The sequence below is a fragment of the Indicator indicator genome, chromosome 35, assembly GCF_027791375.1.
Source record: "Indicator indicator isolate 239-I01 chromosome 35, UM_Iind_1.1, whole genome shotgun sequence".
In the NCBI taxonomy this organism is placed as follows: Eukaryota; Metazoa; Chordata; class Aves; order Piciformes; family Indicatoridae; genus Indicator; species Indicator indicator.
The window spans coordinates 6,288,323-6,423,869 of NC_072044.1; the positions used below are offsets into that span (position 1 = coordinate 6,288,323).

At 57.0% G+C, this 135,547-nt stretch overlaps 7 protein-coding genes across 7 annotated transcripts; 5 read left to right on the top strand and 2 right to left on the bottom strand.

The window, feature by feature from the left end:
* Positions 1-6,916: 6,916 nt before the first annotated feature.
* On the top strand, positions 6,917-9,199 carry SPDEF (SAM pointed domain containing ETS transcription factor). Its single transcript, XM_054395946.1, has 5 exons — positions 6,917-7,352; positions 8,258-8,455; positions 8,548-8,595; positions 8,775-8,915; positions 9,021-9,199. The coding sequence occupies exons 1-5, from the start codon at positions 6,917-6,919 to the stop codon at positions 9,197-9,199; spliced, it is 1,002 nt and encodes a 333-aa protein (XP_054251921.1).
* A 3,965-nt stretch (positions 9,200-13,164) lies between these two features.
* Positions 13,165-16,832, bottom strand: PACSIN1 (protein kinase C and casein kinase substrate in neurons 1). Its single transcript, XM_054395792.1, has 9 exons — positions 16,770-16,832; positions 15,847-16,003; positions 15,499-15,734; positions 15,197-15,352; positions 14,710-14,885; positions 14,297-14,417; positions 14,093-14,214; positions 13,619-13,806; positions 13,165-13,274 (listed from the first exon to the last, which is right to left on the bottom strand). The coding sequence occupies exons 1-9, from the start codon at positions 16,830-16,832 to the stop codon at positions 13,165-13,167; spliced, it is 1,329 nt and encodes a 442-aa protein (XP_054251767.1).
* Positions 16,833-31,303: 14,471 nt separating this feature from the next.
* RPS10 (ribosomal protein S10) lies at positions 31,304-36,346 on the top strand. The gene is made up of 6 exons (XM_054395997.1): positions 31,304-31,334; positions 32,170-32,319; positions 32,800-32,971; positions 35,283-35,360; positions 35,697-35,752; positions 36,257-36,346. Exons 2-6 carry the CDS (start codon positions 32,170-32,172, stop codon positions 36,296-36,298), a joined length of 498 nt encoding a protein of 165 aa, XP_054251972.1. The 5' UTR covers positions 31,304-31,334; the 3' UTR covers positions 36,299-36,346.
* A 1,856-nt stretch (positions 36,347-38,202) lies between these two features.
* NUDT3 (nudix hydrolase 3) lies at positions 38,203-54,403 on the top strand. Its single transcript, XM_054395995.1, has 5 exons — positions 38,203-38,342; positions 47,699-47,809; positions 52,893-52,937; positions 53,325-53,409; positions 54,034-54,403. The coding sequence occupies exons 1-5, from the start codon at positions 38,244-38,246 to the stop codon at positions 54,201-54,203; spliced, it is 510 nt and encodes a 169-aa protein (XP_054251970.1). The 5' UTR covers positions 38,203-38,243; the 3' UTR covers positions 54,204-54,403.
* A 6,479-nt stretch (positions 54,404-60,882) lies between these two features.
* On the top strand, positions 60,883-61,722 carry SMIM29 (small integral membrane protein 29). Its single transcript, XM_054395957.1, has 4 exons — positions 60,883-60,993; positions 61,085-61,110; positions 61,189-61,294; positions 61,669-61,722. The coding sequence occupies exons 1-4, from the start codon at positions 60,883-60,885 to the stop codon at positions 61,720-61,722; spliced, it is 297 nt and encodes a 98-aa protein (XP_054251932.1).
* A 1,859-nt stretch (positions 61,723-63,581) lies between these two features.
* HMGA1 (high mobility group AT-hook 1) lies at positions 63,582-65,435 on the bottom strand. The gene is made up of 4 exons (XM_054395952.1): positions 65,334-65,435; positions 64,474-64,554; positions 63,931-63,981; positions 63,582-63,638 (listed from the first exon to the last, which is right to left on the bottom strand). Exons 1-4 carry the CDS (start codon positions 65,433-65,435, stop codon positions 63,582-63,584), a joined length of 291 nt encoding a protein of 96 aa, XP_054251927.1.
* A 30,256-nt stretch (positions 65,436-95,691) lies between these two features.
* Positions 95,692-128,880, top strand: GRM4 (glutamate metabotropic receptor 4). The gene is made up of 10 exons (XM_054395980.1): positions 95,692-96,210; positions 103,690-103,906; positions 110,940-111,075; positions 113,255-113,409; positions 113,704-113,844; positions 118,733-118,933; positions 119,867-120,003; positions 120,365-121,300; positions 126,656-126,902; positions 128,831-128,880. Exons 1-10 carry the CDS (start codon positions 95,692-95,694, stop codon positions 128,878-128,880), a joined length of 2,739 nt encoding a protein of 912 aa, XP_054251955.1.
* Positions 128,881-135,547: the final 6,667 nt, after the last annotated feature.

The following is a 135,547-nucleotide window of genomic DNA, read 5'->3' on the forward strand; positions in this document are numbered from 1 at the left end:
CCACCCTCTAGAGCTTTGCAACAGGCTTTGAGGGATGCAGGATCAGGCCTGCTGCAGGGCAGTGATGTTGGGTTGTGCATGTGGTACTTTGCCCAAAGCAAAAGAAGATGCTCCCAGCAGTGCGGCAGGCTCGATGTGGCTGCCACGGCCTGACACTGAGTGGCCAGGACTCCACTCCTGTCTGTGCCACATCCCCATCCCACGTGCCCACCCAATGGCAAAGCCTGTGCAGAGGCTGAAGGCATCCCCACCATAGCTGCTCACTCTCTCATGCCCTCCGCAGCTCAGGTCTCCCCCGAGCCGCTGCCACGTGTGCCGGGCCCGGCTGTATTTACCAAACAGGGGCGAAAAGCTACCCCCAGACGGCAGGAGCCCCGGCCGGGGGGAGCACTTTCCCCCCGATAAGATAACATTGAGGTGTTGCAAAAGGGAGGCAGAAACTCCTGGCGCTGACGATAGCGCTGCGGAGCCCTTTGCCAGCGCGCCGGGCGGGCTGGGGAAGCCGTACCGGAGGGGTCCCCTCCTCCGACCGAGTTTGATTTTCCTCCCAGCAAACAGCTCCAGCCGCTGCTTTATCGGCGGTGCCGAGCCACGGCCGCGCGTCGGCCCCGGGTCAGGTCGGCTGGCGGATGCTTGCTCCGCCGTGGCACACGGCGTGGGCTGGGGAGGCAAAGCCCTCGGTAGCCACGCAGCAGCCAGGGCACGGCGATATGTGGCTGACTTGGAGCGCACCATAGGGGCTGTGGCCAGGGTTTTGTATGACGTGGGCCTTTAGGACGTGAGTGAGCTTTGCTCTGGTAGTGCTACGTGCGCGGGGGAGCCGCCTGAGCTGCGCTGCCTTCTTCACCTCTGCAAGAGGACAGTAAATACCTGCCGCGAGTCTGTCTCGCTCAGAACAGCTTTTTCCTGCTTATGCCGGAGGAGACAACCCAGGGCTGGAGTGCTGCAGGCTCCTGCTGTGCCCCCAGTACCCTGTCCAGCCTGCAGGCATCACTAGGGACCTCTGGGGAGGCGCCTGTGCCACAGCCACGGTGTTTGGGGTGGCTTGGTTGGTGTGAGGGCTCCTTTTGCCCCCAGCATCTCAGAACATCCTCCCTAGCAGTCACGAAGTCCCTCGTGGCTGCAGCGCTCGTGTAGGAGATGTTCCTGGGGTGTCAGTCAGGAATGCTCCCTCCCCAGAATGACCTCAGTCTGCTCTGGGGGGCCGATTGCACAGTGCAGCGTCCAGCCAGGCACCCTGGTGCATCCAACAGCTCTCTGTGCTGCAGGGCCTGGCTCCAGGAGGAGCCTTCAGTCTCACTTCCAGCAGCATCCCCACCGCTTGGGTGGGTGTCTCAGATGAGGGTGGAAGGAGGTGCCTGGATTTGTCCCACTCCCCTCCCAGGGCACAGAGCCCTCCCAGGTCTGAGCCCAGTGTCTTGACGCAACCACCAAGGGTTAACCCCGACCTGGGCTACTCAAACACCTCCAGCTGAGGTAAGCACCAGGCTTGTTTGTTCAGGTAAATAAGGAAGGAACTGGATATAATGGGCAGAGGAGGCGTTTGCTGAGCACCTCGCACTCGGCTGCTTCCCCCTCACATCGGTCGGCTGCCTGCTGCCTTCGTCCTTCCAAGACTGCCAGAGCTGCTCGGAGTGTCCACCCTCAGCCTCATCCCCGTCCCCATCCCGATCCCTCTGGCGCCTGCCCGGAGCTGATGCGGCTCAGCCTGGCTGCCCTGCCGCTGCCTTGAGCTGGGCAGGGTGCCGCTGGCCACGCATCCTGCTGCTGCCTGGGCACCTCGCTTCGGGTCATGCCCACTCCGGCCGCTGTACCCAGCACCATGGGGACGGCTCTTCCTGCCCGGGACCCGTCCAGTTTCTGAGCTGCCCACAAGCCTTCGAGGTAAGCCCCACACTGCTGCTGTGACTCTTCTGTGCTGCCCAGTGCTTCACCACACCAACCTTCCCTTCCTCTTGGGGCTCCTACAGCCCTTTTGGCACCAGCTTGGGTGGACACGGTGCGATCCCATGTAAGCATCCTGTCCCACAGCTCCTTGCACCTGCAGGTGCTGTCAGGGCTGACCAGGAACACGTTGTGCCCTGCCATGAGGTTCTTGGCACTTCTGGGGTTGGTGTCACAGAAAATATAACAGGATTTGCCAACTTTGTGTCTTCACAATCCCCTCTATGGTTGGACTCGATGGTCTTAAGGTCTTTCCCAACCAGGCAGTTCCAGGATTCTGTTATTCTGCTGCTCGTGTGAGGAGGGTAGGATGGGAGCCAGGGCTCCTGGGACCAGCTCCTCCCAAGCCCACCCAGTCCCAGCAGGGACACCAAGGGTCCTGCAACCCCTTGTGTGCAGCAGGAGGCAGGGGATGATGTGCTTTGGGGCACTGTGTGACTGGGGCACTTTCTGGAGTATCCCAGGTCCTGGGCAGGCATCAAGGAGCTGCCAGCTCAAGGATGTCTCTGTAACTCCTCTGCCAGCCCTGCCCCATCTCAGCTCTGCCTCTCTGCTGGCTGTTTTCTGGTCCGTGCTGAAGGTGCCTTGGCTCTGGGTCTGATTCTTGTGGTTCTGCTCTGCTAGTGAAAGACAAACACAGCTCAGCTGCCAAGTCCCCACAATAGAGGCTCTCTCCTGGGCAGGGAGCTGGCGGGGCAGGGAGGTGCTGCTATAAATAGGGACTCCCTGGCGCTGCATGGGGTACACCAAGCTCTGCTGCTCACCCTGGGGACACTGAGCACCAGAGCTTTGCTCAGGCCACCAGCTGGTAGTGCCTATGCCCCCACTTGCCTCCCTGCACTGATGGAGAGGGCAGCCTGACCCAGGCCGTGGGGATCTGTGGGGACACTTTGTCCCTGCACCATCAGCCATGCAGGTAAATGCAGGAGGAGCTGGGGGGGACACACTGGTGGTGTTGGAGAAGGCTGTGGGGGGAAGGAATTCCAGGGGGATGCATGACCTCTGGCTTGCCCTGGTTCCAGCTCCATCACCACACTGGTACCAGAGCTGGACCCCTGGGCTGTCACATCCCAGTCCTGTCCCAAGCCCCTGCCCTCGCTGCAGGGAGATTTTGGCCAATCTCTCCTCCCTCCACCCAGAGATAAAAGGGGTGCGTGGCACAGGCAGGCAGGGTTTGGCAGCCAAGAGGGACGTGGCACAGCTGGTATAGTCAGGCTGGCAGGCTGGGTGGGACGTTCTTGCAGGACCCCAAATCATCAGCAGCCTCTGAGCACACAGGTGCCTGCCGCAGCCTCAGGTTATGCAGGGACCCCAGGTCTCCTCACCCAGGACAGCTCTGGAACTGGCACATCTCCATTTTCTCCCTGGTCAGCACAGCAGCTCCCAGTCCCTGTTCTCATCCTCGGCCTAGGGGCTGGAGGTGATTCTGGAGCCAGGCTCTGTCCCACCACCTTGGCCACTCCTGGCTGCCTGGGAAGAGCTTTTGGAAGGAGCTGGGGCCATGGGAGACACGTTGGGTGCGGGCAGCACCTCCTCCAGCCGCAGGCCAGCCTCTGCCAGTCCTGCGGAGCTCCCTGAGACAGGCTCCGGCACAACCTCTTTAACCCTTATTAGCAGCCCCATTGTGTGCAGGTGCTGCTTGGGTACGTATCTGAGTCATTTCTTGCTTCCCAGGGGTGATCCCTGCTCCCTGCTGTCACTGGTGCCCGTGTTGCTGCCCTGAGCAACGGTGGGCTGTGTGCCAGAAGAGCTTGGGGTGGTACAGGAGGTCCTTGTCCCCATCCTCACCCCCTTTGGCTGTGGCATCCTCTGCTTTCATGGGCTCTGAGGGTGAGGGACTCTGCTGAGTCCCTGCAACCCTGTGGAACTGAACCATGACCCAGTACCCTAAGCCCGGGTCTTGCCACTGGCGCCATGCCTCAGAGACCATGGGGAGCCCTGTCCCAGCCCCACAGTTCTGGGGTTTTTGCCTGGGTCTGGGCTGTCATGGTGCCCTTTGGGGTGGTCACTGCCTTTCCCTCCTCACCCTGCCCCTTCAGGGATGAGTCCCTCTGCCAGCAACTCAGCCCTTTGCCAAGCTGCTGGCAAGAGCAGGGAGCAGGGCACCTCACACCCCTCCCAGCTGGTCAGGGTGTCCATGGGCAGCACCAGGGAGTGGCACAGGGTCACTAGGCATTTTGGGGTTTGGGGACAGTAGGAACCTCCCAGCTGTGCCCACAGAGACAAAATGTTGGGGGCTTAGTGGGCTCTGATAACCTGGTGGTAGCTCTTTGAAGCATTGCAGAAAGCAATTCCCTCATCTTCCCTTTCTTCCTGGAGCAGCAGGATGAGCAGGAGGCTGTGCTGGTGTGGCTGTGCCACAGACAAGCTCCAGTGCAGATCCTGTGGCACTGTGGCCATGGTCACTGCTGGCAGTATGCACAGGGAACCTATGCCAGGGCTGATGCAATTGTCCAGCGCAGCCAGTCAGCTGGGGTGGGGAACACAAAGGGCTTTGGGCTGCTGTGCAGGTCAGTGCTCCCTGTGAGCATCTCAGTGTGCCTGGGGCTGCTCCTCCAGCTCACCTCTTCCAAGGAAAAGGGAGAGGAGAGGGGAATGGCCCAAAGCAGCTTCTTAGAGCAAACAGGTCCCCACCCAGCCTGGCCATCTGCGTGCCAGAGCAGGAGGTAGGCAAACAAGGGCCCCCGCCCTGGGAGTACAGCACCGGGTGGCAGCTGATTGCTCAGGCTTTTGGGGACACCAGCCCAGGGAATTGGGTCCTTCTGGTCCCAAGCCAGGAGAAAAGGGTCAAGATGAGGATGTAGTCAAGATGAGGAAGAGGACAGAATCACAGAACCATGGAATCACAGAATTGTTTTGGTTGGCGATGCCTCCAAGAGCATCCAGTCCAACATCAGCCCAATACCACCACACTCACCAAACCATGGACCCAAGCGCCATGGCCACAGGTTTTTGAACACCTCCAGGGATAGGGACTCCAACACCTCCTTGGGCAGCCTGTTCCAGTCCCTAACCACTCTTGCAGGAAAGAATTGTTCCTAATATCCAACCTAAATCTCTGCTGGTGCAACTTGAGGCCATTTCCTCCCACCCATCCTGTTGTGTGCCCAGGGACAGCTCCACAGCCCTGCTCCTCCCTGTGTCTGGCTATGGCTGTGGGAGCAAAGCCTGGACAAGGTAGGATGGACAGGCAGAGGATGCACCACAACCCCATCCTGGAAGCACTGGGGCCAAGAATCCCCTCCCCAGAAAGGCCCCATGGCCAGCCCTGTGGGGCTGGAGCCTCACAAGCTGTTACCAGTTGCCTTTTGTGCTGGAGCAGCGTGAGGCTGGTTTTAGGGCTGATCCCTTGGGGCTCTGCTTTTAACCCACAGCAAATCCAGGAGAGGTTTGGAAGCTGGAGCCATCTCTCAGGGAAACTGGGCAGTGGGGACAGCTCGGTGGTGTGGAACCCCTTCTCCCTCCTCTTCCTTCTTACTGTGGTGCTACCAAAACCCCCTGGGGATGTGGGCTCCAGCTCCCAGACCCCTAACCTCTCCCTGGCTCCTGTGGGTGCTATTTAGGTGGCCATGGAGCCTCCATGCATTTTCCCAAGCTTTTGGGACTTTTCCAAGGATAAAATGAGGAGCAGAGCTTCCTTGCATGGCAGGTGATACCAAACTTCAGACCCCACATTTCTGGGAGCACTAAGCCCTCAGTGATGACATCAACTCATCCCTGAGAGTGGGGCATGGTGAGTGCTCCCCAGAGGTACCACTGTGGCTAACGGGGCCATGGCACGTGGCTGTAAGTGACATTTAATGGCAGTGGGCACAGGAAGGAGCTGTCCTGGCTGCTTGGTCACTGCTGTCCCTCTGTGCCAGCAGCCACCTGCTCAGCTACTCCCGCTCCAGGGATCAGCTCTGTCTGGAGTGGTCCCATGGTACCTTTTTCCTCTTTCACCGTTTTGTCCCCCCAGATGAGATTTGGAGGAAACTGGGTCCCTCTTTCCTGGCCACTGTCCTCCCTGGCCCTGGCCACTGCCTCCCATCACCTTTGGAAGCTTCCTGGTTTCCTTAGCAGGGTTTGGGTTGGTTCAGGCTTTCCTCACTCCTGTGTTGTTGCAGTCTCTGCTGCAAGACTGCTGCTTTCCCTGCTTTTAAACACCAGTTTCTGGAGGTTTGGATTTTATTTGTTTTTTTTCTCCTTACAAGAAGCAATGCTGGAGGCAGGCAAGGAGCTCAGCGGGGCCCATTGCCAGCCCTGGCAGGGATTTCCTTTTCCCAAGGCCTCAGGATGGGTCTTGGGGAGGTTTCTCCATGGATGGAGCCATTCCCTGGTGTTGCCATGGAAATTCAGCAGGCTCATCCTCTTCTCCACGGCCTCCAGGACTCCTGCCTACCAGAGACAGATGGGGCTGAGCTTGGGTAGTTTTTCTTGCAAGAGAGTAAAAGGGAAGTTCTCATCCTGGAGTACTGTGGTACTGTGCTTGGTCCCCAGCCTGGCAGAGCCAGGTTTGGGTGCTGCTGTGCTGGGACATGCTCTTATGAAAACAGCAGGTGAAGTTTTCCACACACAAAAATGTGTCCATGTGGCTTGGACCATGACCACCTTGGAGCCTTTGTAGCTGCCTCCCGCAAGGGTGCTCAGCACCACCTGGGATTGACTTGCTGCCCAACTGCATGCAATTCATGGCAGGACCCTAAAATCCTGCGGTGGCTGGGACCTGCTTGTCCTCCAGGCTCCTTCTCCCTGCAGGTTACTGCAGCTGATCCTCCCAAACCCAGAGCAGCCCCCAGCCCCATGGCTGACCCCAGGCCCTGCATTCAGCCAGGGGCTCGCAGAGCTCCGTGGCTCTCTTTGGAGGTTTTTTCCCTCTAAGAGGCTTAGTTCCTCCCTTTGTGCCTGGCTGCAGGGTGGGAAGGCAGGGCCGGTGCTGAGGTGAGCTTCTCCTCCTCTCCTGGCAGGTCTGGAGCCAGCGCTGAGCAAAGGGATGGGCAGTGCCAGCCCCGGGCTGACCACTCTGCCTCCCAGCCGCCTCACCCGGCCGGACGCTGCCCTGCTGCCCTCACCCCAGGACCCTGACACCCAGAGCTGGTGCTGTCCGGATAGCCCCAGCCCCCCTGGCACCCCTGAGCAGCCCCTGCCTGCTTTCTGCCTGCACTACTTCGACATGCTCTACTCTGAGGACATCCCCTGGGCCACCAAGGGCATGGGGGAGCCATCCCAAGGTGGTGCCCAGGGAGGGCGGGGGGAGGCCCAGAAGGAGCCAGAGCAATGTCCTATCATCGACAGCCAAGGCTTGGGGTTGGGGGCCGAGGGGGACCTGGCCCTGGTGGAGCACTCACTGGAGCAAGTCCAGAGCATGGTGGTGGGTGAGGTGCTGAAAGACATCGAGACGGCCTGCAAGCTCCTCAACATCGCTGCAGGTGAGTGTCTCCCAGCCCCCCTGGGCTGCAGAGGGGGAGGGATGTGCCACCATGGGGACTAAAGCCATGCTGCAGTTCTTGGGGTGCAACCAGGTTGCTGGGGTCTGGGGGGGGCCTGCTGCTCTCTTTCCCTGAGCATTGCTCCTGGGCAGGACTGTTTGCTGATGCCCAGGGATGCTAGGAAATGCCCCTCCAGCCTTGCTGGCTCCTAGTTAAGCTGAGGTTAGAGGAGCCCTGCTCTGTGTCTGGGGTGCTGCTGTGACACAGCCAGTGCCACGGAGCCAGAGAAGTGCAGGGACCAGGAGGGGCCTGGTGCTGAGCCTGTCTCCTCCTCCCAGGGCAGTGTTGTGAGCTGCCCTTCAGCCCTGCACACATTCTGGGCAGGGTGTGAGGGGCAAGGAGCAGACCCTGAGGCTTTCCTTATCCTTCTTCTTTACCATTTTCCATGGGACATTAGAAATATTTGGATGAGTGTGGGATTTGGGACAGCCTGGAGCCAGCTGATGGTGCCCATGCTGGACATAGGGTTGGGTGTAAGGGGTGCAGGACAACCCAGAACAGAGTTCTCTGGGGCATCACTTGGCCATTCTCCTAGGTGCATCACTGCCATGGCACACACAGTCTCAGGATGTGCCCAGGTTTATGCAGGCTCTGCATAAACCCCCTCCCTTAAAGCACTGAGTGCCACCTGAGGTGATGCAGGGAGCCAACAGGGCTCTGCAAGGCTGGATGAGGCTTCCCCAGGTGAAGGAGGTGTCAAGGGCACAGTCTTGTCCCTGGGTACCAGGGCAGGCTGAGAGCTAGGTGCTGCCATCCTGATGGGTGATGCCACAGCAGGGCAGGAGGGCTGCTATGGGGTGAGCTGAGGTTCCCTGGGCTTTGCCACGCTCACAACTCTGCCCCAGATCCTGTGGACTGGAGCCCAGGCAATGTGCAGAAGTGGATCCTGTGGACCGAGCACCAGTACCGGCTGCCGCAGGTCGGGAAGTGCTTCCAGGAGCTGTCGGGCAAGGACCTATGTGCCCTGTCCGAGGAGCAGTTCTGCCAACGCTCCCCTGCCTGTGGGGACATCCTGCACGCCCACCTTGACATCTGGAAGTCTGGTAGGTGCCAGGGACCGGCAGGAACCTGGGGAGGGTAGGGGTTACTGCACAGAAGGAGGTGCCCCTCTAACCATCCTGCTCCTCCCTTCCAGCCGCCTGGATGAAGGAAAAAGCTGCCCCAGGAGATGTGAGATACTGCGGTGAGTTCCCTGGGGGCTCAGCTCCACCAGCCCCCCCAGTGCTTCCCGACCCAGTGCCTGTGCTGAGTCCCCACAGGCCCACAGGCTTGGAGCCAGCCAAGGACCAGTGTGGGTCCCTGAGGTAGCTCAAAGCAGCAAGGGCTCTCTCCTTGCCTTCTCATCTATCCCGTCCACAACAGGAGGTGATGCCAGCTGGGCAGACAGCGAGGTGGACTCGTCCTGCGCGGGCCAACCCATCCACCTCTGGCAGTTCCTCAAGGAGCTGCTGCTGAAGCCGCACAACTACGGACGCTTCATCCGCTGGCTCAACAAGGAGAAAGGTAGGTGGGGGGGTGGGGCCTTGGGGGTGATCCAGCAGCCCTGCGGCAGGCACCGGGTGGGGCAGACGAGTCTGTAACCCCCACTGTGCCCTGCTGGTCTCCCAGGCATCTTCAAGATCGAGGACTCGGCGCAGGTGGCACGGCTGTGGGGCATCCGCAAGAACCGCCCGGCCATGAACTACGACAAGCTGAGCCGCTCCATCCGCCAGTACTACAAGAAGGGCATCATCCGCAAGCCTGACATCTCCCAGCGCCTCGTCTACCAGTTCGTGCACCCAGTCTGAGCGCTGGGGGCGGGACAGGCTGAGCCCCGGCAGGGACAACGGGACCGCCACCGCCCCTCTGCATCCCAGCCGCAGAAATCATCTTCCAGCCCTGACGATCATGGCTTGGGTGTTGGGAGGCTCGACCCACCTCGGGGCCATCAGCAATAGACCACGGGACCTTCTGCCCCCACCCCAGCCTTGGAGGACAGGGAGGAGTCCCCAGCTAAAAGACCACCACCTGCGAGTGCTCCCAGAGGAGGGTGGACAGGGACCTGGGGCCAGAGGAGCTGGGGGCTGATGGGGGTGAGGTAAAGGCTGACATTGCTGTGGCTGTCACAGAGCTCCCTGCAGCCTTGATGCCTTTTGGCACGGATTGAAAGTGGCTGAAGTCAGCCAGGGGAGGAGCTGGAGGATGCAGGAGTCCTGCTCCAGGTGTCTTGCCCCCACGGCACATTGTCATCTCCCCATGCAGCACTGGGGCATCATCAGGATGCAGAGGCCAAGGGCATGTCCTAGCAGCAGACTTCAGTATCTTGTATCATGCCCCAGAGCTGCTCTGGGGGCCAGGACACCCCGGGGCCACTCTCCCCTCTAAACGGATCCTGTCCCTGTGCCATCACTGTCCCACCTGTGGGACTGGCTACCCTCGGTGCCCATCCTGTGCATTGGATTTACCCCAACAAGCAGCTCCTGACCCCCAACCCTGGTCAGGGTGGGGTGCAGCACAGTGGGGCCCTCTGCCCCTTGCTGCAGCTCAGCTTCAGCTGCAAAGAAAGAGGCTGCCTGGACCTGGCAGGGGGCAGCAGCTTGTCCCTTCCCTGTCCCCTTCCTGCTGGGTGCTGGCTGCGGGTGGCTTTGCCCCAGCCATTGTTCAGGGAGGACAAAGCCTGGGCATGAGCAGGGACAATGGCACCAGAGGGCACAATGGCACCCATAGGGACAAGGACACCCTTAGCTGGGCCCATGCTGACCCGACCCAGAGCAGCCTGGCACCAGTGGCACCACAGCACCCGGGATGCTGCCTGCCATGGGAGCTGGGTGCAGAGTAACTGTGCTCTGGGGACAATGGACATCTCCTTGGGACTGGCACTTTCACTTCCCTCTCCAGGACACTCTCAGCTTCTCCCCTCCACTGGGATTTGGGGCTGCAAATGGCCATTTTGCAAAGGGAGCAGGTGGAAATGACGGACATGGGGCTGTGCACACCGGGGCATCCCTGCAGGCGTGGGGGTTCCCTGAGCTGGGTCCCCTTCCTTGGGCATGGGAACACACAGAGCCCCCTGAAGCCCCCAGGGCCTTGTTCCTGACACAGGCCTCTTCCCTAGATGTGGATTTTATTTGGACTGCCTGATGCCAGAGTTTGAGAACAGGGAGCTGCAGCTTTGCTGCTTCCTTCTGGATAGTGACTGGAATGCAACCCCCTGAGCCCAAGCTGGGACAGAGAGCTGGGGACTGCTTGACCTGCACAGTGAAGCAGAGCCTGAGGGAGTCACCTGCTGGCCTTTACCTTTTGTATTAGAATTGGGTTTTTTTAATCTATTTGCTTTATTGTTTTGGCTGGTGGCAAGCTGTTGTTAAGGTTCAGACGCTGAGGACAGATGTGTGGTCCAGGTGCCTGTGAGATGCTGGGTGAGAAGTTCAAAAGGAAAAAGCCACCTGGCTCTTGGGCTTCTGTTTTTAGCTTAAACCAGCTGCCATTGAGGGCTCCTGCCTTTTCCTGCTGGTTCTGCTTCTCTCTGTTACACAGCACAGGAGTGGACATGCTCCTGCCAGCCCTGCAAATGTCTGCTGAGAGGTGGAGAGAGGAAAGAGGGAGGAGAGGAGCAAGGGAAAGAGGAAAACTGCATTGGCCTCTGGAAAATGGGGAAACAAAGAAATGGGTGAAAGAAACCCCAGCAAGGTGTATTTTTGTGATTTCCTGTGTGCAACTGCTGCTCCTGCACTGGGAATGCTCTGTTGCTCAGATGCTGTGTCCCTCCTGCAGGTCTCTTTGTGGGGTGGTTGAGGACGGGTGGCTGTGTGTCCCCGCAGGGATGGAAGGGGTTAAAGGGTGAGGAAAGCTGCTGCCATCTTGGGAGGATGCATCCACTGACACTGTCCCCAGGGCAGCCTTTCCCACAGCCCCCTTGTCCCTCAGGCCCCCCCAAAGCATCTCAGCCCCCATCCCACTGCACCCTAGAGCCTCATGGTGGGGGTGCCCCACGTGGGGTCGCCGCAGCTGCGCCTGTAGCTGCCCAGGGTGTGGTGGGGGTTTCCGAAACCCCAAGAGCCCCCTGCGGGGGGAAGGGCGGGGCGGGGGGGAGGAAGGAGGAGCCCGGCGCGGAGGCAAAGGAGGAGCCAGAGCTGGAGGAGGCTTACAGAGCTCAATTATTTTCTCTTGCTGCTTGTTGTTGTTGTATCCACGGTCATACAATCACGAAAGAGATTATAGAGAGACCTCTGAGGGTACACCACCACTGGACAAAACCGGGGGCGTTGCTGACAGGTGCTTGATTGGGTCGTGTCGAACTCTTTGTGGGTTTTGCTTTGTTGGATTCGTTGTTGTTTGTTTGTTTGTTTTTCTTTTTTATTTTTTTCCCCTGTTTTTGCATACCTGGCAGGAGATGCAGGGCTGGGTGGTTCGTGCCCACCATGCCCCCTCCAGCATATGGTGCATCTCCTGCCTCCATGAGAACATTTGATACCTGGGGCCAAAAAATTCATGAAGCAGTGAGAGGGGAGGGGAAGAGAGGAGCGTGCAGAGGGCTGATGGCATCGGTGCTGAGTGGGATGGGATGGGAAATAAGGAGAGATGGTCTGGAAGGAAGAGCTCAGGCTGGCAAACATGCCAGGGGCAGAGGGGTTGGGGTGACCATGCTGGGTGCTGAGAGGATCCCATCCATGCCATGTCCAGTTGCAAAGCTCAAGCGCAGGAGGAGTAGAGCCCCTTGGGGACAAGCAGAGGGCAAAGCCTGTGGCCATTCTCCTGTTTTGGTGTCTTCTTTGCCATCTTCACCAAGCAGCTGCTTTGCTGCCCATACTGAGCCTTCCTTGTTCCCCAGCTGGCTGCAGCTCCTGCTGGCACCACACAAGGCTGGGCATTGCTTATCCCCATCCCTATGCTGTTCCTGCCTCTGCTCAGGAAGTTGGGATTTAGATGGGGACCATCCCAGGCAGCATCCAAGCTGGTTCCCACTATACCAGGCTGGGCATGAAGGTGCTTCCAGCAGCATCAGGCTGTGCTGGATCCTTCTCCCAGCAGCATTTTAGGGCCATCTCACCCCAGAACTTGTGTGCTGGGTAAGTGGCCTGCCAAGAGGGATGCTGCTCCCTGCAGCACATGCTGGGAATCAGCTTGAGAGCCTCCTCTTGCTCCAGACACTTCGGCACCCCAGCCACAAGGAGGAGGAGGAAGCTGAGATGCCACCAAGCTCCAGGGCAGGGCTGGTTCCACCTCCCCTGGGCAGGCACCTGCCTACAGCTGGGGCCAGGGGGATGCAGGGCTAAAGGGGACCTTTGTCCTCTTCCTTTGGGGAGGGAGGATGATCTGGAGAGGAGAAGATGGAAACGCCAAAAGATGGAGTAAAGCTCCATTCGCTCTTGGCTTTGGGGGATGAATTTGATTGGTCCCAGGAGCTTCAGTGCTGTGCCATTTGGAACAGTTCCAGCCAATCAGAAGGCGGCTCATGATGTCAGTATCTTTAAAAACCAACCAATCAGGAGCTCTCACTGGTTGGGCTTTAAGATCTTGAGGTATTGGAACACAAATCAGCTACCAGCCAAGGGCATCCCTGGCGCCGAGCACCTCAGCAGGAAGCTGCTATGCAAAATACTCTCCAGAGACAACTCTTAAAAAAATAAAAGCTTGGTCGGAAAATCTTTCAGAATCTCTACGTGTGAGGAGTGAGGGCCAGACGGCAACATGGCTGCTTGGCTGGTGGAGAGATGGAGACAACAGAGGGTGGATTGATCTGCTGACGGTGATGAGGAGCACACCACAAGACTTAGATTGCCTCCACGTAGTTGGCAGGGTAGAGCCCCAGCTGCCCGTTGTCCAAGCGCCCTTTGCACCATCCTTGCTCGTCCTCTTCTCCCAGCTTGGTTAGTTCGTCCCCTGCAGAGGAAGGTGGAAAGGGGACAGCTCATGGAAGCTGTTGGAGCAGCTCCTAGCAGCCTCTTTCTCCCCTGGATGGAGGTGTTGGGGGTTTCTAGGACTGATCCTGAGCACGCTGGTTTGTAGAGTAGAAAGGCAATGGGTGGCTCACATGCCTGGCCCCACCACCTCTCTGGCCCCACCTGGGTTTGGGCTCAGCTTACACCTTCAGCCCTCTGCCAGTTCAACTCTTTGAAGGGCTGAGAAAACCCAGCAGTTATTTGAGGGCTTTCACCCCCAAACATGGAGGAACTGCACGCCAGAAGCGAAGCCCTGGCTGCTCTGGCACCACGGGTGGTCTGTACCTGCTTTGAAGCTGAGCTCATCCTGCTCCTGCCCATCATAGTCGTACAGTGCCCGCACCCGCACACCCTTGGACTCCTCCTCAAAGGGGTTGGTGCCGCCGTTGGCCTCGGAGGTATTGAAGGAGTTGCTGCCCTCATCATCAGACCACTCGGCGCTGTAGGTCTGCCCACGGTCGTGGCTGCTCACGCTGGGGTCGGGCAGCAGAAGGGAGAGAGGACATCAGAGTGGATGGGGGCATGGCGACCCTGTGCCACCAGTGTCTGGCAGGGTGCTGAGGCTTCCCCAAGGTTCCAGGGGAGTGGGGACTGCAGGGAGCAGAACCCCCCAGTAACAGCAGGCCAGCAAGACACGGAGGGAGGGTAGGGAAGAGCAGTGGCTGTCCCCAGGGACATCCCACAGCCCCTTAGGTGTCACCACAGTGCTGGCAAAGGCTGTGCCTTTCTCGTGCCATGTGCTTTGCCCGCAGCCCTCACCTCCCGCGCTCGCCTGCTGCCGCCCCCGGCTCGCTGGCACTGGTGTTGGCCAGGGGCACTCCCTCACCCTTCTTCTGCTTCTCCTTCCGCGTTATCGTGTGCGTCAAGTCGGGGTTCCACTCCTGTGGGCACAGAGCAGCCACACCTTGAGCTCCCGGCTGCCCCCTGGAGCTGCCAGCTGCACCCCCAGGGTGCCAGCCTCACCTCGAACTGGGGCCAGTTCATGGGCATCCCGGGGCCACTGGTGCTGCGGAACCACCGCAGGTCCTCCTGCGCATCCGACAGGCGGATGGTCTGCTCCAGCTCCCGGTACACGCTGGCATAGCTGCAGAGAGAGACCGGGGGTGGGCTGCTGTAGACGGAGGTGGATCCTGGCAGGGTGGGATGGGGACGTGCCCAGGTTATGTCGCCCACTACAAGCCTCTGGGGGCTGCCAGAATCCCTCACAGCTCTTCTTCCACCCTGGTACTTCTGGGGGACAGTTGTGGTGGACAGAACCTCCTCCCCTTTGTGTGGTAGGGGCTGATGGAAGCACTCTGTTCCTCCAGGGCCTGGTTTGCTTTCCAGGCAGACCTCGCATGGCCACTTTCTGCCCAGCCAGCACAGGAGGCACCTACCTGCTGCTCTCTGCCAGGTTCAGGTGCCTCTTGATGTCCAGCAGCACTTCCTTGAGGAAGTTGAGCCTCTTCTCCTCAAACTGCTGGCACTGCTCAAAGACCTGCTCCATGCTCTCGATGTACTGTGGAGTGCACTTGTTCAGCTCGTCCAGCACCTTCTCGTACTTCTCCTGAGTCTGCAAAAGGTGTAGCAGGGCACTCTGGTTACCCCTCAGTGGGTCTGGTTTGTTGGGCACCCTGCTGGGAGCCCAGACTGATCCATGAGCCTCTGTGGGTAAAATCAGTCTGACTGCTGGAGAGACTTTGCCCCAGTAAAAGAGGTAAATCCTTGCCCTGCTCACACTGCCTGAGCACTGCCCACAAGTCCTCACCCTTCCTCAAGAGCCTGGGGATGGGAAGGTGGGAATGAACAGGGGGAAGAGGGGCCACTGCTGTGGGTTTTCCCTGCCAATGCCATCTGTGCCCAGAGCAGGGCAGTGGCTCACACCTTTTGCACGTCTTGCTTGCACTTTTCCACCTTGTCCTGAAGCTTCTTCTGCTGCTCGGGGGTGTTGGACTGGTCTGCCTTGCTGTTGGCTTCCCGGGTCATGGCCAGCTTCTCCTCCTTGCAGGCCAGGTGGTAAGCTTTCTTGGCTGTCTCCAGCTGTGGGGAGAGGGAAGGGAATGAGAGCGACAGCCACAGCCCCCTGCCCACCTCTGCCCGCAGGGAGTTGCCACCCAGCTCACCCAGCCTGGTCAGGGCAGCCAGAGCCAGAGCTGGGAGACACTTGGGTGTGCTTCTCCTCTCACCTCCTTCAGCTTCTTGGCCCATGGCTTCTGGGCTTTCCGGAAGCCATCATCAGCCTCCTTGGCCTCCTTGAAGCCTCCCATGATCTGCTTGTGGTAGGCATCCTTCTGCCAGTTCTTGACCTTCTCGAAGTCATCGTTCAGCAGGCTGTTCTTCACCTCCTGGTGCAGCTCGCTCACCTTGTCCGCCTCCGTCATGATGGCACTCCAGGCCTTCTCCAGGCTGCCATACTGGGGTCCTGGGGCACAGGGCACAGCCCAGCATCACCCCACAGCCCCTGCCAGCTGAGATGGTGCTGGTGCAGGAGTACCAGAGGGACCATGCACCCTGGGGAGGGGCAGCCAGGGCACCTTTCTCGATGAGCTGCCTCCACCGTTTGGACCAGTCGGTGAGCTGCTGGGCGTAGGCCTTCTCGATCTTGGCGCGCTCATGCACGCAGCTCATCAGGTCGTTGCACAGCCGGTGCCCGTCGTCGATCCGCTTCACCGTGCGCTTGTAGTTCCCCACCTGGCAGTGGCACAGCGCTGCTCAGATCAGGGCTGCTGAGATCAGTGCTGCCCAGCTTGGTGCTGCCCAGCTCAGTGCCACTCAGCTTGGTGCTGCCCAGTTCAGCACTCCCCAGCTCGGTGCTGCCCAGCTCAGTGCCACTCAGCTTGGTGCTGCCCAGCTCAGCGCTCCCCAGCTCAGTGCTGCTCAGAACAGTGCTGCCCAGCTCAGCCTCTGCCAGCCTAGGGTGGGATGCAGGGAGCCCCAAGTTCCTTGGCCATGCAAGGATGGAGCTTTGGCTTTGGGGCTGCTTAGACCCAACTCAGAGAATCGTGGTACTGTTTTGGTTGGCAAAGCCCTTGCAGAGCATCTAAAAACCCTTGCAGGTTCTCCAATCCAAATATTCTCTAACTCTACCCAGGCTGGGGCTAAACCATGTCCCTCAGCACCACATCTCTGCAGCTTTGAAACACCTCCAGGGATGGGGATTCAGCCACCTCCCTGGGCAGCCTGTGCCAGGGTCTGAGAACCCTTTCAATGAAGAAATTTCTTCTAACATCCAACCTAAACCTGCCCTGCTGCAACTTGAGGCCAAACTCTTCTTGGTCCCCTCCATCTCTCTGCACCCTTTGGGTACAGCTGAGGTTGAGACCTCCAGCAGAGCTGGCTGGGACATCTGAGCCACTGTGGGAGGGCAGGGCAGGTTCCCCCCCCAGCCCAGGGGACATCCTGGGATGCAGTGACAATGGTGGGGGCCCTGCAGCAGGAGAGGGTTGCCAAGACTCACCTCCCAGAAGCTGTCGGTGGTTTCCTCCATGGCCACTGCCGACTCGTCGTAGGAACCTGACATGGCTCCTGGTGCTGCCTTGGGCGTCAGTGTGGGCACTGGGTGGCTCTGGGGCAGACACCAGCCTCATGCACTGAGGGGAGAGCAGGGGCAGGCGTTGGGAGGGCTGTGAGCAGGAGACCCCCAGCCTTCCCGCATGCAGCACCATGGGATGAGCATCTGGCTGCAGGCACTGGGCATGAGGATGGTGCCCACAGACCCATTTAGAGACCACCATAGGCACAGGCACAGGCTTGGTGCCATCCAACCCCCCAGAGCTGATTGTGCTGGGAAGGAGAATCAGGGGAGCAGCACAGTGGGGAACTCACCGACGGGGGCCTGGCTCAGGGGGCCCTGTGGAGCTGCGGTGTGGGCAAGAGGCCGTGGCAGGGCCAGGGCTGGGAGATGCACTGCCTGAAGAAATTCTGGTCCCGATTTTCCAGCCTAATCCATTCTGGTTTCCAGCAAAACGGCATCCCCAGAGCCTCACGTGGCCCTGCTGCATGGCTTAACCCTTTGCCACATCGCTGACAGCCAAGGATGGGGCTGGGGGTGGCATCGGATGGGGATGCAGAGGGGGGACAGTAGCGGCCATGAGCATCCTCATCATCCCCATCCTGACCCAGATACAGGCAGTGCTGCCACAGCAAAGTGCTGGGCCTGTCCCACATGGCATCTGCCACTGGGATGGGGATACAGCAGCCAGGAACCCCCCAGCTTCTTCCTGCCATGTCCCTAGAAGCACTGTGGGAGCAGGATGGGGCGACAGTCCCTGTGTCTCTCCACTTCACTTGCAGAGATGTGGTGGGCAGGAGGAGACCTGGCTGCCTGCATCCCATCCTGTGCTGGGGAGAAGGTAATGGGGTGAGAGGGCAGGACTGGGACACGATGAGTGCCCAAGTGCCCACCCACAGGGAACAGTTGGCAGGTGCCTGCACTTTCCAGCTGTGCACACAGCTGGCCCCAAGGAGCCCAAGGAGCCCAAGGGCTGGGGCAGAGCACGACCCCAGGAGGCTGAGGGGGCTGAAACGGTTATAGGAGCGTGGCACAGGGCTTGCTGTGCCGGAACTAACAGCGCCTGGCAGGGATTTCGTGATATAACCAGGGAGGCACCGAGCCTGCCGCCCGCCCCAGCCGGGTAAAAATAAATGCATGACTGTCCCTCGCCCAGACGCAGATGGATGGCACCGCGGCGCTGCCAGCACCGTCCCCCCACAGCCGGCAGCACGCAGCGCCCGCGCCTGCCTGGCACTCACGACACGACAAACGCCCTCCCCACCCGTGCCAGTGCCCGGCCCCGACACGCACGGGCTGCCCCAGTGCGCCCACGGCGGCAGCAGAACACCCAGCGGCACAACACCTAAGGGACCCGTGGGGTGCTGTGGGGTGCACTGTGTGACCGTCCCTCCCACAAGCCCTGGGCACAGCTCAGTGCCAGGCTCTTTGCCTATGCCTTCAGTCTCTGGCTCTTCGCTTTGGTGCAGGCTGTGCCATCATGGTGCCAGCACCAGCTCTGCCCAAGAGCGTGACAGGGACCCCGGGGAAGGAGCACACCCGTGGCTGGGGGCCCCATGGGCACCTGAAGCTCGGGGATTGTTTTTGGCTCTGCATCACCTCCCAGCCAACGCTGCCACCTTGCCACTTGCTCTTCTGCCACGCACCCCCTCGCCCACCCACGCCCGTGCCCCCTGCCGTGCCGGGCTGCCCCGGCAGTCTGTGCAGCTCATGCCAGCCCCCGCGCCTGCCGCCTTGGCCCCTCTGGCACAGCCAATCCATCGCCTCGCATCAAGGAGACTGGCGGTGATGCCCAGCGCCCGCAGTGCCGGCGGCCGAGCCGCGGCGTGGCGAACTGCCAGCCCCAGCCACGTGCTGCTACTAGAGCACCCTCGGCTGAGGGGGCTCAGCTTCACTCCCCCTCTCCCAGCCCCACATTTCCACGACGCTGCTGGAGAGGAGTCACAGAGTGGTTGGCATCACAATAAAGTTTGTCCCAGCCCCTGTCCCCGTGTGCCCTTGGGGTGCTCCCGCAGCAGCTGCTCCCCTGCATCCCTGTGCCCATCAGCCACAGCTCATCTCACCCACCGGGCAGCTCCCACTGCCCCCAGCACTGCAGGAGGGTCTCTGCCCTCCATGGGGGCTGGGGATGCGGCCACCGACCCTGCACAGGCAGGAGGCTGCTGCAATGCAGAGGACTAGAGCTGCTGACACTGCGGGCATGGGGGGCTGCCACAGCCCTCACTGGCAGTGCCCTGGCCCCAGTCAGGCAGTGACAGCCTGGATGTGCTGTCCCCTGCCCCTGGCAGATGGGTTGCAGAGCTTTGGGTCAGCACTACTCTGGCATCCACTGGATGCTCTTTCCTGCAGCTCCCCAGTGCCCAGGAAGGGTGAGAAGGACAAGCCAGGTGCCCTGTGGATGCCAGCCAGGCCCTTGGCTCTCTCCACTCTCTTTGCCTTTAATGTCACATCTCCCTTACATGTCCAACCACTGGTGCTTCAGCCTCTAGGTGTGCCCCATCCTGGGTCCTGGGATGCCCAGTGAGGTGCCAGACACCAGCCTCAGCCCTGGGGAGAGGCTGTGTCTGGGCAGAGGTTACTCTCCCTCCAGGTTTTCTGCTTGTCCTGGCCCCAGTACCTTTGCTGCAGCCAAAAAGCAGGCGATGGGGATGAGATACCGGCAGCTGCCTGTGTGTCCCCATCCTGCCTGCACATCATCTGGGGACCAGGGGCCAGAGGGGCTGCAGTGCCTCCTGCTGTGGGTTCTCCTACTGTGGGTTCTCCTGCTGCAAAGAGCCCTTTGCCAAGGCAGGATGGTAGAGGATGCACCACAAGGAGGAGCACAGAGCAAGCCTGTCCTGTCCCTGTCCCTGTCCCAATCCTGTCCCTGTAGGAATCAGAACAAGGGGAGAGGTCCCCAGCACCAACTCTGGGCACAACTCGATGCAACACACAGTGCTGCCCTGGTGCAAAGCCTTTCTGCAGCTGCAGCATCCCAACATGGAGCCACAGGACCCCAACATGAAGATGAAGCGTCCTGACCTGGAGCTGCTGGATCCCAATACAGAGCCATAGCCCAGCCTGGCCAGTGCCACTTCAGCAGGGAGCACAGGGTCCCTGGCTTCTTTGGAGCACATGAGCTGGGTGATGGTGGCACAGTGCCGTGCTGCACACTGCCACCTCACAGCTCCTGGCAGCAAAGCTGGAGCTCAGCAGCGGGAAAGGACCCAGTGGGCTGAACTGGTTCCATTGCAGTTAAGCACTGGGAGTGACCTGGCCTCTCACATCACACCCTCCAGGAGTTGTGTGAAAGAGCTGCTGCTTTCTGCTTCCTTCTGTAAGCACAGGAGGCCAAGGAAGTTCAGGAGGAGGGAGTCAGGCTGGGGTTGGGGTTTTACCCATGGGGAAGGACATTTGCCCTCCCTTGGGTGGCAGCACCAAATGCCACCATGATACACCACTGCTGTCACCCATGAAAACCATTTGTGGCAAAGACAAATGGGCTCTAAACGGCCAAGGAAGCCTAGGAGAGCCTGGCAGCAGCAGCACCCACAGCATCTCTGAGGACGCATCAGCTGCTGGCAGTACCCAACCTCAGTGCCACATCCACCATGGTACTAATGCCCACATGCTGCTCCCACTATGGCCAGGTATGGGGGGGAGGAGGGGGGGTGACATGCCTTCAGGATGATGGCAGGTCCCTGGGCAAAGCTGGTGGCACTGATGTGCTTTGCAAGAGGCTTTGCAGCTGCAGAAGATGCCACATGATTTGCTGCTCAGTGTTGACCTGGCTGGGAGCTGCGGGTTCTGCACCAGCACCAGGCTGATCCCTGCAGCCTGTGGGGCAGGAGAACCAGCTTGAGGCTGGTGAGGGTGGAGCAAAGCAGGCACAGAGGGGTTCAGTGTGGCATGGCTGAGCCATTGTGGCCCCTGCGAGGAAATGGTTAAGTAGGTGCTGCTGATTCATGCCAGCAGCTCTGCACCAGGTGCTGGGCGAGGAAGCAGGGGCAGAGCTGAGCCCTGGGCTGAGGGCTCACAAGGGTGCGATCACGCCCTCTCCCCCCCTCATCATCAAACTGAGCCCAAGGCCAGGTGGGAGGTGAAGCAGCTCTGTGCTGCAAACAGCTCATGGCAGGGCCTCATCCTGTATTCCCTGACAACATCCATTGGCTGCAAGCTGAATGGGGCTGGAGCTCAGCAAGCAGCAGAACTGCAGCCAGAACCGTGGGCAGAAGGGAGGGGATGGGAGTCCCCTGGCAGCGGGGGCTTCTCTGGCATTTAGGCCAGGGCAGTGCCATGGGGCTGGTTTAGACCTGGCAAAGGCATCTCAAGCAGTGCCTGAGGTCGCTCTGAGGGCGCAAGTCCGTGGAGGTGGCACCTAAGTAATGGTGGAAAACTTCTGGGAGGCACTTTTCCAAAGGATGCTGTGTGGGATGTGCCTGCAGCAGCCACCTTGCTTCAGTCAGGGTCATCTGCATTGGCCCAGGGAGGGCTCTGGGGACTGGGGGGGGGGTCCATTTGGACTGTGCCAGAGGGAGGTTTGCAAAACCATTTCCCAAAACCATTTGCAAAGGAGGTTCCATGATCCAGGAATGTCACTGGGAGCCCCATGTCCTGCATCTTGATGGGCAGATGCCCATTCGGCTGGCCAGGCCAGGGGGCAGGTGCTGCCATGTTGCAGTAGCCTGGTTTGCTACAGAAGCCAGGTTTGCTGGTTTGCTGCAGAAGCCAGGTTTGCTCCAAGCCCTGGCAGCCAAAGGCTCTGCACTTTGTGTGCCTGCTGGGGACACCTTCACCTTCCTCCTGTGCTCCCCAAAGTTACCCTGGGCACAGCCAAATCTTCCTGGGATTTTACCAGCCTTGGGCAAAGATGTCTGGAAAGAGGCTTGGCACTTGCAGACAAGGCAAGGGCTCCTCTCCGGGCAGCTCATGGCCCCCTGAGGGGCAGTGGATGTGCTGGCAGTGTGGATGGGCACCACAGAGAGGAGCAGGATCATCAAGCCCCTGCCTGTGCCCAGGCCTGGGGAAGAGATGAGGCTGACCCTCAGCCTTGAGGCTTTCAGCTCCAGCCTCCCAGCTTTGTAGCTTTTCACAGCCTTAGCTCTGTGCTGTAAACAAGGACACTCAGACCCTGAAGCAAGGATTTTTGTGTCCCAGGGATTTTGAGGGTCCCAGGAGTCAGGTTTTAGGCAGAAACCCAAATGTGAGCTTTCAGTTAAACCCAGAAGCAGCAAGAAGCAGTGCCGGAGGATTACAGTGGTGCCAGCCCCTCGGTGCCAGCCCCTCGCTTCCACATCAAGGAGGGGGAAGCAGAGCATCACGCACTGGCACGGAGTGGGGGAGGTCATGCCCCCCTCTGTCTTGGTGGTATAGTGGTGATAGGAGGTGAATGGGGCTGCCAGGAGCAGGGTGATGGGGGGGGGAGGAAAGCAGTGCTTCGGGGAGGAGACCATGAGCTGGAGCAGGCTCAGGGAGAGGGCAGGAAAGCAGGGGGATGGGAGGGAGTGGGGAAACTGGGAAGACAACAGCAAAAGGAGGGGTGAGGGGGGTTTAATAATGGAGTGGTGTCCTCGTTTGGGTAGGGGGACAGCAGTGACACAGACAGCACAAGTTCCCCTCATCATTTGCAGCTGGGGAAACTGAGGCACAAACCCGGGAGCGCGGCAGCATTGCAGAGGGGATGTCCCTTGCCCAAACACCCTCTCAGAAACATAGAAGGGGTGAAGGTCATGTCCTCTCCAGGCTCCCTGGACTGCAGAAGGGATCAGGGGATACCATGTCCTGCCGGGGGGGGTGCAAACGCACATCATAGTGCCCTCTCCTTCCACAGCACCCCCCCCCCCCATTCCCTCTCCCCATCCCCACTGGGCACCCAGATACCCTCATTCCCACCCGCACCCCCATCCCCACCGGCACCCACGCAGCCTCATCCCCACGGTAGGGTCCCGGCTCTCGGCTGTCCCCTCCCGGGCTGTCCCCAGAAAAGCCCCCGGCAAGGGGCTGTCGCTTACCTGGGCCGGCGGCGGGGGCCGGGGGCCCGGGCCGGGGGGAGACACCGCCGGGCACGGCGGGACGGGCAGACTGCGCTGCGCTGTGCTTTCCGCACCAGCCGTGCAGCAGCGGGAGCGCGCACGGCCGCGGGGACGCGCCCTGCCTTCAGCCTGCCCGTTGCCATGGCAACCGGGGATGGAGCCGCTGCCTGCAAAGGTTGCCAAAATCATTCCGGGGGGGAAAGGAGGATGGACATCACCTCCCCTACCGACAAAGACCCTCCCTTCTTGGCCTGCTGCCCTCGAGCGTGTGCTTGCTCCGGGGTTCCCCTTGCAGCCCCCATCACAGCCCCTACCTCACAGCATCTACCGTGCCCATCCTGAGACTCCCACCCAGGACATGGTCCCCAGGCATCTTCCCCCTGGTGCCAGGTGGGTGCTCAGCACTCATCAGCCAGGCTACTCCACTTCATGGGGTGCTGTGAGCCAGGGCAAAGGGCTGGGGGAGGCAGTGGGGTGCCAGGAGGCTGTGGCCGGGTGCTTGCTGGGGGTCTGGCCCCAGTGACACTGCCTGTGGCACTCCTTTAGGAACACAAATTAATTCCTTATCCCTTGGGCTGCAGTGCTGGGAAGCTTTAGGGAGAGCAGAATGAGGATACCCCTGGGAATGCTCCTCCTGCTGCTCTTTGGGCCCTTGCCCCTCCTGCACAGAGCGATGGGCCCTGGCAAGAGGCTGCAGGGAGGATTTTGGGGCTGAGGTGCAGCTTTTTCAACAACAATCCCCCCGGAACGCCCTCGGAGAGGCAGCCGGTGCCGCCTCCTTGCCAAATGTGCCGGCTAGCAACAGGCTGGCAGGAGAAGCACAAACAGTCCTTGCCACCCGGCACGGCTGGGCTGGGGAAAGTGGGGCTGGGGAGGGGCCTGGTAGGGCATGCACCGCCCTGTAAGGCTTCTCTGAGGTCAGGGAGCTGTGCAGCTCCCTCCCCACTGCCATCTGCCTTCTCCTGAGGCTTGTGCCGGGGGTCACCAGGGCTTATCACAGGGTCGCAGCGGGAGCAGAGTGCTAGAGCTCTCCTGCGCCCTGGCCAAGGCTGTCGGAGGGACAGGAGGATGTGGCTGGGGTTGGCAGCAGGCTCCTCCCGTCTCAGCTGCCCTAACGCACCCCGCCTGCCTTTCCCCCATCCCGCGGGTAATGCCAGGGGAATTAAAAGCCAGTGGGAGCCGCGGCGCTTCCAGCCCGGTAACCGAAGCCGCCCGCAGAGGCTGCAGTAATGAGGCTGCCGGGCGCCGCCGCCGGGATCGGGTTGCCCTGAGAATGTGACCCAGTCCCGGGAGGCTCCGCAGGCCTCCGACACCGGCTCAGCTTTCCCCTAACGAGCGCCTTCGATTGCTTAATGAAGCTCGGCGGGGCGCTCCGTGCCGCCTGCCTTCCGGCTCCCTCCAGCCTGGTGCCAGGCAAGCTTAGCTTTCTGCCTCAGACAGAGAGACCCCGAAATATTTCATGCTCGGCTGCAGCTGGCAGCAGTGTGTGGGATCCAAGTGAATCCGACGCGGGAGTGGGCATGGACTGTGGTTCCCTGCCTGATGGTACTACAGGACGAGGGGCAAGGGCTTGAAACTGGAGCAGGGTAGATTTGGATTGGACATCAGGAGGAAGTCTTCACAGTGAGGGTGGTGAGACACTGGAACAGCCTGCCCAGAGAATTTGCGAAGGCTCCAAGCCTGGAAGTGCTTAAGGCCAGGCTGGATGAGGCTTTGAGCAGCCTGGGGTAGTGAGAGGTGTCCCTGCCCATGGCAGGGGGTTGGAACTGAATATCTTTAAGGTCCCCCAAGCCTTTCTGTGATTCTGTGATTTCAGGGTGATGAACCAGAGGGCATCATCCTTGCATGCCATGAGCTGGCATGCTCAGTGCATGGTCAGTGCATTCCTAGCACAGAGTTGCTGCCAGGTGTCACTGCCAGATTGGGCTGCAGAGGGACAAACATTCTTGGCATTAAGCATTGGGTGACAAATGCTCCCCAAGAGGGTGATAAGGGAGGACCTCAATGACTCGAGGTGAGAATGTCCCAGTGCTAACAGCCCACTGCCACCAGCTTTGTGGCAGATGCGGTCCCCGCAGGTAGGACATCGCAGGTCTCCATCCCCAGGCTGCTCAATGCTGGTAGCAGGCAGGAGCCGCCACAGCAGGATGTTCCTGCAACAGCAGCCAGCTCCTTCACCACAAACTCAGCCATGATAAACTTTTCCCTGGCTCTCACTACCCCACTGCTTGTTATTTCCCATGGTAAGTTATTTCCCCTCCTGTAAAATGAGTTTCCTTGTGGGAAGCAGCAGCCACTATTGGCAGGACATTAGCCCTGATTTATCAGTTCACTTTTCCCTCTGAAATTATGGCTCTTGGAGCGCCAGGGCAAACTGAAAAGCCAAGGAAATTAGCCCAGACCACGTTCTCAGGGCTGCCTGAGCAGCAAGAGAGAGAACAGCCAGAAGCTATCAGTCCCTCTGCCCATCACCCTGGCATGAGCAGCAGCCTGTGCATGAACCAGGGGGGCATGGCCAAGTGTGGCTCTGCTCCTCTCTGCCTCCCAAGCAAGGAAAGCAAAATGTATTCCCTAAATCCCAGCAGAACCCCCAGCAATGGTGCTGTCTGCTAAGCTGGCTGGGCTGGGACAGCCCCCAGCCCAAGGGTGCTCCAGGAAAGGCTGTGTGGGGATGGAGGCAAAGAAGGGTCCTGGCATCCCCCTCATAGCAAGCCCATCCTTGGCCTCCCACTGCTCCTTCACACTCAGTGCTGGGACAGAGAGCAGCATGAGCTGGGGTTTGTGGGGCTGGATGGTGTCAGTGCCCCCATGCTTGCCCTAAGCCCAGGCTGTACCCTCACCCCGGATGTGCTCTGGCCCCCAGAGCCCTTTGGGACTTGATGGGAGAATGCAGGGGCAGGGCTATTCTGCATCTTTAATTAGCAGCAGAGGATAATTGGCTTCTCTGCATCTATTATGCAGAAAGGCAGCCATTGTGGAGCATCCAGGCATGGGGCAGGTGCTGCCAGAAACCCTGCTCCCACCAAAACAATCCCCTTCTTGTCTGCTCTGGGGGCATCCTCTGAGCCCTTCCGGGGAAGGGGCTGGGGATGGGACATAAAGGCTCCATTTTTCCTGGGAAGCTGCATGGAGCTGGTGCAGCAGCTGCCCCAGGAGCAGCCCATGTGTATTGCCCATGGTCACAGCAATGGTGGTGCTGGAGCCTTGCTGCTTCCTTCCTCCCATCCTGTGCCATGTTGAGGGCAGCTGGATGCTGTCTTGGCCCCTCTGGAATGCTGCTTGCTGGATGCACCCTCCACTTCTCCCCACATTAGCAGCCTGGAGAGTCTCTGTGAGGAGCAAAAGCTGAGAGTCTTGGGGCTGTTGAGCCTGGGGAAGAGCAGCCCCAGAGGGGATCTGAGCAATGCTAAAGGACCTGTAGGGGGCCAGACTGTTCTAAGCAGTGCACAGTGACAGGACAGGGGGCAATGGGCACACTGGCACCCAGGAGGTTCTTGATTTTGAGGGTGCCAGGGCCCTTGAGCAGGTTGCCCAGAGAGGTTCTGGAGTCTCTGGAGAGATTCCAATCCGCCCTGGCCACTGTGATCCTGGGCAAGCTGCTGTAGGTGCCCTGCTGAAGCAGGGGGTAGGGCTGGATGATATCCAGAGGTCCCTTCCAACTCCCATCTTGCTTTCCATGATTCTCCAGGCTCCTGTCTTTGCCTTTAAGGTGTTGCACAAACACCTGCAAAGCTGTCACTCTGCAGGGACAAAGTCTGTCCCAGGGCACAGCCACTTGATGTGGTCTCCTCCTCCTGCCAAGCTGTGCTGGAGGTGCCCAGCTCCATCCTGGCCGCAGCAACATCTCCCAGCAAGGCCAGGGAGACCAGCAGGGTTGGGGACACAGGATTTCCAGCAAGGAGAGTCCCACCAAGAGGCAAACCCAGGCTTTGGCTGCTGCAGGACGTGGCCCTGGTGCAGAAGGATCTTCCCTTCCTTTGCCTTCCCTTCACCCTGACCCTGTGCACGTCACTAGTCGATGCCTGCCAGCCACCTGGGCTCACCCTCCTCAATCCCTTTATGGTTAAATCCAGCCCCTGCCCTGCTGCATCCCCCGTGGCAGCCACACACCCTGGGCAGAGGTGGGACAGGTGAGTCAGAAGGGTCAAGGATCAATGCAGGCCCCAGGCCATGAGCAGCACCATAAAGCAGTGGCTGAGCTGCTGGCTGACAAATTCCGCAGTTTTCCCGGGGCTCCTGCAATGGGAACAGGAAATCCTAGGAGGCAGAAAGGAGCCTCAGGGCTTCAGCCAGGGTTTCGAGGTCGAGCCACAGTGATAGAAGCCACAGTGTGGTACCAGGTCCTTGTCTGGGGCCTGTGGTGTGGTCCCCTGGCCAGGTCACGCTGCAGAGATGGCCTTGCCCGAGATGTTTGGCTCAGGGATGAGGTTTGCCAGAGGAGGAGGTGCGGGGGCTGAGGGAGGCAGCAGCAGCCCTAGGGGCTGCTGGGGAAGCTCTAATCCGGTTAGCAAAGCTCTTGCTTTGCCAATTCCAAGGCAGGCACCAGAGTGGCAGAGAGGAGGTGTGGGATGAGGTGGGCAAGTGCAGCTCTCCTGCTTCGTGGGATGAGCCAGGAGATGCATTTCTCTTGTTGCAGCATTCCCACCCCTGCCCTGTGGGGAGGAACCCTCAATCCCTGCTCTGCCAGAGAGGAAGAAAGGAGGCAACCAAACGATAGCAAAGCCCCAGGTTGGCACCAGGCAGCTCCAGACACCTCAGGACCTAGAATCATAGAATCAGTCAGGGTTGGAAGGGACCTCAAGGATCATCTAGTTCCAACCCCCCTGCCATGGGCAGGGACACCTCACACTGGATCAGGCTGGCCAGAGCCTCATCCAGCCTGGCCTTAAACACCTCCGGGGATGGGGCCTCAACCACCTCCCTGGACAACCCATTCCAGGCTCTCACAACTCTCATGGGGAAGAACTTCTTCCTTACCAGATTCCAGCCTGAAACTCCCCACTTCCAGCTTTGTTCCATTCCCCTTCGTCACTACCTGATATCCCAAAAAGTCCCTCCCCAGCTTTCTTGTAGGCCCCCTTCAGATACTGGAAGGCCACAATAAGGTCACCTCGGAGCCTTCTCCTCTCCAGACTGAACAGCCCCAACTCTTACAGTCTGTCCTCACAGGAGAGGAGCTCCTGCCCTCTGATCATCCTTGTGGCCCTTCTCTGGACACCTTCCAGCATGTCCACATCCCTCTTGCAATAGGGGCTCCAGAACTGGATCCAGTACTCCAGGTGGGGTCTCACCAGAGCGGAGGAGAGGGAGAGAATCACCTCCCTCGATCTACTGGCCACAATTCTCTGGATGCAGCCCAAGATCTGGTTGGGCTGCAAGTGCTCACTGGTGGCTCATGTTGAGCTTCTCATCCCCCAGCACCCCCAAGTCCCTCTCCTCAGGGCTGCTCTCCAGCCAGTCCCTGCCCAGCCTGGATTTGTGCTTGGGATTGCCTCGACCCAGATGCAGGACCCTGCACTTGGTCTTGTTGAACCTCATGAGGTTGTCATGTGCCCAGCTCTGCAGCCTGCCCAGGTCCCTCTGGATGGATCCCTTCCCTCCAGCCTGTCAGCCACACCACACAGCTTGGTGTCATCAGCAAACTTCCTGAGGGTGCACTCAATGCCTCTGTCCATGTCACCGACAAAGCTATTGAACAAGACTGGTCCCAGCACTGATCCCTGAGGGACTCCATTTGTCCCTGGCCTCCACTGGGACATGGAGCCATTGACTGCCACTCTTTGGGTGCGGCCATCAAGCCAGTTCTTTATCCATCTTGTGGTCCACCCACCAAACCCAGACTGCATCAGCTTGGAGACCAGGATGTGGTGTGGGACAGTGTGGAAGGCTTTGCTCAGGTCCAGGTAAATGACGTCAGTTGCTCGCCCCTCATCTATTAATGTTGTCACCTGTTCATAGAAGACCACCAGGTTTGTCAGGCAGGATTTGCCCTTGGTGAAGCCATGCTGACTGTACCAAATCACCTCTTCACCTGCTGCATCTCTCAGCACCTCTTGCCCCAGGGCTGCTCCAGCCTCCAGCTCTGCCCTGGCACAATCCCCCAAGGCAGGTACAAGTTTCTCCCAGCCCTGTGTACCCCACAGGTACCCTGCTGCTCCTTCCAGCTTCCTAGGCAGGCAGTAGTCCTTAGGCCACCTGCTCACCCTAGTACAGCCTCAAAATCACAGCTCTGTTGCCGTCTATGCCTCCAGAGGTCACACACAGGGGCAAACATGGGTTGGCAGGGGTGAGCATGGGCCCCTGCCTGCAGCTGGCAAGGCAGAGCCCCCCATCAGCCCTGGGCTCAGCCTAAGCTTCCTTGCAGAGCCTCAGCTCCTGCCAGCTGCTCGGCTGTCATGGTGCCTGGCTGACTGGATTAGGGAGCTCCTGGTGGGGCTCTGCCATAAGCTCATCACCAGAGCACCCTGGAGCTTGGCAGGGGTGGCTGGCACAGGCTGAACCACTTTGACTGCAAGGCTTGGAGCAGGTGCCTGAGGTCCTCACCAGGTAAGATGATGCCACGAACGTCCCAGGGAGGGAGGGGGCACAGCCGGGAAGGATGGGCAAGGCACTAGCCTGGCAAAAGTGAGTGTGACCCATGGGGCATCCTTGGGTGCATGGTCAATGCGTGGAGCCAGCACCCATCCCTTTGGAAGCCCCCTCAGGTGCAGCAGGCGCTTGGGTAGCCTATGGGTGCAATGGGCACAGCACACTGACATGTACTTCATCCCACCAACCCCATGGTGCCACATCTTGTGAGCCCCCAGAAGCTTTGCCGCCTGCCAAATCCCAGCCATACCCCTGTCAGAGCCCTGTCCAGTTCCCTGCCCAGACCCCTGCCCCTCACTGTCACTTCACACCAGACCCCAGCTCCCCTGGGAGGTGCAGGCAGCTGGGCAGGGACCTGTGGCACTCATCCTGCCCTTCCACCCTGCCAGAGATGCTGCAACACCAGGACAAAGCGGTGAACGCGAAACCCGGGGGGGAACCCGATGCAGACAGCGATCCCCACTTGGCACAGCCCAGCAGAGGTTGTAAATCGCTTAAAGTGGGTCAGGGAGCTGCTCTGCTAGAGCAGGTTTCATTTCCCAGCAAGCAACCACTGGCACCGGGGGCAAAGCCATTTCAAACCACCTTCCAGGGGCCACCAGAGAGGAGTCGAGGTGGCCTCAGCGTGACGGCACCGCCCCGAGCCCCCCGCATGCCAACCACCACCTGGGGACACCACCACCATCACCACGCTGGCACAGGGCTCCATGCCACCAACCCTCGCCGAGACAAAGCCCGGGCACCACCCCCGCCCTCCCGCCTCTCCGGGGGTCCAGACAGCCGCCGCAGCGGCGGCAGCCGCGCGGAGCTACCTTTGGGACGCGGAGACGGAGCGGGGCTGGCTGCTTGTCGCCGGGGCTGGCTCTGCACATCGGCAGGAAGGTCACGGCAGATGGGGAGGAGGGGGTAAAGATCAGCACGGAGATTAGGGAGGCATTTTTAGCCAGCCAATCGCCGTCCCGGGGGAACGGCGCCGTGGGCGCACAGGGTGACAACGCGACAGCGGAGACGGATGGCAGTGATCCTGGAGCCCCGCGTGGCCCGGCCGGAGCTGGTGGGGGGGTCCCCAAATCCCCCCCGTGTAAGGGGACACATCTCCGATCCCCTCATGGCACCCTGTCTGGGGACACCACGTCCCGCCCTGGTGCAAATGCCCAACTGGGCGGGATACAGATAGAGGGACTGCCGGTGGCCTCATCTCCTGGGTGAGCATTTGGGGACACAAAGGACTTTGTGTGCCACCAGCCAGCCCCAAACACCTTTGCCGGTCAGGGAGCAAAGGTTCCTTTGTACCTTGTGACCTGTTGGGGAGCAGCCCGGGATAGAACCTCAGATAGGGCTTTACAGCCTGGCTCCCAAGAGCACTGCCAGCTGGATGGGCTGCGGGGACAGCCGGCGTGCCCTGGCACGGCACCGGCCACCAGTGGTCGCCAGCGAACCCCCATGCTCCAGTGCTCAAAGATGGGGAGTGAGGCCCTCCTGAAAAGGCCGCTGGTGCCTGGCACAGAGCAGCTGCCTAGAGTGGGGAGGAAGCTGTGCCCGGGGGAGCTGGGGAGGGGACTGTCGTCGCCCTGGTGGTGGCATCAGATGTCCCATGGCTGGGGACAGCCCAGGGCAATGCTGGAGTGGGGACATGGAGGAGGTGACACGAGTGGAAACGTGTAGAGGGATATCTGCGGTGGAGATCTGGAGCGCTCAGCACTTTTGCAGAAAGCGGAGAGACTCTCGGCTCCGGGGACGCAGCTGAACCCCCAGGGTGACAGCTCCCATCAGGCACCGTGACGGCACCCGCATGCCCCACTCCGGCAACGCCACAGCCACCTGCATCACCAGGGGTCCTTCGGGAGGCCGGAAGAGGCCGCGTGGCGCAGGCGCACTCCTTTCGGCTCCAGGGCCTGCTGCAGCCGCCACGGTGAGGTTGCGCTCCGAGCCTGTATCGGCCTCGTATCGGTGCCATCCCGGTGTGGCGGCGTGGGGCTGCTGCTTAGCAGCGGTGGGGGGACGTTGCCTGGCACCCTGTGGCGGGAATTCTAGGATGACAGGGGATCTAGGCCCTGGTTGGCGGGAAGAGGGCACTAGGCCGGGGAAGGGTTCCGTTACCGGGGGAGACCAGGTCTCGGCCTGGAGGGGCCTGATCTGGGCTGGCTGCTGCTGGGACGACCCGCGGCAGGAGCCCTGTTGAAGCACTGGGGCCTTTTGCGCCGTGAGGCTCCCGTGATTGAAGTCTGCGACTTGCCGCGGGCTCTGATCCGCGGCTACGGCTGATGAGGGTTTGAGAGTTCTCAGCCTTTGGTGGCATGATGAGACTTAGTGACGACAGGTTGGGGCTGCTCAGTTTTCGTGCACAGGAGGACTGGGAAGGATCAGCTGGCAGCTTGGCTATGGAAAAATAGCTTAGAAAGTCCTTAGAGACAGGAATCTGTAATTTAGTAATCAGTGACCTCGTAGAAGTGTGAAGCTTTTGTTACAAACCAGCACTGGTATTAGTTTATTACTACTGGCAGGCTTCAAAGTGCATATGTTTTGCACCAGTACTGTTCGGTGGCACTCAGCAATGTGACAAGGGGCAATGGGTAAAAATTGGAACCCAGGAAGTTCCATCTGAACAGGAGCAGAAAATCCTTAGGTGGTGAGGGTGCTGGAGGCCTGGAGCAGACTGCAGGAGGGTTGGACTGGGTGATTTCCAGAGGTCCCCTCCATCCTCCAGCATGCTGAGATTTATCATCTATCCCTTGTCTCCTGCTTAGATGTTGATGCCCAAGAAGAACCGAATTGCTATCTACGAGCTCCTTTTTAAGGAGGGAGTGATGGTGGCCAAGAAAGATGTGCACATGCCCAAGCACCCTGAGCTGGTGGACAAGAATGTGCCCAACCTCCACGTCATGAAAGCCATGCAGGTAGGGAGTGAGAGCCAGGGTCTGGGCAGGAGAGGTTGTTGTGTGCCTGTGAGTAAACATCAGCAGCTATTACCAGATAGGTGTTCTCAGGGTGGTAACCTTACATTGCCTTTTCTGTTGCACTTATTTTCCCCATTTCCTTGGCATTTGTTTTTGGTTTGTTTTGTTTTGTTTTTTGTTTGTTTGTTTGTTTTTTGACATTTCCTCTTTGATTTGTTGTCCCCTGCTGACTGTTGGAGGTTATTCTGTCGTGGATCCACATCTCTGGTTTTGGAGCTCTCTGTGTCGTAGCTCTTTATTTTCTCACAGAATGGGCATGATGCTGTGGCTTTGCTCTGTGCCTCTCAGCTCTTCTGTTCCTAGATCTTTATTCCCCAGGTACCCTCAAACTGTAAAACCATCTGGTGAGGGTAGTGATAGAAGAACAGTGTGATGATGATGGTAAGGATTATCTCCCAGGTGACTTAATTCTGTCTCTAGTCTCTGAAGTCCCGTGGCTATGTGAAGGAGCAGTTTGCATGGAGGCATTTCTACTGGTACCTGACCAACGAGGGCATCCAGTACCTGCGTGATTACCTCCACCTGCCCCCCGAGATCGTCCCTGCGACCCTGCGCCGCAGCCGCCCAGAGACAGGCAGGCCACGGCCCAAAGGTAAGCAATGGTGGTGGGCAGGAAGCTGAGAAGTCAGCTGGAGGGAGCAGGGAACCTGTTAAATGTGTTAGACAGCACAGAGGTGGTGGACAGTCAGCTAAACGTCAGCTTCCAGCACAGGCTGGCGTCAGTAGCTGCCATGTCTGGGTATATACGCAGAAACAGGGCAAGGAGGAACCTGCAGGTTTTATTGCTTCTGTGTTTGGTGCTAGTCTGATGGCCACTGGCCTCTGGAGAAGTTGGAGAGGGCTAAAGAAAGCTGTGAGGCTGCCTGGGAGAAAGGCTTCGCATGTGGGACTTGGCCTTCTGTGGTAAGAGGTGACTGGGAGCAGAGCCACTGAAACCTCAGGCTGTGGTTCAAGTGAGGTCCCTTTTGGTGGCCAGGCATGGCTAAGATGGGATGTCTCCAGCTGCTGAGGCTTTTCAGAACCTGTTCCTTCTTTTGGGAGGAGCATGCAGCAGTCCTGGCAATTCTCCAGTGTATGCATGGCTGGATTGAGTCCTGCAGGGACAGAGAACCTTGTCTGTGGCTAAGTTATCCTTAGAGGAGCTGCCTGGGAGGTTCTGGTGTAAGAGTTAAGTGCCCTTGGCTAGGATTGCAGAGGTGGGGAAAAAACTTCCATTCAGGAAAAGCAGACAGACAGCAGTTGGGATGACTGAAAGCCCAAGCTAAGCCCAGATGCTGGATGTGCTTTGTGTGGAGGTTGAGCTCTGGTGCCTGTGGTCACAGTGGACATGCACCTTCTGATATCAGACACTCTTAAGCTGCTGGGCAGGTCAAGTTACCAAAGCTTTCCTCTTTAAAAGATTCACCACAAATACAGGCGAAATGTTTTCCCTAGAGTGCTGTTTCTTTTCTTGGTGGGGTTTTGATAGCCCAAACTGCTGGAGGTGGGTCCTGCAGACACATGTGCTGCTGACCTCAGCTGCATGGCCATGGTGATCCTGGGCAAGCTGCTGTGGGTGCCCCTATGAGGCAGAAGCTGCACTTTGTACTGTGTGATGAACAGTCACAGAGCAGTGTGTAGTGGAAATAAAGCGGAGGCAAGTGTGCTGAAGTCACTGTGCCACTCCATTCAGGTCTGAAAGTGTTGCAGTGCTCCAGGCTAACCATCCAGCACATGAGGGATGCTGACCTTGCTTGTATGTCTTTAGAAATGCTCTGCAGGATCCTTCCTGCTTGGCTTTCCTGGTTCCTTGTCCAGCACTAGAGAAGAAACACCACAGTGCAGAACACGAATTGTAAAATTCTTTGGGGAGATGAAAGCTTCTGGAAACTGAGAGGAAGGTGACAGAAAGTTACTGCATCTGTGACTGACAGAGCAGCAGTGCCAGGTCTCAGGGGGCAAGAAACATTTATTCTCCCTTGAGGTCTTCTGCCTTGTGTGCCTTGCCTCTAATGTTTGCCAAGAATCATGTGCCGGGATGTCACCTTGCCCTTAGAGCAAGACTTGTGCTGTGTCCTGTGTGACAGAGCTCTTTCTGGTGGGGGATAGGAGTCTGCTCCTGCTTCTGAGCAGTATCATGTCCCATCCCCAAGGTGCTCAGGACTTCACCTCCAGCTCCTGCAGCTTGTTTTCAGTCTGACAAAACTGGCATCATCTACTTCAAAGGCAAGGATTGGATTGCAAGTAGGAAGGTGATGGTTTCTTTGATCTCTGAGCAGCTTAGGATGTTCTCACTTTTATTCCGTTAGCTGCTGTGTTTATCCAGTGAGGAGCAGCCTCCTGTCTAGCACAAGCCGAGGACTAGCAGTTCCTGCTGAAATCTGCTCAGGGTTTCTGCAGCTTCACTTTGCAGCATCTCAGATCTTTCGCTGCAGTGCCAGTGAACTCATTCAGCCCTCACCTTGGCAGGGTGAGCTGGGAGAGCTGCACAAACTGTTCCTGTGCCATTTGGCTGAGGGTTACCTGCCTCAGGCTGGGAGTCACAGTGGTGTGTGAGGATGGTGGTACAGGATCCAAACTTGGGGATCTTGCTTCACCTCTTGGGATTTTGGAGCCCTTCCTGGCACTTCTGTGTGGTGCTGCTGATTTGCTCAGGTAAGGCTTAGTACAAAAGCTGGAGCAGTTAGCCTGAGGCAAAGCTGAGGCTGCTCTGTCCTTGACATTTGCAGTTTGTGACTCTCTTAGAGATGGAATCAAGCTGTTAGAACTTCAGGATGGACAGATCCAAAGTGTGCAAAGAAATATTCCACTGGCTGGGGGTTGTGCTGTGATGGTTGCACCTGACAGCAAGGAAGCTTTGTTGCCCTTTCTGGACCATCCCCATCCCTACAGTGGAGCCTGAGCAATGCCTGTTGCTGTTGCAGGTCTGGAAGGGGAACGCCCGGCACGCCTGACACGGGGAGAGGCCGACAGAGACACCTACCGGCGCAGCGCCGTGCCACGTGAGTGCTGGGGGCTCCTGGGCACACCTGGCTCCGGCGGCAGCCTCTCTTGGAGGGAGGTCTTCAGTGCTGACCCCTTTCAAGAAGGAAAAGGGGGAAGACTCTTGGTGTGGTAGACATTTACACAGCAGTTCATGTGCTCGTGAGGAGAGTCTCTGCGCGAATGCTGTCAAACTGGGCTGTAGGATTTCCTCGGGGGTGAGGCCACAACTCTTTCCCAGGCTCAAGAACTGCTCTTTCACTTTGCTGTCTGTGGCTGTAAAGCTTTGGTACTAAGCAGATGAGTATGTGGGGCATGGGTTCTGGGGTTGATAACTTGTTGGTCTTCTTCTGCAGCTGGCGCTGACAAGAAGGCTGAGGCAGGTGCTGGAGCAGCTACTGAATTCCAGTTTGTGAGTAAATTTACTTCCTTTGTTGAGGTTTTGATTAGGAGAAGCAGGATAGGTGATAGCTGCATGCTCCATGGTGGTGCTTCTCAGGGATGCCAGCCAGGGTTGGTGTTTGGCTCTGGTTGTGTAGGAGAGGCTGGTGACTGCTTATCCTTAAGTGCAGCTCCCTGCTGCATTCCTGCATAATGGCCTCACTGCTGGGACAGGAAGCCAGCTGCACGTTTGAGAGCAGGCTGAGCGCTGGAGGAAATGCACAATTTTGTCCTTCAGAAAAGTAGAAGAGTTTCAGGTATCCACAGAGCTGCTGGGGTGCGTTGGTCTGTCCTTAGTCTGGGGAACCTGTGCCAGGTCACTTGTCTGCAAGAGATCAGAGTCAGGCTGTGCTTGGAGCAGGGCATGCTGAGCAAAGGCAGATAGCTCTTGATAATCTTGGTGGTTCTTCTGTGTATTTACTGCTGTCACTTGCTTTATATGGTGCCTCCTAATGCTCTTCCTTTTCTGTTGCAGAGAGGAGGATTTGGTCGTGGCCGTGGTCAGCCCCCGCAGTAGAGCCTTGCTGCTCATGTTTTGTGTATAATAAAATGGGTGAAAATGCCACCTGGGCTGCATCCTTGTGTCTCACCTGAGTGCATTGATCCAGCGTTAATGGAGCAGAGAGCTGACTCCAAGCTTTGCCACGTGTGACAGCAGCAGCAGAACTTGTGACTAGAGAACAGGTTGCAGAAAAGGAACTGTGTAGGTTTGGTGGTCACTGAGGCAGGGTTTGGCTAGTGTGTAGAGGTGATTCTTGCAGAAGAATGAGGAGGAGGAGCACTGCCGGCAGTTGTGCTACTCTGCCCAAGAAGGCACTGCAGTTGTTCCCAGGGAAGTACAGCTGGGCTGAGGGATGTCTCTGTTTTGCAGACCCAGCAGGTTCAGCTGTGCCAGCCCAAGGCCTTCTGTTACATGCACACAGCCAGTGCAGATGAGCATCCTTCATCCCAGCCCTGTAGCCAGTGGTTAAACGTCTGCAGAGAACTGGGGTGCCCGGAGCTGAGCAGAGCTGGGGCTAGATGGAGGCCCAGGCCAGGTTCCGTGCGCTGCCGCCTGCCGGTAGGTGTCACTCAGCAGCCAGTGGCCCGGTGATGCCGATGGTGATGAACGGGCTGGGGCTGGGCTGCTGCTGCCTCCTGAGCAGGGTGCTGTGTGGGGCAGCCTTCATGGCACTGGCCTGGGGGAAACTAGTTTGGCCCTGCTTTGTGGCAGAGGAAATGGTGGCCATGAGTTTATTTTCTTTCTTTCTGGAGTTGGCACTTTAGGGAGGCAAAAGATGTTTTGAGTATTTTAGCGATCCATCTTCCTCTGCTCTTTGGAGGTTATTATTCAGCTAAACCTCATACAGACGAAGCTGCTGAATCCCAGGTGCCTGCGCTTAGCAGCAGGGTGCTGCTACTGTTGGCCTCCCTGGGGTGCAATTTGGGGCTTAATAGGCGAAAGCCTGCCCTTGAGGCCGAGGCCTGAAAATGCCCGTGGGGAGCATGGGCTGTGTGCAATACTGGGGGGCCCTGCAAGTGCCCCACCGTGAGGTGGCTTGGTGCTGGCACCTTCCAGGCCGAAGCCACCTACTTGCAGAGAACTCTGCACCCCGATACAGTGCCCATTCTGGGGTGCCCCGGAAGGTTCCCGCCTTATTCCGCTCCCGCCCGCGGGGTACAATGGGAGCCCCGTAGCCGCGTTCCGCCGTTGGCGTAAGCTGCCCCCCCTTTCCCCTCCAGCCCGCCTTGCGTAGGGTGAACATTCTTCCTCGCCGGCGTCTGCGCGCTTTGCGTAGAGCCGCTGTCAAAGCCGAGCCATGTGCGCGGCGGGCGCTGGGAGCCGAGCTCTATCCCGACGCCTTTTGCGTAACTGCCAGGGCGCCCCAGCGCGCAGCCGCCCGGCGGCTCAGGACCAGCCGCAGTATTCTCCAAGGCGGCCTACGCCGCACCTCTGGCGCAGAGGGCTCGCGGTGAAGCTAAGGCAGGGAGGCGGAGGCGTGGTGCCGTGTCGTCTGCGCGGGGGGGAGCGATTCTGGAAGTCGGGTTGCTCCGTCTGCGTGGCGGGAGCGCCGTGAAGCGGTAGGGGGCAGCCACCGCCTCCTCCGCCCGGCGGCTGTACGCCGTTTGCGTAACGTGCCCCAAGATGGCGTCGCGGTCGTCGTCGGCGGTGGCCGGAGCGCTGGCAGCAGCGGTGGAGCGGATGGAAGTGAAGGGAGGGATGAGGCGGGCGAAAGGCGGCAGCGCGTAGCGGGTAGCTCCCGGCCTGCGGGAGACAGAGCGAGACCGAGAAAGAGACTGTCGCGGCGAGGCGGCCGTTCCCCCCCGTTCCGTCCCCCGTCCTTCCCCGCCCGCCCCTCGCGGGAGCCCCGGCGGGTCCTTCGCGGCGCCGCCACCCTGCCCGTCCCCGCCCTCTAGGCCGCGGGCCTCACTGTCCTCCAGCCTGTCCCCCCCGTCCCCCCGCCGCCCCCTCGGAGCGGAGGATGATGAAGCTCAAGTCCAACCAGACGCGCACCTACGACGGGGACGGCTACAAGAAGCGGGCGGCCTGCCTGTGCTTCCGCAGCGAGAGCGAGGAGGAGGTGAGGGCCGGGGACTTGTGTGATCCCCGGGGGCTCTGTGTGCCCCGCGGGGGGCAGGGGTGGGGGCGAAGCCGGGCACCCCCCGTGCCGCAGCCGGCGCCGCCCGGGTGACGCTCGGTTTCTGCAGAGTTTGCTTTCAGGGTGCAGGTTAGGCATCGCTGAGGCAGTTGGTGTTGTGCCCTCTTCTCTCTGCTAAACGTGAGAGAAGCGGCCGGGAGGAAGGGTTGTGCGTGTGGGGTGGTGGAACTGTCTGGTAAGGAGCGTTGTGGCACGGGCTGGGACCTGGCAGTAGAGTGGACCCAAGCACGCTGGCAGAGCTTCAGTCCAGCACATCACATGAGATGGGAGAGGAAACCTGACCTTGGATTTATAAAAAGAAACTGGGATAAAAGGGGCCTGATGGAGTGCCAGAAGCTGCTGCCCAGAGAGGCTGGGAAGGAAGTGGGAATTAAAGGTAGACAGGGCAATAACGGCCCTTGTTGCTAGGTGGTTGCATCGTGCGGGGAGTTAAAAAGAAACTTTCTTCTGATGTGCAATTTTTTACTGTTCTCCTTCAATATCTTCTGGGGGTGGTGGGGACGAGCTGGGCTGCAGGTCTGTGCTGTTTCTGGAGTCAGGCATACTTCATTTAATTGACTGGCTCCTGAGTGGCCATGGTAAAGTCTTTGTTCTCCTCATTATTATATTCGTAGCTGCAGGAAATCGGCAGGGAAGGCGGGCAGCTCACCGGAGGAGGGACAATTAGTACACTCCTCGGTTACTGTTTAACGCGGGGCAGGAGGCTCCACACCCCCTCTGTAGCTGTGCTGTCATGGTGAGCAGTGTCAACATTCACAGCACAACTGGTCTGAAATGAAGGCAGTGTTTTGGTGAAGTGTTGGTCACAGCTGGCCCTTCCCACGTGGCTTTGAGGAAATTTATGATACTTTGAACTAAAGATGGAGATGAAAGCAGTTGTGTAATAATGCTGGGGCTCATCACCATGGGTGCTGCCTGATGGGACTCTACGCAACGTGAGGCAGGTGTGGCAGTGCTCAAGAGTGTCTGAGTGCAGCAGGTTGAAGAAAAATGGAATTTGTCTAAGAGGAAATTCTTGACGGTGAGGAGACACTGGAACAGGTTGCCCAGAGAGGCTGTGGATGCCTGCTCCCTGAAGGTGTTCAGGGCCAGGTTGATGAGGCCTTGAGAAACCTGGGCTGATGGGAGGTGTCCCTGCCCATGGTAGGGGATTGGAACTAGATGAGCTTTGAGGACCCTTCCAATCCAACCCATTCTGTGGTGAATTTAACAACTGCCTGATGCAGTCAGCATCACCTTCCCACTGCAGCTTTGGTCATTCAGTGTCTGGCCTCATCTGATCTCCCCAGTAACATCAGGCGGTGAGTTCTGTTCCATGACACCTCAGGAGCACTGATTGCTTTGTAACTGATGCAGTACGAGGTGTGGATTGATTTCCTCAGGGGCAGGCTGTGTGTGCTGCTGTGAGTGAGCCCCAGGCAGTTTGGGTTTTTTGAGTTGGCCTCCTGAGAACACCAGACAGCTTTCCAACCCCCTGTTTATGGTCTCTAGGTGTTGAACCCAGAGCTGAAGCTGCTTTCTGTGTTCTCACCTCCTCATGAAGTGGCCTCCCAACAAAAACCTTTAGAGACGTTCTTATCAGGTCACACCACACTGACCACCTGCAGCCCAGCGTGGAGGCTCTCACAGATGCTGCTCTTTGATCTGAGGCAGAAGGCCTGAGATCTACTTCACTGCACTGCTACCCCTTGCTGACAGCACCAGGCAGGAATCGTCCCTTTCTGTTACTTTCTCTAATTATTCTTGAGGTTAATTCCCATTTGTTGGCATTTATAGAAGCTTTGGGAGAAATCTTTTTGACCCATCTTGATGCCACTCATGCTGGGCAGTACCAGAGTTGTGACCTCAGGTGTAGTGAAGTAGTTTCAACAGGTCTGGGAAAGATTCCTTGGTTTTCTTTTTCTCTTGGAGGAGAATGCAGGGCTTGTGCTGTGCTGTATTTGAGTATTGATTACTGCTATTTAAATGGAAATGGAGATCTACTGAAAGGCCTTTCCTGGGAGATGGGGGGAAACAGAACCAAAATGTGTGTGTGTGTGTTAGAGATGTATCAAGATTACTGTTTAAAAAGGGGGGGGGGGAATGCTATTTTGGTAAATAATTTCAACTTGCTGCATTAAAGTGTTCTTTGGTTGTTCCAGGACTGGCTGTTTCTGGTTACTGTTTAAAGTGCTTAAGAAATAGATCTGACCTCTGGCTTTTAATTGCCTGATACGAATTTAACCCCCCCACAAGTTTTCTCCCTTATTTCTCCCTAATTAGTTCCTGAATTAGACAATTTTGTCAGCGAGCAAGAAGAAATAAGAACAGTTCTGGTTATGCTTGGAGAGGAGGCTGCACTTCTTTCTCCTTAGGTGTTTGCCCCCTCACTCTGGAGTCCATTGATTTTAATTTTCTCTCTAATCTCAGCAATCAGTGGGGATCTCTCCAGCAGCATGGCTTTTGGTTAGGTATTTGATTTGCAAATAAAAGTCTTGTACATTACACTTGGTGTCTTTTAATTTTGAAGTGATTCATTTTTTCCTTCTGCTGCTTGAGGTTGCCCAGTTTCTCTGCATTCCATTTGGAAGCTGCTACTTTGGGACACGAGGGAAGCTCTGGAAGGGTTTTGGATGCCCCAGCTGTTGGCTGCAGTGATGGCTTTGTTGCATATTTCTTTACAGAGCAGTACAGGGAGAGTTCAGTTCAACATCCATCTTCAAATGGAGCAAAAAACCACAGCTCTTAATTAGGCTGTGTGGAAAATAAATCATCTTGCTGTGTGCTGCTCCATAAAGAGTGAGGCATCCAGGAGTGGTGTCTGTAGGGACAGGAGGGAGGAGGGGGAGCCAACAGGATGGATGCACAGAGTGTGAAAAGGAGTCAAAGGACACCAGGACTCTGCTGGGGTAAACCCTGTGCTGTTTGCTGCCTCTGCAGGAGTGGGGATGGGGAGGCTGCAGGTCAAGAGATCCTGCATCTGGTGTTACCTCCAGGATCCCTCCTGGTGTTGCCCCTGATGACAGTGCCTCTCAGTGGCACTGGGACAGCCCAGGAGTGTTCCCAGTGCAGCCCAGCTGTTCCCACAGGGACATGCTCCAGAAAGTGGCACTGCTCTCTTACTGTTGAGAAGCAGATGGGAGGCTGCTGGGTGGCAGCAGCATCTCTGCCTTACAGTTGAACAGGAATGAAAAGGAACCCTTTGGCTTTGAGTCCTGCCCTGCTGTAGCTGCAAGTTCCAGCATGCCCTCATTGTAGCTGCTGAAAGCACTTAACAGTGGCCAATCCTCAGGGCTTTGGGAAGGACAAGAGCCCAGCCTGTGCCTCTGCGGCCTTGTGAAAGAGGCTGGGCTGAGGTGGGGAAGCAGAACCTGCACAGGGGGCTGCAGAGCGGCTGGGCGGCACCAGGGGCTGCGTCGCTGCAGCCCCACAGTGGCCCCGGCTGGGGGAAGGAACTGGAGTGCAAACTGCCCTGACCTTGCTGTGCCTGGGGCAGCTTTAAACCAAGCTCTGATGGAATACAGCAGTTCTGGGTTAGCTGTAGACATCTGGGAGTCTTGGTCAACATCTGGATGAAGATGAACTAAGAGTGTACCCAGGTGGCCAAGAAGACCCCCAGCATCCTGGCCTGGATCAGCAGTGGTGTGGGCAGCAGGAGCAGGGCAGGGATCATTCCCCTGTGCTCAGGCTCCAGTTGCAGCAGGGGAGGTTTAGGTTGGAGATTAAAGAAGCTTTTCCATTGAAAGGGTTCTCAAAGACTGCCACAGGCTGCCCAGGGAGGTGGTTGAATTCCCATCTCTGGAGGTATTTAAAGCTACAGAGGTGCTAAGGACCATGGGTTAGTGCCAGCCTTGGTAGAGTTAGAGAATGGTTGGACTCCCATGGTCTGGAAGGGCTTTGCCAACCCAAGTGATTCCGTGGCTACACTGATGATCCCATGGTGTTCCTGGGCCATCCTTTGTTTGCTTCCAGGTAAAAATTACGAGAGCTGGAAGCAGTTGTAGTACTTCAGTGTTGAGATGTAAAGGGAGCTCAGCATCCTCTGCTCATGGCCCCTTCCATGCAACACAGCCTCAGAGCCTCTGTCCTGATGGCTCAGTTGGGTTCTCCCTGTTCCCTTCAGCTACATCAACAGGTTGTGATGAAACCAGCTCAGGCTCTCCCTGTCAGTTGCTAGCACATTGCCACATCTCCAGCACTGTGCTGGCCACTCAGAATCTCTTCTCTCCCTTGTGCTTCCCCTGTCCCTCCCAGCTGTGCTCGGAGCTGCTGTTCTCCAGGAGCTGCAGTGCAAACCTTGGCAGAACTCAGCTTTCATCTTCAGCAGCTCAGCCTTGTCCTGAGGGCAGCTTTCCTAAACTACAAAAGAATGAAAACTGTTAAATTTTCACTCAATTTACTGGAAGCTCTGTGAGCTGTTGTGAAATTGAAGAATTGAGTTGGCTTTGCTCTGCCGCAGCCGAGGGAAAGTGATGAATAAGGAAAGAGGAGAGTGCTCCACCCCTGGGTTTGCTGAGAGGGACCCAGCAGTGGTGGCTGCTGTCTGCTCCTCTGAGTAATGCTCATCTGAAGTCCCTTTTATCTCAGACTCATTTTTTGCCTGACCAGAGGCTGGAGCTATTTTTTCTGCCTTTCTCTCCTTGTTCTTTTTGTCTTCTTCCTGCTTTTTGAAATCACAATTTCCTTGGCTTGCTTCATCTCAGGACCCTTCAGACCAGCTGCTGAAGCATGGAGGCAAGTCCAAGCAGCTGAGGGATGCATCCAGCTGGGGCTACTGCCAGGGGACTTCCTCCTTCCATCGATGGCCTCTCAGTGCCTAGAAAAACAACCTTCTCTGTGCAGGGAAGGTGATTGTGTGCCTGGATGTCATCCTTATTGTTTGGAATACAGGAACTGATCCTGCTGTGAAGGGACATCCAGAGAAGTGGGGCAGAGCAGAATGAAGCTCTCAGCTCTGCCTTTGGGACAGCAAGGGAGCAGTGCCCAGGTGCTGTGTGCTGGGAAACAGCCACTTGGCTGATTTAAAAGTCCTTCTTCAGTGCAGCTGAGAGGCTGCATGGCCCAGGGAAGGAGCTCTCATCTGGAGTGGGTTTGTGTCAGGATTTGTGCCTCTGTAGCTGCCTTTGTTGTGTGGGGGTGCTGCACACTGACTGTGCTCAGACAGTGTGCATCCTCACATGAAACTGGGAGGGACACCAGTACCTACTGGGTGGCATTCTCTGAAGATGGTTCTGATGCCTTGGGTGCTATTTGCATTCTTATTGACCTGGGTGGTTATTTTTCCTCCTGCAGATATCATCTGTTGGTGTGATGGGGAGAATTAACCATTGCTAGTTCTTAGCAATAGAGGCTGGGTTGGCAAAGCCCTTCAAGATCATGGAGTCCAACCACTGTAACTCTGCCAAGGCTGGGCCTAGCCCATGGCTCTCAGCACCACAGCTCTGCAGCTTTGAAACACCTCCAGGGATGGGGATTCAGCCACCACCCTGAGCAGAGGCCTGGGGTCTCTGCAGAGGGCCAGAATCCTCCTCCTCCTGTCCTGAGTTCCAAAGGTACTTTGCAGGGCAGCATTCCCTCTGGAAGAAGCCCACCTGGCCCAGCTGTGTGAGCACTGAGTGGTCAGCAGCCTGGTTGTGAGAGGCAGGTGGAGGTTCCCAGTGCTGGGGTCTTCCCCTGGCAGTGCCTCCTTATCAGCCCTTCGCTCCTGGCCCAGGCGTTCAGCTCTGCCCCGGCCCTGCTGCCAAAGGCCTCTTGCAGATAATTCTTGTGGTTATCTAACCATAACGTGGGTGGAGGGAGAGGGCTGCTGCTTGTGCTGTCCTGCAGGAAGAGAGCAGTCACTCATGCCTTTGGGAGGGAGAGTGGTTAATAGAGAGCAGCCCTAGCCCTTGACACCCTTCCAGCTTTCTGCCATCAGTGTCCTGCCTCCAGTATCCAGGTAGCAGTTGTCGGTGAAGCCCTGCACAGAGCAAGGTGTGCGTGGGAGCAGCCCTCGTGTAGGGCAGAGCAGAGCACTGAGAGCAGCACTGCTGCTGGGGGCTCTGCTCTGTTCTGCTCTGAGCAGGGGGCTTTGCTGTGGCTTGCTGCTGAGGTTGTGGCCTGGCCTTAGCTGCAGGCTCTGTCATGTTTGTAGCTGGCTGTAGCCTGCTGACCACAGCCTGTCCTTGGTACTACTATGTGCTGGCTTCCTGGTGTGCCCTGATTAGTAAGAGGGTGGGAGAAGCCCTTCTGTCAGCCTTGGTGTGCTGGCAGACCAGCCTGGCTCAGGAGCCTGGCAAGGTGCAGCTTGTGTGTGAGGGTCACTGGGGCTGTGTTGCAAAAATCAGATGGATTTTTGTGTGGCTTTGCTGGCTCCAGTATCTCTTGTTCCCTCCTGCTCCTCTTGAGCTCTGTCGGCAGAGGCTCTTCTTAGTGCTCAGGGAGGGTCTGGTGTGGAGCTGAGATCCCAGTTCTGTCGGCTCTGGGGCATTAGGCACAGTAACAACACCAGGTTTGGTCTGGGAGAGTGTTTGCTAACTGGGAGCAAAAGTATCAAAGGTCTTTGTTATGCTGGACACTGCACTGGCTCCAGGATCCTGCCTGGGCATGGGGCAGATCTGGGAGCTGCCAGCACAGCTCAGCTCCAGCCTCCTGAGCACAGAAACTCATTAAATGGAGAGCTCCCAGCAGAGCCACTCTGAGTGTCCAGGCTCACAGCCATGGAGGCAGCCATCTTCTGCACAGCCTCTCCAGGAGGTGGCATTTGCCTTGGTCTGTGCTGAAGTGTGACAGGAGCTCTGACAGTGGCAGTTCGGTCTTCAGTCACTGTGCACAAGAAACGACTGGGGGCTTGATACTGCTGGGGAGCATGAGGGCAGGTGCCAGGGCTGCTGCAGTAACTCCAGACTGGCTTCTGGCAGCAGAGGCCAAATCCCAGGTATTTAACATCTTGTCTGCTGTTTCTTACAAGGTCTGCCAGCCTGATGGTGCTGCCCACAGGTTCCAGCCTAAGGACAGGCTTCTCCTGGGAGTCTGCAATGTTCACAGCTCGTTTCCTGCTGAGGTTGTGGCCCAGGTTCTAGCAATGCTGCAGCCCTTCTCAAGAGCCTCTTTCTAGGAACCAGGTTCCCTACAGCTGAGCTGCTGCTGTTTTATTGATGGGTGGGGGCTGGTTAAATCCTGCACAATAGGAGAGAACCTGGGAATCCCTCAGTCTCTGTTCTGGTACTGGGAATTAATTCTCTTCCTCTTCCTGGTTGCCTGCTTTTTGCTTAGCAGGGCACCATTATTCAGGGTGGGTGGAGAAAAGCAGCCCCCTGGTGGGAACACAACAGACCTGTGTGCAGGCATCATGGACTCACAGAATGGGGCCATAAAGATCATCCAGTTCCACCCCTCTGCCATGGGCAGGGACACTTCCTACCAGACTGGCTTGCTCAAGGTGCTATCCAGCCTGGCTTTGAACACTTCCAGTCTGGGAGCCTCCAAGCCTCTCTGGACATCTTGTTTCAGTGCCTCACTGCCCTCCTGGGGGAGAATTGCTTGTTAAAGTCTCATCTCAATCCAGCTTCTTCCAGTTGGAAGCCATCACCCCTCCTGTCACTCCACGCCTTTGTCACAAGTCCCTAGGTTGGTTTAAGGCCAGCATCATGTATCAGGGACTCCCAGATTTCTCATGGTGCCAAACTCTTTTCCCCTTTTCCCATGGAGCTCTGCCTGTGGTGGCCTGGGCAGTGTTTCCTGGCTCCCTGGAGAGGCTGGTGGGGCTGCTGGGAGCGTGCTTAGGTGTTTTGTTTGCAGCTACTTTGAAGGCTGTTTCCCACCAGGGCTGCAGTCCAGCACTGTTTAGGAGGCCCTGCTGCAGACTTCAAACTCTGCTTATTTTCCTAACCTTTCTCTTACCTCACCGATTGTGTGAGAGCTACCTCAGGGCTGCCTCCTGCCTGTCCAGAGGTTTTTGTTGCTCATTTGCCTGCTTTGAAAGGATAGAATTGTCCTCCAAAGCCTGGAAAACACAGCTTGGCTGGGACATCATCCTACCTGCAAATGCTTTCCCAAAGGGCTTGGCTCCAAAAGCTATCCCCAGCAAGCCAAGAAGCTCAGAAGTTATCTCAGACACATGGGAGTCTGTGGTGTGGACTCTGAGGACCTTGGTCCTTGTCCCTCAGGATGTGCTGCATGCTCGAGGCCACCAAGACCATTTTTAGCTGGGTGGCTTTTGAGACCCCAGCAGTGTCTCAGCTCAGCCTGGGGCTGGCTGAGATCCCTTTGTCTGGGGGGAGCTCATTGGTAGCAATATCCTGTTTAAAGCTGGTTTAAAAGAATGACCTTGGAGGAGCAGTTTCCTGCTCTCCCTTGATGGGATTTCCTTTTTATTAAACAGGAAATAGTCTGATTACATAAAAGTGTGAGAATGACAGAGCCTTCCTTCCCAGCCAGCCCTCTGCAGCTTCATTCTAGTCAGCAAAAGCTCAGCTGCCAGGGCAGCTGAAGTTAATTTACTCTGCCTAAAACTGGTGTTTACACCTCAGAGTTCCTCCTGGTGTGTTGCTGCAGCATTGTCCTGGGCCCAGCAGTGCTGCAGTCTTTCCTCTGGGAGCCTTTGGACAGGAATTCTCTTGGCAGATGTTGTTTCTCACAAGTGGAAGGTGGCAGGAGTTCAGTGGTGTGCAGTGTGCTCTCCTGGCTTCCCAAGATGGCTTTCAGCAGCTTTTCTTTAGCTAAATAGACATAGAGAGATTTATTTTTTTCATTTGAGCTGGAAACTGTGAATGGAAATGGGGAAACAGCAAAGACGATGCTTCCTTACCTGGCAAGAAAACACAGACTTCAGCATCCATTCCTTTAGTTTTGTCCTCAGAGTGACCTCCTGACCTGGTGTGAGGGATTGCCCTCCCATCTCTTCCCAGTGTGATGCTGGTAGTGAGTCAGGATGAAGGAAAGCCTCTGTGATGTGATAGGAAAAGGCAAAAACTGGAACCCAGGAGGTTCTATTTGAGCAGGAGGAGAAACTTCCTCCCTGAGTCTCGTGATGCTGTGCCACCAATCAAGTCCTTGGCTTGGTATCCAGAGACAAATCTGATTCTGCCACAGGCTGAGGTGGTGAGAAGGTGAAGTAATATGGAGCGTTGGAGTGCCTGGATGTCACTGGTGACCTGAGGAAATCCTCTTGGGAAGGTGGAGTCTTTTCAAGGGCTTGCACTGAGCTGTTCCTGTTCGGAGGTGTGGGAGATGCAGAGAAAGCTTCTCCTCAGCTGGGATCTGGCAAAGAGCGTTGCCTGCCTCCAATTTGTGTCTCAGCTACTCTCTACTCCCCACAGGTGCTGCTGGTGAGCAGCAGTCGTCATCCTGATCGATGGATTGTCCCTGGGGGTGGCATGGAGCCCGAGGAGGAGCCTAGCGTGGCTGCGGTGCGAGAAGTCTGTGAGGAGGTGAGTTGGGCACCAGCAGGAGCTCCTGGAGCTTCGCTGCTGCTTCTCAGCCAAGGCTCCCTCAGTCCACATGGGGATACTCTGCTGTCTGCCTTTCTGTCTGAGGAGAAGGAACTTCAAAACCCAGCTGTGCTTGTACTTGGGTAGGGACCTGAAAGGTCATCCAGTTTCAGCTCCTGCCATGGGGTTCCAACACCTCCCACTAGAGTAAGTTGCCCCAGGCCCCATCCAGCCTGGTCTTGAATTCTGTTCTTCATGAGGAATTCAAAGAGCAGGCAGCAGCTGCTCCCTTGTGTGTAAAGCCTGGCTTCAGAATTTACCCCTGAGTGTTCCCAAGGTGGAGAGATGCTGGGATTGAGGAACGATTACATGATGACATGTGGCTGACCAAGTAGGTTCACAGTTACATAAGGCAGGATTAAAAATGCTTTCAAGAGGATTCCAGATGTTTGTGCTGTGGGACAAGAATCAAAGCCAATTGGTGGGACTTGGGAGGAAGCTTCTCCAGCAGCTGCTTTATTGAATTGCCTGCTACAGGAAGGTTTTACCTGCTGCTGCCTTTGGACTAATCTCATGTGGCAGTTTCTGAGCTATGTGCTTCTCTTTGGATGTTTTAATAATCTAGCATCTTATTAGAAGGTATGGAAGGTGATGGAGTCAAAGTGGAATTTTTTAAGTCCCTTCAGGTCCTGCTGGTGCTGGGGATTGCTGCTGACATTTTGCTTGCAATACAGCTCCTGCTTTTTTAACAGCTGGGTGATCTTTCAGGCTGAGTCCAAGCCAAAGTGAGTTTAACCAGAACAATGGCAATATTTTTAGCTGCAGAGTCCTGCTTCACAGCCCAGTCATTAATAATCAGATGATTTGATGCAGAAGCCAAGGGCTCATTCAGGAGAGAGATGGCTTTGTCTTTTGGATCCTTGCAACAGAGCTGTGTTGCCCCTGCCTCAGGCAGCACAGAGCCTTGGGAGAGTCTCTCTCTTTCCATGACAGCTCAGGGGCTGAAAGGGAGCCTTGGCATGGGCTCAGTCTGCAGCCAAGGAACTGGTTTGGGCTGGCTGAGATAATCCCCTCGCGCTCAGCTGGTGTTCCCTGCCTCACGTGGAGCTGTGCCCAGTGTAACTCAAACTGTGGCAGCCTGGCAGGCTGGAGTCATTCCCAGCACAGCTCCTCTCTGCTCAGCAACAGCAAACATCCACAGCTCCAAAGGCAGCAGGGTTCCCCCAGCAGCTCACCTCCACAACCTTCCTAGCGTGGGCTGGGAAGGGGCAGTGGAGCTCTTAACTTCTCCATTCCCCGCTCCAGTGTCCCCATGTGTGTCTGAGCTGGGCCAGACTGATGCTGCAGGAATTGGTCCCTAAAGAAATCTGACTTCTCCCACTTGCTGATCTTCAACACTTTAGGAGCCCGTTCTGAAAATGTGGCTTGTGAGTGAAACCTGTGCTGCCTCTGTCCCAGTTTGAGTTCAAGTCCTTGTCCTAGTTTGAGAGAGTCCTAGTTTGAGAGAGTCCTCATCTGCATGGATCTGTCCAGCAGGAGGATTAGAGCAGGTCCCCACGCTGGCTGCATCTGACTGGAAGTGACCTGAGTGCCTGGGCAGAGCAGCAGCAGGTGAGCAGCCTGGCTCTGAGCCACAGCAGCCTTCTCATGCGTGAGAAGTGTTGGGCTCAGTCTCACAGCACTGCAGACTCCCAGGGTCACCCTCCAGGAGCAGGAGGAGCTTTCTTCAAACACTCCTTAGCCCCAAAGCAGGGAATTGCTTTGTTGATGCTGCTTGGATTTTCTGTACTGTTGCATTCTCTCCCCAGATGAATTTCTTGTTAGGAAGAAGGATTTCTTAGGGGTGTGAACAAGTGCTGAGGAACATGTTGTAGAAATAGATGCCTTAAATTAAACTTATTGCAGAGTGACTCTGAAGGAAGCCTCCACACTCATCTGTTAAACCCAAAGGCTTTTCAGTTTGCTCTTGCAATATCTTTCAAATCCTGACCTTTAAATGCTCACTGAATGTCAAGTTCTCTAAATTTACAGGAGTGTGAGGCTGCCTTTCTTCCTGGGAATCAAAAACCAGAGTGATTGTGCTTGATCTGGGATCAAACAGGCAATTGATGCCAGTATCAAAAATAGTGCAGTGCCAGCACTTTGATCTGCTTGCTGCACCTCTTTTCTTTCTTTCCCCCTCTTGAACCTGCTCTCTAAGCAATCTGCCCTGTTCATGTGTTGGTGATCTGGTGTGTGAACGTTGCTGGCTCTCAGCATGCAAACAGGGAGACTTTTCTGAGGTTGAATATTGCAAGGACCAGGGACAAATGACTGAGGGATGGTGTCGAGCTCTTCCTAGAGCTGTGATACTTCATATCTGGTTCCCAAATGTGAAAACATCTCCTGGTTGTAATGCAATACAGAATTGTCAAACCCTCTCTGAGATGTGGTAGAGACAGAGACAATTTGTGTGGCCAGGTCTGTAGCTGGTGTCTTCAGCACTTGTCTGAGCCAGCAGCCTTCATGGCTGTGATTTACTACCTGCACTACTGCAAATATTAAAGCAAAGATTGGAGTGGGTTTTGCCACAGTCTTCTTGCCCAGCAGTGCTGTAGTAGATGCAGGCTTTGAGCCTAATAGAGCAAAGTAAAATAGCTGAAATTCCAACCCACATTTTCCCTAGCTCAGATGGAAGGCAAAAAAAGCTGTCCCTAGGAACAGATGGTGTTGCTGCAGGCTGCTTTTTGCATCTGACCCAAACTTATTTTCAGCTTTGAAACCTGAACCTGCTGTTCTTGGATGTCTTCAGTAATTTTTCTTTATTAAAACAAGTTGTTCCATGAGCACCAGAACCAGCAAAGCTTCATTTCCTCTGTACCTTTGCTGCTTGTCCTGGATCCCCAGCCCCTGCATGTGCAGCAGTGGTTTGCAGGGCTGGGGCTGCTGGGGCTGCACCCTGACCCCAGGGCTGCACCCTGACCCCCGAGCTGCCTCTGCTGAGCACTCCCTGGGATGTTGCAGACTGGTTTGAACCTGCAGGGCAGTGAGGAAGAACTTCATTCCACAAGCTGTGTCTGTCCTCTTTAATACCTGAGTGTGCTTCTTGGTGGGCAAATGGTGCTGAGGGGCCTGGAGCATCTCTGTGAGGAGCAAAGAGCCCTGGGGCTGTTATATCTGGAGAAGAGCAGCCCCAGAGGGGATCTGAGCAATGTTCAGCAGCAGCTAAAGGGTGGAGGGCAAGAGGCTGGGGTGTTGTGAAGGTGGAAGCCTGGTGGCCCTTTGTGTTTTCTGGCTGGTTGAGGGCTGCTGAAGGATTTCTCTGAATGAAATCCCTCTGCAGTATTTGCCTTCCAGTTCCCTTCTGAGGGAGATTAATCCATGTTAGCAGCAGCAGCCTCACAGACAAGGTAAAATCCCTCTCCCCCAAAGGTCAGGCCCAGTGCTCTGTGCTGGCTGCACTGGTGTGGGCACACAGGCGGGCATTGACCTTCATGGAATTGCTGCTGGGTTCCAGAAATAGCCTGCTGGGGAAGAGGTAGTGGCCCACCTATGGGCTGAGAAGAGTGGCAGCAATACTGATGAGACAAGAAATTTTGTATCCAAAACCAACATCCAAATCCAGTTGAAAAGCTCCTTCCTAGAAGCAGAGGTCGGGGAGCAGGGTACAGAAAGCATTCAGGATTTCTAGGAATAGTTGGAGGGGGAGCTACAAATATGGCCTGAAATTGTGCCAGGGTGGGGTCAGGTTGGATGTTAGGAACAGTTTCTGTGCTGCAAGAGTGGTCAGGCATTGGAACAGGCTGCCCAGGGAGGTGGTGGAGTCCCCATGGCACTTGGGGCCATGGTTTAGTGGCCATGGTGGTGCTGGGCTGATGGCTGGACTGGATCTTGGAGGTCTTGGTGGTGCTGTGATCCTGTGAAATCCTGGACTCCTGGACCTGTTTTACCATCAGCTGCTGTTAGAAGCAGTGGTGAGGTTGCTCTGGCATTGTTTGGTGTCTGTGCTCATTTAGCAGGCTGGGAGCTTGAGCAGTAAAATCTTTTCATTCCTGCAGGTTGTTCCTTTCTGAGAGCCCCTGAGTGTCCTGCAGTGGCTGCCACCATTCAGTGCTGAGTTCCCCTCACCCAGCCAGCTGCCAGCTCAGCTCTGCAGGTTGTGCAGGAGCAGAGGCAGTGTCCTGCACTGGTGGGATGTGTTCTGGCTGCCAGGCACCAGCCCCATGCCCCTACCAGTCATGGCTGGGTGCTGTGCCAGCTCCTCTGTGGTGTGTCACAGCAGCTAAGTAACGCAGCAGAATTTCCTCTTGTCTGGAGTTCCAGGCACTTAGAGTGGTAAAAAAAGAAGGGAATGGAAATCACTGGGAAGGGAAAAAAACCCAGGAGGGGTCTGGAGGCAGAGGAGTGGGAGGGCTTGCTGCATGGTGGAGCAGAGGAAAGCTGAGTTGGGAGAAGGTGTCTGAGGAACAGCAGCTGCTCAGCAGCATTCCGGGAGAAGACAAAACTGCTGCTTGGATCTGCTCTGGGTTGGTGTCTGAGTCCAAAGCCTCCCTTAGTGCACTTCTCCCTTTTGGGTAACCTCAGGAGCAGACTTGTTCCTGGTGCAAGGGCCAGGTTCCAGCCCTGACAGGATTTGCTGTTTCTGTTCCCTGGTCTCAGATCCCTGTGGGACACTCCTGGCATACCTGGGAGCTGCTGTGTTGCTTTGATGCTGTCAGGGGCTGCCTTGCACAGACTTGGAAGTTGGAACTTGGAAGTTCTTTTCTCCAGCTATCATTTTAAAGGGACAAAACTACCAAAGCCCAAAGGAATTCTGGCTGTGCTTAGGCTGCAATAACCTACCCAGGAGCTGCTGGCTCTGCGGGGTGTGTTGGTATGCAGCTGCTAAATCATCCAATAATGCTCTGTCCTCCAGCTGGAATTAAACATCGCTTGGATATAGAAAAGAGAAGAACAAATTGCTGGGACCTTGTGCGTGGTTGGAGCTGAGGATCCCTTTCTGTCCTTTTTCTTGGGACCAAGTTTTCAGCTGAACAGAGTTTTGCAGCATTTCCTGCCCTGCCCTGTCCTGAAAGCTTTTTTGTTCTGTTTGACCTCCTTGCAGGCTGGAGTGAAAGGGACGTTGGGAAGATTAGTTGGAATCTTCGAGGTAAGTTTCAGACTCTGAGGCTGTGAACCTTCTCAACTTCTCTGGGCAGTCTGTCCCAGCACCTTACCACCCTCCTCTCTAATCTAAAAGGAGCTTCTTCCAGTTGGAAGCCCTCACCCCTTGTCCTGACTACTTTCCTTTGTCAGAAGTCCCTCCCCAGCTCTCCTGCAGGCCCCTCTGGACACTGGAAGGCTGCTCTAAGGTCTTCCTGGAGCCGCCTTTCCTCCCCTCAGAACACAACTCTTATTCCTAGCCAAGCCCAGGCTGTGGTGTTTGAGGAGCTGCACAGAGGGATGCACAGCATTCTAGAGGCAGCTCCCAGCCCCAGGTGCCCACTGCCTGCTCTCCTTGGTGGCTTTGTTGTTCCCCTGTTCCTTTGCCTTCCAGAACCGGGACAGGAAGCACAGGACCTATGTTTACGTACTCATCGTCACGGAGGTGCTGGAGGACTGGGAGGACTCTGTCAACATTGGTAAGCTCTCTGCTGCCTGGCACTGGCTGGCTGAGTGCAGACAAACCACCTCAGCTTGGTATGCCTGCAGCAGCTGGCATCCTTCTGCCAGTGCTCAAGAGGAGTTACAGTGCGAGTCCTTTGGCTGCCTGGGGAAAGAAAAGGTGCTCAGATTGATGCTTCTGGAGAGGTCAGCTCTGCTGTACAGCTCCTCTCCAGCAGTTTGCTCTTTAGTCCTTGTCCTTTTAAGATGCTAAGCAAAGAGCATGAAGAGCTGTGGGCAGTGTGGGTTAATCTTTTGTTTAAGTTGGAGTCTCAGATGAAGGTGAATGAGTTCTGCAGGACTTGAAGTGAGTGTCTGACCTGAACAGAGAATCCCTGTGGTAGGGTTAGACTGGGAGCTGTGGGGCTGGCTTGGTGGGCAGTGGATGTTCTGCCCCTGTCCTGTGGGGAGGAGCCACCAGAGTGGTGTTGAAGTGGGGGAGTCCTGAGAGAGGCTGTCCCAATGCCTGAGCAGTGGCAGGGAGATGGTTCCTGCAGTGTTAGTGCAGGTGGCAGTGGTGGAAACCTCAGCAGCAGCAGTGCTGGGGTGGGATGGACAGCATTGGAAGTGTCTCAACTGCTGCTGTTTGTTTTCCCCCACAGGAAGGAAAAGGGAATGGTTTAAGATAGAAGATGCCATCAGAGTTCTGCAATATCACAAACCAGTGCAGGCCTCCTACTTTGAGACCTTGAGGCAAGGCTGCCTGGCGAACAACGGCACCCCCGTGGTGAGCAGCTCCTACTCAGGGAGCTCCGTGGCTGACATCAGATGACTGAAGGTGACCCTGGGAGAGAAACTCTGCACACCAGACTGACACCCGGATTGTCCTGTCCCCTCCCCTCCCCCTCACATGCCTGCCCTCCAGCCAGGCAGCAGCCTGTGGCAGAGCCTGTGGTGTGACTGCTGCCCTGTAGTGCCAGGTGGGATCTGGGCTTTGGGTTTTTTGGCTTTTTTTTTTCCCTTTTTTTTTTTTTTTTTGGATGTGTTTTGTACAATAAATTTTGTGCATGAAGTGCCCCTGTTCCCCTCACTGCTTCCATGGCCTGGTGAGCAAGGCTGCCAGTCCCACCTCTGCCTTGTGTTCTGAAGTGTCCCCTTTGTGTCATCCTAGCCACAGCCACTTCTTTTTTTTTTTTTTTTTTTTTTTTGGTGGGTTTGGGTTTTTTGTGGGGTTGGTTTGGTTTGGTTTGGTTTGTTTCGCTGGGGGTTTTTTGGTGTTTTGTTTTTTTTTTCAACTTTAATTAAAAGACTTCCAATGTGAGATCAGCTCTTCAAGTCTTAGTCTGTACTGTAAGGTGCTGCTCAGACCCCTGTGAGGGTGACTTTCAGCACAGCTGTATAAAGTTGTTTTTTTTAGGTGGAGACTCTAACATTTAAATTCTGCAGGAATTTTTTGGTTTTTTAACCCTGATCTGCTTCTGATCAGAAGAGTTCTTAACTAATCTGTTTGCCTTCTGTTGTGTTTGATACACCACACACCTGGGACAGTGCGAGTGGCTGGGCCAGTCTGCTCCCTCCTCAGTATCTCCCACCCAGTGCAGTGACACTTGGAAGCCGAGGGCAGAGTTATGGTGACATCCCTGCTGCTCCCTCACTTCTCCTGCAGCCTCTGCCAAGGTTCCTGCATTTCCACCACCAGGAGACCGGAGCTGGACTGTGTGACAAGGCCAAAACCAAATGGAGCAAGCCTCAGAAACGTGATGAAAGAAACTGACTTTATGTGTGGGAGGGAGCAGGGAGTCAGAGCCTGGCAAGCTGGAGTGGCTACCCCCGTGCTGCCCGCTGAGCTCTGCTGCTGTCCCTCCTTGCCCACTTGCCTTACTCCACAGCCTTGGAGCCTCACTGAGTGGGAGCTGCACCAGCCCTGGGCTGGATTCGCCCTGTGGATCCCTGAACAGGAGACCTGGTGGGAAAAGCCTTCAGGTGTTCAACCTCTTGTCCTGTGGTTTTGCAGCACTTAGAGCTGCTCCAGGGAGCTGCACCAGAGGCTTCCACTCTCCCTCTGCCTACCAAGGAGCCCGGGGGCTGGGTGGGGGAGCTGAGCCTTCACAGGATGGTCCCTGTTGCACTGGCAGCTCCACCTGATGAGGATTTCTTTTTGTTGTTGTTTTTATTGATGTAAGTTTCATGCTGTCTTGATTTGCCAACAGTGTTGTCTAGTTGGGAAATGCAATGGGAAGGGTTGGGGCTCGGGGTGGGGCAGGGGGAGGGTTTGGGACAGGTACAAGTTCTGGGAGGGGCATTAATGAATCCCTGGCTTGGGACAAGAAGCAGTTGCTGAGTTTGATAACTTCTTTGTCAGAGCATAGCCAAGATGTGAAATTCAATCTGCAGTACTTTTTTTCCTTCTGTTTTTTGTTTTCCCTCCTTTATTTAACACAAACTCCTCCAATAAACCCTCACTGTCAGAGCTTGCTCTCTTCCCAAGCAGCGCTTACAACATGAAAGTCTGATAGGAGTATCTCTGGAGCCTGGGCCTGGGGCAGTGGTGTCCTGCTGCTCTGGCAAGAAGCTGTTCGTGTTAAGATCCTGTTCTGTTCCCTCACTTGTTCTCCTTGCTTTCATCAGCCTAGAGTGGCAAGGCTAAAAGCAGTGCCAGTGATCACTAACGTGTGAGGAAAAGGCTGAGAGTCATTGTTCAAGGAGTAGCTTGAGACTGAGCAGCTGGAACTGAGCCGAGGGTGCACCAGTCCAGCTCATTTCAACTTAGAGACGAATGTACAAAACTTCCTTGCTCAGTACTGATCGGCCTGAACCAAACTCTCTCAAAAAAAGGGCTTGAATTTGGTGTCTGGAAGCGTGCAAGAAATTGAGTCTGCTGTTGCCGAGCCTCCAGCGGCCCCCGACAGAGCCATCGACTGCCTTGCCTGAGCTCTGTCTCTGCTGTACAGATCAGTGTGTGGGAAATGCTTTGCTGCTGCTCCCACAGGAGGAGCTGCAGCTCTGCTGTCAGCAGCATGCACACTTTTGTTTCTAAACTAAAAGGAAAACTGTTTTTACAGGGCTGTTAACCTGACAACCTAGGGTAGAGTGTTGTTAATGATCTGCTAATGGCTTTTATGTTTGGGTCAGAAAATAAATTGTGCCAAGAAAGTGTTTTAATGTGGCATGAATTGATGCTGTTAACACAGTAACTGGAGTGGCTGAGCTGATGCCTTCTGGACTGGAAACTGCTCCTGGGGTAGGAACAGCTCTTGCTCAGCAGCTGTGGCTCCCCGGAGCGGCCTTAGTCCTGTGCCTGAACCTCTCCCTGCACCGCCCCACTCCCTGTCTCCCTCTGCGGTTTGTGTGCAGTCCCTGGCACAGCTGCCTGGCCTGGCAGCGAGGGGTTTGTTGCACAGAGCTGTTAGCTTTGTTTGGGAACAACGATCAAACCCTGCCTCTGGGGTGCCAGCAGGGGTGGAGGGCACGCTCTGGGCCTGGCAGGGCACTCTGTTGCCTGCCGGCTTCACCTGTCTGGGGCTGAGCTCCTGGCCTGCTGCTGGGAGCCCCATCAGGATCAGACTCAGCTTTCCAGCACGGCTGAGACTGGTGCAGTAGGGAGCTGATGCTGGGGATAGTGAGGTTCACACAGTCTGGTAGCTGTGGAGGGAGGGAAGAGCTCAGGTCTAGGGCTGGGCTTGCAGCATTGCAGCATCATCACAGCAGCTGTGGTGGAGGGGAGGGGGTGTGCAGTGCCCAGGTTTCAGGTGAGTAGCAGGGCAGGGTGCTGCAGCCTGCTCTGAAACTTGCCTGACAGCAAACTTAGCTGAGAAGTTAAAAGGGATTGGAATCTGCTGGGGTTGCTTTTTTCCTTGTGCAGACACAAAGGATCCAGTGGCTGAAAATGTGTGTAGGGAATGTCAGGAATCCTCAGTTCCCTTCCCAGATCTAGCCTGGGCTTGGGGCCTCAGCTTTTCCATGCAGAAAATGTGGTCAGCATGCTGCTGGTTCCAGAGGAGCAAAGCACTTGAAGCTGCATATACGGAGTTGTGTGCTTCTGCCTGCTGGGACCTCACATTTTGCTGCTTCTCAGAAACCCTTATCCCGCCCAGAGGGCCAGAGGCAGTCTGCACCTGGGCAGAACCTCCAGTGAAAGCAAAGGCTGGGGCCAGCTTTTCTCAGTGGTGCCCAGGGACAGCATGAGAAGCAGTGGGCACAAACCTGACCATAAGAAGTTCCATCTAAACATGAGGAACTTCTGCAATTTAAGGCTGGTGCTGCTCAGGGAGATGGTGGAGTCCCCATCCCTGGAGTCATTCAAAACCCACCTGGACTCTGCCCTGTGCAGCCTGACCCTGCTCTGGGAGGGGTTTGGACTCGAGGTGTCTTTGGTGTCCAGAGGTCCCTTCCAACCTGCACCATTCTGTGCTCAGGGAGCTTGTGAAGGACAGGTTTGGATAATTAACTTTCCCACAGTGAAGGCTGCAGGAGAGGTTCCAAAGCCATCACTTTCTTTTGCCAGACTTCACCAAGAAATGAAGCTGCTGCAGAGGCTTGGGGTGAGAAGAGCTTTTAACTTAGATCCTGGAGACCTTTGTCCATTACAGGGACTGCTCTGGTCCTGCTCCCAGGTGACTCGGGTTTGCCTCCTGGCTCTGTTGGTGGAACAGCAGCATCTAGTGGCTACCGGGCGTGCACGTGGCCTTGCTTTGGTCTGCTCTGCTCTTGGTTCGGTGCTGGAGACCATCCCACAGAGATGTTTGCACACAGGTGGATGAGATCCTGGGTTGTCTGCATGCTGGGATGGGTTCCTGTAGGAGATCCCCAGCCTCGCTGGTGGGCGCTGGGTGGGTGCTGTGCATCTCCAGGTCTGCACACAGAGCGGGGAGTAGGTGGGGGAGCAGGAAGCCCTTGCATGGGTGAGGCTGGGGGCAGCAGATCTCTCCTTCGTGCTAGCTGCTGGGAAGAGTTTTCTTTTTTGTTCTGTTGTTTGGGTTTTGTTTATGTGGTGGGCCAGGGAAAGCTTTGAAGTTCTGCTTGAGAAACTGACTCTGGAATTGCCTCAGAAACTAACCTGGGGAGGTCCAAGCTGTACTTCCTCTATGTCCTACTTCCTACAGATTAAATCCAGCCCTTGCCCAGTGCTGGCTCTGGCCATTTGGAGGGACTTGAGGACATCCCTGGTATGCACCCAAGGCCTGCTGCTTCCTCCAGCCCCCTGCAGCCCCTCCAGCCCCCTGCAGCTCCTCAGCTGGGCTGGGCTGGCTGGCTGCTACTCCTGCCCTGCCTGCTCTCTCCAAGGATCTTTCCTAGAAATTGCTGGGGTTATTTTTAGCCATGGCAGGAGAGCACCAGGCTGGCAAGGGATGGGCAGTGGCAGAGTGAGAGGCCTGCACAGTTCTTGATGGGTTCTCCCTGCTGCAGATAGCTCCTGTCCTGGTGGTGCAGAGTGGGGGGGTCCAGCCCCACTGCAATGGTGCTGCTCAGATAATGGCCCCTTTGAGCATGAAGGAGAGGATAAGGAGGGGCTGTGGGCAGATCTGCAGCTGCTGGCCCAAGGTGATCGCTCAGGGTGGCACTGAGCCCCATCCTGCCACCAGCCTGGACACCAAGGACCATGACCTCCAAGCTCCACCATTCTCAGGATCTTCCACCCCACTGGATGATTTTTAGCTATGGGGAAGCAAAATGAGGCTTCTGGCTCCCCAGTGTCCCCTGCTCCTGCCTGTCCCAGTTAGGACCATCTGGCCCCACACGGGCAAAGCGGATTAGCTCTGGGGCCAGGGATCAGGGCAGGGACACTGCTGATCAGATGCAGCATGAGACCCAGCTGGGCAGGGGCTGAACAGCAGTTCCACCATGGGTGATGCTGCCCAGACAGTCCAGGTGTGTCTGCACCTGGCTAGTCTCTGACTACCCACAGGTCCGTATCATCCCTCTGTCCATTCATCCTTCTGTGCATCCACTCAATGAAGGGTGCAGGGCCACACCGACCCTATCTGGTGTGCTCCCTCCCCCCCCCCCTTTACCATTGAATCATAGAATGGTTTGGGTTGGAGAAGCCCTCTGAAATCATTGAGCCCATGGCCACCAAATCATGTCCCCAGGTGCCACAGGTTTCTGGAACACCTCCAGGGATGGGGACTCCACCACCTCCCTGGGCAGCCTGTTCCAAAGCATCCATCCATCTTCTGCCTATTGATCTGCCCATCCACCATCTCTCTCTGTCCTTCACCACACATCTGTCCATCGATCCATCCTTCCTTCCGTCTGTCCACCCACCCACTCCCCAGCTGCTCAAACCCTGCCCAGATGTGTCCCTCTTGCCCCTTCATCTCACCATCTCTCCCTCCAGCCTTTTGCTCCCTTAACCCCGGGCCCTTTCTCACCTTTTTTCCTGCTTTTTAACCTCTTCTTCCCTTCCCCTGTTTTCCCTTTTCCCATTTTTCGGGTTTTTTTCCTCCTGTTTTTGGGTGGGTTTCCCCTTTCCTCATTTTTTGTCCTTTTTGCCGATGTTTTCTCGCCTTTTTCCAATTTTTTTGGTCCTTTTTTCAGGTATTTTCCCCCTTTTTTCCATTTTTTTCCTCCTTTTCTCCGTAACTCCTCCCACGAACCCCCCCCCCCTGCCGTCCCCTCCCGGTCTCTGCTGCCCCCTGCCGGCCCCGCCCTGGCACCGCCACGCCCTCTCCCGACGGCCAAGCCCGTCCTCTAACCACGCCCACTCCCAGACCACCATCCAATCATATCGCCCCTCCCCTCCTGTCACGCGCCCGCGGATTGCTGGTGCGGGCGGTGCGCGGCGCGCGCAGGTGCGGCGGGGCGGGGCGGGGCCGAGCGGCGCGCGGGGATACTCGGGGGGGCGATGAGGGGCAGGGGGGGCAGGGAGGTTTGATAGGGTGCGGGGATAGGGGGATGCGGTGTAACGGGGGAGACACGGTGGGGCTCGGGGCAGGAGATGCTCGGGGGGGCAGTCAGGGTGCGAGGTGGAAGGGGCGGAATGGGAAAAGGGGCACGGGGGAGGGGCAATGGGGGGTGCTGGGGATGCGGGGGGGGAATGCGTGGAGGGGGACAAGGGGGCACAGGAGGAGAGGATCGGGGTGCAGGACGGTGGTGCCTGGATGCTGGGAGCCCCTCGGCTGCTTCCCAGGGGTGTCCCGCGGCTCCTTCCCCTCTCGGGGGTCGGTACTGGGCCGGTGGTTCCTTACTGGGGCAGAGAGGTTTAACTGGGCGGAGGGTAACTGCCAGGCCGGGGCGCTGTTACTGGGGGTGCTGGTTCGTACTGGGGTGCTTGTGCACGGCCCAGGGAGTCATTGCCGGTGTGGCTGCTAATTGTCAGGGCAGTTGCCTCTTGCTGGGATGGTTAGTACTGGGGTCACTGGTGGTGACTGGGGGTCAGTGGTGGCTGCTGGGGTGGTTCATACTTGGGTTACTGGTGGTCACTGGTGGTTACTGGGTGGCTGTGAGCCCGCAAACGTCCGGCGGGGGCCGGGCAGCCACATCCCCATGCAGACAGCAGCTGGTGCCGGGTCATGAGCAACGCCACAGCCCCCACAGCCCCAGGCACTGCAGGTGACTCGTTGGTGGGCTACATCCTGGGACCCTTCCTCCTTGTCACCCTCCTCGGTGCCCTCCTGGCCGTGGTGAGTGGGTGGGTGAGTGGGGAGGGCTGAGGGGGGCCCATAATGCCATCTTGAGCCTCCTGCCCACTCATACCTTCTGCTCCCCACGCAGGTGATGTACGTGCAGAAGAAGCGGAGGTGAGCGTGGGGCTGTGGTCCGGGGCGGGGGGGGGGGTATTGGTCACTGCTTGGCTACCCTCTGTGTGCCCCTGCCAGGTTCGATCGCTTGCGGCACCGCCTGCTGCCCATGTACAGCTACGACCCAGCCGAGGAGCTGCAGGAGTCTGAGCAGGAGCTGCTGGTGGAGGCAGAGGACACCCGGGTGGGTCAGCTGCCGAGTCTGGGGGCTGGAATTTCACCAGGAGCTTGGCTTTGGGGCCAGGCAGGGGTTGGGTGGCTGTGGGGTGCACTTACCAGCAGTGCAGGGTGCTGCTGGGCACTCCTGGTTTTGTTTCTTGCATGAAAATTGTTAAGCAGCCCCAAGTTCAGGAGCCCCCAAGGGCTCCTGAGCTTGGGGGGGAGCACACAGAGGCAGCGTGCAGCGGGTTTGGGGATAATGGAGAGGGTTTGGGGAGGGTTGGGCTGTGCAGCTGCAGCCTGCCAGCTCAGGGTTCTCCACCCACCCTGCTCCTGCGTGGCCTGGGCTGTGCCCTGCTGAAGCCACCCAGCTGCTGAGGGCATCATTTTGTCTTGCAGGTGGTGCCTGGCTGGGGGGGGGCCTCACCCCATCGACCCCCACGCAGGGACTAGAAGGCCTGATGCTGCCCACAGAGCTGGGGCCAAATCCTGCCCACAGGAGCCAAGGGAGAAGGGTGTCAGGAAGGGCAGGATGTGCCTGTGGCAGCCTGGTGATGCCACTGCCTGGCAGCCATCCCACCCCATGAGCACTGAGGAGGTTTTCTCTACTTCTGCACACTTTTGCCTTTTGTTTTCGCTTGAACTGTCCCAGCAGCCCCTTCCACATGTGCCAAGCAGGACAGCTGGGACTGGCAACCCTGGCAGGGGAGCAGCCAGACTCCAGAGCTTTGGTGGGCACAGAGGGCAGGATGCTCATGGAGGAGCAGCAGCGGAGCAAATAAATGTGGGGTTGTGTCCAGCCAAGAGCCTCCTGTATGGGGCAGGGGGGGTTCAGCAGCAGAGTCACATGGACCAGCCCCCCCTGGTGGGGTCAGCATCACGTCCCAGCAGCGTGGCTCGGGTTGGTGTTAAAAAGGCAGCAGGGATGGGGATCTGGGGTGGGGCAGGGGGGCAGGGGTTTGCCTGTTTCTTCTTCCATTGGCAGCTGTCTGTCCCCACAGAGCATGGCTGCAGCCACCCTGGAGATCCCTGCTGAGAAGGCACCATGGGCTCTACCAGCATGGAGAAAAACCTGCTCCCAGCCCCTTCCCAGGGGCTGGAGCCCAGCCAGAGGCATCAAATGTCCATAAAACGTTTTATTCAAGTAACTGCAAATAGGAACCAAAAGGTCATTAACAGCGGACCAAAAAAACCCAAACCAACCAAAAAAACCCCAAACCAAACCCTGATTTTTTTTTTTCTCCCTCTGGGGCTGCCCAACCTCTGGCCCCACTGCAGCTGTTGTGCAGTGGCTGGGGTGGTGTTGGTAGGGAGCATCCTGTGACTCCCCCCAGCCCACCACCCTGCCAGCCTCAATCCCTTGGAGCAGCAGAGCAGCCCAGGCCTTAGAATAATAACTGAGGAAAAAAACAAAGCAAAAACCAAAACTGACCCAAAAAGCCCAAAAGAGAAGGAAAAAAAAACCTGATCCCTAACCCTGGCCCCCAGCAACACTCTGAAGCAGGACCCCCCACAAGCCAACGATGCCCCAATGCCAGCAGCACATCTGCAAGTTCAGATAGTGGAACTTAAATATCCAGAGGTAGTTGTGAATGAAAGGAAAAAAAAAAACAAAAAAGTACTAAAACCAACAACAACAACAAAAAAAAAACAACCCACAAACCAAATAATATAACCAGAACCTGGGAGGGAAGGGCTGTCCCGAGCCACCCCTAGGGACAAGGTACTCCCAGGGATGGACACCAAGCCCTGGCATCACCCAGGAGCTGCTCTCCCACAGTGCAGTCACCCAGGACTTGGAGGGGGGCATGAGGAGGGGGAAAGCCCAGGGGAGCAGCAGGCCAGAGCAAAGGTCTAATGCATTTGGGTGGGGGGGGTTGTCTCACCTTCACTGCCCCCACCCCATCTTGTCCCTATAGAGGCCCCCACAGCAAAGCCTGGTGCTTGGGGGGGCACCCAGCACCCAGTTTGGATGGGTGAGATCACTGCATTGAGGGGGAGTGGGACAGCAAAAGGTGGGGGGGTCCCAGCCCCAGCTCTCTGCCAGGCTCCCCTTTCCCAGTGGGGCTGTGCCAAAACCCAGTGCTGGGGTGAGGAGGGAGCTGGGGTGGGTGTCCCTCCACAATCCCTGGGTGGGGGGCTGTGGGGGCTGCCCAGGTCAGGCTGTTTTCCAGTGCTGCCATTGTCTGAGGGTGAGGAAGGAGCGGAGGAAGGAGGAGGAAAAAGCCAGGGCGGTGCAGAGGGTCTCTCCCCATCCCTCTCCCCCAGCCATGGGGCCGTCGGGCAGTGAGGTAGCGCCGGTCCAGGAGCCTTCATTGCTCCTCCTCAGATGACTCCTGGGAAATGTTCACCTCCTCTTCGTCCTGCTGCTGCCAGGCAAGAGGAGAGGGTTGGAGGGGGGCCGAGGGCTGCAGGACCCCAACCATCATCCCTGGAGGAAGGAACTGGAAGGTCTTTAAGATCCCTTCTGAGCCAACCCATTCTGTACTTGGCCACAGCCTCCTGCTCCCTTCCAGCCTGGAGCCCAGGTTCAAAACCTGTCCTGTGCCACCTCATGTCCCCTTTCTGCTCCAACCTGGCAGCATCTACTCCACAGGCATGGGGCTGCCGTGCCCCCAGAGTGCCCAGCACCCTGCCAGGAGGGAGGAGGAAGCCACTCACTGTTTTTTTGGGTCGGCCTCGAGGTTTTCTCCCTGGTGTGACTGCAGCTTTCTGAGCAAGAAAAAAGATATTTTGGTTAGGCTGGGGCCATGCCCCCCCCGCCGGGCGTGCTGCTGCGGGGTGGGGTGGTGTTCCCCTTCCCCCCAACCATGACTGACAAATTCATCACCCCAGTGGCATCTCCCAGGCTGCTGCACTCAGATAGCCCTGGGGCTGCAGCTAAGTGCCCCCTGCTCTCCTGGTCACCAGCAGCATGCTCCCAGCCCTGTGACTCAGCAGTAGGTGCAGGATGTGACTTGAGTGGTCTCACTGCCAGGTTTATCTTGGGTGTCCACACAGTGACACACAGGATCCCTGCCCTCACCCTCCGGGGTCAGCACTGAGATCCCCCCAGTCCCAGGGGTAGCTCTGGTCTGAATTGTCAATAATTGAGCTCAAATCAGAGCTGTGGTCCCAGCACACAGCTGCTGGGCCAAAGCAGCCTCACCTGTGTCCAGCCACCTCCCCTGTGCCCAGCCACCTCCCCTGTGCCCAGCCACCTACCCTGCCCTTTGTGCTGGCCTTGTTTTTACTGCCCTTGGGCCGGCCGCGGGGTCTCTTGGGGGTCGGTGCCTCGCTGGGCTCCTGCTGGTGAGAGAGAAAGGGGGGAAGGGGAGTCACTGCAGACTGGGGGTTCCTGGGGAGGGATTTGATGCCCAGAGCACCCTTGAAGTACACCCCAGAATGCTCGGGGCTGGGAGCCCCATTCTTCCCTGCAGATCCTGCCAGGGCAGGGATGCTGTTGCAGGTGGCACTGGGAGCACTGGGATTGGCCAGGCAGTGGCTTGGGCATGTGACCCTGGCATTAGCTGGGCTTAGCTCCACCATCCCCAAGGGCTTCCTGGTCCCAGACTCCAGTTTGCTCCCAGCTCCACTAACTGCCAGGGCACTGGGGAAGTGGGAAATCACTTTTTCTGTGGGAGCACAATGGGCACAAGGCCATCTTGTCCCAGGGAGGGGGCTGGGGGTGTTGGTTTGGCTCTATAAAGGCTCCAGCAGCATCTTATCCCTCTGAGCAGCTTTTGTTAATGGGGCTTTAATCAGCCTGGCTGCAAAAGCAGCTTCAGCTGAGGAGCAGGGGCAGGCCCCAGCCCTTCCCTGGCTGTGGACAAGCTCTGGGGGAGCTCTGAAGCTTCCCAGGAGGATTTTGGTGCTGCTGAGCAGCTAGGAGGTGCTGCCCAGAGGGTGTGATGAGAGCTGCACCATAGGCATCCCCATCCCTGCCCAGAGGATGCTGCCAGGGCATGACTTGGGTGGTTTCTTGCCACCCCATAGCCTGAGGGTGTCACTGAGGGCACTGCTGCGGGCAGAGGTGCCCAGTGGGGTACCCCCCCGGCCCCTTCCTCCCAGGGGATCTCACGTACCTGTGGCTTCTTCCTGGGCCGCCCCCGACCCCTCTTCTCCGCCACGTCCTTCTCCCCCTTGGAGGCCAGGGGCTGGCTGGACTTGGCTCCAGATTCACTCATTGTCCTTCAGCTGTGGCGAGGAAGGGGAGGAAGGTTGGTCAGCAATGCCTGGCTACACTGGGCTGTGCTGCTCCCCCAGCCCTTGCCCCCACAGGCATGATGAAGCCTTTGAGGGATGAGGATGGAGCCCCCCAGGGATTCACCCTGGCCATGTCCATGCCACCCTCTCCCCAGCACTAAAGATACTCCTCACAGCCCCTGTCCCCAGGCTCCTCTGTGGGGATGGGGGGTGGCCAGTGGGGTATCAGCACAGCCAGCAGGTGACAAGAACCAGGGTCCCCCTCTCTAAGAGCTCTTAGAATTAAAACCCAGCTGCAAGGAGCAGTCCCTGCCCCACTCCAGAGCCTGCATCCTGCTCCTCTCTCTTTGAGGGCTGGCAGGACCCACAATGGAGAAACCAAAAGCACCACCAAGAGCTATGCCTAGAGGAGACCCTCCCTTGCCTGTGGTTTCCCAGCCCTTGAGCTGGGCAGCACCACACTGGGGGCTGCAGGGATCTTCAACCCTAAACCAGGCAGCACCTGGGCAGGAACAAAGCTTCCTCCTGCTGTTGCAGAGCTGCAACCTGCCCCTCCCCCTCCCCCCCCTCCTGCCCTGCAAACAAACCTTTGGCCCCTGCCAGTTCCTGCTGGGATATCCCCAGAGCGCTGAGCCTGGGCCACCACCAGCACCAGGGGATGGAGCAACAGGCTGCAGGGCCTGCCCCCACCAGTGGGGCTCTGGGTGCTCAGACCTTCCCTGCCTCACCTGTCCCTGCTCCCTGCCCTCCCCTGGGCAGGGGGATTGCAGCCACAGCCCTGCCAGAGATGCGGCCTCCATCCTCCCATCACTGGCTGGGGAGCAAAATGAAGAGGCTGCAGGGCAGGATCCTGCCCCAAGCCCTTGGCATGGACAGTGCTGAACCACCCTGGTGCTGAGCCAGCTTCTGGGGTCCCCAGCAGGCATTTGGGGAGCAGCAGCTCTGCCAGCCCTTCCCTCAGAGCCCAGCCCCTTTCCCCAAGAGGAGAGTGGCTCCATATTTAATCTGGAGCCCTTGAAATCCCAGACACGCTGCCGGCACTGGCATGCTGGAACAGGATGAGTGGTGGCACAGCACCAGGAGCCTCCAGGCACTGCCATGGGGTCCCAGGGCCCTGCAAGGTGGTGGAGGCTCCCACAACCCTGCTGCTCCCTCCCTGCCCTGGCAGCCAGCACTGAGCACCCAAGGCAGGATGCTGTACTCCTGCTCCTGCCACTCTGGCTGGGTTTTGGGACAGCCACCACCTGGCACTTGTCCTAGGGACCCTGGGTTGTCCCCGTGTGTGTCCCAGGAGACAGGGTGGCTTTCCTTGCCATCCACAAGAGGAAAAGGCTCCATTTTCCCCTCTCCATCCAAATGCTTCCCCAGAGCCATGGGGCAGGCTCCACACCCAGCTCCCAGCCCAGACGCCATCAGGATGGGCTCCAGGCTGGAGGGGCACAGGAATGCTCCCACAGCCACGATGCTGACTGCTGACCCTGAGCACAGGCTGCTTGCCCTGCTCCTTGGCCATGGCCATGCATAGACTCACAGAATGGGTTGGGTTAGAAGGGGCTTCAGAGATCATCCAGCTCCAACCCCCTGCCATGGGCAGAGATACCTCCCACCAGCCCAGCCTGGCCTTGAACATCTCCCCAGCCTCCCTGGGCAACCTGTTCCAGTGTCTCCCCACCCTCACTGTCCAGAGTTTCTTCCATTCTGCCAAAGCAGAGTGGGGGCACCTGCTCAGAGTGGTGACCAGAGTTTTCCCAACCAAAACAGGGTTGTGGGAGCAGCATCCCAGTCTTGGGAGTACTTGGAGCTGCCTGGCAGACTCAGCTGGGAGGAATGGTACAGCCCCTTTGGGACCTTTCTCTTTCTGGGGATGGTCCCTGCACCCCTGCCCTGGGTCCCACCCATAGGCTCCAGAGCTTGGCAGCCTCTGGTCTGGCTTCTTCTACCTGCTCTGTGCACAAAGACAGAGGAACTCTGTCTTCCTACCTCTGCCTTCAGGCTTAGCAACTGGCAGCCATTTAGGTGGTGGCAGAGCAGGGGGCAGCTGGCGTGCTGAGCCTCTCTGGGGATGCCAAACCTCACCAGGGCAGCTAGAGGGGGTGCAGGTGAGCCATGGGGCACCAAGAGCCGTGCTCAGACCACAGAGGCTTTTTCAGACACATGCCTCAGCTCCTGTTCCCCTCTGGAAGTGACTCAGAGTGCAGAACAACAACAACAAAAACCACCCTCAGATTCTGGGCTGGGCTTTTTCTGTGGGTTTGTTGGTTTTTGTTTTTTTGTTTTTTTTTTTTTGAGACAGAAACCATGCTGTTGTGTAAACACCCCCAAAATATTACTCACAGCATCTCAGAGCCCTTCCAGGAGTCTCTCAGAAGACAAAAACAAAATGAAAAGAAAAGCAAGATTTGGGTGTAGGGAAGCAAAGCACTGGAGGAGTGGGGCTGGGGTGGGTTAGTCTCTGCTTGAGCCAATCTCTGTCAGAGGAAATGAAGCCTCCATGCTGAGCCCTCTACTGTAGCTGGGAGGAACAGATGGGCCCAGCATGGCCCCCACCCTGCTCTCCCCCACCCTGCCAGTGATGGCCGTGGGCCCCACGCCACAGGCCCCATGCCACAGCTCCAGCCAGGGGCACTGGGCACCGTCCCAGCCGTGGGGATGCCAGCAGGTGTGTGTCCCCCAGCCACGAAGTGCTGGGCAAAGAGATGCACATCCTGCCCATCCCTGCACCACCTCTGAGCTCTGCCCAAAGGCTCCAGAGCTGAAACCACCCCAGGGGACCAAGGGCTCCCCTCTGGCATGAGAAGGATGCTTGGGTGAGGAGCAGCTGAGGGTGAACACCTGGGGGTGTTCAGCCTGGAGGAGGCTGAGGGGAGACCTCATTGCTGGCTGAGAGGAGGATGGAACCAGGTGGGGGTTGGGCTCTTCTCCCCGGTAACAAGTGACAGGGTGAGAGGAAATAGCCTTACGTTGTGCCAGGGGAGGTTCAGGTTTGATATTAAGAAAAATTTCTTCACCAGAAGGGTGATGGTGCACAGAACAGGCTGCCCAGGGACCTGGTAGAATCCCATCCCTGGGGGCTACTGGGGGACATGGTCCAAGAGTTGTGTCCAGGAGATGCCAGGGCATGGCTGGAGTCCATGAGCTTAAGGTCTTCTCCCACCAGGTGATTCTGTAAGCTTAGGGATGCTCCTTTCTCCCATCAGCACCTTCCCAGCCAACAATACTCTTCCCAGGAGCAGCCCCACCTCTGTGTGATGCTCCCTGGCTCGGTGGCACCTGCCAGGCCCCTGGAGCACCCAAGAGCTAGTGGGATGGTGCCAAGCACACAGTGGGAAGCAGCTCCAGCATGGAAGCCATAGAGGAGGAAGGGAGGGCGCAGCTGTGTTGCCATGGAGGAAAGGAAGCAGCTGAGACAGAACCTTTCCAGGCAGGGAGGAACTGGTTGGAGATGAGGGCAGGGGACTGCAGGCTCCCTGAGGTGGGGAGGAATAAAGTTCTGCAAGGTTTGGAGGTAGAGGGGCTACGTCTACCTCTAGAGCAATGGAGCTGGGGGATGAAGGCCTGTTCCCCTCTTCTCCATCCCTATGGATGCTGAGCCTCCAGCCCCATCGGCTCCCTCTGCTCCACACTGCGAGCTGGGCCTTGCTCAGCAGCCACCTCTTGCCCGAGGGAGGTGGCTGGGCTGTCACAGAACCAACCTGGCCCCTGGCAGGGATGCCTCTCGGTGTCTCTGGGCCTGCTCCTGCCTCCCTCCCGCTGCCTGTGCTGGCTTACACCTCTCGGTGCAAATAACCACACAAATCCCCCACTCCGCCACCTACTCTTAGATTAAGCAAACCAGCCCGGGAGAAGCAAGGAGACAGGCGGTGGCTTTAGATCTCAAAGAGAAAAAAATCCCACAAAACAAAACAAAATCCCCCGAATCAATCTCTTCACGCCCAGGAAATCTCGGCTGATTGCAGCTGGAGAAGGCCGGCTGGAGAAGGATCCCGGCCGCACCTCCTGGCTCAGGGAGGACGGGAGAGGGGAGGAGGGGTAGGGAGAGCGGAGCGCAGAAGTTGAAGAGCCGGTTCGGCCGGGGTGGGGAGGGATGTGCGCCGCTCCGCATCAGGACAAGGCCTCCGTGGAGCTGCTCGGAACCCCCCCTCCACACACACACACACATTCCCCCCACCCACCCACACCCCTACCAACACCTCCCCAGGCCTGCTATTAAGGCAAGTCCACCCCCCTTCCTTCCTGGGCATGCATAATAAAAGGAAGTGATAAAAGAAAGGAAGGAGGGAGGTGGGGGAGAAAGAAAGAGGCAGGAAGGGCACCACCGCATGCTTTGTGAAGCCCCTGTCCTGCGGGGGATAATAAAACCCCGGGGGGAGCCAGCCCGGGGTGGCATCACCACCACCCCCCAACACATCCCTCCTGGGGAAGGGCCGCGGGCTAGCAGGGCTCCCAGCTCTCGGGAGCGGCGTGGGCATTGCTAGGCGGGGGGAAGGGCTGAGCCCCAGCAGCACTGCAACTTTGCACCGAGTTCTGTGTTTGTCCCTCAGCCCCCAACCCCTCCTCCAATCGGGCTTGGCCGCACGCGTTTTGATCCCAAGCACCTTGCACCAGCCCTACGCGTCCCACACTGGACCCCACGCACCTCGCATCGGACTCCACACTCCCTACACCGACCCCGCGCACCCTGCACCGACCACGCGCACTTTACACCGGCCCCACGCTGGGCCCCACACATCCCATGCCGACCCTACTCACTACACCGACTCCACGTACCTCGCGACCCCCAGGCACTGGGGGGTGCCCACTGCACCCGGCTGCAGCCCGGCTCCCTCGCCGGGCTTTGAGGTCTTTGCATCACCCCAAATGCAGTAAGAGGAGGGAAGAGCCTGGTCCCGTCCCCATGCACCCTACTCCAGCCCCCACGCACCCCACTCCGGGCTCCGCGAGTCCCTGCGAACGGCGGGCGCTGTGCGGGGGGGTGCTCAGCGCAGGCAGCAGCAGCTCGGCCTCCCTCCCCCTGCTCCCTGCTTTTGAGGTGTTCGCAGCGCCGCAGAGTAAGTGGAGGGAAAGTTCCCGGAGCAGCCAGCCCCAGGACCCCCCGAGCCGTGTCCCCCCCTCCCCATGGCCCCGCCAGGTGCATCGTCCTATTAATAACAATAATTATTAACCAGAATCGCTGATAAAGGGTAGCGCGGAGCCGCCGCACGCACCCGCGCGTCCTTGCGAGCACAGCACCCCGGGGGCGATCGTGCACAGCATGCGGAGGGGTGGCAGGGGAAGCAGAACTGGACCCCCCCAAGCACCCTCTTAAGCACCCCCCTCCTCCCCCCCCAGAGCAGAGAGGCAAGAGGAAGGCCTGGACTCACAGTCAGCTTGATCTCGGAGCTGGGCGTCTGGGCTGGGGATTATGATGATGATGATTTTTTTTCGGGGGGGGGGGGGGGTGTTGTATTTTTTTTTTCCTCTCCAGGCGTGTCTGTATTGTGAAGGGAATTAACCCCCCTCCAACCCGGCGGTTGCTGCTGCTCTGCTGCTGCTGGCAAATGCAGATCTGAAAAGGAGAAGGCAGAGGAGAGAGGCTGCGACTCGCACACGCATCCCCGGCTCAGGCAGGGCCCCCCCCCTCCCACCTCCCCTTATTTGTGTAAATAATAAAGAGTGGGGGGAAAAAATCGCTCCAGGAGGAAGGAAGCTGGGTCAAAATCATCTGCAGGGAAGGAGGAAAAGGAAAAAAAAATAGGAAAAGAGGGGGGAGGGAGGGAAGGGGGGGAGAAGGAAAAAAAAAAAAAAAAGGCAAGCTCCCAGCCTTACTGGAGGGGATCCAGCTGCTAAAAATAGCCAAATCACACTCGAAATTAAATAAGGGCAACCAGGCTAAGGGGAGCTTCCAGCCCTTTGCGGAGCGGGGGGAGGAGCAGCCAGGCTGCATCACAGCGGGGGCGGGCAGGCGGCGGCGGGGCCCGGACCGATAGGTTCGTTCAAAGGGCTGCGGCGGGCAGGCGGCTGCGGTGCTCCCCCTCCCCAGCTCCGGGGCTGGCGGAGAGTTTTCCCCCGGGGGCAGCGTTGTGGGAGAACGGAGACAACCTCCTTGCCCTCCCTGAGATGCTCCTGGCTGGGTGGGGGGCGCATAAACCCCTGGACCTCCTGGGATGCTCCTGGCTGGGGGGTGTGGGTACCCCTGGACGTCTTGGGATGCTCCTGGTTGAGGCTGGGGATGGGTAGGGGGTGCGGGTACACCTTGATATCTTGGGATGCTCCTGGCTGCGTGGGCGGCATGGGTACCCCTTGATGTTCTGGGCTTCTCCTGGCTGGGGCTGTGTGGGAACACCTCGAAGTTAAAGCCCCGGCTGCCCCCCTCCCCCTTCAAAACACTCTCCTTGGTGTTTTTGGGCATTTGGTATCAGTGGGGGCAGTCACCAACCGGGGCTGTGCCACACACCGATGGACAAAGCTCAATGCTCTTTCCTTTCACTTTCTCCCTGCCAGGTTAATTTCTGTGATCTCCATGGGGATGCTCCAGCAGCGGCTGCTCCATCCCTGGGCCTCCCAGGGCCAGCTGGGGTTTGTCACCATATTTATTTTGTTTTTCATGGCAGAAATGGGGGGGGGGGGAAGTCCTGCTCAGTGTGGTGGTGTTTGGGGAGCTGATGAGCAGCCCTGAGGGTCTCCTGGGGGTTCAGCAGATGGTAAAGAGCTTTGCTCTGGATTCCTGTGATCAGTTTTGAGAGGTGGTTTGGGTCAGTCTGGAAAAGGAGGCAAGATCAGCTCTCCAGGTATGTACCCCCAATCCCAGCCCCTCCTTGTGGCACAGGCAAGGTTTTCCAAGACATTTGGGATTTCCTGGTGTTTTTTTGGTGGGATGCAAGGAAATCCAAATGAGCTGAGCTTTAGGCTGGCTGAACCTGGGTTTAATTTTCATGCAAGTTTTTCTTAAAACAACACCCCCCCAAAAACAAACAAACAAACCCAAAACAAAACAAAAAAACCACAACAAACCACAACCCTTTACAAATGTGAAACTTGGGGGGATCAATGTCTGCATGTGCAAAACTTCAGCACCCTGAAAAGACCCCAGACCCAACAGAGTTGGGCTCAGGGCACTTATTTTGCTAATTGTTTGTATTTTTGAAATCTCCTGACTGAAACACAATCAGAGCAGTGTCCCTCTCTGACCATTAGAAAAAGAAAAGCAAAGAGGAGGGGGAGGAATAAAAAAAACCACCCTGGAAGAGGCTGAGCTGTTTACAAGTCATCACCCTGCTGGCACCGCTGTGTTTTGGGACTGAGCTCCTTGACCCTGGGCATGGTGCTGGAACTTCTCCCTGTGAGGGCCCTGCATCCACCAAGGTGTTTGTAGACCTTGAGTCTATCTATCTATCTATCTATCTATCTATCTATCTATCTATCTATCTATCTAGTATTTTTGGCCAGAAGTGGTGTGAAATTGCATCATTGGTGTAAAACTGGAGGTGCTGTGGTGCTTGCTGCCATCAGCAGCCCCAGCCCTGCTTGGGCTTTGCCATGAGCCCAGTGAGAAATTTGGTTTCCATGCCTGGCAGAGGTTGGCTGTTATTAACATCCCTCCTTATTTATTCAGCAGTGAATGGCTGAGGCTGGATTGCTGTGAACAGCCCATGCTGCTCCTTCTTGCTTTGATCCCTGAAACTTTTGGCAATTCCTACCCTGGGAAGTCTCCCAGGAGCCTGCCCAAGCTGTGGGGTGGCCACTTGGTCTTCACAGCAGAACAGAGCTGCTGTGAGATGTTCCCAGCAGAGAGGATGGAAACCAGCGCAGGACTGTGTGCACTGGGGGCAAAAAATGGGGATATGAGGAAATGGGATTCATTTGGCACTCAGAAAGTGTTTTCCAGGATGGGAGGACTCAGGAGATCCTGGAAGCAGCCTGGCAATGCACAGCAGATAGGCCTGCACTGCAGGGTGGGGGCTGCGGGCAGTGCCCCCCCACTTTGAATCTAAAGCAAGCTGTGGGGGGTTGATGCCCGAGCAGCAAAGGGAGGTGTAGGGTGGTGCCCGGCTGCAGGGACTTGAGCAGAGCCCAGCACAGGGCCCAGGACTTCAGCCTGGGAAGATAATTTTCACTTTTGTTTTTGGAATTTTCCCCAGTTTAAGCCTGTGGTCGGTATGGATTTTGGAGGAGGAACCCACAGCCTGCAGGTCAGCTCTGTGCTGAGCCCAGAGAGTACAAATGGCTGGAACCAGGGACACGAACCAGGGACGCAAACAGGGACACAAAGTGATGTTTTCCCTCAGTGTGGAGGAGCAGCCTGCTCCATGCCAGGGTAGGTGCTGCCCTGTGTTATCCTAACCAGGCAGGGAATCCTGCTGGGGCACAGGCTGGGGATGTCCCTGGCTGAGGTGTTTGTGAGGCCAGCCATGGCGGGAGGGGACAGGGACAGGCTCTTTGTTTCCCCTTCTGGCTTTGTTTCCATTGATGAAGCCCCATGTGGCCAAACAGCCCCAAACCCACCCTGGAACAGCTCTTTCAATTTAATTAAACAACTCCTTCCTTCTCCGCAGCCTGGATTTAGCATTCACCAGAACAGTATTTCCCTGCAGCTTTATTCCAGGGACAAATTCCTGAATCAGCTGATAAATCACAGCCTTAAAGCTGCTGCTCTGGGGGGCACAAGCCCCCAGCTTGCAGGACAGGCTGTGGGGTGTGAGTGCTGCAGATGTGGGGTGCACACAGGGCATACAGGGTGCCTCCCTTCTCTTTTATTATCCAGAAAGGAAAACTTTACATTGTGCATTGTGCTGGAAATTCTTTTCCCCCAGGTTTATAAAACATGAATTTGTATTTTGTGTCAGGCCTGGGAGGAGATCAGACAGGGAAATAGGTGCCCAGTGCCTGGGCAAAACTGCAGCTCTGCAAGGTGCCCCGAAAAGAAAATGCTTGGAATAATTTGATATTCTCAGTGCTCCTGTTCAGGTTCCATTTGAGCAGGAGGAGAAACTTCTTTGGTGTGAGGGTGCTGGAGGCCTGGAGCAGGCTGCCCAGATGGGTTGTGAAGTATCCTCTGGAGAGCTTCCAACCCGCCCTGGCCATTGTGCTCCTGGGCAAGCTGCTGTGTGTGCCCTGCTGGAGCAGGGGGGTTGGACTGGGTGAGCTCCAGAGGTCCCTCCAACCCCTCCATGCTGGGGCTCTGGAATTTCTTCTCCTTCAGCTCAGCAGCACTCTGCAATTTTGCAGATGCTGATCATCTGCACCCAAAATGCAGCCACCTCTGCGGGGGATGTGAAGGACCAGAGGGTGACCCTGTGAGGAAGGATATCTTGTCCCCCTCTGCCCCATGTCCCAGCGGCAGCCCCCGAGCCCCACAAAGCTGCGTGTGGGATTTGGGTGCCTAATTCCTGTTAATGTCCTTGGGAAAGGTGAAACCCGATCCTCTGAAGGCAGCTCTGGAAAACCTCTCAGCCCGGGCTGTTGGGTAATTGGGAGGACTAATTAGCAACGTGGCATGTTGGTCACCTCCGGAGCCCTCCTGAACAGCAGCTAATTAACCCCTGCGCCTTGCAGAGACGGACGTTGTTCCCTGCAGGGGGGAGGTTGGAGTCGGGTGCTGTGATGTGCTCCAGGCCAGGTGAGGAGCAAGTTCCACTGCTGCTGGTGTCCAGCCTGCTGCTCGACTGTGCTGTGTCCCTCTCAGATGCCTTTGATCAGCAGTGCTGGGACTTTGCTGGCCAGGGATGTCTCATGCTTTGCCTGGAGCAGCCCCCAGCACCAATATGGACCTAGCTGCATCATGAGGAGCATTTGTTGAGGATCCTCCTTCTGCACAAGAGGCTTTGCAAAATGAAAAGCCCGAGGCAGGACCTGGCTCCCTCTCCAGCTGGGTTTGCTCATTTACAGCATTCTGGGGTTGCTGGAAGCAGGGACCATGCAGCTTCTCTGCAGCCAGATCCATGTGGGAGAGCAGGGGGGGGGCACACAAAGACCCCTCCCCCGCTGCTGTGATCTCAGAGCTTGCCTGCAAATCCCTGCTGCAATATTTATTACTAGCTGCAATCAATAATTATCCTCAGGAAAAGACATTGCTGGCAGCCAGCATCTCTGCTTGCTTTGGGAGGGTGGTTTGGGGCCGAGGTGTGTGGGACACTGAGCTCCTGCCCCCATCTGCACCCAGGGGGAAAAATGCGGTGGAAATGGGAGTAGGGGACTGAGTGCTCGGGAGAAGGGCTGCTGTAGGTGTGAGGGGTGGTTTGGCCACCTTGGTGGAAGGTTGTAAGGCTGGGCCTGGTGCTGCTGGGCACTCCCCAGGCATTGCCCCCTCCCTGCCCCTCCAGCCATGCTGCTGGATGTGGTATTTTGTGTTTCTGACTGGGAGGCGATGGGGGCTGGGTCAGCAGAGCAACCACTGCCCTGTCCTTGTCCACACCATGCCCCATCCTGCCTCTTGCTCACAGGCCCTAAAAACCTGGATTTGGGGGTGCTGAGCTGCTGCCTTCCGCTGCTGGGTTCAGGCTTCATGATCCCAGAATCCAGGTTTAATTCCTTCCCTCCTTTAAACAAAACTTTGCTTTCAATCCCCTGCCAGGGGCAGCTGGGTGTGGAGGGGCTCAGTGCTGCTGGGTCTGTCCTGTGCCCAGGAATCTGCACAGCAACCCCTGAGCTACAGCTCCCAGCGCTGAGCCCGGGCAGCCACATGGCACAGGGAGAGCAGGACGAGCCGGTGGGGCTGGAAAGTGGCTCTGGCTTGGGTGGGGATACTCTGCCGTGCCCGCGCAGCCGCTCGCTGCCTGCATGTCCCAACCTGGCAGTACCCGTGGGGACGTGTCCCTGCCTGTCGCCCCTGCTCAGCTGCAGCAGGGTCCAGCTGAGCCCAGCCTGTGGCTTTCCCATCGCTCGGGATGGCAGTGGGATGGGGCAGGGGCTGCTGCTTTGGCTCTGGCATCCCAGGGTGGAGCATCCTATTATTTCGGGGGAGCAGTCTGGCTCCTCGGCCACCAGCCGAGTCCCCTTCCCTCGGTCCGGAGTGGGCTGCAGGCTCTGGCCCTGGCAGGGGAGCTGCGATGCTCTGGGCTGCGGCCATGCCTGCGGCGCACAATGGCCTTTTGTCTGCGGGGCTGCCCCGGGAACATCCCTGCAGCCCAGTTTCCCAGTAACATGAAACCTCCTCGGGGCTGCCTGCTGGAGCACAAAGCTTGGGTTTGCTGGGGAGGGGCAGCTCTGGCCCCGTTCCCGGCTCCCTCTGCGCTTCGGCACGCATGCAGCAAGCGTGTTGGCGCTCAGCTGGGTGCTGGGTGGCCACCAGCTGAACTGGGGTCCTGCTAGAAAGGGGGTGACATAAATCAGGGGAGCACCAGGAACAGAGCCTTGCGCTGTCCCTGTGCCCATGGGAGCTTCCATGCAAGGATGCAGCCAACCCATGGGGTGTGCCCTGGCACCTTCCTCACCCTGGAGCTCCTCACCCTCAGCAATCCGAGAACTCCCCTGCTCCCTAATCCTCTTGGGGGGCACCCAGGGCATATGCCAGCAGGTCAGGAAATACCTATGGGTATTCCTTGGACCCCTTTTTCACCTGCAGCCCCAGCCCACCTCACCCCAGGGCTGGAGACTAACAAAGAGGGGGTGACAAGGGTGGGGAGGAATGGCAGTGACAGTAATGGGGGACAGGGTGAATAGAGATGGAAAGGGTGAGTGGAGATGGGAAGGGTGGGTGGAGATGGGAAGGGTGGGTGGCTACTGCAGGACTTGCTGCCTGGCTCCCAGCAGGGTCTGTCTGCCTCCTGACTGCTTCCTGATTTCTTTTCACTCGAGGTATTTGATAGCAAAGGGCTCTTTGAAACTGAACAGTGCATCAAAGAAGCTGGTGGCAGCCAGCAGCACCCCTGCAGGTGGTGGGGAGCAGGGTCAGGGTGGGATGGGGGTGCTGAAAGTGGTAGACGGGATGTGCTGCAAGGGTCTTGCAGGAGGTTGGAGGATGGGGGATGTGATGCAAGACATGGGATGTTTTTCCTTCCAGGATGAAGGGTTGGCTCCCCTGGAGTCTCTGCAGCCTCCCCAGCCAGATGGCAGCTTCCCTGTCCCACCTGCAAAGGCCGCCCTGAGCTGTTACTAATGGTCACCCCATTCTGTGGGGGGCGTGTCCTCAGCTCACCCTCCCACCTGGGCAGCATCCCAGGGGACACTCATCAGCCACATCCCTGCTACCTCTGGGACAGCAAACCCAGCTGAAGCTGCTGCCACTCACTGTGGTTTCCACCTTTGCCCCCTTGGAGAGGTGCTCCCAGCTCTGCCCCCTAGGTACAATGATAGAATCCCAGAATTGTTTGGGTTGGAGAAGCCCTCCAAGAGCATCCAGTCCAACCATCAGACCAACACCACCATGGCCACCAAACCATGTCCCCAGGTGCCATGGCCACAGGTTTGCTGAACACCTCTAGGGGTGGGGACTCCACCACCTCTCTGGGCAGCCTGTGCCAATGCCTTGCAGTACAGAAATTTTTCCTGACATCCACTGGAAATCTGCCTGTAGGTGGGGGCTGTGTGGGTACAGCCACCCAGTACTTGTTTGCCTGGGGTTGTGCTCACTGCTGGTGACCCCAGGGTCACTGTGGCAAAGGGGGAACGCTGGGGAGGCTACTCCTTGTCAGGGCTCCAAGAAAACATTTCTCCCAGCCAAATTCCTTGGCACTTTCCCTTTTACGCAGCTCCAATTGGAAAAGCATCAGGGACCAAGGGACTTCCCTCCATGGTGGTGACTCAGGTGGTGGTCGCCTGTGAGTCAACTGCCGGCAGCATCTCTCCATCTGGAGGTGTGCAGGTGCCTGGGATGACCACAGGGAAATGGAATGGGGAGGTGATGGGACTGGGGACGAGGCCAAACTGGCTGCTGTTGTAAAGTAGGCCTGGTCCCTGCTGTTGATGCTGTGCCTTGTGTCCCCATCACGGGCTAGTGTTTGGTTAACAGGCTAAGGGAGGTGGGGGACAGTGGGCAAAGGGAGCAGCATCTCCTGGGGCAGGAACTGAGCTGAGAGGCAGCAGGGGTGGGTGGGAAGGGCTGTCCCAAGGTGTAACCAGCAGCTTGCCCCGGGGGAACACTCTCCCACCTTGCCAAGGCAGGTCCTTGGGGATGCAAAACTGTTTTCTGGTGGAAGGCACTCGCTGAGCTGGTGGCCACAGAACCTTGTCCCTTGCTGCTGGTGACAAGAGGATTGAGAGCAGCCCTGCAGAGAAGGACTTGGGGGTGCTAGTGAGTGAGGTGCTTGGCATGAGCTGGCATCATTTGCTGGCAGCCCAAAAAGCCCAACCTGTCCTGGGCTGCAGCAAAGGCAGGGGAGGGGATTCTGCCCCTGTGCTCTGCTCCTGTGAGGCCCCACCTGGAGCACAGCATCCAGCTTTGGAGTCCCCAAGATGAGAAGGACATGGAACTGCTGGAGAGGGTCCAGAGGAGGCCACAAAGGCGATCATAGGGCTGGGGAACTCCTACAAGGACAGCCTGGGCCAGCGGGAGGTGTCCCTGCCCGTGGCAGGGGTTTGGAACTGGATGGTCCGGAAGGTCCCTCCCAGCCCAACCCCTTTTGTGGTTCTGTGATGCAGCATCCCCGCAGCATCGCGGTGCCAGCCCGGGGGTGTCGCGGCGCCAGCCCGGGGGTGTCGCGGCGGTTCCCTGCTGCCACCTAACGGGGACCAGACCTCGCGGCAGCTGGGAGGGTCGGGGGCGGGAGGGAATCCCCCACTCTGCAGCAGGTAGGACACGCTCCAAGGGAGCATCACCTCGTAGCTGTGGGGTGCGACCCAAATTGGGAAACTGAGGCAGATCATGGGCTGCACAGGGACCTGGATATCCCTGTCCCCATCTGAGCCCATGCATGGCTGCTGCTGGGCATGCTCTGGCTGCATCAGCTGCACCCACTCTGGGGCTGGGGGTGTGACAGCAGCATATTGAGCCCAGCTGGGGGCTCATGGAGATATGAACTAGGGCTGTGCCCACAGCTGGGTCCTGCTTGCTGAGAGGCAGGGTGGGCAGGAGCATCCCTGGCCAGCCCTTCTGCTCCACCCTGTTCCACAGGGCTTGGTGTCCTTCTCCTGCCTGCAGACAGAACCTGCCCATCCCTGTGGTGAGTCTCTGAATCCCTCTCTGGGGAGCAGCATAGTGCTGGGGTGCCCAGGGACAGGACAAGGGGCACTGGGCACAAACTGGAGCCCAGGAGGTTCCATCTGAACAGAAGGAAAAACTTCTTTGGTGTGAGGGTACTGGAGGCCTGGAGCAGGCTGCCTAGAGAGGTTGTGGAGTCTCCTGCTGTGCAGAGCTTCCAACCTGCCCTGGCCATTGTGCTCCTGGGCAAGCTGCTGTGTGTGCCCTGCTGGAGCAGGGTGGGGTTGGACTGGGTGAGCTCCAGAGATCTCTTCCACCCACATCATGCTGCGTGACTCTGATCCTTCCACAAGCTGCTTGCTTCAGCCCAACGGCTGCAGGGGCAATGTGCTTGTCCCCAGCAGGGCACAGCCAGGCACATGAAGTGTCCGTGGCCCTGTGCTGCAGCTGCCCATCCCCAGGGGGGAATGTGACATCCAACCTGGCCAGAGGATTAGGCCCAGCTATAACTGTGCTGGTGGTCACTGCTTCCCGGCTCCGGTTACTCACTGCCTGCCCCAAGCCCTGCCCGGCCGTGCCAGGGGTCAGCTTTCAAAGGGCACAGCCTCACTGGCAGGGGAGCTCTGGGCGGCACAAAGGAAAGGAGTGAGATGCTGGGGGGTTGGGACATCCATAATGCTGGAAGCTACCATGGGGCTGAGCATCCCACCCCTCTGTGCCCACAAACCCATGGTGGGGTGCAGCAGGCTGTGTTTCCCCCCATGGCCCCTGCCCAGAAGGGGGGGGAGGGGGACCCCATGTGGTGTCTGCCACCTTCATGGCAGCGGGGCAGGAGGCTTCTGGAATGCTTCATTCCCCCTCCATCCATCATGGGAGCAGCTGGGTGGGAGTTTGCAGGGCTGTCACCCACCCTCCCAGCCAGCTCTGGGGCTGATGAATTGCTCTCTTAGCAACTGCTACTCAGTGTGTAGGAGCTGTTAGTAGGGATACTCACGCCTGGTTCCCCTCACAGGGAGCATCACGACGGTGCGGGCCGGGGGGGCGGCTTGGTGTGACTGGGAGCTGGGGGAGGACAGCAGTGTTCCCTTTCCCAACCAGAAGTCCCTGGCTCCCATGGGAGAGAGAATAAACACCCCTGAAGCAGCCCAGCCTCCACTCCCCACCCTGGACTGCACCCACATATCATCCTGAAGTAGCAGGAGTACTAAATGGGTGCCTGGAGGGTCCCTGGACTGTAGCATCCTTGGGGTGCATCAGCCGGGAGGGGGAATTTTCCCTGGAGATTTAGGGAAAGCTGCTGGGGGGGTGGGGGGTGGGGATGTGATTTGTGCTTCATTCCCTGCACAAGGGTGACAGGAAACCAGCTTCACAGGAGCTGTTTGCTCACACTGCTCAGCATCCTTCCCACGAGGGTCACTACCACGACCATGCTTGGGGGAGGAGGGGGGGCGTGTTAGGGTAGGGAACTGTCCTCAGCTCTCCCACTCGTTCCCTTCTGGGCTGGAGGGAGCCCAGCACGCCTGGGTTCGTCCTGCTGCATGGCTGCAGTGAGGCCATCTGCCACGGGAAGGCACTGGTGGCTTGTGCTGGAAGCCCGAGGATGTGAGATGCTGAGTCCGGCTTCGGGACTGAGTGCGGTGAGAGCGGGCTGGGGTCTGCAGCAGCCTGTGAGGCTGGCTGGAGGTCCTGGGGGCTGGCAGTTCTGCCACGGGTCCCATTCATCACTGGTCCTGTCCTGGCTTGGCTTTTGATCCTTGCTGCAGCCGTTTCTCCAGATAATTTTTTTTATCACCTAGTGAAAACCACACCCCCATGCTAAGCCCCCTCCTCATAAATGCCCTCCCCTCTGTCCCCGGGATCTTGCAGCCCCCTCCTCTCTTTCCTCACTGCCAAGCCCCCTCAGAGCTGAGCAATGCACCCACCTTCATCATCTCCCCACTTTCATCATCTATCTCCCCACGTTCATCATCTCCCCAGTTTTTCCCAGGGCATGGGGGTTTTGCTGGATGTGGCACCAAAATGGTGCTCAGAACCCTCCCTAACAGCCCCAGCACTCTGTGCCCTCCTGGGAGCTTGCAAGCAGGGCTTGTGGTGCTCCCCGTGCTGGGGGAAGAGCAAAAGCAAGCAAAAGGTACAGCTCCAGAGAGTAGTAATGATAATAATCATAAATTGTTTAAATATTGTACAGGCAAACGGGGCCAGGGCCCTCATCTGAGCTCTGCCAATGATGTGAAATCCAAAAGAGGTCTAATTAATTGACCAGCATCCAAACTGTAAGCAGAAAGAAGCTGGAGGGGGGAGGGGGGGGGGGGGGGGCTGCTGTGTGTCTGCGAGGGAGGGTGGGCACAGCTGGGATGGGTCTGGAGTGGGTCAGGGGTGGTGCTGAGTGAGGTGGTTCCTTCTGGGGTGGCTTTGCTGGTGCAAAGGGATGCAGCCATGAGGCTAAGAAGTCTCTTAGGACTTCCTGGTGCAGGATCCCTCTCACCTCTTCTCAAGCCCTTTCCTGCTCCTTTTGAAGTGCAGGAGGGAGACGCCCTGGTCCCCTCCCCTGCAGCAGCCGATCGATGAGGGCCATCATTACTCCTGCAAAGGCAAATCCGTGCTGGCCTTGGCTGCTCGGTCACGCTCCAGGGAAGGCAGAGTTGCCTTGCAAAGGATGAGGCTATGAATATTTTATGTCCGAGGAGGATATTTCTTTCAAGAGGTTGTTGCATGAATTATGGAAACGTTGGGAGGAGAAGGTGGTGCTGCGAGGGGGTCGGCTCCGTGCTGCAGGCTGCCCTGGTGCTGCAGGGCTTTGCTTGCCCTTGGTCTCCTTCCCTGGGTGGGGGACAAAGTCTGCCCCTTGCTCTCCCTTCACAGCAGCAAGCAGAGGGTGCTGGAGGAGCCCTTGGTGTAAATCCATCCCAGTTTGAGGCAGTTTGGTGCATGCAGGCTGCATGGGGCAGGTTTTGCAGGGGCGTGGGTGCAGGATGGGTGCTGTAGCTGCTGACTTGGAGGCTTTTCAGAGGGGGCTGGGGGTGGCTCCTCTTGATGCTTGGAGGGGAGAAGCAGCTTCACTGGCCTGCTCCATGCTCTCCTTCTCACTTTCCTTCATCTCCTGTGCACTGCCTGGCTGGAGATGCTGATGCTCAGAGCTGCGCCCATCCAGCATCCCCCAGCTTGATGGAGTCATTAATGTGCTGCTCTTCAGTCCACTCTGTCCTCTGCTGATGTCCTGCACCCTGGGCACTGCTGCTGCTCTGCTCCAGCATGGGCAGTTGGGGTGGAAGAGGAGGGAATTAACTCCACAGCTTCAGTGGCTTTTGTGTTAGGTAATACATAAAGATTTTCCTCTAATTGTCCTGTGGGTGCAGAGGGACTTCTGTGCTGTCAGGCCGTCACAGTTAATTTTGCCACCTAATGTGCTCTCTCCTTCCTTTTTCTCCTTTAAAGAAAACATTTCCACCTACCCATGATCCCTGTGGGTAGAAAAAAGCCTCCTGCATCCAAATGGAAATGTTGGCTAGAGCTGCCTGCACCCCTGTCCTTGGGAACTCCCAGGATGGGGTTGGGGGACAAGGGGTGTCTCCCTAGGATGTGTCCCTGTGGGCAGGGGAACATCTCTGGTTTTCCAGAGGGGTAGAAAGTGAAGGTTGGTCCAGGGGAGCAGGGCAGCATTGCTGGGACCCTCTGGGGCTACCTGCAGGTGACTTTGTGTCCTGCCAGGCTCCTGCTGCCAGATGAAGCTTTAAAAATAGCCTGCTCCAGGGCTCCAGCACCCTCATATCAAAGCTTTTCCTCATGTTGAGGCAGAATTTCCTGGGTTCCATTTCCACTCATCTTATCCCAGGGCACTGAGCACAACCTGGCCCCTTCTTGACAGCCACCCTTCAGATATTTGCAGACATTGCTCAGATGCCCTCTGGAGCTGCTCTTCTCCAGGCTCTCACCCCAGGGCTCTCAGCCTTTCCTCCTCACAGAGACATTCCAGTCCCCTCATCATCCTGGTAGCCTAGTTGGACTCTCTGTGGTATATCCCTGTCCCTCTTGCTCTGAGGAGCTCAGAGCTTCAGCCAAAGCCACATTCCCCCCCCCCAGAGCTTCAGCCACATCCCCAGCACCTCCAAACCTGTTCTGCTGCTCCCCCAGGGCTGTGCTCCTGAGGGATGTGGGGCATCCTAAGCATGGGCATGAGGAGCTTGAGCCATCTCTTTGCCAGTTCAGAGGTGGGTCCTGTGCATTCTGGAGCATCAGCAACAAAAAGATGCTGAAGATGCACAAGGAGGGATTGCCAACGGTGCTGCTGCTCCTCAGCTCTCCCTGCTCTCTGTTGTTTAGACACAAAGCCCAGAGTAATCGCCTGCCCAAAATAGCCTCTCCTGGCTCCACGTGAGCCCTGTGCTCCCCCACAGAGCAGCTCCCCCAGCATGGCTGAGCCTGGCATGGCCATTCTGGGTTTAAAGAGTGCTGAAAGCGTTTCAGCATTGAGGAGGGATGGGTGGAGATCAGCATGGGGTGGGAACAGGAAGGTGCTGCAGGGCATTAGCTGGAGAAGCTTCATCCAGGTTGGATCCTGCTGGAGGGAGCTGTTCATGGGACAAGGAACTCTGCTTCCCCCTTTGCCCCATCGGCTTTCCCAGCAGGGTGGGAGAAACTTGGGAAGGAAGGAGGGCTGGGTTCGTTGCCAGTTTTCTTTGTCTCCAGGTATCTCACTCAGTACAGATCCTGGTAGGGAGGTGGGAGAAATTAAATCATAGAGTCAGTAAGGTTGGAAAAGACCTCTAAGGTCAAGTCCACAAGGTTGGTCCTGAGGGCAGAGGGGGCAGCTTGATCTTTGCTGAGGTCTGAGCTCCATCAGTACTGAGCTGTGCTGGCCTCTGCTCAGTGCCTGTGGGTGCTGGAGGTCCTGGTGCTGGAGGCTGTCTCCTCGCTGCCTCTCCTGCCATTAGGTGGAAGTGTTGTAGAGGAGAAGAGTGCTGGAGATGCTCATTGTCGTGCAGCAAAAGGCGGGCAGGAATTCTTTGTCCTCCTGGCCACGGGAGCAGTGAGGTAAAAAGGGGAATTTTAAGGCTGGATTCACCAGGAAAAATGGATAAATCCTGGACAAGAGGCTCTAGTGTTGCAGCTGGAGAAGAGGTTTGGTCAGGGATGCCATGAAGCAGAGGTGCCTGCTGCTGCCCTTAGCTGCTCATGGGGAAGCAGAGCTGGGTCCCCAGCTCCATCCCCTCATGGAGTTTTTGTACCAGAAAGGTTTACCTTCTGCCCCACCTCCCTGGTGGCCTCCAAGAGGCAGATCTGGCTGCTTGGCTTCAGTCAGGGCTTCTCCAGGGATCCTGCAGCAGCTGGATGTGGGAGCCTGGCAGGACTCAAAGCTGTGGGAAAGGCACTGGTGGGAGCTTGGCAGCCCCTGACATAGGATGATAAAGGTGGGAAAAGACCTCTGAGATCCTCAGGACCAACCATCCACTCAAGACCACCATGCCCACTGAAGAACATAATCAAGGAGTAACCAGGATGGATTTTACAAGCAGCTGATGCAGTTTCTGCTGACAAGCAGCTGTAGGGGGCTGAGCCTGGGTCATCCTGCTCCACACCCTGCAGACTTCCAGCAGAGACTTTTCCCATTCCCTATCCTCCTGCTAAAGCTCTTCTCTGCCTGACGTCAGTGAAAACCTTCCCTCTGCTGCAAAGCAAAGCCCAAGGAACTGGACAGAAGTGCCAACGTGTTCTTTCTTTCTTTTTCCTTCTTAAATCCTTTCCCTCCTCTTTTCTTCTCTCTTGCTTCCTCCTGAGTCACCAGCACTGGCCAGGAGCTGTTGACCTGCTGTAGCCTGTGTCCCTTTCCTCCTCTTCCTCCTGGCCACATTTGTCCCTGAGACAAGTGGGGCACCAGGAGAAAAAAACATCCCTAGATCCCCTCTCCCCCTGCAAACTGATTTTTTTTCTTTAAATACACATGAAAATAGCTCTTGGACTCCTGCTTTTTAATTGTGTAGATATTACAACTAATTACGGTTCTATTAATATTTCACTTTGAATTAAAGATTGATTCTCCCCACCCTTCCATCCAAGAGGGAATTATATCCACACCCAAGGCAACTGCAAGAGCTGACAAGGAAAGCCAGAGATGAAAAGGACCATGTGTGATTCCTGAGCCCCTGTCTCTGACGTGAGTGACCCAAGAAGAGGAAGGAGGAGGTGGTGGTGGCTTGGCCATAAATTATTCAAAGCCCTATTGCAGATCCGAGCCAGTCCAGTCCATAAGCTGTGGTTTGATGCTTTCCTATATTATAAAATAGTAAAGGCTGCAAGCAGCACATCTCCAGCGTGGAGCTTGATGGCTTTAGCAGTGGACATGGTGACCTTCCTCACTGGACTGGGGCCAGAGCAGTAGGATGCTGGATCTAGATGAGAAGCAGCTGGAGCTGTGCCTGGCTGGGAGACAGTGGGGGCTGAGTGAGCATGGGACATGGCAGAGCCTCCTGTCTGGGGATCTGCAAGCACTGGAGGTTCAGGGAAAGGCCCTGGTGGCCCTGGAGATGCTGGAGCACCCTGCATGGACATGAACTTGGAGCTGGGAATTGACTCAAGGTGTACTGGGATAGGAGAGGCAGTGACTTGTTCAGTTCCTCTTGTTTGGAGCCTGCTGAAGCTGTATTGATCCTGTGGAGGATGCTGCTGCTTCCATTTGCTGATGGTATTGAACTCTTCTGGAGTATTTGGTCATCTTCTGACCCATATGCTGAGAAGCAGTCCTGGCCCCAGCAGCAGTGACCTTCATGGGATGTGCTGAACTGCTCTGGGGATAACCACGTGCAAGGGCTGCTTGCTGGCATCGCTGGGGCATCTCCTGTCTATCCCTGTCGCCTCCTACCTGTCCTGCTCAGCTGCCACGTTGGGGCCTTTCCCATCTCCCTGGGGGCATCAGCCTGAGGGTTTCTGATTGTCGACTGTGCTGTTCCTATCATCCATCCTTGTGTCCCCTCCCCAGAGTGCAGAGCTCCTTTTGCTTCGATCCCTGGCGTGGGTGGGGTTTGCCCACTGTGTGTGCAACATGACAGGAGGGTGCTGGATGGGGCTGTGTCCCCCGATCTTGGGGGCTGCCTTCCCCTGCAGCAGAGCAGAATAACAAAGGGAGCAGTTCTGGCTGCAAATGGAATCCCTGCAACAGCCTGGCCTCTCGGCAGGAGACAGCACTCTGGGCATGATCCCTTGGGCATCCCAATCCTTGGGAATGTTGCCACTCTCATTTAAATGGCAGGAGGGCTGCTGGGCAGCTTCAGAGCCAGTGCAGCTCCTGGAGCACGGAGCTCCTTCAAAGGCCTGGCCAGGGTGCTGTGCTGGGAGCTGAACCATCCTGAGTGCCTCTGGAAACCCAGCTCATCCCCAGCCTCCTAAACAGGATCTGGGAGACAGGGCTGGGATCAGCAGTGCCAAGCCCTTGGCAGCAGCACCATCCTGCCTGGGACTTCGGTGACTCCACACCAGTGTGGGAATTCTGCTGTTCCAAGCAAGCAAGAGACATCAACCCTGAGAGAAGATCCCTTAGGGCAGGTGAGGCTGGAAACCTGTGTTGGAAGGGGTGGGTTCTGCTTTTTGGTGCTTGGAGGGGGAGGTGCAAAGAGCCCTCCCCACAGCCAGACCCCTGCTCCATGTGTGCAGTGCCTGGGGTCCTGGCCTGGGCTGGGTGTTCCGGGGCAGGTGACTGGGCGCTGGCTTGTGACCGATTCCTTCTCAGTCATCACCGAGATGGATGGGAGCAGTTAAAGTGTCGATGGCCGCTCCTGGGGGCTGTGTTTTCTCTGGATTAATGAATCGACACATCAGAGCTGCCGGGGCCTTGGGGGCGGTTTGGTGGCTGACGGAGGTGATGCACAAGCCCTGTGCTGTGGGGACCTGCGTGGAGCAGGGTGTTGGCACCGTTTGATGGGATGCCGAAGAGATGGGCAATGGTTTGGGGCAAGGTGGCTCTTGTCACTGCCCTGGAGAGAGGAAATTTGAGGATGGCTCTTAGTGGGAACTAGGGTCTCAGCAGCCTGGTGTGGGGGACCCTTCCTGGGCCCCTGCCATGCACTATGCTCCTTGCAGGGCTTGGCAAAGGCTGCTGCATTGGCACCCATGGGAGCCGTGGTGAACCTCTCCTGCAAATGGGGGATGTCAGCTGTGAGAAGCTCTTTAGCAATAGGGGGCTGGAGGCCTGGACTGGTGTCAGTCCTGCTGCTGTGCTCATGGCTGCGGCAGTGGCAGAGACAGAAGGACAAGTAGGAGCAAAACACATCTCGATGCTAAGGACCAGGAGGGGAGAGGTGCTGGGGGTGGGAAGGCATGAGAGGGACCATGTCCGTCCCTCCTCCCACCCACTGGGGCTTTTGCAGTCCTTCATGCTCGGTGCTGCTCGGCCTGGGGGCTTGGGCATGTCTTATGGGGCCGCAGCCGTTTCCCCCCCGCCGACAGCCGGGGGTAGCCGTGGTGGGGGCGGTGCGGGGGGTCCCCCACCGCGATGCTCTGGTGCTTTAAAAGGCTGGAAAAGCCGGCAGCGGGCTTCCCAGAGCCTCTTCATGCAAAACTTCCCTAGTCCCGGCCCTCCTCCTCCTCCTCCTCCTCTTCCTCCTCCTTCTCCTCCTCCTCCTCCTCCTCGTCGTCGCCGTTGCGGAGCGCGGCAGATCCCTCCCGGCTGCGGCTCGCTCGGCTCCCCGGGCCGGGGCCGGGGCTGGGGGGGGGCCGGTGGGCAGCCCCCACCAGGTGCCGCAAGGCCCCCCCGGGGTGCCCGAGCCCCAACGGGACCGGAGGCGGATCGTGGCACCGGGCACCGGCTGGAGACGGGAGTCGCCGCCGCCAACTTCGCGCTGCCCGCGGGTAAGTGCGGAGCGGTGCGGAAGGGGTGCGGAGCATCCCCGGGATCCCGTGCAACGAAGAACCTTCCCCGAAGGGCTAGGGAACCCCTTCCTCTGCAGCCCCACTGCTCCCCTCCCTCCCTCTCCCTTATCCTCCCTCCAGCTCCAGCATATTTTCCGCCTTTCCTTCTTATCTTGTTGGTTTTGGGGGGGCTGCGACAGCGGAGGCTGCAGCACCGACCCCTCCCCGAGCCCCAGCCTGTGTCTTCCCCTACCCGCGGCAGCTCCCCCCCGTCGCCTTTTCCCACTCATAGCATTATTCACAGTTCTGGATCTGCGGAACGCTGCCCCTCAGCATCCCGCCGTGGGGAGGGGACACGGAGAGGGGAGCACGACACGACGCCTCCTGCCTCAGTATCCAAGCTTGCCACCTTCGTCCCCAGAGGTGCCCATCACCCCCGCGTGGGGTAGGGGAGGGGAGCTGAAGGGGAGCTTGTCTGGCTGGAAAGGGCTGGGAAGGGATTTGGGGCAGAAGGCAGCGGGAGGGAGCTAAGCGGGTGCCCTCGGCTCGCCAAGCTGCAGGGGCAGTGCCTGCAGAGCCTGCCGCAGGGCACAGGGCGCTGGGAGCTAGAAATGGGCTGCCCCTTGGAGCTCGGAGGGGTTTTGGGAGATAGAAATCTTGCCCGGAGCTGTGGGGGTGTCCCCGGTTTGGGTCAGGCGGATCCCGGGTTTGTTTTCCTCTCTGGAGCGTTCCGGTGCTTTTCGGGAGAGCAGATCTGGGAGGCTTCGGGAGCTGCTAGGGAAGTTGGCAGCCGTGGGAAAAAAACGGAGAAGTCTCCCACCACCTGCCTGGGTGCAGCCCCACTTCATCCATCCATCCATCCATCCATCCCTCCATCCATCCATCCATCCTCCTCCTCCTTCTTCTCCTTCCGATCCTCCTCCTCCTGCTCCTGCTGTGATGAGTTGCCCGTGCTCTGCCAGCCAGGTTATTTGCCCGTGGGCTGCTCCAGGTTTGGTGGGGGGATGCTGTCTGCCTTCAGAGGCGGCTGCGACCGAGAAGCTCTGGAGTGAGTCATTTGCATCGCTTGCTGCTGGGGGACCTGTGGCTTGGGGCTTGATGGAGAGAACGATGGCATAAAGCAAGGCTGGAGTGACTGAAGGAGCTCACCAGCACCGGCTGCTCGCCCGGGAGGGAAGGAGCTGAGCAGATCTGTTGAATGCAGCGAGGAGCTGGGGGAAATGCCATTAGAAGTGCCAGGAGAACAAGCTTCTCTCCTTCCTTCCTTTTGCTCGCTGTAAGCTGGGCTTTATGCAAAGGGGGTGTGCTGGGCATGGCCGCAGAGAGCTGGGGAGAGATCATGTCCCCATGACCTGCAGCTCCGTGCCGAGAGCCAGGGTCCAGTGGGATGTGCAGAGATCGTGCAGTGCTGGGGCTGTGCAGCAAGTCGGCTCTGGCTGCCCCGGGCTGGGGGGCACGGGCAAGGCCGTTTTGGGGAGGACAACAGGTACTGGGCTGGTGGTGCTGAGCTGCACCCCGGGGGTGTGGAGGCAGCTGAGGGGGGAGCTTCAGGGGGATTTTACAGCAGAAGCTGAAGCTTGGGTGCAGCCATGGCCCACCCCTGCATCCCAGGGCACTGGCATCGCCTGGCAGAGGAACCTGCTGGCTCCCCAAAAAAGAACATCACATGTTTCAACTTTGGCACCAGGCAGGAGGAGGATGGATCTGTCAGCTCAGCCACCCCCTTCCAGCTCTTCCCAGAAAGGCTTGAAGATGTGGCAGGTCCTAATTATAACACACACGAACCTTCTCCTGCTGCCCTCCGCGGCTCTGTGCCTGCTGCGGGCACCATCTCTTTCTCTTGGGCCAGTGGAGGGGTTTTCTTTGGGGGGGGAATCTAGCTGCCTGAGCCCCTGTGCTGTTGATGGCCCTGCACAAAGCCTGGTTCAATATGGAGGGAGGTCACAGCCCCGACTGGGGCTTTCCCATGCTGGGAGCGGGCAGGGGCTCACACTGTCTCAGGCCGTACGTGTGACGGGAGCGGAAGCACCGGGCAGTGCCGCGGGCATCGCTGGGCACCGACGCTCAGGCTGCACTCCTGCTCCGAGCCAGGGCCGTCCCAGTTTGCAGAAGGTGATCAAAAATTAATTGTGGGATTTTGCTGCACACGGCAGGAGTGGGGCTGAGCGTAGGCTCCTTCCCTGCCTCCGGCCGCTGCTGGTCGCAGCTCTGAGCCTGTCTGCCTCCTCCCGCAAAGTGAGCTGCTGCCAGCCAGCTCCGCTCGCTCCACGCCTGAAGCCTGTTCCCTTCCCCTCCCCGCACCTTCCGATCCTACAAAGTGAGGGATTAGACCTGGCCTGCCTGGCAGCAGGGAGGGAGGGGGAAGGAGGGAGCTTGACTGCAGTTCAGGGTGTGTGTATCTATCTATAGCATGATAAACAATCCCTGGGTCTGCGCCGTGCCCACTGGGAGCATTTTGCTTTGGGTTCAGCATCCTTCGCTGCTCTGGGGCAGCGAGGAGGGTGGTGACCCCCGGCTGTGCCCCATGGGGCTCTCAGCTGGGTGGTTGCAAAGAGGTCGAGCTAGCACCTAGGGGATGGGCTTGGGCTTATGCAAATATTGTGATCAATAGGAGGATTTCGGGGGGGGAGAGGGGGGAGCTGCATCTCAGAGTGGGTTTGGATGGTAAAATCTGGGGTCTGCTCGCCGCTGCCCGCTGAGCCGCGGCTCTGCTTTTCCTCCGAGCGAGCGCGGGGGTACTTGAGCTGAATACTTAAGGTTTTGCCTGTGGAGAGAGAACTTAACCTGGCATCCCCTCCCTCCACGGCTAAATTCTGCTATACTTCACGGGGCTTTTGCAATTTAAAAAGCCAGGAGCAAAGCGAAGCTCCCCGGTAACCGCCGGCGAGCGGGGAGGGCAGTGCAGGCGCTAATTGGGACATTGTGCTGCGAGCCGGCTGGCCCCGCACGCCGAGGGAACAGCAGGTTGGGAAAGAAATGGCCTTGATTTGCAAAAAGATGCTGCTGAGCTGGGGACAAGAGCTGGCAGAGCCCTCCCAGGGCTGGGGCCGGGCTGGGAAGGTCTTACAGAATCACAGAATTTTTTGATTGGAAAAACCCTCTGAGATCCTGGAGTCCAGCCATCAGCCTAGGACCACCACGACCACCAAACCATGTCCCCAAGTGCCATGATTCTTGAACACCCCCAGGGATGGTGACTCCACTGGTTCAGGCTTTGTTGGTTTCAGGCTGATGCAGCTGGGTAGGCTCAGTGCAAAACCAGTGAGTGCCCTGGCTCTGAACTGGGAGCCAACAGGTCCTGCACAGCTGAAGAAACCTTCTGCTGCAGCAGAGCTCTGTGGTCCTTGGGAGTGGGTTCTGCTGGGAAAGGGGTGGGATGCTCAGGCTGCCCTGTCTGGGACCCAGAGAACTCACCTCTGGTGCCACCGTGGTGATCAGTGCTTAGCCATTGCCTGGGTGATGGCACATGAGATGTGAACTTGCCTGCCGGCAGTGGCAGGGGCTCCATGGAGCCAATGGCAGCCAAATGACTGGGTTTTGACTGGGAGTCCTGCAGGGAGCAGAGGGAGGGAAATGATCCATTTCCTCCCTTATTTATTTATTTCCCCTTCCTGAAGAAGCTTTCTCATAGCTGCAAAATCGAGGGGCAAGTCTGTGGAGAGTCCAGCAAAGAGCATCCCTGTGCTGTGAAGCTGTGATGGGCCAGGTGTCCTCTGGCCTGAGGTCTTAGGGTGGCTTCATGCAATTTTGAGGTCCCTCTGGACTGTCTGTTCCTGGGGCTTTGCCAGTGCTAGGCTGGGGAAGGGAAATTCTACAGCCAGCCCCCAGGTGATGAGTGCAGGGGGGTCCAGCTGAGTCTCCTGGAGATGTTCCAGCCCATGGGGTGACCACAACTGCTTTCCTTGGCTCCAAAGCCCTGGGGTGCAGACCCCCGCGGTGGGACAGACCATGTGTGCAGTGGCAGTTGGTGGTGATGCAGCTGGGGATGTGTCCCAGTGCTCACCAGCATCTCTGGGCTCTGTGGGATGTGATGAGCCTGGATTGTGTCTTGGTGCAGCCCCAGCTGGTGCAGTGCTTGCACAGATGCATGGAAAGAGCTGTGGGAAGATGCTGCAGAAGTGAAGCTTGTAGTAGCTGTTTCCTTCTCCAGACATGGTCTCTCTTCTGGGCACTGGAGAAGGTTTTGCATTTTGGATGTGAATTTGCAAACAGCACTGGATTTCTCCTGCCCAGGGACCTTCGTGGGTGGTGAGGATGGGGATGGTGGAGCTGGCCGATGACCACTAGAGGGAGGCAGGATGCCACCGTGCAGCACCAGCCCAGTGTCCCGGGCTGCTGGGTAACATCAGGAGAGGAGCCCAGCCCGAGAGCCGAGTACTGCCCATGACCCCTCAGGCTCTGCCTGTCCCTGGGCAGCAGCAGCCCCACCAGGCTCTTCTGAGGCACCTGACCCCCCTTTGATCAGTCTGGCTCTGTCTGGGCACCTGTGCCCAGGGTCTGGAGATCCACTTGGTTTGGTAGTCCTTGCATTGCTTTCCAGATGTTGGATCCAGCTGCTGTATGGTCAGGATGAAGGTGGTGTGAAGGATTGTTCCTCACCAGAGCCCTGCTTATGGGTGCTGTGATAAATGCCACGATGGGCACGATCCACCCATTTATCACCACCCTCAGGGGTAGGTGCCTACTCCTGACTTGTTGCTCTTCCCCAGGGTGGTGCTGCCTCCCCAGAGCTGTGCAGGTGGGGCAGAAAGGTGACTCGATGCTTGCAGTATGAGGGTAAAGCTGTTTCCAGCTCCACAAGCACCTGCTGCAGCCAGGCAGATCTCTCCAGATGTGCAGCTCCCTCCAGATGTGCAGCACCAGGCTCATGGTGCAGAGGCTGCTCTTCCCGGGGAGCACTCTGGCCCTTTGCAGCACAGGGAAATTCAGGCTCCATGTCCCCAGTGATTCAGAGAGGGATTCAAACCAGCTCCCCACTTCCCTCCCCGCTGCTTGTGCTTTCTTCTCTCCTGCTGTGGTATTTTTACCTTCAGTTGGTTCGGACTGAATGATCAAAGCAGGCACAAAGGGGAGAGAACAGAGGAAAAGGCTTCAATGAAGAAAGGGAGAGGCTGTGGGCTCTGGGGGCACTACAAGCTCCGCTGGAGCGGGGCTCCGTGTGACCCTTTGTGCCTTCTCGGCTTGGAGGGGTGAGGGTGTGAGAAGTGACCTGATTTCGGCGGGCATGGGGCTGCGTGGAGGTGCTGCGGGGTTTGAGCGTCTCTAGGGGTCCCTATCGCCTTCCTCCCGGCTCCGGGCAGAGCCTGATCTGCTTTTAGGCTGTAGCAGGAGTTGCTTTCCCCTGCTCTGCTCCCGTGGCTGCTGGGATGGGTCTTGCGAGGGAGGCAGGACCGTGCAGAGGGATCAGTCCCTGTCCTTGATCCCATCCGAGCAGGACTGTGCTCCTGGGGGCTCTCCCGGCAGCGGGTCAGGATGAGGTGGGTGGGTGTTGTGCTGCAGCCCTCCCAGGCTCCTGCCTTTGGAAGCAGAGCTCGGCACTGGGTAATTCTGGTTGCCTAAAAGCTTTGGCTGTCAGAAAAGCTTTGGAGATGGCCCTTCAAGTGGCTCAGACGGGCAGGGACGTGCATAATTTATGGAGCTGAGTTGAGGCAAGGGCCATTCCGGCTGGGGTGGCTGCGGAGCTAGGAATCTCCTCCGCGGTGTAAAACGACTCAGAATGGCTGGCTCCGGCAGGCAGCAGCCCTCGGGGCAGGTGCAGGATCTGGCCCAGCAGGTGCATACTTGGATGCTGGGCTCTGGGCTGGAGATGAAATTAATTTAAGCTGTTTCTCTGGTCTCGCTGTTGCAGCTTGTCCTGCTTTGGGAATGCATTTGCCTGATCTGCTCTCCTCTGCTTTTTGGTGCCTTGCATTAATCATGTGCTGCCCTCACAGAATCCATCAGCAGCTGCTGGTAAAGGGCTGCAGGGGAGAACCTTCTCCCAGAGGAGAAACTGAGGCAGGGAGCTGAGCTGCAGGCCAGCTCTGAGGTGTGGGGAGGGGGACAGAGGGCTGTCCTGCAGTGACCTCAGCCAAAACTGTGTCAGCACCCAGTGCTAACCCTAATGCTGAAACACTCCCCACAGGCTGTGCTTGGTGCTAAGGGGAGGTGTTGGGATGAAGGTCAGGATGCAATGTGTCTGTGGGCACCCTGTGGGCGTCACCCAGACCCCACTTCCAGTGCTTTCACCACCAGTTCTGCTCCCAGTTTCCCTCCTTCCTCCCTCAGGAGCATGTGGCTAGGGGTCTGATGGCTTTAGCAGCCTGAAGCTCCTGGCACCCAGCTGACCTCATCCTGGTTATTTTTAATTTGAGAGGACCCCCGGGTTGCTGACAGCCAGAAAGCCAACCCCCCCTCATCCCCCATGACTCAGACAAGCCCTTGGAGCTGTCGATATTTGCTGCTGGAAGCTGTCAATGGCAGATGCTTGAGAGAAAGCAGCTGCCGGGTCAGAAATCAGTGGCCCAGAGGAAGAGTGTCAGAGCATCAGTGCTCAAGGTGGTGATTCAGATCCACAGCGCTGGGCTCGGGCAGTGCCTGGCTGTGTTAGCTCCTGCCTGAGACACAGATCAGCTCCCAGCCCTCTCAGGACATGGAGACTGGTGACAGGCAACTGAAAAGGCCCTTAGGAAACAGCCCCCAACTCCTTCAGCACCTCCTTGTTTTGAGCTTGTTGTAGCAGCAGATGGGGCACAGCTCGGGGCTCTGATCCCTGATGAGGGCATGTGCCTGGCAGGCCTGGAAGGAGGCCTGGGGAGATCTTCAGCCCAGGGTCCCAGGACCTCCCTCCAGCCCTGAACCAGCCACTGACCTACTTCTGCTCTTTGGGGCAGAGCAACCCTGGGAGTCCTACACTGGTCCCCACTGCCTGGATGTGGTGTGGCTGAGCCAGAGCTGCTGGTGTGAGTTCAATACCAGGTGAACCCCAACTCTCTTTTGTGCAGTAAGCCCCAGTGCCAGTTCCCACTGGGCTCCCTGATCAGAACTCAGAGTAGCTTATGTCCTCTTCGTGCTTCTTAACCTTCCTTCTCTCTCTCTCTCCTTCCCTCCTGTCCCTGTCATTCTCAAGAGCTCCACAGGAAGGATCTGATGCTCCATTTGGGCTCCTGTCTCCACCGCCACCTCTTCTCCCTGGCATAGCCATGCAGACTGTGGTGCCCTGCTACAGCCTGGCCGCATGCAGCTCCCTAGGGGCTGGCATTGGCGGTGGGAGCCGCTGAGGGAGCTGCCCGGAGCCATGCCCCCCAGCCTGGCTCCCTGACCAGCACTGCCCGGAGTCGGCTGCCAGCTCTGCCCCAGTGTCGGCGATGAGTGGGGGGCACGTCTGCATGGAGTGGCTCTCCTTCTGCCTCCTCCTGAGCGCCTGGAGCTGGGGGTGGATGCCTGGGGGTGCTGCCAAGCCCAAGGGCCAGGGCTACCCACACATGAACTCCATCCGCATCGATGGCGACATCACCCTCGGGGGGCTCTTCCCCGTGCATGCCCGGGGGGCGGAGGGCAAGGCCTGTGGGGAGCTGAAGAAGGAGAAGGGCATCCACCGGCTGGAGGCCATGCTCTTTGCCCTGGACCGCATCAACAACGACCCCGACCTGCTGCCCAACATCACGCTAGGCGCCCGCATCCTGGACACATGCTCGCGGGACACGCACGCGCTGGAGCAGTCGCTGACCTTCGTGCAGGCCCTGATTGAGAAGGACAGCACCGAGGTGCGCTGCGCCAGCGGCGGCCCCCCCATCATCACCCGGCCTGAGCGCGTGGTCGGTGTCATCGGCGCCTCCGCCAGCTCCGTCTCCATCATGGTGGCCAATATCCTCAGGCTCTTCAAGGTAGGGCTTGGCCAAGGACAAAAATAACCCCTGGGTGCAGCCCCCGCAGGGGGCTTTGTGCCTGTTCCTCCCTGTGTGCCTCTTCCTCCACTCTGGGGGCAAGCAGGAGCCGGTGTCTTTAAAACCCTTCTCTTGCCTCCCCCGGGTCCCTGGAGATCCCTTCCTCCTTCCCCCTCTGCTGCTGACACGTTTGCAGGAGGATTTTTATCTCTTCTCTTCTCCCCCAGCTCTGTGGGGAGGGAGGATGTTGATGTTTCTGGTGTCAGCAGGGCTGTGGGAAGGAGGTCGCTGTGCAGGAGGTGGGTGGAGGATGGCTGTGGGATTGGATAATGAGCTGGAGGGCAGCATTGGGGGGGGGGCTCAGCCCACCACCCTGCCCAGTGAGCATATCTCGGAGTTCAGAATGGGTTGCTCACAGTTGGTCACAGTGGTTCTTGAAAGCCTCTGAGGATGGGGAGGGTCCAGCCTCCCTGAAGTTTTCTGGGGTGCAGCTCTCACTCCACCTCCCTGGTTGTTACTTGAAGGGACTTGACTGGGAGTGGTGTCCCCCGGGGGGGTCAGTCTGGGGGCCACCTGGGTGTAGATATCCTTTACCAGCACAGGAGACCACGGCTGTCACACATGGACTGACATTCTCCACCTGCCTGTCTGCAAGCAGCTGAGAGCTGGGAGCATTTTGATGTACCCCACCCTGGCACCAGTTATGAGAGATGGTTGGAAAAGGGGATGTGGGTTATACCCCCAAATTTAGGGACCTGTGTAACCAAATGGCCAGGGAGCCCTGGGAGGTGGGAGGTGGGGTGTGGGGCTGTGTTCCCTGCTGTGATGGAGGCAGCTGTCATGGACAGGATGCAGAGATGGCTCTGACCATTCTCTGCTCCATCCCAGGCAGGCTGGGAACTCTGGTCCTGTGCCACTGGCCCTGCGTGTGCACGGGGGATGCTCGGGGCTGTGGTGGGGCGAGGTGTGGCTCTCTCTCAGCTCTCCATGCCCCAGCAAAGCCGAGGAGTTTCTCATTACTCTCCCCTGCAATGTCCTGGGGCTGGAGAGTGTTTGAGCAGGAGCAAGCGGCAGGGAGGAACCAAACACTCCCTGCAGTGAGGTTCCAGCTCTGCCTCCTATTGCAGCACCCCAAATCCCCTCGGTTCTGCAGGGCTGATGCTGTTTTCCTCCTTCTCACTCCCCCCCACTCCTCTTCCTCTGCCTGCCTAACGTGCTGACAGCACCGGGTGCCCTCCTGGGAGGGCTGGAAGCTGTTAGTGAAGAGAGAACCCTGCTGGCTGATGGAGTTTGATTTTTCTGGGTCCCTTTTGTAAAGAATGTGTTAATGTTGCAGGCGATGGGTGAGCAGGCTACTCAATAATTAAAATAATAGAAATTAGAAGAGGCAGGAGGAACTTAAAAAGCTATTTGCAGAGACAAAAAAGATTGAATGCTTGCCTGGGCGAGGAGGAGGGCGTCAGGCAGCGGGGAGGGAGCGTGACAGTCGGAGGAGTGGAGGTACCTGCAGCCTTTCTAGGCTGGGATTTTTTTGTTTCTCTGCCTTCTCCCCCGGTTTCAATCCTTGGGCAAAAAGCTGTGACTTGTGCAGGGAGGATGTCACCACCCCAGGTGCAGCCATGCCCCAGCTTGGCATCAGGGTGCTGGTGGCTTGCTGAGGGCATGTCTGAAGCTCATCAGCTTTAAAAGCCAGACCACCAGTGCTGTTGGTTGCTTGCTGAGGGCACGTCTGAAGCCCAGAGCTGACCTTGGCTCATGGGTTGAGAATGGAGACCTAGAAAGTCCCTGCGAGAGGATGATGCAGGACAAGCTCAGACCTTCAGAGAGGGGCAGATCCCCGCGTGGGGGTGAGGAGGGTTTGCACGCAGGTGGATGCAGACTGGCTGCACTCTCTAGCTCGGGGACATCAATCCCATGGGATGTGAGGATCTCCTTCCACCTTGCCTAGCAAGAGGTGCTTGAGGCTGCTTCCCGCGCCGTGCCAGGACCTGCGAGCCGCTGCCGCTTTTGTTATTCAAATCTCGGGTTTGTGGCAGGGACATGCTTCAAATGGAAATCAGCACCTTCCTTCCGCGTCGCCGCTGACCTTTCAGCGCGGACGACTCCGCTCTGAGGCTCAGCAAAGTGTTTGCCTTCCCGCGCACCGCTCTGCAGCTGGTTGCCTTCGCCCATTCCCTTGGGAACGACATTTGCCCAAGTTCTGGCTCCTGCCATGGCATCGTGACATGAGGTGAGCGCTGCTCACGGCTGCTCCCCCGGCAAGAGGATGCTGCTGTAAAGTGCTGGGAGCTGGAACAGAGACCCAAAACAGGATGCAGGAAGCATCCTGGATGGTGCTCAGTGCCCCTTCCCATGCTCCCCTCCTGCGCTTTCCATCCCCAGCCCTGCCCCTCCCCGCTAGGGAGGTGTCCTTCGTTAGCTGCCACCACCTAATTAAAGCTGTATGTCAGTGCAGCAACTTGCAGATTCAGCATCCTCTGTCCAAGCTGTTTCCTCACTCCTCGTAGTACAGCCTGCAGAAACCCTTCCTGCAGCTCCCTGGCCTCGGCTCCCTGCGATAGCATCTCTCTGGCGTCACTGCAAGAGCTTTCTGGCAAGTTCCAGCTCCTTCCCACCCATTTCCTCTGGCTTTCCAGCCCCACATCTGCCTACTTTCTCCTGAACCCCCACAGCAGTGATGGTGTAAGAGGAACTAGATCCATCCCCTGCAAATGTGATCCCTGAAATGCTGCACCAGGGTCTTGGGAGCTTTTTTTCCAACCCCATCTAGGAAGAGCTGGGACATGGTGAAGCTCAGCCCTGGTGAGAGGATGGACTCAGCGCATGCTGGGCACTTTGAGCTGCTTGTTTTCATCCTGGCAGCAAGGGCAGCAGCTCTCCTTGGCTCGGGTGTGGTACAGCAGGGATGATTCACCTCAGAGACGCTGGCATGGGGCTGGGGGTGCTCAGCACCTGCGAGGTTTTGCTGTCTGGGGCTGGGTTGCTGCAGGCAGGGTGCAGAGCTGGATCAGACCCATGGTGCTGAGACCTGGGGGTGCCCCAAGGCTTCGAGGGCATAGTGTGGTGGGAGGGGGGGGGGGGGGGCTGCGTTCAGCACCACACTTGCCCGCCTAGTGAGGAGATAACCTTCAGGGAAGGTGGGATGCTCTGATTAATCACCTGCTGCTGTCACTGCCCTTCCTCCTCCTTCAGAGGCTTTATTGAAACAAATTGCAGCTGCCTGGTGTCCCCTCCAGGGCTGCCCCAGCAGCAGAGCTGCATGACTTACAGGCTGGGTTTCACAGGTCGTGGAAGAGGGGTGGGCAGGTCAGGGACTCCACTGCTCTCTGGCTCTCATGTGTCACCTTGGAGCAGCTAAACAGCCCCAGGGCTCTCAGCCTTTGCTCCTCACAGAGCTGCTCCAGGCCTCTCAGCATCTTCACATCCTCCACTGGACTCTCTCCAGCAGTTCCCTGTCTCTCCTGAACCAGCAAGCCCAGAACTGGACCCAGAACTCCAGATGTGACCCAGCTAGGGCAGAGTAGAGGGGGAGGAGAGCCTCCCTTGACCTGCTGGCCACACTCTTCTTCATTCACCCCAGAAGACCTTCTTGGCCACCAGGACGCTTTGCTGGCTCATGGTGAACTTGTTCTCCACCAGCACTCCCAGGTCCTTCTCTGTGGAGCTGCTTTCCATAAGCTTTTATTCTGCTGGGGGAAACTGAGACACAGAGACCTGATCAGCAGCACTGGGGCTGTGAGGTGCTGGATCTTTCTGGCTCTATGAGGAGATGCCGAGGGCCTGATCCTGCATCCCTGGGGAAAGGGCAATGGGATGAGGGCTGCAGCTTGCTGTGTTCTGACCATCCTCACTCAGCCCCTGCAGGGCTTTATGCTCTCCCTAATTAAAAGCTGCCCTCCAAATGGCTGGATGATGGAAATTCTAATTAAATCACTTCCATCTGTGGGTGATCCAGGGGCTTGCTCAAGATATGCATGAAATTAATAATTATGGTGAAGGAATTGGCTGCTCCCAACCCTGCTTCTGGTGTGGGGATGCTCCTGAGCAGTGTGTGTGGCTCTGGCTGGGCAGTGGCCTGCCTTGTTTTCAGCTCCTGCCCTCCTGGCTGTTTGTTGTCAGGGTGATGTTCAGATCAATGCTTTAAGTCACAGGATGGTGTGTTTGGAAGGGACCTCTGGAGATCATCCAGTCCAACCCCCTGCTAAAGCAGGGTGACCTAGGGCAGGTTGCCCAGGGTGGTGTCCAGAATGGTTTTGACTGGCTCCAGGGATGGAGAATCTACCACCTCTGTGGGCAGCCTCCAGTGCTCCATCACCCTTGAGTTCAAGAAGCTCCTCCTTCCCATCTCCCCCTTGCTCTTTCACCCTGAGGGTCATTTCTCCAGGCTGGGGTGCTTCTGGATAATGCTGACTCTGGGTTTTAGCTCAAAAAGAGGGGTGAAGGAGGTTTTTACCACCTGCCCTGGGGTTACTCCCTACTCTTGATGGAATAAAGGAGCCTTGGGTTCAGGAGAGCTGGTCCCGCTGATTTTCCCACCACCACTGTGGTATTTATGCCAAGTTGGAGAAGAGCCAGGCAAGGTACCACCAGTGCCCAAATATGCAGCTGTGATACATTTCCAGCTCCCCCTGCCCACCACATTCTTCTTCTTTCTAAGAACCTTGAATTCCCTGCCTGCATTCTGCTTTGATGGTCCTGAAAGAACTTTTGTCTTTTATCTGAGAAAGGAACTGGTGCCAGGAGTTGGGCTATTGTAGACCAGGGGATCAAAAAGGCAGAGAGGGAAAAAGGCAGCAGAAGTCTCTGAAATGGTCACTTGGGAACTGTCATTTTATTTTCACTTCCATTCAAAGCAGAGTGGGACAGAAAAGCTCTTTCCATTTGTTTATTAAAATGCAGCTTCCAGTTTGCAGCCTGCAGATCAACAAGTACTTCCCAGCAGGGATTTGAGCAGAATGGGCACTCTGGGGCTTAAAATCAGATGTGTCCTGGCCCCTTGAGCTTGGTCTGAGCCTGGATGGGATGTGTGGCAGCACAGAGAACAGCTGGGAAGTCTCTGTCACCAGCACCCTGCAGAGGCAGGGATCTGTTTAAAGTAACCTCCTGTGCAGAGAGGAAAGTCAGTGGGAAGGGATCCTTTGGAAAGGTTCCTTGGGTCCTCACTCCAAGGACATTGAGGTACTAGAGTATGTCCAAAGAGGAGCAATGAAGCTGTTGGAAGGTCTGGAGCACAGGTGTGAGGGGTGGCTGAGGGAACTGGGGGTGTTCAGCCTGGAGAAGAGGAGGCTGAGGGGAGACCTCATTGCTCTCTGCAGCTCCCTGAAAGGAGGCTAGAGCCAGGTGGGGGTTGGGCCCTTCTCTTAAGAACAAGTGACAGGATGAGAGGAAACAACCTCAAGTTGCACCAAAGCAGGTTCAGGTTGGACATGAGGAACATTTTCTTCCCCTTGAGAGTTGTCAAGGCCTGGCCCAGGCTGCCCAGGGCAGTGGTGGAGTCCCCATCCCTGAAAGGGTTTCAAAGCCTTGGAGATGTGGTGCTGAGGGCCGTGGGTTAGTGGTGCCGTGGCAGTCCCAGATCTTAAAAGTCTCTTCAGACAGAATCAGTTCTATGATCCCATGAAGGGCAGGGTTGCATCCTTGCCCCCAGCCCCTCCTTTGGTGGGCACTGCTCCTTCCCATGCCTGCATGCCCTCATCACCTGGGCACACTGCACAGCAGGGCCTCCAGCCCAAGCCCCTATGACCATCCTTTGGCCGGACAAAGCAGGGAAGACAGAAGGAGAGCAGGCATGGATCAGCCCCCCCTGTTCCTCCCCAGGATGAGTGATTGCCAGGCAAGCACCTTGCCTGCTGAGCAGAATTTTAATCGAGTCTTGGTGTAGCAGCTCCTGGTCACAGCTACTCAAGGAGCTGATCACAGCCCCTTGGAAAGGAGCACAAAACAGATTGTCACAGAGAGTAATCCTATTTGTGCCTTGATAAAGATTCCTTCTCTTCCCTCTCCCACTCTTTTTCCATCTCTCCCTTTTTTCATCTCCTGTTTTCGGGTAGGCAGAAGGGTGGCTGCTCCTCTCCAGGAGCCTTTTAGCATTCAGGTGGAGTTGTGGGTTTATAACACCAGTATCACATTTAATGGAGAGAGAGAGGGAGCTGGGAGTGGGAAAGGGGAAAATAACAGAGAAACAAAGGAAAAACTGTGAGATGCAGCCTGGGAGGGGGAGCAGAGGAGGGGGTGAGTGGGAAGGGATAGGAGACCTGGGAGGGTCTGTGGGACAGCTCCAGTAAAAGTCTTCCCATCCTGCAGATGCTGGTACCCAGCTGAGCTCTAAGCAAGACCACAGAATGCTAGAAGTGAATCAGAGAATTGTTTTGGTTGGAACAGACCTGCAGGGTCATCCAGTCCAGTCACTGATCCAACCCCACCATGACCACCAAACCCCACGTGCCGTGGCCACAGGTTTCATGAATACCTCCAGGAATGGTGGCTCCCGCACCTCCCTGGGCAGCCTGTTCCAGTCCCTGACCACTCTTGCAGGAAAGGACTTTTTTCTAATAGCCAACCTAAACCTCCCCTGACACAACTTCAGGCCCAGAGAGGTTGTAGAGTCTTGTTCTCTGGAGAGCTTCCAACTCCCCCTGGCCATTGTGATCCTGAGCAAGCAGCTGTGGGTGCCCTGCTGGAGCAGGGGCTTGGATCTCCAGAGGTCCCTTCCAACCCTCACTATGCTGGGATTCTGGGATTCTTCCTCTGTTTGCTCTCTCCTGGCATCTGAAGGAAGTTGAGAGAGCAGCTGGTGGCCAGACCCTTCCCTGGGCTCTGATGGCTCCAGGCAGTGTTGGCACCACCTCTGTAGCCACAGTGAAGCTGTTCCATGGCTGAGCTCCAGCCCCTGCAATGTGCCAGGCTGCACCCGGGACTGGTCCTGGCCGGTGTGGGCTGAGGGGATAACGGATGAGGCTCTGTGGGAATTCATCTCCAGGCTGGTGGGGGAACCTGGGCTTGATAATTTAATAATCCTTTTCCATTGTTAAGATAAATTAACATCTGTGGTGGGTTTGGAGGTGTAAAGTGCTGTGTAAGTGTGGAGCTTTGCACTGTCCTCAGCTGCTAAATACTCCTCAGGGAGTGCAGCAGCTCTGATTAATGTAGAGAGCTTATTTAGGGCTTGGATGGACAGTACTTGCTGGGATGGGGTCAGATCTGTCCTCCCTGGGGCAGGGAGCCAAAGGGAGCCCTCAGTGGTGCTGTCCAGGACAGGAGAAAGGTTTTCTCTTTGCCTCTCCCATTCTGGGTGCATCCCAAGCTTGGGTCCTGTGGAGCATCCCATGCCTGCTGCACAATGCTCCCACCTGAACCACAGCCTGCCTTGATCTTCACCTCCCTCCCCTCCAGAGCAGGACTTTGGGGGCATGGGCAGGGTGAGGGCATCACAGTGGTGTGGAGATCTCTGCTTTCCCCTGATGCTTTGTCTTTCCTCAGATCCCCCAGATCAGCTACGCCTCCACCGCGCCGGACCTGAGCGACAACAGCCGCTATGACTTCTTCTCCCGCGTGGTCCCCTCGGACACCTACCAGGCCCAGGCCATGGTGGACATTGTCAAAGCTCTCAAATGGAATTATGTCTCCACCTTGGCCTCTGAGGGCAGCTATGGGGAAAGTGGCGTGGAGGCCTTCATCCAGAAGTCCAGGGAGGATGGTGAGTAGGTTTCTCATGGGCTTTGGGACAGTAGGGGCTGGAAGAGAGAAGGCAAAGTTTGGGAAAAGAGATCTTGATGCATTTCTTTGGGCTGGAGCTGGGATGCGGCTGCAGTGCATGAGCAGGGGGAGATGGCAGGATCTGGGGGACAGTCCCACAGTGATGTAAACCTTGGGGCTGCCCTGTTGACTGCAAGGACAATGTCACGGCCAGGAAGGATCCAAGCTCTGCAGCAAGGATCGGGAACAGCAATCCCAAGCTGCCTCTGCTCTGCAGGACAGGCTGCTTTATTGCTTCTGGCTCCATTTGGGAAGCACCTCCAGATCCCATTCTGTGCTTTCCAGGAGACTTCAGATGCTCTGGGCTGGTCTAACCCCCTCCCTGCAGAGCTGAGCCACAGGGCTGGGCTTGTTCCAGAAGAAAAGACTTTTACAAATACTGCCAAGATTTAACAGAAATAACCCTGGCAGGGGCGTGCACCTCTCCCAGCTCTGGTGGAATTATGCCTGGAGGCAGGTGCTGCAACTTGTCTGCAGGCTTTGGACAGGCAGAAAGTCCCTGCTCAGCAGAACTCTTTGGGAGGATTTGTCTGGAGGCAGGAAGCGCTCTGCTGACAGGAGCAGCGCCGTGCTTAGGGCGGATTAGCAGCCCCAGCGGCAGACAAGGAGCCTGCAGGGACCCGTGGGGGGCCAAGCATCAATCCCGGGAGTGGCTGTGGGGTGGTGAGGCCCCCCCGGGGGCTGCTGGTGTGAGTGGGGTGGTGAGGCTCCCCGGGGGCTGCTGGTGTGGGTGTTGGTATTATCATGAGTTGGTGTTGTTAGCAAAAAGCAAACCATGTCCTGGGCTGCATGTGGGAGATGTCCCTGCCCGTGGCCCGGGGTTGAAGCTGGATGATCTTTGAGGTCCCTTCCAACCCAAACCGTTTATGTATGAGCTCAAAGCCACCTCAAGACCCCATGGAGGGACTGGCCCAGCACTGGGGTCCCTCCTGCCTCTGGCATTGCTTCATGCTCAGAGTGAGGCAGGGCCTGAGGGATGTTTTCTGAGGCAGTTGCAACCCTGCAGTGCTCAGGCTGCTGCCTGTTCCTGTCTTGGCAGTGTCTGAGTGGCACAGTAAGTCCTGGCAGAGGCGGGGGGCAGCAGCCTGTCTGGAGCTGGTCATGCTGCGTGATGGCCTCGTAACAGGATAAAGGGAATAAAATCTTCTAGGTGCTGAGCTCCTAATCAAAGCCCTATAAATAGGAGCAGCCTTGATTCCGCCTGGCGTGCCCTGGCAGCGGGCACTGGCTGCGCTTTTTATATGCACAGAAACCCATCTGGGATTCAACCCGCAGGCTGCTCTTCAGGATCTGAGCTTGAAAAGCAGAAATGTTTTCATGGGGCTGTGGTTTTGCCAGCAGGAGTGTGTGGGAATGCTGCAGAGCAGGCAGGCACAGTGCCGGGCATAGGGTGTGCTGCCTGTGTGCCCAGGGATGGGTGGGCACTGAGCTGGGCTGATGTCTGTGCTGGGGTGGGCTGGTGTCTGTCTGCACATGACTAGGTGTGATGGTGAGCTGCTGTAAGGGGCACGTGGATCTGCAGAAGGGAAGGAAGGTGCTTGTCAGGTGTGTGTGTGTTGCCCAGCAGGTCTAAAGGAGCTGGAGAGGCTGTCCTGTGCGATCAGCAAGCAGAGTGTCCTTGTAGCCCAGAGACCAATGGTGTCCTGGGTGCATGAAGAAGAGTGTGGCCAGCAGGACAAGGGAGGTTCTCCTCCCCCTGTGCTCTGCCCTAGCCAGGCCACATCTGGAGTTCTGGGTCCAGTTCTGGGCTTGCTGGTTCAGGAGAGACAGGGAACTGCTGGAGAGAGTCCAGTGGAGGCTGTGAAGGTGCTGAGGGGCCTGGAGCAGCTCTGTGAGGCTGAGAGCCCTGGGGCTGTTGAGCCTGGAGAAGAGCAGCCCCAGAGGGGATCTGAGCAATGCTCAGCAAGAGCTAAAGTGTCAGGGGCAAGAGGCTGGGGCCAGGCTCTCATCAGTGCTGCCCAGCGATTCTAAGATGTACAGAACGATTGGAACCTCCCATGCTCCTCTATCAAGCACCAGTGAGGAGCAATTGTCACGACTGGAGGTCCCACCGCAGCAGGAGCACTTCTCCGAGATACCTGTGGGTCCCGCGGGCTGCTCCGAGCAGATGGTTAACGACTGACAGAGTAATTGCAGAGTAAACGAGCGCCACGGAGCCGCCCTGCAGGCGCAGGATTCTGGGGCTGAGGCAGTCCTGTAATTTGTGTATCCACATCACCCAGCCATTATCTGCATTAGTGATAATTTACTGATCAAAAAGCAGCGTTCGGCTCTAATTGCGCTGGAGCGGCGGCGGCGCGGCCTCGGCGGTGTTGGTGGCGATGCTGCCTTCCCTGCACAGCCGGCAGCGAGGTGTTGGTGTGCCAGGGCCCTTCTGCACCAGCCCCAGCCTGGCACCTGGGGCAGCAGCGCTTGCTTGGGTGTCTGGGTGAGCTCTGAGCGGCTTCTAAAACCATCTTGACGGTGGGGGTTGGAAGGGACCTCTGGAGATCACCCAGTCCAACCCCCTGCTCCAGCAGTGCACCCACAGCAGCTTGCCAGGAGCACAATGGCCAAGGGGGCTCTCCAGAGAAGGAAATTCCACAACCTCTCTGGGCAGCCTGCTGCAGTGCTCACACTAAAGAAGTTTCTCTTCCTGTTCAGATGGAACCTCCTGAGTTCTGGTTTGTGCCCACTGCCCCTTGTCCTGGCACTGGGCACCACTGGCCCCATCCTTGTGCCTCCACGGGGAGCAGGTGAAGGACCCATGCCCTCTTCATAGCCTGCCTGCATCTGTCTCTCACCTGCACCTCTCCAGCAGTCCCAGGGCTCCATTGCTGCTGCAAGGTGCCTCCAGCCTCTCCAAGTGGTGTAAAAGAGCTGTTGACTGACTGAGGATCCAGCCTCTGCTGAGGGCTCTGCAGCACATTGTCAAGCAGTGGAGCTTACCCCCGGGGTGGGTATTTACACTGCAGGAAGGATCCGAGCCCTGTCCTGCTGGCTCTGCCCGGGGGTTTCTCAGCCGACGCCGGGATCAGGGGAGCATCTCCTCGCTCTTCTCCCCAGCAGCTTCATATTTCATGCTGAGCCTGAGCCTTCAGAGTCAGGTTTTATTTCCATCAGGCAATAATGCTCATTGCTGTGGTTAGCAGTTAGCATTCAAGCTGTTTGCTTTCTGATGCATTATCAGCTTGACCTTCACTTTCAATTTTTAGCAAAGCCTGGTGTGAAAGCCTCGGCTGGCACAGTGGAGAGGCTCTGCTCAGGGCACAGGCTGACCCCTTCACCCAGCTTTCCCTTGCAGCTGGGGCTGGCCTTGGGCTACCAAGACAAAGGGACCTGGCTGGGTCATTATATCTTCTACACTGCAATTACTCTGGCAGTGAAACTGCTGGCCCGTGTTGATTGCTGCCGGCTTTGCCGATGGCTGCATGGTCCTTGTGGACTCAGGTGATGGCTTTTTGGGTGCTGCCACTACAGAGATGTTGAGTCTGCCAAGGGTGAGCTCTCTTTGGCTGTTTTAATGTGGTTTAAGTGTTTCCCCAAAGCATCCTGCAAAGATTGTTGGTGTCATCTGCATTTCCGTTTGGCATCATGGTGCAAGGCAGTGCGGCACAGAGTCCCAGCATGGGGAGGGTTGGAGGGGACCTCTGGAGACCATCCAGTCCAGGCTCCCTGCCAGAGCAGGGTCACCCAGAGCAGGTTGAACAGGATGGTGTCCAGGAGGATGGTCTCCAGAGATGGAGATTCCACCACCTCCAAGGGCATGCCGTGCTCCATGGTCAGATCAAAGTGTGCCAGCTTCGTGATGGCTCAGGAGCTTTGCCTCTGTGAGGGCACAAATCCGTGTCCCTAATGACTTCTCCTTTAATGAGTTGGTTCCTGGAGGCTTTGAAGTGACATGAATAATGAATCCCGGGGCAGGGGAGCAGCCTGCTGCTTGCCAATTAAGACTTTGGGCTCGGGAATCTCATTTAAACGGCTGGGGTCAGGAAGGAGAGGCCAGGAGCATGCAGGGCAGCTGTGCAAGTGCTGCTTGCAGAAGGCCCCCGGTGCTGGGCTGTACAGAGCCTGCATCTCCTCCTCGGGGTGCCCAGAGCTGCTTGGGGAGCACATGATGATGGTGTGGGGGGACATCCATGTGGCTGTTGCCGGCACGGTTCCCAGCCTGTGCTCACCCAGCACTTGGCAGCCAGCTCCGCGGGGAGCCCCAGCAGAGTGTTCCTTGATTGATGGTGCAGTTAGCGACAGCAAGAGCTGATTATCCACCTGCAATCAAGAGGCCACTTCAGCACCGCTCTTCCCAGAGCGGCTGCGCTCCCACCGAGCCCGTAATGGGGGAGATTAAACTCTGACCTGTGTTTGACAACATGAGTTAACCCCCCCCCCCCCCCGTAATGAGCAGAGCCTCAGAGGGCCCCGGCGAGCGCCGGTGGAGCTGCAGGGATGCTGCGATCCGCCAGGCAGGGGGAGATGCTGGTGGGATGGACACGACCAGGAACTTGAGGATGAGGTGCCAAGAGCCTGGGCTGTGGAGGGCAGTGGAGCTGCCCCAGACGCGCAGCTCTGCCCACTCCCTGACCCCACCACTTCTTTTGTTTTTTTCATCATCAAAGAGTGTTTTGGGTCCTCATCCTCTCTTGCACCTCCCACTGGCCTAGCGACATTGCCCCCATTGTGCTCTGCACTCTCCAGCCACTATGTTAATCAGATCCTCGTTAAGTCCTAATTGCCCACATCCCTTTTTTGTTACATTACTCGTTAGTTTGATTAAGGGAGCTGCTGAGTAGCAGTAATGTGGCCATTTCAGAACTGTCATTGATTAAGTTTCTTATTTATTTATGAGCCCATCTCCTCTAGCTCCTTCTCTTCCATGAGCGCAAATTCACACAAGGACAATTTGCTGCCCTTGCAAGTGCCACAGGATCCACAGGTGATGCTCAAAGCTTCTGCCAGGGGAATAAAACAATGTCCAGGGGGGTTTGGAAGCTCTCCAGAGAAGGAAACTCCACAACCTCTGTGGGTAGCCTGCTCCAGGCCTCCAACACCCTCACACCAAAGAAGTTTCTCCTTCTTTTCAGATGGAACCTCCTGGGTTCCAGTTTGTGCCCCTTGCCCTGTCCCTGGGCACCACTGAGCAGAGCCTGGCCCGAGCCTCTTGCCCACCACCCCTTATCTCTTGCTAAGCATTGCTCAGATCCCCTCTGGGGCTGCTCTTCTCCAGGCTCTCAGCCCCAGCCTTTGCTCCTCACAGAGCTGCTCCAGGCCCCTCAGTATCTTCCCAGCCTCCCCTGGGCTCTCTCCAGCAGTTCCCTGTCTCTTTTGAACTGGGAAGCCCAGAACTGGACCCAGAACTCCAGATGTGGCCTGGCTAGGGCAGAGTAGAGAGGGAAGAAAGTCTCCCTCAACCTGCTGCCCACAATCCTCTTTGTGTACCCCAGGAAACCATTGGCCTCTGGGCTACAAGGCAGGCTCCTGTGTGTGCAAACTGCTGCTTTGCTTGGGCTTTCTCCTCTGATTGCCATGGAAACTGTAATTAAGCTGCACCGGCTCCTCAGCCAGAGCTGTGTCTTTGGTGGCACAGTCGGTGCCACCCTGGCCTGGTTGGGGGCTCAGTGGTCACTGGGGCCAAGTGGTGCTCCCTAGGCAGGGACATGCGTGGCCTGCTGACACTGCCTGCTGCTGCCTGTCTTGCCTGGCTGATCTGTCTGTCCTGGAGTCTGTTTATCCAACTCCCTCCTCTCCATCCATCTGGCTCCCCAGATGGGATACAAACAGCAACTTGGCCCCATTTCTGATTACAGGAGAAAGAGATGCTCAAAACCTCTCTCTGTGGCTGGGCTGCATGGGGCCGGGGTGGGTGATGATCCCCCAGGCTCTGGGTATCTGCTGGGGGGGATGCTCTTACCCCATCCTTACCACCTCCTTTGCTCAGCACCCATCATCTCCCTCCCCTCTCTCAGTCCTTTGGCTGCAAGGGGCCAAATTATCCCAATTTTAGAATCACAGAACTGGGGGAGGGGTGGGGTGGGTGGGTTGGAAGGGCCCCCCAGAGATCATGGAGTCCAACACCCCTGTCAGAGCAGGACCACCTAGGGCAGGTAATTTGGGAGGGAGGAGGGATTCTCCTGTCCTGGAGGGCTCTGCCTTGGTGCCTGTTCCCATCCCATCCTCCCCCTGCTCTTCTCCAGGGCCCTAAATGGGGAAATCTCTCCCTGCCACCCTGTGCTAATTACTTTGACCTTTGCTTAAGTGGGGATCTTTTAGTGGCAGGAGAGGTATCAACCGTGTCATTTACTATGCAAATTGAGACCATCAATTTCAACCAGAAGGTCCCACAATGTTTAATTTTCTCTCCCATCTCTCCTTTTATTGGCATCTGCAGAAAGGCAGGAGCAGGAGGGCTCAGCCCAGCAGCTCTGTGTGGGGACTCTTCCAGCTGCCAGCTTCCCTTCATCTCTTTTAATTTTAATTAGCTGCTTCTGCAGCCACTCCATGGAAAACTGGCCTGGGAGCTCAGCTGGTGCCACAGGGATGGGGATAAAACCCTTTGCAGAGCCAGGCTGCTGTCTTGAGGGCCAAAAGCTCATGTAATGGCTACTGCCCACCCTAGAATCATGGAGCTGTGGAGGTTGGAAGAGACCTTTGTGACATGAATTCCAACTGCTCACCCTGAGCTCACAGTCCCACCACTGCCACTGTACCATGTCCCTCAGCACCATGTCCCTCAGCACCACATCCTCCTGGCTTTTAAATGCCTCCAGGAATGGGGACCCCACCAGCTCCCTGGGCAGCCTGGGACAGTGCTGGGAAGAAATTGTTCCTAATATCCAACCTGAAGCTCCCTTGGCACAACCTGAGGCTGTTCCCTCTGGTCCTGTCACTTGTTGCATCTTCTCTTTTCCCCAGCTGTTTCCTCCAGCATTTGACCATGGCTGGGCTTGGTGATCTTGGAGATCTTTCCCAGCCTCAGTGGTTCTGTGGTTGTGTTGCAGGGGGGGTGTGTGTGGCCCAGTCTGTCAAGATCCCTCGGGAGCCCAAGCCGGGAGAGTTCGACAAGATCATCCGGCGGCTGCTGGAGACCTCCCATGCGCGTGCAGTCATCATCTTCGCCAACGAGGACGATATCAGGTGCGGGGGCTGGGCTGGCTGGCACGGGGGAAATGCACCTCAGGGCACCCACACCATGCCCAGAGCGTGCTCTGTGTCTGCTGCTGGCTGGGGTGCTGATGGCAGGAGCTGGGCACTGCCACGAGAGCCAAACCGCCCTCAGCGTGGTGTGGAAGTGCCTGCAGTGTGGTGTGCAGCTGCCTTTGCAACATGGCCCAGAGATGTCTGCATGGAGGAGAGGCTGCACCTTGCAGCGTGGCCTGGATGTATCTATAACAGGGAGTGGATGCACCTTGCAGTGTGGTATGGCCATGTCTGCAATAGGGAGAGTCCCACAGAGAAGACAAAGGGTGCTGGGGACAAGGTACTCCTGGGGAGGTTTCAACTGGACTTCAGAAGAAAATTTGTCACCACTTGGATACTGGAATCATCTCCCAAGGGAAGCAGTGGATTCTCCTTCACTGGACAGTTTTCAGACTCAGCCTGACAGGCTGCTGGGCCAGCTCCTTTCAACTCCACTATCCCCTTGACAGGTTGGAGCAGATGAACCTCGGAGTCCCTTCCCACCTGGCATTCTTTGACTCCCTGAGCAGTGGCCATGGAAGGCTCCAGGTGCTGGTTCTGCTTTGCTCTGCAGCCTCAGCCTGCAGTGTGGAAGAGGATAAGATCCCAGGGTACCATATGGGGACCCCCTCCTTGCCATCTTGCCTGGGGACAGAGCCCGGCTTGGAGGTGCTGAGCTGCTCTGCAGGCACAGTGATGTCTTGCAGCTCTCCTTGTTTACAGAGCAGATGGATTCATGTGGCACTCCCCCTGACTTCCTAAGGAGATAACCAATTAATTAATCAGCAAACACGATGCCAATGTGGGCAAACTGTGAGTTCAAACCAGTTCACATCAGATGTGGACCCTCCCAGATCCTTCTTCCCTAATAGAAACATTTGCAAACCTGGCATTTGGAGGGGCGTGGGGGCTTTACCTGGCTGTGTAAATGGCAAACCCCAGGAGCTGGTGTAAACATTTACCCATCCAAACAGGATCCCTCATGCTGGGAAAACATGGGGTCAACCTGGGCATGGAGATTGCCATGATCCCCACCCTTGTGCCAGTCTGGGCTGTGGAACCTGGCAGGGGATATGCTGCCACTCCCAGAAGGGCTGTGTCTTTGGTTTCTAAGCATCAGTCACAGGATTGTCATAGATCTGCCTTGGGGCCATCCTGCCCTGCTGAGGACCAGGGGCAGCTGGAGATGCTGTGAGTGCTCAGATCCTGCCTCCTCCTGTCTTGGCTCTACTTGCTGCTCGATTTCTACAGGGTTGGTTCCGTGTTTCAGACCCCATCTGGGCCTGGAATGCTCAGCTGCTGACGCTGGGGGTGACTCACAGCCTGGTCACTGTGCCGGGAGACCGAGACAGAGATGCCCTGGGCTCTGCTCCTGTGGGACCCATGCAAGCTCCCAAGGGAATGATGAGCACTGGGAAGAGAGAGCCTGTACGCTTGGAGCCAGGAATGCTCCCATCCACCTACTAAGATTTTCTGAGCTGGCTGGTGCTGGAGCGTGCCAGTGTGTGGCTGAGAGTCTGCCCATGAGGAGTGGTGCTCAGCAGGGTGAATGGCATCTCCTGCTCCCCGCTGCTGCTCACCTGCCCAGCTGAACCCAGCAGAACCCAGTTTGACTCCTGCCTGGGCACTGGGAGCCCTGGCAGCCCTGCCTGGCTCTCTCCCATGGCTTGCAGTGCTGACTGGGGCTGTGAGCATGCTCTGCAGTGCTGCTGCTTTTCATGCCTGTTGTGGCGTAACCTGTTTTTTTTCTTAACTAATGTTGGGTAATTAAGGCGAAATTCAATTACCAGTCAGCAAATATGCAAATGAGGTGGGAGAAGCAGCCTGCATGCCCAGGATGGGGAAGGTGGAGGGTGTGGATGCTGAGCAGCAGGGTTTGCTCTTGTATATGGCTATGACCCTGCTCTAGCTGACCCTGCCCTGCCAGGGGGTTGGACTGGATGATCTCCACTAGTCTCCAGAGGATCTTCCAGCCTCTATCATTCTGCATTGTGTGAACTGGGTCGAGCCTGCTGCCAGCTCAGTGCTCAGAGCCAGAGAGCCCTGAGTGTCCCTGCTGCTGTGGGGCTGGAGGTGAAGTCAGTGCCCCAGCCCCACGGTGCCAGTGAGTGCCAGTCCTTTTTGCTTCTCTCCACAGGAGGGTGCTGGAGGCGGCCAAGAGGGCAAACCAGACAGGACACTTCATCTGGATGGGCTCTGACAGCTGGGGCTCCAAAATCTCCCCAGTCCTGCACCTGGAGGAGGTGGCTGAGGGCTCTGTCACCATCCTGCCTAAGCGAGTGTCTGTCAGAGGTAGGGAGCTGTGCCCAGGAGCTTCCCTCAGCGGCCCCCGGGGTTGGCTGTTCTCCCCCTGAAGGCATTCCCTTAAGCACAGGGGTCTGGCTGTGACGGGCTCTGTGCTTTGCAGTGAATTTTCCCTGGCTGGGTTCTCCAGCCTGCAGCTTTGCACCGGGGGCAGCGTGGACGCAAACTCAGTGCCCTCTGTGTGCCCCTAGACCCCAGCCTGCATGGGGAGTGGGGGGCTATGCTAAGCACCTTGCTGCCATCCCAGCGATTTAACCCTTTTGCCCCCTCTTCCCTGGGCAGGCTTCGATCGCTACTTCTCCAGCAGGACCCTGGACAACAACCGCAGGAACATTTGGTTTGCTGAGTTCTGGGAGGAAAACTTCCACTGCAAGCTGAGCCGGCACGCACTGAAGAAGGGCAGCAGCATCAAGAAGTGCACCAGTAAGGGCTGTGGGGGTGCTGGGGGCAGGCAGAGGAAGGGCAGCAGCATCAAGAAGTGCACCAGTAAGGGCTGTGGGGGTGCTGGGGGCAGGCAGAGGAAGGGCAGCAGCATCAAGAAGTGCACCAGTAAGGGCTGTGGGAGTGCTGGGGACAGGTAGAGCCTCGTGGGCCCACAGCTCACTTGCCCCTTGTGAGCTCTCAGCTCAGCCACGTCCCAGTGGCCCTGCAGCTGCCAGCCCAGCTCAAGGCAGCTGTGTGGCAGTTAATGCTCTGTGTGGGGAGGGCTTGGCTCTGAGTGGAGCTTTTCTGGCCTAAGCAAAAGGGCAAGCAGGGATTTGGGGAAGGCTGGAGAGACTCTGAGGATGCTGATGCTTCCACATCCTCTCCCCCACAGGCATTCCCCATTTCAGAGATTCACAGAATGGGTTGGTTTGGAGGGACCTCAGAGATCATCCAGCCCCAACCCCCTTCCATGGGCAGGGACACCTCCCACCAGCCCAGGCTGCTCAAGGCCTCATCCAGCCTGGCCTTGAACACTTCCAGGGAAGAGACATCCACAGCCTCCCTGGGCAGCCTGTGCCAGTGCCTCACACCCTCTAAAGAATTTCTCCCTTATCTCCAGTCTCAATCTCCCCTCCTCAAGCTTCAATCCATTCCCTCTCATCCTGTCACCACAAGCCCTGGTCAAAAGTCCCTCCCCAGCTCCCCATGGCCTTGGGTAGCTGAGAGTTCCTCATCTTTCCCCACGGCATCAAGAAATCCCCAGCAGCAGGAAGTGCAGGAGCAGGTCCTGCCAACTGCTGATCTCTCCATCTTCATCATCATGTAGCATTTGAAGCAGCAATATTTCAGGGCCAAGGTATTAGTTGAGGCAGCTGAAACCACGAGATGGCAAATGTCCTAAGAACTGTCTTTAAATTATCTCAGTTTGTCAGCAAATAAATTGTCTGATGGAGGTTTGCTTGGCAGCTGAACGGAGAGGGGAAGGCAGGCACCATGGTGCAGATCAAGCTGTGCCTGTGCAGCTCCAGGTGCTCCTCACCCAGATGTCCTCTTTGGGGCTATTTTCCTCAGGGGTTTGTGCTGACTTTCTCCAACAAGTTCAGGTCTGGGTAGAGCCCCACATGCCCAGGGGAGTGCTGGCTCTACCCTGATTTTGCATCCCAGAAACCAAAGGGAAGGATCCTGTTGTGGGGGGGACAGCTCATGGCTCCTCTTCATGGATGGGAGAGTTGGGAGGGAGGTAAGGGCTGGAATGGGCACCAGGGTCTGTTCAGGACCCATGTGTCAGCAGCTTTTGCAGTAGGAACTCCTCAGCTTCTTTCCCCACTTCCCAGCTCCCTCCACCAGGCTGTGCCTTGACCTGGGCTGGACAGGCTCCTGCTGGGTGCCAGCTCCTGCTTGTGCCTGGCCAGGCCGGGCAGGATGCTGCCAGTCACTGCCTCGGTGGCAACTCCCACACTGGCAGATGCAGGTAGGGAGGTGCTGGCAGAACCAGGTGTTTCAGGCTGCTGGTGTGGCATGGATTGGACAGGATGTGGCCTGGGGGGCAAACTCCCCTCTGCCACCCACATGGGGACTGCAGGATGCTCCCAGACCCTGCAGGTTCCTTTTTTTATGGGAGAGCTAATTAACAGCCTTCGTTAAGCAGGGCTGGGGATTCCTCTGCACACCTCTGCTTGAGCAGGCTGTGGGGACAGGGATGGGGCAGAGAGGCTCTTATTGGATTTTTATTCTTTATTGGTGACTCCTCAGGTTCTTTTCCCTCTCTGTTTTGCTTCTCTCCAGCCTCTTCTCAATGTGGGGTTGGTTTTATTGGTGGCATTGGCTGTGTTCCAGCACAGCTTCCCCCAACCAGGCCAAGAAGGGAGGATTCACACTGCTCGCCTGGGAGTTAAGGTGACAAAAGGTGACCTAGGATGGGTCTGAGTGGGAAGAGATATCCCAGAAATACCTCTGCACAGCTTTTCTTCAGATCCATCACCTGGACAAAGGGCAGTGCCAGCCTTGCTGTGAGGACAGCTCGAGGGAGCACTGCAGAGGGCTGTTTGCAGCGAGCATCCCTCAGAGGAGATGGTCCCATGCCCATGGATAGGCTCATCCAGCCCAGAGCCACTACAGTGGGTGCTGGGGGCTGCTGCCAGCACCCCTGGACTTAGCAGATTCCAAGGAGACTCCTCCCCCTGCTCTCTGGAGCAGCTCTGGATGCGATTTTGATTAACTCCTGCTGAGAGGCAGCGATGGGAATTGAAGCTAATCCCTTCTCATCCAGCGCTGCAGATCGTGGCGGCTGCCCTGCCAGGGCTGCCTGCGAGGCTCAGCACACACTTGGAAATTAATTATCAGCCCTGCAGCACCAGGCCTGACCCTGCTGCTCTTATCAGCAGGGTCACATCCCGTTTGCACCTCCTAATCCCCTGCAAGGTTGGCCAGATTTGTTGTCTCCATGTCAGGAGCAAGCCTCAGCTTTCTGCTCCATGTTGCCCTCCCTGTGCCCCAGCCTGTGCCTGGCTGCAGGAATTATCTGGGCCTGGGTAGCCCTGCAGACCTCAGCTTCTCTACAACCGCTCAGCTTCGGCACTGGTGCCAGCTTCTCCCATTGCTCTGAGTTGGGGCACCTTGCTGCAAGCCAGAGGGATATTTGGGAGGAAAATCCAAGCCACTGCAGCCTGTTCCATTCCAGAATCCCAGCATGGTGTGATTGGAAGGGACCTTTGGAGATCACCCAGTCCAACCCCTGCTCCAGCAGGGCACCCACAGCAGCTTGCCCAGGAGCACAATGGCCAGGGGAGGTTGGAAGCTCTGCAGAGAAGGAGACTCCACAACCTCTCTGGGCAGCCTGCTGCAGTGCTCACACTAAAGAAGTTTCTCCTCCTGTTCAGATGGAACCTTCTGGGTTCCAGTTTGTGCCCCTTGCCCCTTGTCCTGTGCCTGGGCACCACTGAGCAGAGCCTGGCCCCAGCCTCTTGCCCCCCACAGGTCCTTTATCTCTTGCTGAGCATTGCTCAGATCCCCTCTGGGGATGCTCTTATCCAGGATCAGCAGTCCCAGGGCTCTCAGCCCTTGCTCTTCAAGTCCTGTGTAGGATCTGAGGTGCCTGCTATGAAGAGATGAGTCCTGCATGTCCCATGGGCAGCAGGGTGGTGCTGGGGTTGGCAGCAGAATGGGGACATCCCCACAGGCTCCTCTCCACTGGACAGTTATTAGACCCTTTTTAATGGGTAATCATCTTGACAAGACAGAGTGGCTGAGTGTGGCTGGGGAGATGGCTGTGGGGAAGGGACTGCAGCTGAGGGGAAGATGAATGGCTGCTGTCAGTGATGTGGAAGGAAGGAGAACGTGACAGGTTCCACAGGAGGAATCTCTGCCTAGTCCAAAGGCATTTTTATAACTCTGAAGGCTGGGCTATAAATTCACCTCCTGGGATCATCTTTCCTTGTTGGTCAGCTCACTATCAGATCCCTTTAGTCTCTTGTCAGTGCCCTGTGTCCCTCTCTGTCCCAACACAGAGACCTCTGGCTCTGCAGCTCTTGGGGCTGTCCCTCCTCAGAGGTTTGCTGGCTTCATCCAACCTTCCTCCAGCAAGGAGGGAGATGATCAGCAGCCACAGCTTGCCTGTGCCCTCTCTGTGCCCTTGCTCACACGCTCTGTGCCCTGGTCCCCTGCAGTCACCACAAATCCTCACCTAACACCAGGGAGCATCCATGCAGGGTGGAGCCAGCATCGATTCTGGACTCCCTTGGATGGCTTTCTAGGATGTCTCCAGAGGGTGAAGGCCATGCCTCCAGCTCTCTGAGGAGCCTTTGGCAGCTGCTGAAGAAGCTGTGGCCTGGCAGGATGCCCGGTGGTGCTGCAGAGGCTGTGGTGCTCCACTGCAGCCTGGCCCTGTGGGAGATGCTCTCTTAGCTGTAATTAGCAGTGTGCTTGTTAAGGGCTGTCTCTCACAGAGTGATTAACTGCTGCCCTCCTGTCAGGGGTGGCTGTGACAGCAGAGGCAGGCAGCTGTGTCTGGGAATTACCAGATCCTTGCAGGATCCTGCATGCTGGGATGGCCAGGGAGGGGTGGGGTCAGCAGGGCGGGAGGGTGGCAGGGGGTGACGACGGGAGCGGGCTGGCAGGAGGCTTTGGGAGCAAGGAGGGCACACAGCCAGTGATGGGCATTGCCTGGGCAGTGCCTTGATGCGGCCATAGAGACTGAGCTGGGAGCTCCTGGCAAGGTGAAGGAGGTCAGCTCGTGGGGGTGAAGACTGGCATTGCCCACAGCCTGGCCCATGTCCTGCTGCAGGGCATGGAGATCTGGCAGTACAGAGATGTCTCCTGCTGCTGGCACGTGACATCCCAGGGGCTCTCAGGAACACAGCTGGGTGCCAGCATTGCAGGGAGGTTTAGTATTTCCCCAGGGAACGTGTTCCTTGGCTGGACATCAGCCTCCTCCTGCCCACAGAAGCCATTGGATGTACCCCAGGCCTGCCTGGTGTGAGCTCCACAGGGCTGTGGTGAGAGCCACAGTGTCCCTCCAGCTGTCCACTGGGACAAGGGACACACAGGCAATGGGAGGACTCTCAGCTGGTGGAGAGGCTCCAGCCCTGAGCCTTGGAGGTGCTGAGACACTGAAGTGTGGAGCTTGGTTTGGGAGAAGTCTGATGGTGCTTGAGGTGCAGTTTTGCTCTTTGTTGGAGCACTCCCAGGCCACAAAAGCTTCCTGCTGGGAAGAGCTGCCCTGGCTGGCCCATGGCTTTGTACCTCTGGGAGTGGGGTTGGAGTTTCCAGCTGCTTAAGTCCAGAGGGGGCTGATTTACAAGGGTTTGGCTGCAGCAGAAGTCTCCCTGTGGGAATGGCAGGGAGGTGGCATGGAGCTGGCACCCAGCCCTGCTTTGTGTGCCCACAGACCGGGAGCGGATTGGGCAGGACTCCTCCTACGAGCAGGAGGGCAAAGTGCAGTTCGTCATCGACGCTGTCTATGCCATGGGGCATGCTCTGCACAACATGCACAAGAACCTCTGCCCTGGCAAGGTGGGGCTGTGCCCCAGGATGGACCCCGTGGATGGTGTGGAGCTGCTCAAGTACATTCGCAACGTCAACTTCTCAGGTCTGTCTGTGCCTGGGGGGGTGGGGGAGGGACACCCCTGCAGGGCTGGGGGCCTCACGTTATCCCCTGCTATGGGTCAGCACCCACAATTTATTCCTGGTCCCATTTGGCACCCATGGCACTGCAAATGCTGGGTGCAAAGATGGGGGAGACCTCCAGAAGAGGGGTTCTGAGTTTCTGCTTTTCCTGGGGGTCTTGGGAGGGTAACCCAGCAGCAGCCCTGGCCCCAGCCTGCTCCCTGCTGCCACCCTCCCATCAGGGCTGGCAGAGGTCCTGTTGATTCATGCTGCTGTGTCCTTGTTTGTCATCATCTCTCCTCTGGAAATGCATCTTGGTGCCTGCTCCAGCTCCTTAATAAACATTTTCTGTCTTGTCCTCCTTATTACTCCTATTTATCTCCACCCTCTCCTGCCTCTTTCATTTATTTCACTCTCTTGCTTGATTTTTCCTCCCTTCCTTTCCCTGGGTACAGCTCACTTCAGCTAACTTTAAAGCAGCTTTCCCCCTCCCTTAAGAGAAGCAGATAACCAGCCAGGGGCACAGAGTTTGCTGTCTGGCCAAGGGGTCAAGACCATGAAGTCCCTGCACCAGGCTGGGGTTGGGGTTGGGTTTCTTTTCCCCCATTGCTTCCTATATCCTATGCCCATGTTGGCCTCATCCTGACACTCCCAGGAGTGGGAAACCTCATGGCAAGGGGGAACATCAACCCAGAGCCCCTTCAACACCACCACCCAGGACATGTGGTGCTGTGGTCCTAATGGGTGCTGTGGGTGCTGCGGTGCTGTGGCTGCTGTGGGTGCTATGGGTGATGTGGTGCTGTGGGTGCTGCAGTGCTCTGGCTGCTGTGGGTACTGTGGGTGCTATGGGCGATGTGGTGCGTTGGGTGCTGTGGTGCTGTGAGTGCTGTGGTGCTGAGCCCTGCTCCTCTCACAGGCATTGCTGGCACCCCTGTGACGTTCAACGAGAATGGGGATGCGCCAGGGCGCTATGACATCTACCAGTACCAGATCAGGAACTCCACCCCTGAGTACAAAGTCATTGGGCAGTGGACTGACCACCTGCACCTCAAGGTAAGGCTGAGGGCTGGCTGGAGCTGTGGGGTTGCTGTGCACAGCCCATGCCAAGGGGAAGGGCCTGCAGACTTCTCCTGTACCCACTGAGGCCACTGAGGATCACAGAATGGTTTGGGCTGGAAGGGACCTCAAGGATCATCTTGCTATGGGCAGAGATACCTCCTGCTAGCCCAGGTTGTTTAAGGCCCCTTCCAACCTGGCTTTGAATGCTTCCAGGGAGCATTCAGGTATGGATGGGGTGAGGAATGGAGCTGTGAATGCTGCTGCAAGCAGAGCAGCAGCATCCCCTCTGCCCCAGGGATGCTTCCTGGATTCCCAACTGCAGTGTCAGTGGGACCAGTGCCATCTCACCCCACAGGTGGAGAACATGCTGTGGCCAGGGGGCGGGAGCCAGCTCCCCAGTTCCATCTGCAGCCTGCCCTGCAAGCCAGGAGAGAGGAAGAAGCTGGTGAAAGGCATCCCCTGCTGCTGGCACTGCGAGCGCTGTGACGGCTACCAGTACCAGCTGGATGAGTTCCACTGCAAGCGCTGCCACTTCAACGAGCGGCCCAACGAGAACCACACCAGCTGCACCCCCATCCCCATCATCAAGCTGGAGTGGAGCTCGCCCTGGGCTGTGGTGCCCGTTTTCATCGCCGTGGTGGGCATCATTGCCACGCTCTTCGTGGTGGTCACCTTCGTGCGCTACAACGACACCCCCATTGTCAAGGCCTCGGGCCGGGAGCTCAGCTACGTGCTGCTGGCTGGCATCTTCCTCTGCTACGCCACCACCTTCCTGATGATCGCTGAGCCTGACCTCAGCACCTGCTCCCTGCGCCGCATCTTCCTGGGGCTGGGCATGAGCATCAGCTACGCCGCCCTGCTCACCAAGACCAACCGCATCTACCGCATCTTTGAGCAGGGCAAGAGGTCGGTGAGCGCCCCCCGCTTCATCAGCCCTGCCTCCCAGCTCCTCATCACCTTCAGCCTCATCTCCCTGCAGCTCCTCGGTGTCTGCATCTGGTTCATCGTGGACCCCTCCCACTCTGTCATCGACTATGAGGACCAGCGGACTACCAACCCCCACTTTGCCAGGGGCGTCCTCAAGTGTGACATTTCGGACCTGTCGCTCATCTGCCTGCTGGGCTACAGCATGCTGCTGATGGTCACCTGCACCGTCTATGCCATCAAAACCCGTGGGGTGCCGGAGACCTTTAATGAGGCCAAGCCCATCGGGTTCACCATGTACACCACCTGCATTGTCTGGTTGGCCTTCATCCCCATCTTCTTCGGCACCTCGCAGTCAGCTGAAAAGGTAAGGGAGGAAGGGGGAGGTGTGGCTGTCGGCCCTGGGGGCTGCAAGGAAAGGGGATGAGAGAGGCTGACGAGTCCTGAGCAAGGAGGGAGACTTCTTTGTGGTCCTGATGACTCGGTGCGAAGAGCTGGTTTGCAAACCTCTTGCTCTTCTGGGGAGCAGAGAGCCTCCAGCCCCATTTTCCTCCTCCTGTGTTTGGTTTTCCTCACTCTTACCTTCCTGTTCCTCTAGTTTTTGGTGCCCTGTTGGCTGCTGCTCTCCAGACAGGGACCTGTGGGCAGCACAAGCTGCAGCTCTGCAGGCTGGGAGAAGATGGATCCCCAGGGCAGGTCCAGGGCCTCGGTGTCATGAGCACCATTCCTGCACGGAAAAGGGACCGAGTGCTGCCCTGCTGACTCCTGTTCCCAGTTCTGAGTCAGTGAAGGAGGCTGGAGAGATGCAGCTGCCCTCTACCAGTGGTCCTGGTGCCAGTACCCATGGGATTGAGGCCAGGCTGGATGAATCTCTGTGCTTAAGTGAGAGGGAGTGAGAACAAAGAATAAAAATGTCATGAATGGGACCCAAATCCTCATTGCCTGCCAGCCCAAACAGGAGCTGCATTGCTTAGAGCAAACAGCTTGTGCCTGCCAGCCTGCCACTGCTTCTGGCAAATAAACCTCCAGGATGCTCCTCCCTGGAAATCCCCCTCTCTGTATTCATCACAACTGAGATAATTTCCCCAAGCATGTCCCCTGTGATGCTGAGCTGCTGAATTCATAGCTTGTGGAAACCTCCATTGAGGAAATGGCCTCAAGTTGTGTCAGGTCAGGGTTAGGTTTGATATTGGGAAAAATTTTTTCACTAAAGGGGGGGTCAGGGATTGGAAGAGGAGGTGATGAAGTCACCATCTCTGGAGGTTTTCAAGAAACCTGTGGCCATGGCACTTGGGGACAGGGTTTGGTGTCCATGGCAGTGTTGGGTCAGTGATTGGACTCAATGATCTCAGAGGGATTCTCCAGCTGAAACAGTTCTGTGATTCTATAGAAGAGCTGAGAGGTCTTTTGCTGTGGACACCAGAGGATGAGATGTGTCTTGGAGAGCTGCTCAGAGCATAAGCCCCAAGGAGGCCAAGTCTGCCCAGACACCTTTCACCTTGGCTCCACCAAAGAGTCTCTGCCAGGCCACCCAGCAGTGGCTGGAAGTGCAAAGGAGGATGGAAGGCAGTGAGTGGCTGGAGCCTTTGGCACCTTTCCACGTTGATGAGCTGGCAGGGGAGATACTAACAAGAAAGCAGGGCTCTTTTTTTTTTTTTTTTTTAAAGAAACGATTGTGAAACAAAAGCTCCCTTAAAGCCTCCTTAATGTGCTCTGCACACGGTGGGTAATAAAGATGGAGATGATAATGATTGTAGATTATGCGCAAGGTTGCTCACCTCTTCCCTGCAGCTTGTCACAGGATAATTTAGGGCTGCCGGAGCTGGCTGTCAACTGCAGCTCCACAATAGGCTCTGCCTCACTTCGGGGGCTTGTAACGTGCAGGGCTGCTTTGTTATTAGGCTGCTAACAAGCTGATTAGAGGCAGGGAAAGTGATGTTCCCAACTCCCCTTGGACGCAGCTCTTCTTCTCCAAGCCTGCTGCTGCCATGCTGGCTGCTGAGCAAGTCCCAGGGAAGGCTTTGTGGTGGTTGGGCTCAGCTGTGCTGCTGTGGGAAGTGAATCTTAGGATCCCAGACTGGTTTGGGTGGGAAGAGACCTTTAAAGCTTGTCAGCAGGGACATCTGCAGGCAGAGCAGGTTGCTCAGAGCCCTAAACAACCTGACCTGCAATGGTGCCAGGGATGGGGCAGCTCCCACCTCTCTGGGCACCCTGGACCAGTGTCTCACCACCCTCACTGTGCAGAACTTCCTCCTGATGTCCAACCTAACTCTGCCCTGCTCCAGTTATAAACCATCGCCCCTGGTCCTATCCCCACAGGCCCTTCTGAACAGCCCCCCCACCCCGGCCTTCCTGAAGGTCCCCTTTAAGTACTGGAATGTTCACCCCAAAGAGCATGGTGGGAGTTTCACTTGAATCCTGAGGATGCCATGGGACAAACCCTCACCTCCAAAGGCCACCCACCACCTCTGCCCTGACCCCACCTGAGCCTGCCCCCAGGGCTGCCTCCTGTGCCAGAGGAGCTGCAGGCAGATCTCCAGCCTTGCTTCACTTCCTCTCCTGTGCCTACAACTTTGCATGGAGCTGGCACATTGTTCTAACAAGTCCCCCAAGCCTTTTCTCCAAAGAACCTCTTATCCCTACCGATCCCAGAGAATTACAGAAATAGCAGGAACAGAGGATCTAAAGAAAGAGACAATTTCCAGCGCTGATAAGGCAGCAACTGAACAGCAGAGTCATTGTCTGGCTTTGTTTATCACCTTTGCTTTCAGTGAGGGAAAAGAGGGAGAGAAGAAGGAATGAGGACTGGCTGAGGGTTTGTTTAGCAGAACTGGATGAGGGCTGAGCAGGTTTTCCCTTCCCCAGCACTTACGGTGATGCCAAATCTCTCCTAGCTGGGCCAGGCATGGATTTGGAGGCAGGATGTTGCTCATTAATGGCTTTGGGACAACAGAAGCTGTGCAGGGCTGTGCTTGAGCCTGGGCTGCTTCCCTGGGGCAGGATGCGCTCATCCAGCCCTGGGACAAAGGCTGAGCACGGCGCTGGCCTCGGGGGCTTGTGCTGGGTCACTTCAGGTTGTGGCAGTCCCTCGATGCAGCAGCAGCAGCCTGAGTCACTCTGTGCTCTTTGATCGTGCCCACGGAGCAGGAGTGCTGCTGAAGCAGGAGCTGGGACTGCTTTGATAGCTGCAGAGGCTCCTCAAAGGGCTCTGCAGGAAGTGTTAGCAGAACAGGGGGCAAGGGAGGTCCTGCACTGGAAACCAATAAGGAGAGGAGGAACCGAAAGAGTGAGAAATGGTCACACTTTGGATGTGGCAGAAGGTTAACTGTGCTGTGCTGCCTGGCTGTGCTTGGACCCCAGGATAAAAATCCTCCTCTGAGCTGTGAAAGGCTTTGCTGCAGAGCTGCAGAGGTCAGCATGGGCTGCAGAAATGAGGCTGTTCCTGCCAAATGCATTACCAGGGTCGTTGTGGTAGCCATGGTGGCCCTGTGAGACCCCAGAGTGCTGCAGGGGTTTGAGGAGGGCTAAAGGATGGAGGAGAGCATGGGGAGCCTGGAGCTGGTGCCACTCAAGGTCTTGGTGGAGAGGAGTCCCTGGCAGTGCTGGGAGATGGAGCTTTGAGCCCTGACACTTCGGGGGAATGTGCAGGGAGGTGTCTGAGCTCAGCTGCTCTCTCCCTCTGCACTGAAACTCCTCTGAGTCCTGAGGCTCCGGTGGGAGGCAGGAAATATGGAAATTGCTGGATTGCAGAGTCAGGCTCCTCCAAAAGGCATCTGCTGAGGACCAGGGAGGTGGGCAGGTGTGGGAGACAGGGAAAGGAAGGGCTGGGGAGCCTCAGCCCTGTCAAAGTGGTGTAGAGTGGAACTGTGCCAGTCCCTGGGACAGGAGTTAGCGTTTTGCATGCCAGCGCTGCCCTCATTCCCAACGAGTCTGGTCCTTGCTGTCCTGGACTCTTGCAGCAATGTCTGCAGAGTTTCAGTGAAAACACAGAAAGAAAAAAAAAGCAAGAGAAGAAACCCAGAGAAGAGCAGATCTGCTGGCACAGGGCCATGTTTTGACTTCCCTTGATGAAATGACATTTTGATTTCCAAAAACTGCCTGGATTCGCTCTGCGTGTGACTACAGAGGGAAGGGAACAAACAAAGCAGCCCTGTGAGAGCAGCAGGATTTATTCTGGGGACAAACCAAACTTTTGGGTTGACTCAGAGCAAATCTTGTTGCTTGCTTTTTTTTTTTTTTCCCCTTTTGGGTTGAGCTGAAATGCTCTTAGGCCTCTGTGCTCGTGTCTGAAGTAGGAGAAGAGAGAGAAATGTTTCTTGGCATGGTCACAGCTGGAAGCTGCAGGTCCTGGGGTGGGATGACAGCCCCAGTCAGGAGCTATTGTCTCCCACCAGCTCTCACTCATGGCATGGAGCTGTCTCTGTGCATCTTCTCTCCAGGAGTATGTGGAGCCTTGGGGCTCAGGTTCTCTCCTCACTCACCTCTTTGCTCTCTTGACTCCAGAAAATCAGCCCCCAAGTTGTGTGTGTGGATGGGGAGCTGGGAACACCCTGCCCTCACTGGTCCTGCAGCTCCTTCTGGTCCTGCCTCCTTGCAGGGCACTAAATCTCACACAGAAACTCTGGGCACCAGTGGCTGAGCCAGGGACGAAGTTCAGAAACTGTCTTAAACCCCCTAAAACCCTGCTGGCAGCCTGCAAGCAGCCCCAGGGGCTGGGCACAGCTGGAGAAGAAGGCCCCTGAAGACCTGGAGCCCTCTCCCTGCTCAGCCCAGAAAGACCCAGAGCTTGAGCTAGGAGGTGGAAGAGAGGATGCTGGAGAGGATGGAGCCTTGTGCTGGGAGTAGGGATGGTGCTGGAGCAGGACTGCTGCTGGGGCAGGGATTCTCAGGGTTTCATCTGCCTGCCCAGCCTCCTGTGTTGCTCAGAGGTGAGGGGTGGGGGACGGGTGGAGGGAAGGGGCCTCTTTGCCTCCCATTGCCTCCTGCTTCTGATGCCCCTGGCTTGTGAGGAGCCTGCCAAAGGCTTTGCATAGAAAAATGGATTATTCTCCAGTCAGATTAATGGGCTTTCATTTTGCAAAACATCTGTCACTGTTAGTCCTGGACAGTGAGCGTGAAATTAGTTTTGACTGCAGAAAGGCAGCGTCGGTGTGTAAGATGTGACTTACATCACAACAGCTCAGGAAGGCAGCTGGGACATGGCAAGCACCTGTTGAGGGGAGCTGGGGCTGCCCTGTCCCAGCCCTGGGCGTGGATGTCCTGCTGTGCCCATCACTGCAGCAGCACAGCTCCCACCCCATGGCTGGTGGAGCCTGCTGTGAGTGCTGGGGAGGAGAGGGGGAGGATAAAGAGGGCATGAAGGCTCTGTCTCTGGAGATGTTTTCAAGGTGGGGTGCTGGCAGGTTGCTGCTGGAGCATGTATAGGTGCTGGGAGGTCTTGGCACAGGGAGGCCATGTCAGGGCTGTGAAGTGTGAGTCAGGGCTCTGCATGTTTGCAGGTGGGGAAACAGCCAAAGGGAGCTGAGGTGCCCCCCAAGTGCACCTTGGCCCATGCCACGTTCAAGCCTGATGCTTGAGACCCAACAGCCAACATTTCCAGCCCTGGCTCCCTGCCTCTTCATTATTTCACCACATCATTCCCGCATTCCCTGTTCTCTCCTCCTCCCAGCTGCCCCTTCGGGGGTCCCGCCGTGGCTGCCAGCTGTGCCCTTGTATCTTGCAGATGTACATCCAGACCACGACACTCACCATCTCGGTGAGCCTGAGTGCCTCGGTGTCCCTGGGCATGCTCTACATGCCCAAGGTGTACATCATCCTCTTCCACCCAGAGCAGAACGTCCCCAAGCGCAAGCGGAGCCTCAAGGCGGTGGTGACCGCAGCCACCATGTCCAACAAGTTCTCCCAGAAGGGAGGGTTCCGCCCCAACGGGGAGGCCAAGTCAGAGCTCTGTGAAAACCTGGAAACCCAAGGTAAGGTGGGCAGCTGCTCCTGCCAGGGACCAGCATGGTGCTGGCAAGCCCAGAGCCTGGGCTGTAGCTGTTTTGTGCTCCAGGGATGCAAACAGTGCTGGCAGAGAGAGGGATGTCTGCTGGAGGGGGAAGGTGCTCAGAGTCTAACTGGGCTGTTCCCAGGGCCCGGCTGGAGCCGAGGCTGGCACAATGGCAGTCACCAGGCTTCCCTGGGAGGAGAGCTGTGTGCCTGTTCTGTGTTTAGGTTTCCAAAACCAGAGGGTTGAAGGAGGAAGGAATTGTTGCAGGCAGTGCTGCTGGGAAGGTCAGGAGAGAGGTGGGGGTTGGTCTCTTCTCCCTAGTATGAAATGATAGAAGGAGAGGAAATGGCCTGGAATTATGCCAGAGGAGGCTTAGGTTGCACATTAGGAAAATTTTCTTTGCTGCAAGAGGGAGCAAGAGGTCAGGGACTGGAACAGGCTGCCCAGGGAGGTGGTGGAGTCCCCATTCCTGGAGGTGTTCAAGAAAGTTGTGGCCATGGCACCTGTGGCCATGGTTTGGTGGTCATGGTGGTGCTGGGCTAAAGGTCAGACTGGATGATCTTAGAGGCCTTTTCCAACCAAACAATTCTATGATTCTGTGATTCCCACCTGCTCTCAGCCATGCTGAGCATCCTTCTTCCCCAGGATTCACAGCAGGACCCCCTGAGGGTGGTCTGTGCCTGGAGCAGGCTGAGCTGAGCTCCATGTGCCATATCCCCAGTTCTGCTGTGCCTGCCATGGGGAACACAGGAGCTCGGTGTGAGCAGGGCTGGCAGTGTGCTCCTAGGGTGTGCCAAGGCAGGGAGCATGGCACAGCAGCAATGCTGGGGGCTGGTGTGGCTGTCAGTGCAGGGCTGAGGGGTTGTTTGTCACTCTCACTGGCAGGGTCACGTATCCTTAAATAAAGAACAGGATAAATAATTCCCAGGGCTCTGGGCCGGGCAGCCTGGCTCTGAGAGCAGCGTGGCTAACAAATAGCTCTGTCAGCTCTCATTTCTTCTGGCCTATCTAATTGTTATCTGGGAAAAGCAGCCTGGAATCTGCAGCAAGCTTCATTTGTCAGCAAGGCACCAAGACGGAAGGAGAGCTGCTGGATGTCCCCTCCTGGTGCCAGGCTCTGCAGGGGACACCTTTGTGCTGCTTGTGGTATCTTGGGCTTTGCCCTGTGCCCAGCCACCCTTTGTGTCCTCAGCTGCAGGGGGTCTGTGGGTCTGCTGAGCCCCCAGTACCTGGGGAGCTCATAGTGGGATCTGCACCAAGCACCATGAGACAAACTGGGACCTTGCAAGGTGCCAATTCCAGCTCTCCCAAAGCTGTGGCTGTTGCTAAGAGCAAGCAACCTGCTGCAGGCTGGGGCACTGGGCACAGGAGGATTTGTTCCTGTCTGGTGTTTTCTTGGCACTGGGCTTTGATTAAGGGTCTGGAGAAAAAGTCTTGCAAGGAGCAGCTGAGGGGGCTGGGGTTGTTCAGCCAGGAGAAGAGGAGGCTGAGGGGAGAGCTCATTGCTCTCTACAGCTCCCTGAGAGGAGGCTGGAGCCAGGTGGGGGTTGGGCTCTGCTCTCTGGGAACAACTGATAGAAGAGGAAAAGGTCCCAGGTTGCCACAGGGGAGGTTTAGGTTGGACATTAGAAGAAACTTCTTCCCTGAAAGGGTTCTCAAAGCCTGGCACAGGCTGCCCAGGGAGGTAGCTGTATCCCCATCCCTGGAGGTGTTTAAAAGCCACAGAAATGTGGTGCTGAGGGCAGGGTTTAGCATCAGCCTTGGCAGAGTCAAGGAAGGGTTGAGCTGGGGCATCTTGAAGGGCTCTTCCAACCCAAATGATTCTCTGATGGTCAGGTCAGGGTGATGGGATGGGGATGAGAAACAAAGGGTGGACTTCACTAATGCTCCATGTTTGTGTCTCCCCAGCACTGGCCACCAAGCAGACCTATGTCAGCTACAGCAACCACGGCATTTAGCTCCTGGCAGGAGCCTGCTGAGGCCACCCCCCAGGAGGGAACTCAGCCACACCACCCAGCACAGGAGCCACAGGACAGGGAGGTGGCAGCAGGGTGCAGGGGGACACACTGCTGGTGGGCAGAGCTCCTGGGGAAAATGGTGATCAACAGCAGCAAAAAACTAACACCACAAAAGAGAAAGAAACAACACAAAGAAAGCACCACGCAGGGTGACAGTGCATGGGGGAAGCGGGACAGCTGAGCAGGGGGGAGAGGGTCAGCCTCCAGCAACTCTTTGGGAGTGTATTTTTTTTTCCTGTATCTTGGCAAAAACAAACAAAACCCCAAACAAACAGAGACTCAACATTTCCCCTTCTCTGGAACTTGTGAGATTGTTTGTGGTTGTGCAGATCCTTCTGTTTGCTCTTTCTTTAGTTTTTTTTGGAACCCCTCCATTTTTCTTTTGTTCCTGTCTTCCTCTGTCCCTCTTCACTCTCTCCCCCACACCTCTACCAAATCCTCTATGTTGCAAGGAAAAAAAAAGAAAACAAAAAAGAAAAAAAAAAAAGAAAAAAAGGGGGAAAATTACCTTAAAAAAACACATAAAATTGAAATAAATCAATTAAAAAAAAAAAAAGAGAGAGAGAGAGAACAAAATAAAAGAAAATCCAACCCAGACTGTGTTCCAAGTGCTGATTTCTGTAGGTGGTTTAATTAATGTATGTGATGACCTTCTGGATTGAAACCTGTCTGCTTTGTGTACTGACCAGTCAACAGCAAAACAAAAACACACACACACAAAAGAACCCAACAAAAACAAGAACAAAGTTCAGTGCCTGGATGTTTCTGAGTTCCTGGATGACTGTGTGGAGCATGAACATTTTTATACAGCAGATTTCTAATAAAAGACCTTGGTTTTGCACTCAGCTGTTTGCTGTCTCTTGGTGACTCTGCCAGGCTGTGGCTTGCTCTTGGCTGCTGGGGAAGGTTTGGGGGGGCCAAGCAGAGCAGGGGGGGCAGAGAATGGGTTGGGTTGGAAGGGACCTCCAAAGGTCAGTAGTTCAAACCCCCTCTTATGCTAGATGAGGCTGCTCAGAGGCTGCTCCTCACACAGCTGCTCCAGGCCCCTCAGCATCTTTGGAGCCTCCTCTGGAATCTTTCCAGCACTTTTCTGTCTTTCTTGAACTGAGGGGCCTGGAACTGGACCCAGGACTCCAGCTATGGTCTGACTAGGGCAGAGTAGAGCGGGGGGAGAACCTCCCTGGACCTGCTGGCCACACTTCTGAATGCACCCCAGGACACCGTTGGTCTTTGTGGCCATGAGGGCACCTTGCTGGCTCATGGGGATCTTCTTGTCCCCCAGCACTCCCAGGTCCTTCTCTCAGAGCTGCTCCCCCCTCCCCTGTCCTGCTGCAAGTGCAGGACCCTACACCTGCTCTTGTTGAACTTCATGAGGCATTAAAGTCCCCTTCAGCCTGACCAGGACTGCTTCTCCTTCAGAGGGAGGGCCAGCTCCCCCCTCCCCTCTTCCCCCGCCCCCCTCCCCCCCCCCCCATTAGGACCAATCAGTGCTAATTAGGGAGTTAATAAAAGCAGCTCTGCCCTAGCCGCAGGGAGGCTTCTCTCTTCCTGGCTCCAGCCTGTCCTTTTGGGCAGGTTGTGGTTTTAGGTGCCCAGCAGAAGCGCTGGAGCCGGCAGCAACGTCCTGACCTCCCCAAGGCACTGGGATGTCCTCTCCACACCCGAAGGTGTCCAGTTATGCCCCTCGCTGAGCTTGGCAGAGGCTGCTCCTGTGCTTTGCTCTGCTGGCCTGCCCAGGCTGTGGACGGCAGAGCTTGGCGCTGCTCTGAGCACCGCGGGGAGCTCCAGCCGCTGATCAAGAGAGCTGCAGCCGGTCCGTGCCGGCACGGAGAGGGCAGATCCTGGTTTGAAGGCAGGAGTTAAAAAAAGCAGGCAGCAGTGTAATGAAAAGCTCAGGACTTTGATAAGATCAAACTCGTCAAAGGAGCTGCTCGGCAGGAAAATCTGCTCCCTTCCTACCGCATCCATCACTGTCGGATCGGATGTGAAATGTTGTCTGGTTCAGAGGGCTCACAGTAAACCTGAGCTGATGTCTCTGGTGCTGTTTCTAGCTCCGAGATACTGCCCTGCTGCTTGCACAGGCAGCTTTCCACCCCAGCTCTGCCTGATAACGCCTGGAAAGGCTGACAGCAACCACTCCCTCCCTTGCCTGTCTGTGAGGAGGGACGGGCCAAGCCCTCCAGGCAGGCTGTGGCTGGGGACTGGCCATGCTGGACCAGCCTGGTGTCCCTCCCAGCACTGGGAGGGTTTCAGTGGTGGAGGCACTGCCCCCCCAGCATGGCTGCTAATATCAGACAGCATCTCCTGATGAGGGGCTGTTTAATTCCAGACACTTATTTGATTATGGAAGCTAATTAAAAGGGAGCAGTCTTTAAGCAATTGAGATGATGGAGAGTGATGTGGAGCTGGGCAGGCTCTGGTGCTGCTGCCTGCAGAGAGGTGAGAGCTGCTGCTGGGGCAGTCTGGGGAGCTGGTGTCCAGCAGGATTAGTTCTTTGCTTTGTTTGGTGTTTTTGAAGGCACTTTTGCTGCCTGGGTCTGAGCAGAAGAGAGGGCCAGGAGGGCCATGAGGATTATTAGGGGCCTGGAGCATCCCTGTGATGAGCAGAGGCTGAGAGCCCTGGGGTTGTTGAGCCTGGAGAGGAGCAGCCCCAGAGGGGATCTTAGCAATGCTCAGCAAGAGCTAAAGGCTGGGAGGCAAGAGGCTGGGGCCAGACTCTGCTCAGTGGTGCCCAGGGACAGGACAGGGGACAATGGGCACAAACTGCAACCCAGGAGGTTCCATCTGAACAGGAGGAGAAACTTCTCTGGTGTGAGGGTGCTGGAGGCCTGGAGTAGGCTGCCCAGAGAGGTTGTGGAGCCTCCTCTGCAGACTGTCAAAACCTGTCTGGATGTAATCCTGGGCAGCCTGATCCAGGCAAACCTCTAGAGGTTCTTTCCCACTCCACCATGCTGGGGTTCTATGAGAGTAAGTTCTGATCCCTGGACACTAGATCCCCAGGTTTGGTTCTTTGTGTCTGGTTTGTGTTAAACAAGGCAGCAGTCCTGAGATCTGTGCTGCTGTTTCTCATCCTCTCCTCCACTGCAGCTTACAAGCACTTGGCTGATTTTTCCTTTACTTCTGTGGAGAGTTGTTGAGTTTAAAGAGCAAATAATTGCCTGAGCTCCCTGAGTGGTGACCTGTGTGCTTTTCACTTTTTCTGGGAATCCAAGAAGTGGGGGAAGAAATCTGTGCTGGTGCAGCCATCCCCTCCATCACCTGCTCCTCTCTCCCCTCTACTCCAAGCACCACAGAATGGTGAGGGTTGAAAGGGACATTTGGAGATCACCCAGCCCGAGCCCCGGGCTAAATCAGGGCACCCACAGCAGCTTGCCCAGGATCACAGTGGCCTCCACTGGACCTCCTGCTGGCCTTGGCTGTCATTCCCAATCCCCAGCTTTTCTCCTGCTTTGCCTTCTCCAGGGACAAGCAGGAACCTTTGGGGTCCTGCTGCCCTCTCCATGCCATGTCTGGGTGCAGGAGTGGGGAGCAGTGTGCAGAATCTTCTCCCCAGCCCAGCAAGGAGCAGCAGCAGCATGGAACCTGTCATTAGCTCTCTTCTGAGGGAGGCAAATTACAGACTTCAGTGGCACAATTAGGCCAACTCCATAGGAAATGGAAAAACAAAATAATTTCTTTGCTGATTTCTTGGCCTGGCTGCCATCTTCTCCCCTGCTTCTGCACTTGGGGAAAACAGCTGCCCTGGCACCCAGGTCTGGAGAGCTCCTGCTGGAGGCACAGCGAAGCTCCTTAGTAAGCAGAGGTGAGGAAGGAGATAGTAAGAGCAGGGCAGGAGAAGGAAGTGATTTGTTTCTTGCTCTGGGACAGGTCTCCATCCAGCTCCTCTCCCACAGGCAGAGCCACAGTGTCCTGCTGTGGCCCCTGGAGCACTGAGTGCTGCTCAGAGCAAGGTGCCACTTGCAAGCAGAGCAGAAGGCAGCCAGGCTGTGGCAGATGCTCATCACACAGTGGGGGCCCAGCTCTGCAGCCAACAAGCTGAGCTGTTTGCTGTGCTCCCAAGCACTTCTCCTGAGACTTGCTGCCAGCTGAAGCCTTTGGCCTGCAGCATCAGGCCCTTGTTGGGGCCACTGGGAGTTTTGAAGATGCAAATGGAGACCTTGAACAATTTTCCTGGGCTGTGGGAAGGCAGGAAGGAGGGTGGAGATTTGTGATGAGCATGTCAGAGCTGCTGAGTAGCTGCTGAGTGATGTCTGTGAGTGGGGAAGGACCAGCAGCAGACTGGAGCTGGACATGACAAGGGTCTGGTTTGCCCTTAGTGAGCTGCTCCCTGTGGCTGGAGCCCACAGGCAGGGACTGGGGGGCTGTGAGAGGGTCTCCCCAGCCCTGCTGCTCTCTTGGAGGGTCGAGCAAGGCAGCAGCAGATTGTGTTGAGCTCTCACTTGAGCAGCGAAAGCTGCAATTAGCATTTAATGAAGCTTCTTGCTTTTATTTTTAGGTAACCTCTGATTCCCTGACTGTGTAATTTAGTCCTCCATTGCTTGGAGATAATTAAAGTATGTCACTATAATTTGCTTTTTTTAAAAGCCTGTAATTATGTTTTTATTGAGAATAAAAAAAAAAGGGGAGGGGGGTGTGATATGAAAACAATGTTAGGGGAGGATAAAGCTTTGGATGGGCAAGGGGAGGATAAAGCTTTGGATGGGCAAGGGAGGCTGCTTCCAGTTTGAAGGCCCAGGGTGCTGGGCAGACTGGACAGGGGAAGGATGATTCCTGTGCTGGTGTGGGCAGTTGTGAGGTGCCACAAGTGGAGGTGCCACAGCTTGGTGTGTCCACAGGCCCTGCTCACTCCTGCAGGGGTGCTAGCTGCAGGGGAGCACCAACACTGCAGCCTCTGCTCCTCAGCATCCTTCCCCTCCCAGCACCCTGGCAGAGGGGATTAGCCCTGCCTCATTTACACTCTAACCTGCAGGCTTGGGGGCAGCCCGGGAGGGCTTTAGCCTGGAGCAGAACAGCTGAGGTCTCACCCCTGCAGCCTCCCACCCCTGAGGCTGCTCTACCAAGCCTGGCAAACATCTGCTGCAGGCTGGGCCTTGGTATTTCCATTGCAGGCATCTGGTCCCCACCATAGAACCTGCTCTGCTGATGCAAGGCTGCACAGCTCACACTCCATGTGCTCCCTGCACAGCAACACATGAATGGAGAGGAATTCAGAGTCTCTTCCCAGGCTTGGCAGGACCAAGCAGCCTTTGGGGGATGCTTCCTGCAGCCTGGGCTGTGTCTGCATCCATAAACACTGCTGCTGGATGTCAAAGAGGATGTGTCCCTCCAACCCCCCCAGCATTGTCTGATGCCAGCCAGAGCATCCTGCCTTGCTCCAGCCCCTGTAATGTTGTGCATGGCCCTGGGCCAAGTGGTTCCCTGGCTTCCAGGCAGCCCAACAAAGCTTCTTCCCTGAAAACTGCTCTGAAATGAGAGTATGGCTGTGGCAGGAGCTGCTCACCTACAATTCACAGCCTGGAAATTGGCTGTTGAAAGGAAGTTGAATAACGAATAAATTCAAGATAATTGATTGGCCTGAAGCCAGTTCACAGCCAGGGAGAGCTGGAGTGAGGTGGATTGGTGGATTGTTGGCTTTTTCTTGAAGTCAGTCTCGCTCAGATTTTGGAGTGCTAAGAGGTTACATTTAGTTTAGAATATATTTAATTCATTAAAAGGTTGAACTTCCCTGCTGCAGAGCTCAGATCTCATCCCAGGCTTTATTCCTTATCTAAATGCAAAGGTTTTGTGCCAGAAACACAATGCAGAAAGCCTCCTGGTGCTTAGGAAAAGTGACTTGAAAGAAGGATGGTGCTGGACTGCAGTCCAGTGCTGAGAACCTGCTGCTCCTCGAGCTGATGTCCTCACCAGTACCTGCCCAGTTTTCTTCTTGCTTCTACTGGGATGCAGCCTTTGGGGGCTGTCACCCAGACCCACAGTGCTTGACATGTTCTGGATGCTGCAAACAGCAACCTGGCGGTCCTGCAGCCAGCCCTTACTGCAGGGTGCTTGCAATGCTGTGCAGTTTGGCACAGTCCTCTGCAAAGCGTCTCTGAAGCTGCCAGTGAACCACAGAACTGTTTTGGTTGGAAAAGACCTCCAAGATCATCGAGTCCAAACATCAGCCCAAGACCACCATGGTTGTTTCCTTCATGGAGCTGGGGCCAAAGTGGTTGATGGAAGAGCAGTATCAGGGCAGGGGGTTGTGTTCCAGCCTCCCCCGGGGTGTCTGAGCTGATGGCAGCAGGAGCAGGATCCGTGTTCCTGTTCCTCCTTGCTGTGCAGAAATCCCTCTCCCGAGCCAGGTGTCACAGCTCCACCCTCCCCGAGCCTTTGTGAGCTGCTGGCGATAACAAAAGGAAGGAGCAGCACTTAAAACCCAATAAAGCCCACACACCATCAGCAGCTTTTATCCTGGTTGCTATGGCAATGTCATACATGCACCGGAAATGCTGGAGTATGCAAATGAGCTGCTTAATTAGTTCTCCTCAGTCTTTCATGCTCCTGGTGCAGCATTCTGATCATTAGATGAACATGCCACTTGATTATTGGTAGCTTAACCAAACACAAG

Coding starts and splice junctions, on each gene's coding strand:
- SPDEF (XM_054395946.1), top strand. CDS start 6,917: ATGGGCAGTGCCAGCCCCGGGCTGACCACTCTGCCTCCCAGCCGCCTC. Junction 7,353..8,257: donor GCTCCTCAACATCGCTGCAG/GTGAGTGTCTCC, acceptor ACTCTGCCCCAG/ATCCTGTGGACTGGAGCCCA. Junction 8,916..9,020: donor CTGGCTCAACAAGGAGAAAG/GTAGGTGGGGGG, acceptor CTGGTCTCCCAG/GCATCTTCAAGATCGAGGAC.
- PACSIN1 (XM_054395792.1), bottom strand. CDS start 16,832: ATGTCAGGTTCCTACGACGAGTCGGCAGTGGCCATGGAGGAAACCACC. Junction 15,735..15,846: donor GAGGCAGCTCATCGAGAAAG/GTGCCCTGGCTG, acceptor CCTGTGCCCCAG/GACCCCAGTATGGCAGCCTG. Junction 15,353..15,498: donor GGGCCAAGAAGCTGAAGGAG/GTGAGAGGAGAA, acceptor CTCTCCCCACAG/CTGGAGACAGCCAAGAAAGC.
- RPS10 (XM_054395997.1), top strand. CDS start 32,170: ATGTTGATGCCCAAGAAGAACCGAATTGCTATCTACGAGCTCCTTTTT. Junction 35,361..35,696: donor CCGGCGCAGCGCCGTGCCAC/GTGAGTGCTGGG, acceptor CTTCTTCTGCAG/CTGGCGCTGACAAGAAGGCT. Junction 35,753..36,256: donor CAGCTACTGAATTCCAGTTT/GTGAGTAAATTT, acceptor TTTCTGTTGCAG/AGAGGAGGATTTGGTCGTGG.
- NUDT3 (XM_054395995.1), top strand. CDS start 38,244: ATGATGAAGCTCAAGTCCAACCAGACGCGCACCTACGACGGGGACGGC. Junction 38,343..47,698: donor GCAGCGAGAGCGAGGAGGAG/GTGAGGGCCGGG, acceptor TACTCCCCACAG/GTGCTGCTGGTGAGCAGCAG. Junction 52,938..53,324: donor GATTAGTTGGAATCTTCGAG/GTAAGTTTCAGA, acceptor TTTGCCTTCCAG/AACCGGGACAGGAAGCACAG.
- SMIM29 (XM_054395957.1), top strand. CDS start 60,883: ATGAGCAACGCCACAGCCCCCACAGCCCCAGGCACTGCAGGTGACTCG. Junction 60,994..61,084: donor TCGGTGCCCTCCTGGCCGTG/GTGAGTGGGTGG, acceptor CTCCCCACGCAG/GTGATGTACGTGCAGAAGAA. Junction 61,111..61,188: donor TACGTGCAGAAGAAGCGGAG/GTGAGCGTGGGG, acceptor TGCCCCTGCCAG/GTTCGATCGCTTGCGGCACC.
- HMGA1 (XM_054395952.1), bottom strand. CDS start 65,435: ATGAGTGAATCTGGAGCCAAGTCCAGCCAGCCCCTGGCCTCCAAGGGG. Junction 63,982..64,473: donor AGGCCAGCACAAAGGGCAGG/GTAGGTGGCTGG, acceptor TTTCTTGCTCAG/AAAGCTGCAGTCACACCAGG. Junction 63,639..63,930: donor GAGGCCGACCCAAAAAAACA/GTGAGTGGCTTC, acceptor CTTGCCTGGCAG/CAGCAGGACGAAGAGGAGGT.
- GRM4 (XM_054395980.1), top strand. CDS start 95,692: ATGAGTGGGGGGCACGTCTGCATGGAGTGGCTCTCCTTCTGCCTCCTC. Junction 113,845..118,732: donor CAGCATCAAGAAGTGCACCA/GTAAGGGCTGTG, acceptor GTGTGCCCACAG/ACCGGGAGCGGATTGGGCAG. Junction 120,004..120,364: donor CTGACCACCTGCACCTCAAG/GTAAGGCTGAGG, acceptor CTCACCCCACAG/GTGGAGAACATGCTGTGGCC.